This window comes from Lepisma saccharinum, chromosome 24 (genome assembly GCF_977018435.1).
Source record: "Lepisma saccharinum chromosome 24, izLepSacc3.1, whole genome shotgun sequence".
In the NCBI taxonomy this organism is placed as follows: Eukaryota; Metazoa; Arthropoda; class Insecta; order Zygentoma; family Lepismatidae; genus Lepisma; species Lepisma saccharinum.
The window spans coordinates 585,028-729,206 of NC_139252.1; positions in this window are offsets into that span (position 1 = coordinate 585,028).

The window sequence follows — 144,179 nt, forward strand, 5'->3', positions numbered from 1 at the left end:
TCAAGATTTTGGACGAATTTTTTAAGAATTTTCAAATTTTCAGATAGGAGGTTCCATATAAGGTCAAAAACTACATACTCAGATCTTCACCAAACTTTGCATGGATACATTATGTGTCAAGACACGTGGAAAAAACGTACAAAACAAAAGATTGGAGACATCAAGATTTTGGTCGAATTTTTTAAGAATTTTCAAATTTTCAGATGGGAGGTTCCAGATAAGAGCAAAAACTACATACTCAGATCTTCACCAAACTTTGCAGGGATACATTGGATGTCAAGACACGTGGAAAAAACGTACAAAAAAGAGATTGGAGACATCAAGATTTTGGACGAATTTTTTAACAATTTTCAAATTTTCAGAAAGGATGTTCCAGATAAGGTCAAAAACGACATACTCAGATCTTCACCAAACTTTGCAGGGATACATTGGATATCAAGACACGTGGAAAAAACGTACAAAACAAGAGATTGGAGACATCAAGATTTTGGACGAATTTTTTAAGAATTTTCAAATTTTCAGATAGGAGGTTCCAGATAAGGTCAAAAACTACATACTCAGATCTTCACCAAACTTTGCAGGGATACATTGGATGTCAAGACACGTGGAAAAAACGTACAAAACAAGAGATTGGGGTCATCAAGATTTTGGACGGATTTTTTAGGAATTTTCAAATTTTCAGATGGGAGGTTCCAGATAAGGTCAAAAACTACATACTCAGATCTTCACCAAACATTGCAGGGATACATTGGATGTCAAGACACGTGGAAAAAACGTACAAAACAAGAGATTGGAGACATCAAAATTTTGGACGAATTTTTTAAGAATTTTCAAATTTTCAGATAGGAGGTTCCAGATGAGGTCAAAAACTACATACTCAGATCTTCACCAAACTTTGCAGGAATACTTTGCATGTCAAGACACGTGGAAAAAACGTACAAAACAAGAGATCGGAGACATCAAGATTTTCGACGAATTTTTTAAGAATTTTCAAATTTTCAGATGGGAGGTTCCAGATAAGGTCAAAAACGACATACTCAGATCTTCACCAAACTTTGCATGGATACATTGGATGTCAAGACACGTGGAAAAAACATACAAAACATAGGATTGGTGACATCAAGATTTTGGACGAATTTTTTAAGAATTTTCAAATTTTCAGATAGGAGGTTCCATATAAGGTCAAAAACTACATACTCAGATCTTCACCAAACTTTGCAGGGATACATTGGATGTCAAGACACGTGGAAAAAACGTACAAAACAAGAGATTGGAGACATCAAGATTATGGACGAATTTTTTGAGAATTTTCAAATTTTCAGAAAGGAGGTTCCATATAAGGTCAAAAACTACATACTCAGATCTTCACCAAACTTTGCAGGGATACATTGGATGTCAAGACACGTGGAAAAAACGTACAAAACAAGAGATTGGAGACATCAAGATTTTGGACGAATTTTTTAAGAATTTTCAAATTTTCAGAAAGGATGTTCCAGATAAGGTCAAAAACGACATACTCAGATCTTCACCAAACTTTGCAGGGATACATTGGAGGTCGAGACACGTGGAAAAAACGTACAAAACAAGAGATTGGAGACATCAAGATTTTGGACGAATTTTTGAAGAATTTTCAAATTTTCTGATAGGAGGTCCCAGATAAGGTCAAAAACTACATACTCAGATCTCCACCAAACATTGCAGGGATACATTGGATGTCAAGACACGTGGAAAAAACGTACAAAACAAGAGATTGGAGACATCAAGATTTTCGACGAATTTTTGAAGAATTTTCAAATTTTCAGATAGGAGGTTCCAGATAAGGTCAAAAACTACATACTCAGATCTTCACCAAACGTTGCAGGGATACTTTGCATGTCAAGACACGTGGAAAAAACGTACAAAACAAGAGATTGGAGACATCAAGATTTTCGACGAATTTTTTAAGAATTTTCAAATTTTCAGATGGGAGGTTCCAGATAAGGTCAAAAACGACATACTCAGATCTTCACCAAACTTTGCATGGATACATTGGATGTCAAGACACGTGGAAAAAACGTACAAAACAAGAGATTGGGGTCATCAAGATTTTGCACGGATTTTTTAGGAATTTTCAAATTTTCAGATGGGAGGTTCCAGATAAGGTCAAAAACTACATACTCAGATCTTCACCAAACTTTGCAGGGATACATTGGATGTCAAGACACGTGGAAAAAACGTACAAAACAAGAGATTGGAGACATCAAGATTTTGGACGAATTTTTTAAGAATTTTCAAATTTTCAGATAGGAGGTTCCATATAAGGTCAAAAACTACATACTCAGATCTTCACCAAACTTTGCATGGATACATTATGTGTCAAGACACGTGGAAAAAACGTACAAAACAAAAGATTGGAGACATCAAGATTTTGGTCGAATTTTTTAAGAATTTTCAAATTTTCAGATGGGAGGTTCCAGATAAGGTCAAAAACTACATACTCAGATCTTCACCAAACTTTGCAGGGATACATTGGATGTCAAGACACGTGGAAAAAACGTACAAAAAAGAGATTGGAGACATCAAGATTTTGGACGAATTTTTTAACAATTTTCAAATTTTCAGAAAGGATGTTCCAGATAAGGTCAAAAACGACATACTCAGATCTTCACCAAACTTTGCAGGGATACATTGGATATCAAGACACGTGGAAAAAACGTACAAAACAAGAGATTGGAGACATCAAGATTTTGGACGAATTTTTTAAGAATTTTCAAATTTTCAGATAGGAGGTTCCAGATAAGGTCAAAAACTACATACTCAGATCTTCACCAAACTTTGCAGGGATACATTGGATGTCAAGACACGTGGAAAAAACGTACAAAACAAGAGATTGGGGTCATCAAGATTTTGGACGGAATTTTTAGGAATTTTCAAATTTTCAGATGGGAGGTTCCAGATAAGGTCAAAAACTACATACTCAGATCTTCACCAAACATTGCAGGGATACATTGGATGTCAAGACACGTGGAAAAAACGTACAAAACAAGAGATTGGAGACATCAATATTTTGGACGAATTTTTAAAGAATTTTCAAATTTTCAGATAGGAGGTTCCAGATGAGGTCAAAAACTACATAGTCAGATCTTCACCAAACTTTGCAGGAATACTTTGCATGTCAAGACACGTGGAAAAAACGTACAAAAGAAGAGATCGGAGACATCAAGATTTTCGACGAATTTTTTAAGAATTTTCAAATTTTCAGATGGGAGGTTCCAGATAAGGTCAAAAACGACATACTCAGATCTTCACCAAACTTTGCATGGATACATTGGATGTCAAGACACGTGGAAAAAACATACAAAACATAGGATTGGTGACATCAAGATTTTGGACGAATTTTTTAAGTATTTTCAAATTTTCAGATGGGAGGTTCCATATAAGGTCAAAAACTACATACTCAGATCTTCACCAAACTTTGCAGGGATACATTGGATGTCAAGACACGTGGAAAAAACGTACAAAACAAGAGATTGGAGACATCAAGATTTTCGACGAATTTTTTAAGAATTTTCAAATTTTCAGAAAGGATGTTCCAGATAAGGTCAAAAACGACATACTCAGATCTTCACCAAACTTTGCAGGGATACATTGGAGGTCGAGACACGTGGAAAAAACGTACAAAACAAGAGATTGGAGACATCAAGATTTTGGACGAATTTTTGAAGAATTTTCAAATTTTCAGATAGGAGGTTCCAGATAAGGTCAAAAACTACATACTCAGATCTCAACCAAACATTGCAGGGATACATTGGATGTCAAGACACGTGGAAAAAACGTACAAAACAAGAGATTGGAGACATCAAGATTTTCGACGAATTTTTGAAGAATTTTCAAATTTTCAGATAGGAGGTTCCAGATAAGGTCAAAAACTACATACTCAGATCTTCACCAAACGTTGCAGGGATACTTTGCATGTCAAGACACGTGGAAAAAACGTACAAAACAAGAGATTGGAGACATCAAGATTTTCGACGAATTTTTTAAGAATTTTCAAATTTTCAGATGGGAGGTTCCAGATAAGGTCAAAAACGACATACTCAGATCTTCACCAAACTTTGCATGGATACATTGGATGTCAAGACACGTGGAAAAAACGTACAAAACAAGAGATTGGAGACATCAAGATTTTGGACGAATTTTTTAAGAATTCTCAAATTTTCAGAAAGGAGGTTCCATATAAGGTCAAAAACTACAAACTCATATCTTCACCAAACTTTGCAGGGATACATTGGATGTCAAGACACGTGGAAAAAACGTACAAAACAAGAGATTGGGGTCATCAAGATTTTGGACGAATTTTTTAAGAATTTTCAAATTTTCAGAAAGGAGGTTCCATATAAGGTCAAAAACTACATACTCAGATCTTCACCAAACTTTGCAGGGATACATTGAATGTCAAGACACGTGGAAAAAACGTACAAAACAAGAGATTGGGGTCATCAAGATTTTGGACGGATTTTTTAGGAATTTTCAAATTTTCAGATTGGAGGTTCCAGATAAGGTCAAAAACTACATACTCAGATCTTCACCAAACTTTGCAGGGATACATTGGATGTCAAGACACGTGGAAAAAACGTACAAAACAAGAGATTGGAGACATCAAGATTTTGGACGAATTTTTTAAGAATTTTTAAATTTTCAGATAGGAGGTTCCATATAAGGTCAAAAACTACATACTCAGATCTTCACCAAACTTTGCATGGATACATTATGTGTCAAGACACGTGGAAAAAACGTACAAAACAAGAGATTGGAGACATCAAGATATTGGTCGAATTTTTTAAGAATTTTCAAATTTTCAGATGGGAGGTTCCAGATAAGGTCAAAAACTACATACTCAGATCTTCACCAAACTTTGCAGGGATACATTGGATGTCAAGACACGTGGAAAAAACGTACAAAACAAGAGATAGGAGACATCAAGATTTTGGACGAATTTTTTAACAATTTTCAAATTTTCAGAAAGGATGTTCCAGATAAGGTCAAAAACGACATACTCAGATCTTCACCAAACTTTGCATGGATACATTGGATGTCAAGACACGTGGAAAAAACATACAAAACATAGGATTGGTGACATCAAGATTTTGGACGAATTTTTTAAGAATTTTCAAATTTTCAGATAGGAGGTTCCATATAAGGTCAAAAACTACATACTCAGATCTTCACCAAACTTTGCAGGGATACATTGGATGTCAAGACACGTGGAAAAAACGTACAAAACAAGAGATTGGAGACATCAAGATTATGGACGAATTTTTTGAGAATTTTCAAATTTTCAGAAAGGAGGTTCCATATAAGGTCAAAAACTACATACTCAGATCTTCACCAAACTTTGCAGGGATACATTGGATGTCAAGACACGTGGAAAAAACGTACAAAACAAGAGATTGGAGACATCAAGATTTTCGACGAATTTTTTAAGAATTTTCAAATTTTCAGAAAGGATGTTCCAGATAAGGTCAAAAACGACATACTCAGATCTTCACCAAACTTTGCAGGGATACATTGGAGGTCGAGATACATGGAAAAAACGTACAAAACAAGAGATTGGAGACATCAAGATTTTGGACGAATTTTTGAAGAATTTTCAAATTTTCTGATAGGAGGTCCCAGATAAGGTCAAAAACTACATACTCAGATCTCCACCAAACATTGCAGGGATACATTGGATGTCAAGACACGTGGAAAAAACGTACAAAACAAGAGATTGGAGACATCAAGATTTTCGACGAATTTTTGAAGAATTTTCAAATTTTCAGATAGGAGGTTCCAGATAAGGTCAAAAACTACCTACTCAGATCTTCACCAAACGTTGCAGGGATACTTTGCATGTCAAGACACGTGGAAAAAACGTACAAAACAAGAGATTGGAGACATCAAGATTTTCGAAGAATTTTTTAAGAATTTTCAAATTTTCAGATGGGAGGTTCCAGATAAGGTCAAAAACGACATACTCAGATCTTCACCAAACTTTGCATGGATACATTGGATGTCAAGACACGTGGAAAAAACGTACAAAACAAGAGATTGGAGACATCAAGATTTTGCACGGATTTTTTAGGAATTTTCAAATTTTCAGATGGGAGGTTCCAGATAAGGTCAAAAACTACATACTCAGATCTTCACCAAACTTTGCAGGGATACATTGGATGTCAAGACACGTGGAAAAAACGTACAAAACAAGAGATTGGAGACATCAAGATTTTGGACGAATTTTTTAAGAATTTTCAAATTTTCAGATAGGAGGTTCCATATAAGGTCAAAAACTACATACTCAGATCTTCACCAAACTTTGCATGGATACATTATGTGTCAAGACACGTGGAAAAAACGTACAAAACAAAAGATTGGAGACATCAAGATTTTGGTCGAATTTTTTAAGAATTTTCAAATTTTCAGATGGGAGGTTCCAGATAAGGTCAAAAACTACATACTCAGATCTTCACCAAACTTTGCAGGGATACATTGGATATCAAGACACGTGGAAAAAACGTACAAAAAAGAGATTGGAGACATCAAGATTTTGGACGAATTTTTTAACAATTTTCAAATTTTCAGAAAGGATGTTCCAGATAAGGTCAAAAACGACATACTCAGATCTTCACCAAACTTTGCAGGGATACATTGGATATCAAGACACGTGGAAAAAACGTACAAAACAAGAGATTGGAGACATCAAGATTTTGGACGAATTTTTTAAGAATTTTCAAATTTTCAGATAGGAGGTTCCAGATAAGGTCAAAAACTACATACTCAGATCTTCACCAAACTTTGCAGGGATACATTGGATGTCAAGACACGTGGAAAAAACGTACAAAACAAGAGATTGGGGTCATCAAGATTTTGGACGGATTTTTTAGGAATTTTCAAATTTTCAGATGGGAGGTTCCAGATAAGGTCAAAAACTACATACTCAGATCTTCACCAAACATTGCAGGGATACATTGGATGTCAAGACACGTGGAAAAAACGTACAAAACAAGAGATTGGAGACATCAATATTTTGGACGAATTTTTAAAGAATTTTCAAATTTTCAGATAGGAGGTTCCAGATGAGGTCAAAAACTACATAGTCAGATCTTCACCAAACTTTGCAGGAATACTTTGCATGTCAAGACACGTGGAAAAAACGTACAAAACAAGAGATCGGAGACATCAAGATTTTCGACGAATTTTTTAAGAATTTTCAAATTTTCAGATGGGAGGTTCCAGATAAGGTCAAAAACGACATACTCAGATCTTCACCAAACTTTGCATGGATACATTGGATGTCAAGACACGTGGAAAAAACATACAAAACATAGGATTGGTGACATCAAGATTTTGGACGAATTTTTTAAGAATTTTCAAATTTTCAGATAGGAGGTTCCATATAAGGTCAAAAACTACATACTCAGATCTTCACCAAACTTTGCAGGGATACATTGGATGTCAAGACACGTGGAAAAAACGTACAAAACAAGAGTTTGGAGACATCAAGATTTTGGACGAATTTTTTAAGAATTTTTAAATTTTCAGATAGGAGGTTCCATATAAGGTCAAAAACTACATACTCAGATCTTCACCAAACTTTGCATGGATACATTATGTGTCAAGACACGTGGAAAAAACGTACAAAACAAGAGATTGGAGACATCAAGATATTGGTCGAATTTTTTAAGAATTTTCAAATTTTCAGATGGGAGGTTCCAGATAAGGTCAAAAACTACATACTCAGATCTTCACCAAACTTTGCAGGGATACATTGGATGTCAAGACACGTGGAAAAAACGTACAAAACAAGAGATAGGAGACATCAAGATTTTGGACGAATTTTTTAACAATTTTCAAATTTTCAGAAAGGATGTTCCAGATAAGGTCAAAAACGACATACTCAGATCTTCACCAAACTTTGCATGGATACATTGGATGTCAAGACACGTGGAAAAAACAAACAAAACATAGGATTGGTGACATCAAGATTTTGGACGAATTTTTTAAGAATTTTCAAATTTTCAGATAGGAGGTTCCATATAAGGTCAAAAACTACATACTCAGATCTTCACCAAACTTTGCAGGGATACATTGGATGTCAAGACACGTGGAAAAAACGTACAAAACAAGAGATTGGAGACATCAAGATTATGGACGAATTTTTTGAGAATTTTCAAATTTTCAGAAAGGAGGTTCCATATAAGGTCAAAAACTACATACTCAGATCTTCACCAAACTTTGCAGGGATACATTGGATGTCAAGACACGTGGAAAAAACGTACAAAACAAGAGATTGGAGACATCAAGATTTTCGACGAATTTTTTAAGAATTTTCAAATTTTCAGAAAGGATGTTCCAGATAAGGTCAAAAACGACATACTCAGATCTTCACCAAACTTTGCAGGGATACATTGGAGGTCGAGAGACGTGGAAAAAACGTACAAAACAAGAGATTGGAGACATCAAGATTTTGGACGAATTTTTGAAGAATTTTCAAATTTTCTGATAGGAGGTCCCAGATAAGGTCAAAAACTACATACTCAGATCTCCACCAAACATTGCAGGGATACATTGGATGTCAAGACACGTGGAAAAAACGTACAAAACAAGAGATTGGAGACATCAAGATTTTCGACGAATTTTTGAAGAATTTTCAAATTTTCAGATAGGAGGTTCCAGATAAGGTCAAAAACTACATACTCAGATCTTCACCAAACGTTGCAGGGATACTTTGCATGTCAAGACACGTGGAAAAAACGTACAAAACAAGAGATTGGAGACATCAAGATTTTCGACGAATTTTTTAAGAATTTTCAAATTTTCAGATGGGAGGTTCCAGATAAGGTCAAAAACGACATACTCAGATCTTCACCAAACTTTGCATGGATACATTGGATGTCAAGACACGTGGAAAAAACGTACAAAACAAGAGATTGGGGACATCAAGATTTTGCTCGGATTTTTTAGGAATTTTCAAATTTTCAGATGGGAGGTTCCAGATAAGGTCAAAAACTACATACTCAGATCTTCACCAAACTTTGCAGGGATACATTGGATGTCAAGACACGTGGAAAAAACGTACAAAACAAGAGATTGGAGACATCAAGATTTTGGACGAATTTTTTAAGAATTTTCAAATTTTCAGATAGGAGGTTCCATATAAGGTCAAAAACTACATACTCAGATCTTCACCAAACTTTGCATGGATACATTATGTGTCAAGACACGTGGAAAAAACGTACAAAACAAAAGATTGGAGACATCAAGATTTTGGTCGAATTTTTTAAGAATTTTCAAATTTTCAGATGGGAGGTTCCAGATAAGGTCAAAAACTACATACTCAGATCTTCACCAAACTTTGCAGGGATACATTGGATGTCAAGACACGTGGAAAAAACGTACAAAAAAGAGATTGGAGACATCAAGATTTTGGACGAATTTTTTAACAATTTTCAAATTTTCAGAAAGGATGTTCCAGATAAGGTCAAAAACGACATACTCAGATCTTCACCAAACTTTGCAGGGATACATTGGATATCAAGACACGTGGAAAAAACGTACAAAACAAGAGATTGGAGACATCAAGATATTGGACGAATTTTTTAAGAATTTTCAAATTTTCAGATAGGAGGTTCCAGATAAGGTCAAAAACTACATACTCAGATCTTCACCATACTTTGCAGGGATACATTGGATGTCAAGACACGTGGAAAAAACGTACAAAACAAGAGATTGGGGTCATCAAGATTTTGGACGGATTTTTTAGGAATTTTCAAATTTTCAGATGGGAGGTTCCAGATAAGGTCAAAAACTACATACTCAGATCTTCACCAAACATTGCAGGGATACATTGGATGTCAAGACACGTGGAAAAAACGTACAAAACAAGAGATTGGAGACATCAATATTTTGGACGAATTTTTAAAGAATTTTCAAATTTTCAGATAGGAGGTTCCAGATGAGGTCAAAAACTACATAGTCAGATCTTCACCAAACTTTGCAGGAATACTTTGCATGTCAAGACACGTGGAAAAAACGTACAAAACAAGAGATCGGAGACATCAAGATTTTCGACGAATTTTTTAAGAATTTTCAAATTTTCTGATGGGAGGTTCCAGATAAGGTCAAAAACGACATACTCAGATCTTCACCAAACTTTGCATGGATACATTGGATGTCAAGACACGTGGAAAAAACATACAAAACATAGGATTGGTGACATCAAGATTTTGGACGAATTTTTTAAGAATTTTCAAATTTTCAGATAGGAGGTTCCATATAAGGTCAAAAACTACATACTCAGATCTTCACCAAACTTTGCAGGGATACATTGGATGTCAAGACACGTGGAAAAAACGTACAAAACAAGAGATTGGAGACATCAAGATTTTCGACGAATTTTTTAAGAATTTTCAAATTTTCAGAAAGGATGTTCCAGATAAGGTAAAAAACAACATACTCAGATCTTCACCAAACTTTGCAGGGATACATTGGAGGTCGAGACACGTGGAAAAAACGTACAAAACAAGAGATTGGAGACATCAAGATTTTGGACGAATTTTTGAAGAATTTTCAAATTTTCAGATAGGAGGTTCCAGATAAGGTCAAAAACTACATACTCAGATCTCAACCAAACATTGCAGGGATACATTGGATGTCAAGACACGTGGAAAAAACGTACAAAACAAGAGATTGGAGACATCAAGATTTTCGACGAATTTTTGAAGAATTTTCAAATTTTCAGATAGGAGGTTCCAGATAAGGTCAAAAACTACATACTCAGATCTTCACCAAACGTTGCAGGGATACTTTGCATGTCAAGACACGTGGAATAAACGTACAAAACAAGAGATTGGAGACATCAAGATTTTCGACGAATTTTTTAAGAATTTTCAAATTTTCAGATGGGAGGTTCCAGATAAGGTCAAAAACGACATACTCAGATCTTCACCAAACTTTGCATGGATACATTGGATGTCAAGACACGTGGAAAAAACGTACAAAACAAGAGATTGGAGACATCAAGATTTTGGACGAATTTTTTAAGAATTCTCAAATTTTCAGAAAGGAGGTTCCATATAAGGTCAAAAACTACAAACTCAGATCTTCACCAAACTTTGCAGGGATACATTGGATGTCAAGACACGTGGAAAAAACGTACAAAACAAGAGATTGGGGTCATCAAGATTTTGGACGAATTTTTTAAGAATTTTCAAATTTTCAGAAAGGAGGTTCCATATAAGGTCAAAAACTACATACTCAGATCTTCACCAAACTTTGCAGGGATACATTGAATGTCAAGACACGTGGAAAAAACGTACAAAACAAGAGATTGGGGTCATCAAGATTTTGGACGGATTTTTTAGGAATTTTCAAATTTTCAGATGGGAGGTTCCAGATAAGGTCAAAAACTACATACTCAGATCTTCACCAAACTTTGCAGGGATACATTGGATGTCAAGACACGTGGAAAAAACGTACAAAACAAGAGATTGGAGACATCAAGATTTTGGACGAATTTTTTAAGAATTTTTAAATTTTCAGATAGGAGGTTCCATATAAGGTCAAAAACTACATACTCAGATCTTCACCAAACTTTGCATGGATACATTATGTGTCAAGACACGTGGAAAAAACGTACAAAACAAGAGATTGGAGACATCAAGATATTGGTCGAATTTTTTAAGAATTTTCAAATTTTCAGATGGGAGGTTCCAGATAAGGTCAAAAACTACATACTCAGATCTTCACCAAACTTTGCAGGGATACATTGGATGTCAAGACACGTGGAAAAAACGTACAAAACAAGAGATAGGAGACATCAAGATTTTGGACGAATTTTTTAACAATTTTCAAATTTTCAGAAAGGATGTTCCAGATAAGGTCAAAAACGACATACTCAGATCTTCACCAAACTTTGCAGGGATACATTGGATATCAAGACACGTGGAAAAAACGTACAAAACAAGAGATTGGAGACATCAAGATTTTGGACGAATTTTTTAAGAATTTTCAAATTTTCAGATAGGAGGTTCCAGATAAGATCAAAAACTACATACTCAGATCTTCACCAAACTTTGCAGGGATACATTGGATGTCAAGACACGTGGAAAAAACGTACAAAACAAGAGATTGGGGTCATCAAGATTTTGGACGGATTTTTTAGGAATTTTCAAATTTTCAGATGGGAGGTTCCAGATAAGGTCAAAAACTACATACTCAGATCTTCACCAAACATTGCAGGGATACATTGGATGTCAAGACACGTGGAAAAAACGTACAAAACAAGAGATTGGAGACATCAAGATTTTGGACGAATTTTTTAAGAATTTTCAAATTTTCAGATAGGAGGTTCCAGATGAGGTCAAAAACTACATACTCAGATCTTCACCAAACTTTGCAGGAATACTTTGCATGTCAAGACACGTGGAAAAAAAGTACAAAACAAGAGATCGGAGACATCAAGATTTTCGACGAATTTTTTAAGAATTTTCAAATTTTCAGATGGGAGGTTCCAGATAAGGTCAAAAACGACATACTCAGATCTTCACCAAACATTGCAGGGATCCATTGGAGGTCGAGACACGTGGAAAAAACGTACAAAACAAGAGATTGGAGACATCAAGATTTTGGACGAATTTTTTAAGAATTTTCAAATTTTCAGATAGGAGGTTCCATATAAGGTCAAAAACTACATACTCAGATCTTCACCAAACTTTGCAGGGATACATTGGATGTCAAGACACGTGGAAAAAACGTACAAAACAAGAGATTGGAGACATCAAGATTTTCGACGAATTTTTTAAGAATTTTCAAATTTTCAGAAAGGATGTTCCAGATAAGGTCAAAAACGACATACTCAGATCTTCACCAAACTTTGCAGGGATCCATTGGAGGTCGAGACACGTGGAAAAAACGTACAAAACAAGAGATTGGAGACATCAAGATTTTGGACGAATTTTTGAAGAATTTTCAAATTTTCAGATAGGAGGTTCCAGATAAGGTCTAAAACTACATACTCAGATCTCCACCAAACATTGCAGGAATACATTGGATGTCAAGACACGTGGAAAAAACGTACAAAACAAGAGATTGGAGACATCAAGATTTTCGACGAATTTTTGAAGAATTTTCAAATTTTCAGATAGGAGGTTCCAGATAAGGTCAAAAACTACATACTCAGATCTTCACCAAACGTTGCAGGGATACTTTGCATGTCAAGACATGTGGAAAAAACGTACAAAACAAAAGATTGGAGACATCAAGATTTTCGACGAATTTTTTAAGAATTTTCAAATTTTCAGATGGGAGGTTCCAGATAAGGTCAAAAACGACATACTCAGATCTTCACCAAACTTTGCATGGATACATTGGATGTCAAGACACGTGGAAAAAACGTACAAAACAAGAGATTGGAGACATCAAGATTTTGGACGAATTTTTTAAGAATTCTCAAATTTTCAGAAAGGAGGTTCCATATAAGGTCAAAAACTACATACTCAGATCTTCACCAAACTTTGCAGGGATACTCTGGATGTCAAGACACGTGGAAAAAACGTACAAAACAAGAGATTGGGGTCATCAAGATTTTGGACGAATTTTTTAAGAATTTTCAAATTTTCAGATGGGAGGTTCAATATAAGGTCAAAAACTACATACTCAGATCTTCACCAAACTTTGCATGGATACATTGGATGTCAAGACACGTGGAAAAAACATACAAAACATAGGATTCGGAACATCAAGATTTTGGTCGAATTTTTTAAGAATTTTCAAATTTTCAGATAGGAGGTTCCATATAAGGTCAAAAACTACATACTCAGATCTTCACCAAACATTGCAGGAATACATTGGATGTCAAGACACGTGGAAAAAACGTACAAAACAAGAGATTGGGGTCATCAAGATTTTGCACGGATTTTTTAGGAATTTTCAAATTTTCAGATGGGAGGTTCCAGATAAGGTCAAAAACTACATACTCAGATCTTCACCAAACTTTGCAGGGATACATTGGATGTCAAGACACGTGGAAAAAACGTACAAAACAAGAGATTGGAAACATCAAGATTTTGGACGAATTTTTTAAGAATTTTCAAATTTTCAGATAGGAGGTTCCATATAAGGTCAAAAACTACATACTCAGATCTTCACCAAACTTTGCATGGATACATTATGTGTCAAGACACGTGGAAAAAACGTACAAAACAAAAGATTGGAGACATCAAGATTTTGGTCGAATTTTTTAAGAATTTTCAAATTTTCAGATGGGAGGTTCCAGATAAGGTCAAAAACTACATACTCAGATCTTCACCAAACTTTGCAGATATACATTGGATGTCAAGACACGTGGAAAAAACGTACATAAAAGAGATTGGAGACATCAAGATTTTGGACGAATTTTTTAACAATTTTCAAATTTTCAGAAAGGATGTTCCAGATAAGGTCAAAAACGACATACTCAGATCTTCACCAAACTTTGCAGGGATACATTGGATATCAAGACACGTGGAAAAAACGTACAAAACAAGAGATTGGAGACATCAAGATTTTGGACGAATTTTTTAAGAATTTTCAAATTTTCAGATAGGAGGTTCCAGATAAGGTCAAAAACTACATACTCAGATCTTCACCAAACTTTGCAGGGATACATTGGATGTCAAGACACGTGGAAAAAACGTACAAAACAAGAGATTGAGGTCATCAAGATTTTGGACGGATTTTTTAGGAATTTTCAAATTTTCAGATGGGAGGTTCCAGATAAGGTCAAAAACTACATACTCAGATCTTCACCAAACATTGCAGGGATACATTGGATGTCAAGACACGTGGAAAAAACGTACAAAACAAGAGATTGGAGACATCAAAATTTTGGACGAATTTTTTAAGAATTTTCAAATTTTCAGATAGGAGGTTCCAGATGAGGTCAAAAACTACATACTCAGATCTTCACCAAACTTTGCAGGAATACTTTGCATGTCAAGACACGTGGAAAAAACGTACAAAACAAGAGATCGGAGACATCAAGATTTTCGACGAATTTTTTAAGAATTTTCAAATTTTCAGATGGGAGGTTCCAGATAAGGTCAAAAACGACATACTCAGATCTTCACCAAACTTTGCATGGATACATTGGATGTCAAGACACGTGGAAAAAACATACAAAACATAGGATTGGTGACATCAAGATTTTGGACGAATTTTTTAAGAATTTTCAAATTTTCAGATAGGAGGTTCCATATAAGGTCAAAAACTACATACTCAGATCTTCACCAAACTTTGCAGGGATACATTGGATGTCAAGACACGTGGAAAAAACGTACAAAACAAGAGATTGGAGACATCAAGATTATGGACGAATTTTTTGAGAATTTTCAAATTTTCAGAAAGGAGGTTCCATATAAGGTCAAAAACTACATACTCAGATCTTCACCAAACTTTGCAGGGATACATTGGATCACAAGACACGTGGAAAAAACGTACAAAACAAGAGATTGGAGACATCAAGATTTTCGACGAATTTTTTAAGAATTTTCAAATTTTCAGAAAGGATGTTCCAGATAAGGTCAAAAACGACATACTCAGATCTTCACCAAACTTTGCAGGGATACATTGGAGGTCGAGACACGTGGAAAAAACGTACAAAACAAGAGATTGGAGACATCAAGATTTTGGACGAATTTTTGAAGAATTTTCAAATTTTCTGATAGGAGGTCCCAGATAAGGTCAAAAACTACATACTCAGATCTCCACCAAACATTGCAGGGATACATTGGATGTCAAGACACGTGGAAAAAACGTACAAAACAAGAGATTGGAGACATCAAGATTTTCGACGAATTTTTGAAGAATTTTCAAATTTTCAGATAGGAGGTTCCAGATAAGGTCAAAAACTACATACTCAGATCTTCACCAAACGTTGCAGGGATACTTTGCATGTCAAGACACGTGGAAAAAACGTACAAAACAAGAGATTGGAGACATCAAGATTTTCGACGAATTTTTTAAGAATTTTCAAATTTTCAGATGGGAGGTTCCAGATAAGGTCAAAAACGACATACTCAGATCTTCACCAAACTTTGCATGGATACATTGGATGTCAAGACACGTGGAAAAAACGTACAAAACAAGAGATTGGGGTCATCAAGATTTTGCACGGATTTTTTAGGAATTTTCAAATTTTCAGATGGGATTTTCCAGATAAGGTCAAAAACTACATACTCAGATCTTCACCAAACTTTGCAGGGATACATTGGATGTCAAGACACGTGGAAAAAACGTACAAAACAAGAGATTGGGGTCATCAAGATTTTGGACGAATTTTTTAAGAATTTTCAAATTTTCAGATAGGAGGTTCCATATAAGGTCAAAAACTACATACTCAGATCTTCACCAAACTTTGCATGGATACATTATGTGTCAAGACACGTGGAAAAAACGTACAAAACAAAAGATTGGAGACATCAAGATTTTTGTCGAATTTTTTAAGAATTTTCAAATTTTCAGATGGGAGGTTCCAGATAAGGTCAAAAACTACATACTCAGATCTTCACCAAACTTTGCAGGGATACATTGGATGTCAAGACACGTGGAAAAAACGTACAAAAAAGAGATTGGAGACATCAAGATTTTGGACGAATTTTTTAACAATTTTCAAATTTTCAGAAAGGATGTTCCAGATAAGGTCAAAAACGACATACTCAGATCTTCACCAAACTTTGCAGGGATACATTGGATATCAAGACACGTGGAAAAAACGTACAAAACAAGAGATTGGAGACATCAAGATTTTGGACGAATTTTTTAAGAATTTTCAAATTTTCAGATAGGAGGTTCCAGATAAGGTCAAAAACGACATACTCAGATCTTCACCAAACTTTGCAGGGATACATTGGATGTCAAGACACGTGGAAAAAACGTACAAAACAAGAGATTGGGGTCATCAAGATTTTGGACGGATTTTTTAGGAATTTTCAAATTTTCAGATGGGAGGTTCCAGATAAGGTCAAAAACTACATACTCAGATCTTCACCAAACATTGCAGGGATACATTGGATGTCAAGACACGTGGAAAAAACGTACAAAACAAGAGATTGGAGACATCAAAATTTTGGACGAATTTTTTAAGAATTTTCAAATTTTCAGATAGGAGGTTCCAGATGAGGTCAAAAACTACATACTCAGATCTTCACCAAACTTTGCAGGAATACTTTGCATGTCAAGACACGTGGAAAAAACGTACAAAACAAGAGATCGGAGACATCAAGATTTTCGACGAATTTTTTAAGAATTTTCAAATTTTCAGATGGGAGGTTCCAGATAAGGTCAAAAACGACATACGCAGATCTTCACCAAACTTTGCATGGATACATTGGATGTCAAGACACGTGGAAAAAACATACAAATCATAGGATTGGTGACATCAAGATTTTGGACGAATTTTTTAAGAATTTTCAAATTTTCAGATAGGAGGTTCCATATAAGGTCAAAAACTACATACTCAGATCTTCACCAAACTTTGCAGGGATACATTGGATGTCAAGACACGTGGAAAAAACGTACAAAACAAGAGATTGGAGACATCAAGATTATGGACGAATTTTTTGAGAATTTTCAAATTTTCATAAAGGAGGTTCCATATAAGGTCAAAAACTACATACTCAGATCTTCACCAAACTTTGCAGGGATACATTGGATGTCAAGACACGTGGAAAAAACGTACAAAACAAGAGATTGGAGACATCAAGATTTTCGACGAATTTTTTAAGAATTTTCAAATTTTCAGAAAGGATGTTCCAGATAAGGTCAAAAACGACATACTCAGATCTTCACCAAACTTTGCAGGGATACATTGGAGGTCGAGACACGTGGAAAAAACGTACAAAACAAGAGATTGGAGACATCAAGATTTTGGACGAATTTTTGAAGAATTTTCAAATTTTCTGATAGGAGGTCCCAGATAAGGTCAAAAACTACATACTCAGATCTCCACCAAACATTGCAGGGATACATTGGATGTCAAGACACGTGGAAAAAACGTACAAAACAAGAGATTGGAGACATCAAGATTTTCGACGAATTTTTGAAGAATTTTCAAATTTTCAGATAGGAGGTTCCAGATAACGTCAAAAACTACATACTCAGATCTTCACCAAACGTTGCAGGGATACTTTGCATGTCAAGACACGTGGAAAAAACGTACAAAACAAGAGATTGGAGACATCAAGATTTTCGACGAATTTTTTAAGAATTTTCAAATTTTCAGATGGGAGGTTCCAGATAAGGTCAAAAACGACATACTCAGATCTTCACCAAACTTTGCATGGATACATTGGATGTCAAGACACGTGGAAAAAACGTACAAAACAAGAGATTGGGGTCATCAAGATTTTGCACGGATTTCTTAGGAATTTTCAAATTTTCAGATGGGAGGTTCCACATAAGGTCAAAAACTACATACTCAGATCTTCACCAAACTTTGCAGGGATACATTGGATGTCAAGACACGTGGAAAAAACGTACAAAACAAGAGATTGGAGACATCAAGATTTTGGACGAATTTTTTAAGAATTTTCAAATTTTCAGATAGGAGGTTCCATATAAGGTCAAAAACTACATACTCAGATCTTCACCAAACTTTGCATGGATACATTATGTGTCAAGACACGTGGAAAAAACGTACAAAACAAAAGATTGGAGACATCAAGATTTTGGTCGAATTTTTTAAGAATTTTCAAATTTTCAGATGGGAGGTTCCAGATAAGGACAAAAACTACATACTCAGATCTTCACCAAACTTTGCAGGGATACATTGGATGTCAAGACACGTGGAAAAAACGTACAAAAAAGAGATTGGAGACATCAAGATTTTGGACGAATTTTTTAACAATTTTCAAATTTTCAGAAAGGATGTTCCAGATAAGGTCAAAAACGACATACTCAGATCTTCACCAAACTTTGCAGGGATACATTGGATATCAAGACACGTGGAAAAAACGTACAAAACAAGAGATTGGAGACATCAAGATTTTCGACGAATTTTTTAAGAATTTTCAAATTTTCAGATAGGAGGTTCCAGATAAGGTCAAAAACTACATACTCAGATCTTCACCAAACTTTGCAGGGATACATTGGATGTCAAGACACGTGGAAAAAACGTACAAAACAAGAGATTGGGGTCATCAAGATTTTGGACGGATTTTTTAGGAATTTTCAAATTTTCAGATGGGAGGTTCCAGATAAGGTCAAAAACTACATACTCAGATCTTCACCAAACATTGCATTGATACATTGGATGTCAAGACACGTGGAAAAAACGTACAAAACAAGAGATTGGAGACATCAAAATTTTGGACGAATTTTTTAAGAATTTTCAAATTTTCAGATAGGAGGTTCCAGATGAGGTCAAAAACTACATACTCAGATCTTCACCAAACTTTGCAGGAATACTTTGCATGTCAAGACACGTGGAAAAAACGTACAAAACAAGAGATCGGAGACATCAAGATTTTCGACGAATTTTTTAAGAATTTTCAAATTTTCAGATGGGAGGTTCCAGATAAGGTCAAAAACGACATACTCAGATCTTCACCAAACTTTGCATGGATACATTGGATGTCAAGACACGTGGAAAAAACATACAAAACATAGGATTGGTGACATCAAGATTTTGGACGAATTTTTTAAGAATTTTCAAATTTTCAGATAGGAGGTTCCATATAAGGTCAAAAACTACATACTCAGATCTTCACCAAACTTTGCAGGGATACATTGGAGGTCGAGACACGTGGAAAAAAAGTACAAAACAAGAGATTGGGGTCATCAAGATTTTGGACGGATTTTTTAGGAATTTTCAAATTTTCAGATGGGAGGTTCCAGATAAGGTCAAAAACTACATACTCAGATCTTCACCAAACATTGCAGGGATACATTGGATGTCAAGACACGTGGAAAAAACGTACAAAACAAGAGATTGGAGACATCAATATTTTGGACGAATTTTTTAAGAATTTTCAAATTTTCAGATAGGAGGTTCCAGATGAGGTCAAAAACTACATACTCAGATCTTCACCAAACTTTGCAGGAATACTTTGCATGTCAAGACACGTGGAAAAAACGTACAAAACAAGAGATCGGAGACATCAAGATTTTCGACGAATTTTTTAAGAATTTTCAAATTTTCAGATGGGAGGTTCCAGATAAGGTCAAAAACGACATACTCAGATCTTCACCAAACTTTGCAGGGATCCATTGGAGGTCGAGACACGTGGAAAAAACGTACAAAACAAGAGATTGGAGACATCAAGATTTTGGACGAATTTTTTAAGAATTTTCAAATTTTCAGATAAGAGGTTCCATATAAGGTCAAAAACTACATACTGAGATCTTCACCAAACTTTGCAGGGATACATTGGATGTCAAGACACGTGGAAAAAACGTACAAAACAAGAGATTGGAGACATCAAGATTTTCGACGAATTTTTTAAGAATTTTCAAATTTTCAGAAAGGATGTTCCAGATAAGGTCAAAAACGACATACTCAGATCTTCACCAAACTTTGCAGGGATCCATTGGAGGTCGAGACACGTGGAAAAAACGTACAAAACAAGAGATTGGAGACATCAAGATTTTGGACGAATTTTTGAAGAATTTTCAAATTTTCAGATAGGAGGTTCCAGATAAGGTCTAAAACTACATACTCAGATCTCCACCAAACATTGCAGGAATACATTGGATGTCAAGACACGTGGAAAAAACGTACAAAACAAGAGATTGGAGACATCAAGATTTTGGACGAATTTTTGAAGAATTTTCAAATTTTCAGATAGGAGGTTCCAGATAAGGTCAAAAACTACATACTCAGATCTTCACCAAACGTTGCAGGGATACTTTGCATGTCAAGACACGTGGAAAAAACGTACAAAACAAAAGATTGGAGACATCAAGATTTTCGACGAATTTTTTAAGAATTTTCAAATTTTCAGATGGGAGGTTCCAGATAAGGTCAAACACGACATACTCAGATCTTCACCAAACTTTGCATGGATACATTGGATGTCAAGACACGTGGAAAAAACGTACAAAACAAGAGATTGGAGACATCAAGATTTTGGACGAATTTTTTAAGAATTCTCAAATTTTCAGAAAGGAGGTTCCATATAAGGTCAAAAACTACATACTCAGATCTTCACCAAACTTTGCAGGGATACTTTGGATGTCAAGACACGTGGAAAAAACGTACAAAACAAGAGATTGGGGTCATCAAGATTTTGGACGAATTTTTTAAGAATTTTCAAATTTTCAGATGGGAGGTTCAATATAAGGTCAAAAACTACATACTCAGATCTTCACCAAACTTTGCATGGATACATTGGATGTCAAGACACGTGGAAAAAACATACAAAACATAGGATTCGGAACATCAAGATTTTGGTCGAATTTTTTAAGAATTTTCAAATTTTCAGATAGGAGGTTCCATATAAGGTCAAAAACTACATACTCAGATCTTCACCAAACATTGCAGGAATACATTGGATGTCAAGACACGTGGAAAAAACGTACAAAACAAGAGATTGGGGTCATCAAGATTTTGCACGGATTTTTTAGGAATTTTCAAATTTTCAGATGGGAGGTTCCTGATAAGGTCAAAAACTACATACTCAGATCTTCACCAAACTTTGCAGGGATACATTGGATGTCAAGACATGTGGAAAAAACGTACAAAACAAGAGATTGGAGACATCAAGATTTTGGACGAATTTTTTAAGAATTTTCAAATTTTCAGATAGGAGGTTCCATATAAGGTCAAAAACTACATACTCAGATCTTCACCAAACTTTGCATGGATACATTATGTGTCAAGACACGTGGAAAAAACGTACAAAACAAAAGATTGGAGACATCAAGATTTTGGTCGAATTTTTTAAGAATTTTCAAATTTTCAGATGGGAGGTTCCAGATAAGGTCAAAAACTACATACTCAGATCTTCACCAAACTTTGCAGGGATACATTGGATGTCAAGACACGTGGAAAAAACGTACAAAAAAGAGATTGGAGACATCAAGATTTTGGACGAATTTTTTAACAATTTTCAAATTTTCAGAAAGGATGTTCCAGATAAGGTCAAAAACGACATACTCAGATCTTCACCAAACTTTGCAGGGATACATTGGATATCAAGACACGTGGAAAAAACGTACAAAACAAGAGATAGGAGACATCAAGATTTTGGACGAATTTTTTAAGAATTTTCAAATTTTCAGATAGGAGGTTCCAGATAAGGTCAAAAACTACATACTCAGATCTTCACCAAACTTTGCAGGGATACATTGGATGTCAAGACACGTGGAAAAAACGTACAAAACAAGAGATTGAGGTCATCAAGATTTTGGACGGATTTTTTAGGAATTTTCAAATTTTCAGATGGGAGGTTCCAGATAAGGTCAAAAACTACATACTCAGATCTTCACCAAACATTGCAGGGATACATTGGATGTCAAGACACGTGGAAAAAACGTACAAAACAAGAGATTGGAGACATCAAAATTTTGGACGAATTTTTTAAGAATTTTCAAATTTTCAGATAGGAGGTTCCATATAAGGTCAAAAACTACATACTCAGATCTTCACCAAACTTTGCAGGGATACATTGGATGTCAAGACACGTGGAAAAAACGTACAAAACAAGAGATTGGAGACATCAAGATTATGGACGAATTTTTTGAGAATTTTCAAATTTTCAGAAAGGAGGTTCCATATAAGGTCAAAAACTACATACTCAGATCTTCACCAAACTTTGCAGGGATACATTGGATGTCAAGACACGTGGAAAAAACGTACAAAACAAGAGATTGGAGACATCAAGATTTTCGACGAATTTTTTAAGAATTTTCAAATTTCAGAAAGGATGTTCCAGATAAGGTCAAAAACGACATACTCAGATCTTCACCAAACTTTGCAGGGATACATTGGAGGTCGAGACACGTGGAAAAAACGTACAAAACAAGAGATTGGAGACATCAAGATTTTGGACGAATTTTTGAAGAATTTTCAAATTTTCTGATAGGAGGTCCCAGATAAGGTCAAAAACTACATACTCAGATCTCCACCAAACATTGCAGGGATACATTGGATGTCAAGACACGTGGAAAAAACGTACAAAACAAGAGATTGGAGACATCAAGATTTTCGACGAATTTTTGAAGAATTTTCAAATTTTCAGATAGGAGGTTCCAGATAAGGTCAAAAACTACATACTCAGATCTTCACCAAACGTTGCAGGGATACTTTGCATGTCAAGACACGTGGAAAAAACGTACAAAACAAGAGATTGGAGACATCAAGATTTTCGACGAATTTTTTAAGAATTTTCAAATTTTCAGATGGGAGGTTCCAGATAAGGTCAAAAACGACATACTCAGATCTTCACCAAACTTTGCATGGATACATTGGATGTCAAGACACGTGGAAAAAACGTACAAAACAAGAGATTGGGGTCATCAAGATTTTGCACGGATTTTTTAGGAATTTTCAAATTTTCAGATGGGAGGTTCCAGATAAGTTCAAAAACTACATACTCAGATCTTCACCAAACTTTGCAGGGATACATTGGATGTCAAGACACGTGGAAAAAACGTACAAAACAAGAGATTGGAGACATCAAGATTTTGGACGAATTTTTTAAGAATTTTCAAATTTTCAGATAGGAGGTTCCATATAAGGTCAAAAACTACATACTCAGATCTTCACCAAACTTTGCATGGATACATTATGTGTCAAGACACGTGGAAAAAACGTACAAAACAAAAGATTGGAGACATCAAGATTTTTGTCGAATTTTTTAAGAATTTTCAAATTTTCAGATGGGAGGTTCCAGATAAGGTCAAAAACTACATACTCAGATCTTCACCAAACTTTGCAGGGATACATTGGATGTCAAGACACGTGGAAAAAACGTACAAAAAAGAGATTGGAGACATCAAGATTTTGGACGAATTTTTTAACAATTTTCAAATTTTCAGAAAGGATGTTCCAGATAAGGTCAAAAACGACATACTCAGATCTTCACCAAACTTTGCAGGGATACATTGGATATCAAGACACGTGGAAAAAACGTACAAAACAAGAGATTGGAGACATCAAGATTTTGGACGAATTTTTTAAGAATTTTCAAATTTTCAGATAGGAGGTTCCAGATAAGGTCAAAAACGACATACTCAGATCTTCACCAAACTTTGCAGGGATACATTGGATGTCAAGACACGTGGAAAAAACGTACAAAACAAGAGATTGGGGTCATCAAGATTTTGGACGGATTTTTTAGGAATTTTCAAATTTTCAGATGGGAGGTTCCAGATAAGGTCAAAAACTACATACTCAGATCTTCACCAAACATTGCAGGGATACATTGGATGTCAAGACACGTGGAAAAAACGTACAAAACAAGAGATTGGAGACATCAAAATTTTGGACGAATTTTTTAAGAATTTTCAAATTTTCAGATAGGAGGTTCCAGATGAGGTCAAAAACTACATACTCAGATCTTCACCAAACTTTGCAGGAATACTTTGCATGTCAAGACACGTGGAAAAAACGTACAAAACAAGAGATCGGAGACATCAAGATTTTCGACGAATTTTTTAAGAATTTTCAAATTTTCAGATGGGAGGTTCCAGATAAGGTCAAAAACGACATACTCAGATCTTCACCAAACTTTGCATGGATACATTGGATGTCAAGACAGGTGGAAAAAACATACAAAACATAGGATTGGTGACATCAAGATTTTGGACGAATTTTTTAAGAATTTTCAAATTTTCAGATAGGAGGTTCCATATAAGGTCAAAAACTACATACTCAGATCTTCACCAAACTTTGCAGGGATACATTGGAGGTCGAGACACGTGGAAAAAAAGTACAAAACAAGAGATTGGGGTCATCAAGATTTTGGACGGATTTTTTAGGAATTTTCAAATTTTCAGATGGGAGGTTCCAGATAAGGTCAAAAACTACATACTCAGATCTTCACCAAACTTTGCAGGGATACATTGGATGTCAAGACACGTGGAAAAAACGTACAAAACAAGAGATTGGAGACATCAAGATTTTGGACGAATTTTTTAAGAATTTTCAAATTTTCAGATAGGAGGTTCCAGATGAGGTCAAAAACTACATACTCAGATCTTCACCAAACTTTGCAGGAATACTTTGCATGTCAAGACACGTGGAAAAAACGTACAAAACAAGAGATCGGAGACATCAAGATTTCCGACGAATTTTTTAAGAATTTTCAAATTTTCAGATGGGAGGTTCCAGATAAGGTCAAAAACGACATACTCAGATCTTCACCAAACTTTGCAGGGATCCATTGGAGGTCGAGACACGTGGAAAAAACGTACAAAACAAGAGATTGGAGACATCAAGATTTTGGACGAATTTTTTAAGAATTTTCAAATTTTCAGATAGGAGGTTCCATATAAGGTCAAAAACTACATACTCAGATCTTCACCAAACTTTGCATGGATACATTGGATGTCAAGACACGTGGAAAAAACGTACAAAACAAGAGATTGGAGACATAAAGATTTTCGACGAATTTTTTAAGAATTTTCATATTTTCAGAAAGGATGTTCCAGATAAGGTCAAAAACGACATACTCAGATCTTCACCAAACTTTGCAGGGATCCATTGGAGGTCGAGACACGTGGAAAAAACGTACAAAACAAGAGATTGGAGACATCAAGATTTTGGACGAATTTTTGAAGAATTTTCAAATTTTCAGATAGGAGGTTCCAGATAAGGTCTAAAACTACATACTCAGATCTCCACCAAACATTGCAGGAATACATTGGATGTCAAGACACGTGGAAAAAACGTACAAAACAAGAGATTGGAGACATCAAGATTTTCGACGAATTTTTGAAGAATTTTCAAATTTTCAGATAGGAGGTTCCAGATAAGGTCAAAAACTACATACTCAGATCTTCACCAAACGTTGCAGGGATATTTTGCATGTCAAGACACGTGGAAAAAACGTACAAAACAAAAGATTGGAGACATCAAGATTTTCGACGAATTTTTTAAGAATTTTCAAATTTTCAGATGGGAGGTTCCAGATAAGGTCAAACACGACATACTCAGATCTTCACCAAACTTTGCATGGATACATTGGATGTCAAGACACGTGGAAAAAACGTACACAACAAGAGATTGGAGACATCAAGATTTTGGACGAATTTTTTAAGAATTCTCAAATTTTCAGAAAGGAGGTTCCATATAAGGTCAAAAACTACATACTCAGATCTTCACCAAACTTTGCAGGGATTCTTTGGATGTCAAGACACGTGGAAAAAACGTACAAAACAAGAGATTGGGGTCATCAAGATTTTGGATGAATTTTTTAAGAATTTTCAAATTTTCAGATGGGAGGTTCAATATAAGGTCAAAAACTACATACTCAGATCTTCACCAAACTTTGCATGGATACATTGGATGTCAAGACACGTGGAAAAAACATACAAAACATAGGATTCGGAACATCAAGATTTTGGTCGAATTTTTTAAGAATTTTTAAATTTTCAGATAGGAGGTTCCATATAAGGTCAAAAACTACATACTCAGATCTTCACCAAACTTTGCATGGATACATTATGTGTCAAGACACGTGGAAAAAACGTACAAAACAAGAGATTGGAGACATCAAGATATTGGTCGAATTTTTTAAGAATTTTCAAATTTTCAGATGGGAGGTTCCAGATAAGGTCAAAAACTACATACTCAGATCTTCACCAAACTTTGCAGGGATACATTGGATGTCAAGACACGTGGAAAAAACGTACAAAACAAGAGATTGGAGACATCAAGATTTTGGACGAATTTTTTAAGAATTTTCAAATTTTCAGAAAGGATGTTCCATATAAGGTCAAAAACTACATACTCAGATCTTCACCAAACTTTGCATGGATACATTATGTGTCAAGACACGTGGAAAAAACGTACAAAACAAGAGATTGGAGACATCAAGATATTGGTCGAATTTTTTAAGAATTTTCAAATTTTCAGATGGGAGGTTCCAGATAAGGTCAAAAACTACATACTCAGATCTTCACCAAACTTTGCAGGGATACATTGGATGTCAAGACACGTGGAAAAAACGTACAAAACAAGAGATTGGAGACATCAAGATTTTCGACGAATTTTTTAAGAATTTTCAAATTTTCAGAAAGGATGTTCCAGATAAAGTCAAAAACGACATACTCAGATCTTCACCAAACTTTGCAGGGATCCATTGGAGGTCGAGGCACGTGGAAAAAACGTACAAAACAAGAGATTGGAGACATCAAGATTTTGGACGAATTTTTTAAGAATTTTCAAATTTTCAGATAGGAGGTTCCAGATAAGGTCTAAAACTACATACTCAGATCTCCACCAAACATTGCAGGAATACATTGGATGTCAAGACACGTGGAAAAAACGTACAAAACAAGAGATTGGAGACATCAAGATTTTCGACGAATTTTTGAAGAATTTTCAAATTTTCAGATAGGAGGTTCCAGATAAGGTCAAAAACTACATACTCAGATCTTCACCAAACGTTGCAGGGATACTTTGCATGTCAAGACACGTGGAAAAAACGTACAAAACAAAAGATTGGAGACATCAAGATTTTCGACGAATTTTTTAAGAATTTTCAAATTTTCAGATGGGAGGTTCCAGATAAGGTCAAAAACGACATACTCAGATCTTCACCAAACTTTGCATGGATACATTGGATGTCAAGACACGTGGAAAAAACGTACAAAACAAGAGATTGGAGACATCACGATTTTGGACGAATTTTTTAAGAATTCTCAAATTTTCAGAAAGGATGTTCCAGATAAGGTCAAAAACGACATACTCAGATCTTCACCAAACTTTGCAGGGATACATTGGATATCAAGACACGTGGAAAAAACGTACAAAACAAGAGATTGGAGACATCAAGATTTTGGACGAATTTTTTAAGAATTTTCAAATTTTCAGATAGGAGGTTCCAGATAAGGTCAAAAACGACATACTCAGATCTTCACCAAACTTTGCAGGGATACATTGGATGTCAAGACACGTGGAAAAAACGTACAAAACAAGAGATTGGGGTCATCAAGATTTTGGACGGATTTTTTAGGAATTTTCAAATTTTCAGATGGGAGGTTCCAGATAAGGTCAAAAACTACATACTCAGATCTTCACCAAACATTGCAGGGATACATTGGATGTCAAGACACGTGGAAAAAACGTACAAAACAAGAGATTGGAGACATCAAAATTTTGGACGAATTTTTTAAGAATTTTCAAATTTTCAGATAGGAGGTTCCAGATGAGGTCAAAAACTACATACTCAGATCTTCACCAAACTTTGCAGGAATACTTTGCATGTCAAGACACGTGGAAAAAACGTACAAAACAAGAGATCGGAGACATCAAGATTTTCGACGAATTTTTTAAGAATTTTCAAATTTTCAGATGGGAGGTTCCAGATAAGGTCAAAAACGACATACTCAGATCTTCACCAAACTTTGCATGGATACATTGGATGTCAAGACACGTGGAAAAAACATACAAAACATAGGATTGGTGACATCAAGATTTTGGACGAATTTTTTAAGAATTTTCAAATTTTCAGATAGGAGGTTCCATATAAGGTCAAAAACTACATACTCAGATATTCACCAAACATTGCAGGGATACATTGGATGTCAAGACACGTGGAAAAAACGTACAAAACAAGAGATTGGAGACATCAATATTTTGGACGAATTTTTTAAGAATTTTCAAATTTTCAGATAGGAGGTTCCAGATGAGGTCAAAAACTACATACTCAGATCTTCACCAAACTTTGCAGGAATACTTTGCATGTCAAGACACGTGGAAAAAACGTACAAAACAAGAGATCGGAGACATCAAGATTTTCGACGAATTTTTTAAGAATTTTCAAATTTTCAGATGGGAGGTTCCAGATAAGGTCAAAAACGACATACTCAGATCTTCACCAAACTTTGCAGGGATCCATTGGAGGTCGAGACACGTGGAAAAAACGTACAAAACAAGAGATTGGAGACATCAAGATTTTGGACGAATTTTTTAAGAATTTTCAAATTTTCAGATAGGAGGTTCCATATAAGGTCAAAAACTACATACTCAGATCTTCACCAAACTTTGCATGGATACATTGGATGTCAAGACACGTGGAAAAAACGTACAAAACAAGAGATTGGAGACATCAAGATTTTCGACGAATTTTTTAAGAATTTTCAAATTTTCAGAAAGGATGTTCCAGATAAGGTCAAAAACGACATACTCAGATCTTCACCAAACTTTGCAGGGATCCATTGGAGGTCGAGACACGTGGAAAAAACGTACAAAACAAGAGATTGGAGACATCAAGATTTTGGACGAATTTTTGAAGAATTTTCAAATTTTCAGATAGGAGGTTCCAGATAAGGTCTAAAACTACATACTCAGATCTCCACCAAACATTGCAGGAATACATTGGATGTCAAGACACGTGGAAAAAACGTACAAAACAAGAGATTGGAGACATCAAGATTTTCGACGAATTTTTGAAGAATTTTCAAATTTTCAGATAGGAGGTTCCAGATAAGGTCAAAAACTACATACTCAGATCTTCACCAAACGTTGCAGGGATATTTTGCATGTCAAGACACGTGGAAAAAACGTACAAAACAAAAGATTGGAGACATCAAGATTTTCGACGAATTTTTTAAGAATTTTCAAATTTTCAGATGGGAGGTTCCAGATAAGGTCAAACACGACATACTCAGATCTTCACCAAACTTTGCATGGATACATTGGATGTCAAGACACGTGGAAAAAACGAACAAAACAAGAGATTGGAGACATCAAGATTTTGGACGAATTTTTTAAGAATTCTCAAATTTTCAGAAAGGAGGTTCCATATAAGGTCAAAAACTACATACTCAGATCTTCACCAAACTTTGCAGGGATACTTTGGATGTCAAGACACGTGGAAAAAACGTACAAAACAAGAGATTGGGGTCATCAAGATTTTGGATGAATTTTTTAAGAATTTTCAAATTTTCAGATGGGAGGTTCAATATAAGGTCAAAAACTACATACTCAGATCTTCACCAAACTTTGCATGGATACATTGGATGTCAAGACACGTGGAAAAAACATACAAAACATAGGATTCGGAACATCAAGATTTTGGTCGAATTTTTTAAGAATTTTCAAATTTTCAGATAGGAGGTTCCATATAAGGTCAAAAACTACATACTCAGATCTTCACCAAACATTGCAGGAATACATTGGATGTCAAGACACGTGGAAAAACGTACAAAACAAGAGATTGGGGTCATCAAGATTTTGCACGGATTTTTTAGGAATTTTCAAATTTTCAGATGGGAGGTTCCAGATAAGGTCAAAAACTACATACTCAGATCTTCACCAAACTTTGCAGGGATACATTGGATGTCAAGACACGTGGAAAAAACGTACAAAACAAGAGATTGGAGACATCAAGATTTTGGACGAATTTTTTAAGAATTTTTAAATTTTCAGATAGGAGGTTCCATATAAGGTCAAAAACTACATACTCAGATCTTCTCCAAACTTTGCATGGATACATTATGTGTCAAGACACGTGGAAAAAACGTACAAAACAAGAGATTGGAGACATCAAGATATTGGTCGAATTTTTTAAGAATTTTCAAATTTTCAGATGGGAGGTTCCAGATAAGGTCAAAAACTACATACTCAGATCTTCACCAAACTTTGCAGGGATACATTGGATGTCAAGACACGTGGAAAAAACGTACAAAACAAGAGATTGGAGACATCAAGATTTTCGACGAATTTTTTAAGAATTTTCAAATTTTCAGAAAGGATGTTCCAGATAAAGTCAAAAACGACATACTCAGATCTTCACCAAACTTTGCAGGGATCCATTGGAGGTCGAGACACGTGGAAAAAACGTACAAAACAAGAGATTGGAGACATCAAGATTTTGGACGAATTTTTGAAGAATTTTCAAATTTTCAGATAGGAGGTTCCAGATAAGGTCTAAAACTACATACTCAGATCTCCACCAAACATTGCAGGAATACATTGGATGTCAAGACACGTGGAAAAAACGTACAAAACAAGAGATTGGAGACATCAAGATTTTCGACGAATTTTTGAAGAATTTTCAAATTTTCAGATAGGAGGTTCCAGATAAGGTCAAAAACTACATACTCAGATCTTCACCAAACGTTGCAGGGATATTTTGCATGTCAAGACACGTGGAAAAAACGTACAAAACAAAAGATTGGAGACATCAAGATTTTCGACGAATTTTTTAAGAATTTTCAAATTTTCAGATGGGAGGTTCCAGATAAGGTCAAACACGACATACTCAGATCTTCACCAAACTTTGCATGGATACATTGGATGTCAAGACACGTGGAAAAAACGTACAAAACAAGAGATTGGAGACATCAAGATTTTGGACGAATTTTTTAAGAATTCTCAAATTTTCAGAAAGGAGGTTCCATATAAGGTCAAAAACTACATACTCAGATCTTCACCAAACTTTGCAGGGATACTTTGGATGTCAAGACACGTGGAAAAAACGTACAAAACAAGAGATTGGGGTCATCAAGATTTTGGATGAATTTTTTAAGAATTTTCAAATTTTCAGATGGGAGGTTCAATATAAGGTCAAAAACTACATACTCAGATCTTCACCAAACTTTGCATGGATACATTGGATGTCAAGACACGTGGAAAAAACATACAAAACATAGGATTCGGAACATCAAGATTTTGGTCGAATTTTTTAAGAATTTTCAAATTTTCAGATAGGAGGTTCCATATAAGGTCAAAAACTACATACTCAGATCTTCACCAAACATTGCAGGAATACATTGGATGTCAAGACACGTGGAAAAACGTACAAAACAAGAGATTGGGGTCATCAAGATTTTGCACGGATTTTTTAGGAATTTTCAAATTTTCAGATGGGAGGTTCCAGATAAGGTCAAAAACTACATACTCAGATCTTCACCAAACTTTGCAGGGATACATTGGATGTCAAGACACGTGGAAAAAACGTACAAAACAAGAGATTGGAGACATCAAGATTTTGGACGAATTTTTTAAGAATTTTTAAATTTTCAGATAGGAGGTTCCATATAAGGTCAAAAACTACATACTCAGATCTTCACCAAACTTTGCATGGATACATTATGTGTCAAGACACGTGGAAAAAAGGTACAAAACAAGAGATTGGAGACATCAAGATATTGGTCGAATTTTTTAAGAATTTTCAAATTTTCAGATGGGAGGTTCCAGATAAGGTCAAAAACTACATACTCAGATCTTCACCAAACTTTGCAGGGATACATTGGATGTCAAGACACGTGGAAAAAACGTACAAAACAAGAGATTGGAGACATCAAGATTTTCGACGAATTTTTTAAGAATTTTCAAATTTTCAGAAAGGATGTTCCAGATAAAGTCAAAAACGACATACTCAGATCTTCACCAAACTTTGCAGGGATCCATTGGAGGTCGAGACACGTGGAAAAAACGTACAAAACAAGAGATTGGAGACATCAAGATTTTGGACGAATTTTTTAAGAATTTTCAAATTTTCAGATAGGAGGTTCCAGATAAGGTCTAAAACTACATACTCAGATCTCCACCAAACATTGCAGGAATACATTGGATGTCAAGACACGTGGAAAAAACGTACAAAACAAGAGATTGGAGACATCAAGATTTTCGACGAATTTTTGAAGAATTTTCAAATTTTCAGATAGGAGGTTCCAGATAAGGTCAAAAACTACATACTCAGATCTTCACCAAACGTTGCAGGGATACTTTGCATGTCAAGACACGTGGAAAAAACGTACAAAACAAAAGATTGGAGACATCAAGATTTTCGACGAATTTTTTAAGAATTTTCAAATTTTCAGATGGGAGGTTCCAGATAAGGTCAAAAACGACATACTCAGATCTTCACCAAACTTTGCATGGATACATTGGATGTCAAGACACGTGGAAAAAACGTACAAAACAAGAGATTGGAGACATCAAGATTTTGGACGAATTTTTTAAGAATTCTCAAATTTTCAGAAAGGAGGTTCCATATAAGGTCAAAAACTACATACTCAGATCTTCACCAAACTTTGCAGGGATACTTTGGATGTCAAGACACGTGGAAAAAACGTACAAAACAAGAGATTGGGGTCATCAAGATTTTGGACGAATTTTTTAAGAATTTTCAAATTTTCAGATGGGAGGTTCAATATAAGGTCAAAAACTACATACTCAGATCTTCACCAAACTTTGCATGGATACATTGGATGTCAAGACACGTGGAAAAAACATACAAAACATAGGATTCGGAACATCAAGATTTTGGTCGAATTTTTTAAGAATTTTCAAATTTTCAGATAGGAGGTTCCATATAAGGTCATAAACTACATACTCAGATCTTCACCAAACATTGCAGGAATACATTGGATGTCAAGACACGTGGAAAAAACGTACAAAACAAGAGATTGGGGTCATCAAGATTTTGCACGGATTTTTTAGGAATTTTCAAATTTTCAGATGGGAGGTTCCAGATAAGGTCAAAAACTACATACTCAGATCTTCACCAAACTTTGCAGGGATACATTGGATGTCAAGACACGTGGAAAAAACGTACAAAACAAGAGATTGGAGACATCAAGATTTTCGACGAATTTTTTAAGAATTTTCAAATTTTCAGAAAGGATGTTCCAGATAAGGTCAAAAACGACATACTCAGATCTTCACCAAACTTTGCAGGGATACATTGGAGGTCGAGACACGTGGAAAAAACGTACAAAACAAGAGATTGGAGACATCAAGATTTTGGACGAATTTTTGAAGAATTTTCAAATTTTCTGATAGGAGGTCCCAGATAAGGTCAAAAACTACATACTCAGATCTCCACCAAACATTGCAGGGATACATTGGATGTCAAGACACGTGGAAAAAACGTACAAAACAAGAGATTGGAGACATCAAGATTTTCGACGAATTTTTGAAGAATTTTCAAATTTTCAGATAGGAGGTTCCAGATAAGGTCAAAAACTACATACTCAGATCTTCACCAAACGTTGCAGGGATACTTTGCATGTCAAGACACGTGGAAAAAACGTACAAAACAAGAGATTGGAGACATCAAGATTTTCGACGAATTTTTTAAGAATTTTCAAATTTTCAGATGGGAGGTTCCAGATAAGGTCAAAAACGACATACTCAGATCTTCACCAAACTTTGCATGGATACATTGGATGTCAAGACACGTGGAAAAAACGTACAAAACAAGAGATTGGGGTCATCAAGATTTTGCACGGATTTTTTAGGAATTTTCAAATTTTCAGATGGGAGGTTCCAGATAAGGTCAAAAACTACATTCTCAGATCTTCACCAAACTTTGCAGGGATACATTGGATGTCAAGACACGTGGAAAAAACGTACAAAACAAGAGATTGGAGACATCAAGATTTTGGACGAATTTTTTAAGAATTTTCAAATTTTCAGATAGGAGGTTCCATATAAGGTCAAAAACTACATACTCAGATCTTCACCAAACTTTGCATGGATACATTATGTGTCAAGACACGTGGAAAAAACGTACAAAACAAAAGATTGGAGACATCAAGATTTTTGTCGAATTTTTTAAGAATTTTCAAATTTTCAGATGGGAGGTTCCAGATAAGGTCAAAAACTACATACTCAGATCTTCACCAAACTTTGCAGGGATACATTGGATGTCAAGACACGTGGAAAAAACGTACAAAAAAGAGATTGGAGACATCAAGATTTTGGACGAATTTTTTAACAATTTTCAAATTTTCAGAAAGGATGTTCCAGATAAGGTCAAAAACGACATACTCAGATCTTCACCAAACTTTGCAGGGATACATTGGATATCAAGACACGTGGAAAAAACGTACAAAACAAGAGATTGGAGACATCAAGATTTTGGACGAATTTTTTAAGAATTTTCAAATTTTCAGATAGGAGGTTCCAGATAAGGTCAAAAACGACATACTCAGATCTTCACCAAACTTTGCAGGGATACATTGGATGTCAAGACACGTGGAAAAAACGTACAAAACAAGAGATTGGGGTCATCAAGATTTTGGACGGATTTTTTAGGAATTTTCAAATTTTCAGATGGGAGGTTCCAGATAAGGTCAAAAACTACATACTCAGATCTTCACCAAACATTGCAGGGATACATTGGATGTCAAGACACGTGGAAAAAACGTACAAAACAAGAGATTGGAGACATCAAAATTTTGGACGAATTTTTTAAGAATTTTCAAATTTTCAGATAGGAGGTTCCAGATGAGGTCAAAAACTACATACTCAGATCTTCACCAAACTTTGCAGGAATACTTTGCATGTCAAGACACGTGGAAAAAACGTACAAAACAAGAGATCGGAGACATCAAGATTTTCGACGAATTTTTTAAGAATTTTCAAATTTTCAGATGGGAGGTTCCAGATAAGGTCAAAAACGACATACTCAGATCTTCACCAAACTTTGCATGGATACATTGGATGTCAAGACACGTGGAAAAAACATACAAAACATAGGATTGGTGACATCAAGATTTTGGACGAATTTTTTAAGAATTTTCAAATTTTCAGATAGGAGGTTCCATATAAGGTCAAAAACTACATACTCAGATCTTCACCAAACTTTGCAGGGATACATTGGAGGTCGAGACACGTGGAAAAAAAGTACAAAACAAGAGATTGGGGTCATCAAGATTTTGGACGGATTTTTTAGGAATTTTCAAATTTTCAGATGGGAGGTTCCAGATAAGGTCAAAAACTACATACTCAGATCTTCACCAAACATTGCAGGGATACATTGGATGTCAAGACACGTGGAAAAAACGTACAAAACAAGAGATTGGAGACATCAAGATTTTGGACGAATTTTTTAAGAATTTTCAAATTTTCAGATAGGAGGTTCCAGATGAGGTCAAAAACTACATACTCAGATCTTCACCAAACTTTGCAGGAATACTTTGCATGTCAAGACACGTGGAAAAAACGTACAAAACAAGAGATTGGGGTCATCAAGATTTTCGACGAATTTTTTAAGAATTTTCAAATTTTCAGATGGGAGGTTCCAGATAAGGTCAAAAACTACATACTCAGATCTTCACCAAACTTTGCAGGGATACATTGGATGTCAAGACACGTGGAAAAAACGTACAAAACAAGAGATTGGAGACATCAAGATTTTGGACGAATTTTTTAAGAATTTTTAAATTTTCAGATAGGAGGTTCCATATAAGGTCAAAAACTACATACTCAGATCTTCACCAAACTTTGCATGGATACATTATGTGTCAAGACACGTGGAAAAAACGTACAAAACAAGAGATTGGAGACATCAAGATATTGGTCGAATTTTTTAAGAATTTTCAAATTTTCAGATGGGAGGTTCCAGATAAGGTCAAAAACTACATACTCAGATCTTCACCAAACTTTGCAGGGATACATTGGATGTCAAGACACGTGGAAAAAACGTACAAAACAAGAGATTGGAGACATCAAGATTTTCGACGAATTTTTTAAGAATTTTCAAATTTTCAGAAAGGATGTTCCAGATAAGGTCAAAAACGACATACTCAGATCTTCACCAAACTTTGCAGGGATCCATTGGAGGTCGAGACACGTGGAAAAAACGTACAAAACAAGAGATTGGAGACATCAAGATTTTGGACGAATTTTTTAAGAATTTTCAAATTTTCAGATAGGAGGTTCCAGATAAGGTCTAAAACTACATACTCAGATCTCCACCAAACATTGCAGGAATACATTGGATGTCAAGACACGTGGAAAAAACGTACAAAACAAGAGATTGGAGACATCAAGATTTTCGACGAATTTTTGAAGAATTTTCAAATTTTCAGATAGGAGGTTCCAGATAAGGTCAAAAACTACATACTCAGATCTTCACCAAACGTTGCAGGGATACTTTGCATGTCAAGACACGTGGAAAAAACGTACAAAACAAAAGATTGGAGACATCAAGATTTTCGACGAATTTTTTAAGAATTTTCAAATTTTCAGATGGGAGGTTCCAGATAAGGTCAAAAACGACATACTCAGATCTTCACCAAACTTTGCATGGATACATTGGATGTCAAGACACGTGGAAAAAACGTACAAAACAAGAGATTGGAGACATCAAGATTTTGGACGAATTTTTTAAGAATTCTCAAATTTTCAGAAAGGAGGTTCCATATAAGGTCAAAAACTACATACTCAGATCTTCACCAAACTTTGCAGGGATACTTTGGATGTCAAGACACGTGGAAAAAACGTACAAAACAAGAGATTGGGGTCATCAAGATTTTGGACGAATTTTTTAAGAATTTTCAAATTTTCAGATGGGAGGTTCAATATAAGGTCAAAAACTACATACTCAGATCTTCACCAAACTTTGCATGGATACATTGGATGTCAAGACACGTGGAAAAAACATACAAAACATAGGATTCGGAACATCAAGATTTTGGTCGAATTTTTTAAGAATTTTCAAATTTTCAGATAGGAGGTTCCATATAAGGTCAAAAACTACATACTCAGATCTTCACCAAACATTGCAGGAATACATTGGATGTCAAGACACGTGGAAAAAACGTACAAAACAAGAGATTGGGGTCATCAAGATTTTGCACGGATTTTTTAGGAATTTTCAAATTTTCAGATGGGAGGTTCCAGATAAGGTCAAAAACTACATACTCAGATCTTCACCAAACTTTGCAGGGATACATTGTATGTCAAGACACGTGGAAAAAACGTACAAAAAAGAGATTGGAGACATCAAGATTTTGGACGAATTTTTTAACAATTTTCAAATTTTCAGAAAGGATGTTCCAGATAAGGTCAAAAACGACATACTCAGATCTTCACCAAACTTTGCAGGGATACATTGGATATCAAGACACGTGGAAAAAACGTACAAAACAAGAGATTGGAGACATCAAGATTTTAGACGAATTTTTTAAGAATTTTCAAATTTTCAGATAGGAGGTTCCAGATAAGGTCAAAAACTACATACTCAGATCTTCACCAAACTTTGCAGGGATACATTGGAGGTCGAGACACGTGGAAAAAAAGTACAAAACAAGAGATTGGGGTCATCAAGATTTTGGACGGATTTTTTAGGAATTTTCAAATTTTCAGATGGGAGGTTCCAGATAAGGTCAAAAACTACATACTCAGATCTTCACCAAACATTGCAGGGATACATTGGATGTCAAGACACGTGGAAAAAACGTACAAAACAAGAGATTGGAGACATCAAGATTTTGGACGAATTTTTTAAGAATGTTCAAATTTTCAGATAGGAGGTTCCAGATGAGGTCAAAAACTACATACTCAGATCTTCACCAAACTTTGCAGGAATACTTTGCATGTCAAGACACGTGGAAAAAACGTACAAAACAAGAGATCGCAGACATCAAGATTTTCGACGAATTTTTTTAAAAATTTTCAAATTTTCAGATGGGAGGTTCCAGATAAGGTCAAAAACGACATACTCAGATCTTCACCAAACTTTGCAGGGATCCATTGGAGGTCGAGACACGTGGAAAAAACGTACAAAACAAGAGATTGGAGACATCAAGATTTTGGACGAATTTTTTAAGAATTTTCAAATTTTCAGATAGGAGGTTCCATATAAGGTCAAAAACTACATACTCAGATCTTCACCAAACTTTGCAGGGATACATTGGATGTCAAGACACGTGGAAAAAACGTACAAAACAAGAGATTGGAGACATCAAGATTTTCGACGAATTTTTTAAGAATTTTCAAATTTTCAGAAAGGATGTTCCAGATAAGGTCAAAAACGACATACTCAGATCTTCACCAAACTTTGCAGGGATCCATTGGAGGTCGAGACACGTGGAAAAAACGTACAAAACAAGAGATTGGAGACATCAAGATTTTGGACGAATTTTTTAAGAATTTTCAAATTTTCAGATAGGAGGTTCCAGATAAGGTCTAAAACTACATACTCAGATCTCCACCAAACATTGCAGGAATACATTGGATGTCAAGACACGTGGAAAAAACGTACAAAACAAGAGATTGGAGACATCAAGATTTTCGACGAATTTTTGAAGAATTTTCAAATTTTCAGATAGGAGGTTCCAGATAAGGTCAAAAACTACATACTCAGATCTTCACCAAACGTTGCAGGGATACTTTGCATGTCAAGACACGTGGAAAAAACGTACAAAACAAAAGATTGGAGACATCAAGATTTTCGACGAATTTTTTAAGAATTTTCAAATTTTCAGATGGGAGGTTCCAGATAAGGTCAAAAACGACATACTCAGATCTTCACCAAACTTTGCATGGATACATTGGATGTCAAGACACGTGGAAAAAACGTACAAAACAAGAGATTGGAGACATCAAGATTTTGGACGAATTTTTTAAGAATTCTCAAATTTTCAGAAAGGAGGTTCCATATAAGGTCAAAAACTACATACTCAGATCTTCACCAAACTTTGCAGGGATACTTTGGATGTCAAGACACGTGGAAAAAACGTACAAAACAAGAGATTGGGGTCATCAAGATTTTGGACGAATTTTTTAAGAATTTTCAAATTTTCAGATGGGAGGTTCAATATAAGGTCAAAAACTACATACTCAGATCTTCACCAAACTTTGCATGGATACATTGGATGTCAAGACACGTGGAAAAAACATACAAAACATAGGATTCGGAACATCAAGATTTTGGTCGAATTTTTTAAGAATTTTCAAATTTTCAGATAGGAGGTTCCATATAAGGTCAAAAACTACATACTCAGATCTTCACCAAACATTGCAGGAATACATTGGATGTCAAGACACGTGGAAAAAACGTACAAAACAAGAGATTGGGGTCATCAAGATTTTGCACGGATTTTTTAGGAATTTTCAAATTTTCAGATGGGAGGTTCCAGATAAGGTCAAAAACTACATACTCAGATCTTCACCAAACTTTGCAGGGATACATTGTATGTCAAGACACGTGGAAAAAACGTACAAAAAAGAGATTGGAGACATCAAGATTTTGGACGAATTTTTTAACAATTTTCAAATTTTCAGAAAGGATGTTCCAGATAAGGTCAAAAACGACATACTCAGATCTTCACCAAACTTTGCAGGGATACATTGGATATCAAGACACGTGGAAAAAACGTACAAAACAAGAGATTGGAGACATCAAGATTTTAGACGAATTTTTTAAGAATTTTCAAATTTTCAGATAGGAGGTTCCAGATAAGGTCAAAAACTACATACTCAGATCTTCACCAAACTTTGCAGGGATACATTGGAGGTCGAGACACGTGGAAAAAAAGTACAAAACAAGAGATTGGGGTCATCAAGATTTTGGACGGATTTTTTAGGAATTTTCAAATTTTCAGATGGGAGGTTCCAGATAAGGTCAAAAACTACATACTCAGATCTTCACCAAACATTGCAGGGATACATTGGATGTCAAGACACGTGGAAAAAACGTACAAAACAAGAGATTGGAGACATCAAGATTTTGGACGAATTTTTTAAGAAAGTTCAAATTTTCAGATAGGAGGTTCCAGATGAGGTCAAAAACTACATACTCAGATCTTCACCAAACTTTGCAGGAATACTTTGCATGTCAAGACACGTGGAAAAAACGTACAAAACAAGAGATCGCAGACATCAAGATTTTCGACGAATTTTTTTAAAAATTTTCAAATTTTCAGATGGGAGGTTCCAGATAAGGTCAAAAACGACATACTCAGATCTTCACCAAACTTTGCAGGGATCCATTGGAGGTCGAGACACGTGGAAAAAACGTACAAAACAAGAGATTGGAGACATCAAGATTTTGGACGAATTTTTTAAGAATTTTCAAATTTTCAGATAGGAGGTTCCATATAAGGTCAAAAACTACATACTCAGATCTTCACCAAACTTTGCAGGGATACATTGGATGTCAAGACACGTGGAAAAAACGTACAAAACAAGAGATTGGAGACATCAAGATTTTCGACGAATTTTTTAAGAATTTTCAAATTTTCAGAAAGGATGTTCCAGATAAGGTCAAAAACGACATACTCAGATCTTCACCAAACTTTGCAGGGATCCATTGGAGGTCGAGACACGTGGAAAAAACGTACAAAACAAGAGATTGGAGACATCAAGATTTTGGACGAATTTTTGAAGAATTTTCAAATTTTCAGATAGGAGGTTCCAGATAAGGTCTAAAACTACATACTCAGATCTCCACCAAACATTGCAGGAATACATTGGATGTCAAGACACGTGGAAAAAACGTACAAAACAAGAGATTGGAGACATCAAGATTTTCGACGAATTTTTGAAGAATTTTCAAATTTTCAGATAGGAGGTTCCAGATAAGGTCAAAAACTACATACTCAGATCTTCACCAAACGTTGCAGGGATACTTTGCATGTCAAGACACGTGGAAAAAACGTACAAAACAAAAGATTGGAGACATCAAGATTTTCGACGAATTTTTTAAGAATTTTCAAATTTTCAGATGGGAGGTTCCAGATAAGGTCAAAAACGACATACTCAGATCTTCACCAAACTTTGCATGGATACATTGGATGTCAAGACACGTGGAAAAAACGTACAAAACAAGAGATTGGAGACATCAAGATTTTGGACGAATTTTTTAAGAATTCTCAAATTTTCAGAAAGGAGGTTCCATATAAGGTCAAAAACTACATACTCAGATCTTCACCAAACTTTGCAGGGATACTTTGGATGTCAAGACACGTGGAAAAAACGTACAAAACAAGAGATTGGGGTCATCAAGATTTTGGACGAATTTTTTAAGAATTTTCAAATTTTCAGATGGGAGGTTCAATATAAGGTCAAAAACTACATACTCAGATCTTCACCAAACTTTGCATGGATACATTGGATGTCAAGACACGTGGAAAAAACATACAAAACATAGGATTCGGAACATCAAGATTTTGGTCGAATTTTTTAAGAATTTTCAAATTTTCAGATAGGAGGTTCCATATAAGGTCAAAAACTACATACTCAGATCTTCACCAAACATTGCAGGAATACATTGGATGTCAAGACACGTGGAAAAAACGTACAAAACAAGAGATTGGGGTCATCAAGATTTTGCACGGATTTTTTAGGAATTTTCAAATTTTCAGATGGGAGGTTCCAGATAAGGTCAAAAACTACATACTCAGATCTTCACCAAACTTTGCAGGGATACATTGGATGTCAAGACACGTGGAAAAAACGTACAAAACAAGAGATTGGAGACATCAAGATTTTGGACGAATTTTTTAAGAATTTTCAAATTTTCAGATAGGAGGTTCCATATAAGGTCAAAAACTACATACTCAGATCTTCACCAAACTTTGCATGGATACATTATGTGTCAAGACACGTGGAAAAAACGTACAAAACAAAAGATTGGAGACATCAAGATTTTGGTCGAATTTTTTAAGAATTTTCAAATTTTCAGATGGGAGGTTCCAGATAAGGTCAAAAACTACATACTCAGATCTTCACCAAACTTTGCAGGGATACATTGGATGTCAAGACACGTGGAAAAAACGTACAAAACAAGAGATTGGAGACATCAAGATTTTGGACGAATTTTTTAAGAATTTTTAAATTTTCAGATAGGAGGTTCCATATAAGGTCAAAAACTACATACTCAGATCTTCACCAAACTTTGCATGGATACATTATGTGTCAAGACACGTGGAAAAAACGTACAAAACAAGAGATTGGAGACATCAAGATATTGGTCGAATTTTTTAAGAATTTTCAAATTTTCAGATGGGAGGTTCCAGATAAGGTCAAAAACTACATACTCAGATCTTCACCAAACTTTGCAGGGATACATTGGATGTCAAGACACGTGGAAAAAACGTACAAAACAAGAGATTGGAGACATCAAGATTTTCGACGAATTTTTTAAGAATTTTCAAATTTTCAGAAAGGATGTTCCAGATAAGGTCAAAAACGACATACTCAGATCTTCACCAAACTTTGCAGGGATCCATTGGAGGTCGAGACACGTGGAAAAAACGTACAAAACAAGAGATTGGAGACATCAAGATTTTGGACGAATTTTTGAAGAATTTTCAAATTTTCAGATAGGAGGTTCCAGATAAGGTCTAAAACTACATACTCAGATCTCCACCAAACATTGCAGGAATACATTGGATGTCAAGACACGTGGAAAAAACGTACAAAACAAGAGATTGGAGACATCAAGATTTTCGACGAATTTTTGAAGAATTTTCAAATTTTCAGATAGGAGGTTCCAGATAAGGTCAAAAACTACATACTCAGATCTTCACCAAACGTTGCAGGGATACCTTGCATGTCAAGACACGTGGAAAAAACGTACAAAACAAAAGATTGGAGACATCAAGATTTTCGACGAATTTTTTAAGAATTTTCAAATTTTCAGATGGGAGGTTCCAGATAAGATCAAAAACGACATACTCAGATCTTCACCAAACTTTGCATGGATACATTGGATGTCAAGACACGTTAAAAAAACGTACAAAACAAGAGATTGGGGTCATCAAGATTTTGGACGAATTTTTTAAGAATTTTCAAATTTTCAGATGGGAGGTTCAATATAAGGTCAAAAACTACATACTCAGATCTTCACCAAACTTTGCATGGATACATTGGAGGTCGAGACACGTGGAAAAAAAGTACAAAACAAGAGATTGGGGTCATCAAGATTTTGGACGGATTTTTTAGGAATTTTCAAATTTTCAGATGGGAGGTTCCAGATAAGGTCAAAAACTACATACTCAGATCTTCACCAAACATTGCAGGGATACATTGGATGTCAAGACACGTGGAAAAAACGTACAAAACAAGAGATTGGAGACATCAAGATTTTGGACGAATTTTTTAAGAATTTTCAAATTTTCAGATAGGAGGTTCCAGATGAGGTCAAAAACTACATACTCAGATCTTCACCAAACTTTGCAGGAATACTTTGCATGTCAAGACACGTGGAAAAAACGTACAAAACAAGAGATCGGAGACATCAAGATTTTCGACGAATTTTTTAAGAATTTTCAAATTTTCAGATGGGAGGTTCCAGATAAGGTCAAAAACGACATACTCAGATCTTCACCAAACTTTGCAGGGATCCATTGGAGGTCGAGACACGTGGAAAAAACGTACAAAACAAGAGATTGGAGACATCAAGATTTTGGACGAATTTTTTAAGAATTTTCAAATTTTCAGATAGGAGGTTCCATATAAGGTCAAAAACTACATACTCAGATCTTCACCAAACTTTGCAGGGATACATTGGATGTCAAGACACGTGGAAAAAACGTACAAAACAAGAGATTGGAGACATCAAGATTTTCGACGAATTTTTTAAGAATTTTCAAATTTTCAGAAAGGATGTTCCAGATAAGGTCAAAAACGACATACTCAGATCTTCACCAAACTTTGCAGGGATCCATTGGAGGTCGAGACACGTGGAAAAAACGTACAAAACAAGAGATTGGAGACATCAAGATTTTGGACGAATTTTTGAAGAATTTTCAAATTTTCAGATAGGAGGTTCCAGATAAGGTCTAAAACTACATACTCAGATATCCACCAAACATTGCAGGAATACATTGGATGTCAAGACACGTGGAAAAAACGTACAAAACAAGAGATTGGAGACATCAAGATTTTCGACGAATTTTTGAAGAATTTTCAAATTTTCAGATAGGAGGTTCCAGATAAGGTCTAAAACTACATACTCAGATCTCCACCAAACATTGCAGGAATACATTGGATGTCAAGACACGTGGAAAAAACGTACAAAACAAGAGATTGGAGACATCAAGATTTTCGACGAATTTTTGAAGAATTTTCAAATTTTCAGATAGGAGGTTCCAGATAAGGTCAAAAACTACATACTCAGATCTTCACCAAACGTTGCAGGGATACTTTGCATGTCAAGACACGTGGAAAAAACGTACAAAACAAAAGATTGGAGACATCAAGATTTTCGACGAATTTTTTAAGAATTTTCAAATTTTCAGATGGGAGGTTCCAGATAAGGTCAAAAACGACATACTCAGATCTTCACCAAACTTTGCATGGATACATTGGATGTCAAGACACGTGGAAAAAACGTACAAAACAAGAGATTGGAGACATCAAGATTTTGGACGAATTTTTTAAGAATTCTCAAATTTTCAGAAAGGAGGTTCCATATAAGGTCAAAAACTACATACTCAGATCTTCACCAAACTTTGCAGGGATACTTTGGATGTCAAGACACGTGGAAAAAACGTACAAAACAAGAGATTGGGGTCATCAAGATTTTGGACGAATTTTTTAAGAATTTTCAAATTTTCAGATGGGAGGTTCAATATAAGGTCAAAAACTACATACTCAGATCTTCACCAAACTTTGCATGGATACATTGGATGTCAAGACACGTGGAAAAAACATACAAAACATAGGATTCGGAACATCAAGATTTTGGTCGAATTTTTTAAGAATTTTCAAATTTTCAGATAGGAGGTTCCATATAAGGTCAAAAACTACATACTCAGATCTTCACCAAACATTGCAGGAATACATTGGATGTCAAGACACGTGGAAAAAACGTACAAAACAAGAGATTGGGGTCATCAAGATTTTGCACGGATTTTTTAGGAATTTTCAAATTTTCAGATGGGAGGTTCCAGATAAGGTCAAAAACTACATACTCAGATCTTCACCAAACTTTGCAGGGATACATTGGATGTCAAGACACGTGGAAAAAACGTACAAAACAAGAGATTGGAGACATCAAGATTTTGGACGAATTTTTTAAGAATTTTCAAATTTTCAGATAGGAGGTTCCATATAAGGTCAAAAACTACATACTCAGATCTTCACCAAACTTTGCATGGATACATTATGTGTCAAGACACGTGGAAAAAACGTACAAAACAAAAGATTGGAGACATCAAGATTTTGGTCGAATTTTTTAAGAATTTTCAAATTTTCAGATGGGAGGTTCCAGATAAGGTCAAAAACTACATACTCAGATCTTCACCAAACTTTGCAGGGATACATTGGATGTCAAGACACGTGGAAAAAACGTACAAAACAAGAGATTGGAGACATCAAGATTTTGGACGAATTTTTTAAGAATTTTTAAATTTTCAGATAGGAGGTTCCATATAAGGTCAAAAACTACATACTCAGATCTTCACCAAACTTTGCATGGATACATTATGTGTCAAGACACGTGGAAAAAACGTACAAAACAAGAGATTGGAGACATCAAGATATTGGTCGAATTTTTTAAGAATTTTCAAATTTTCAGATGGGAGGTTCCAGATAAGGTCAAAAACTACATACTCAGATCTTCACCAAACTTTGCAGGGATACATTGGATGTCAAGACACGTGGAAAAAACGTACAAAACAAGAGATTGGAGACATCAAGATTTTCGACGAATTTTTTAAGAATTTTCAAATTTTCAGAAAGGATGTTCCAGATAAGGTCAAAAACGACATACTCAGATCTTCACCAAACTTTGCAGGGATCCATTGGAGGTCGAGACACGTGGAAAAAACGTACAAAACAAGAGATTGGAGACATCAAGATTTTGGACGAATTTTTGAAGAATTTTCAAATTTTCAGATAGGAGGTTCCAGATAAGGTCTAAAACTACATACTCAGATCTCCACCAAACATTGCAGGAATACATTGGATGTCAAGACACGTGGAAAAAACGTACAAAACAAGAGATTGGAGACATCAAGATTTTCGACGAATTTTTGAAGAATTTTCAAATTTTCAGATAGGAGGTTCCAGATAAGGTCAAAAACTACATACTCAGATCTTCACCAAACGTTGCAGGGATACTTTGCATGTCAAGACACGTGGAAAAAACGTACAAAACAAAAGATTGGAGACATCAAGATTTTCGACGAATTTTTTAAGAATTTTCAAATTTTCAGATGGGAGGTTCCAGATAAGATCAAAAACGACATACTCAGATCTTCACCAAACTTTGCATGGATACATTGGATGTCAAGACACGTTAAAAAAACGTACAAAACAAGAGATTGGGGTCATCAAGATTTTGGACGAATTTTTTAAGAATTTTCAAATTTTCAGATGGGAGGTTCAATATAAGGTCAAAAACTACATACTCAGATCTTCACCAAACTTTGCATGGATACATTGGAGGTCGAGACACGTGGAAAAAAAGTACAAAACAAGAGATTGGGGTCATCAAGATTTTGGACGGATTTTTTAGGAATTTTCAAATTTTCAGATGGGAGGTTCCAGATAAGGTCAAAAACTACATACTCAGATCTTCACCAAACATTGCAGGGATACATTGGATGTCAAGACACGTGGAAAAAACGTACAAAACAAGAGATTGGAGACATCAAGATTTTGGACGAATTTTTTAAGAATTTTCAAATTTTCAGATAGGAGGTTCCAGATGAGGTCAAAAACTACATACTCAGATCTTCACCAAACTTTGCAGGAATACTTTGCATGTCAAGACACGTGGAAAAAACGTACAAAACAAGAGATCGGAGACATCAAGATTTTCGACGAATTTTTTAAGAATTTTCAAATTTTCAGATGGGAGGTTCCAGATAAGGTCAAAAACGACATACTCAGATCTTCACCAAACTTTGCAGGGATCCATTGGAGGTCGAGACACGTGGAAAAAACGTACAAAACAAGAGATTGGAGACATCAAGATTTTGGACGAATTTTTTAAGAATTTTCAAATTTTCAGATAGGAGGTTCCATATAAGGTCAAAAACTACATACTCAGATCTTCACCAAGCTTTGCAGGGATACATTGGATGTCAAGACACGTGGAAAAAACGTACAAAACAAGAGATTGGAGACATCAAGATTTTCGACGAATTTTTTAAGAATTTTCAAATTTTCAGAAAGGATGTTCCAGATAAGGTCAAAAACGACATACTCAGATCTTCACCAAACTTTGCAGGGATCCATTGGAGGTCGAGACACGTGGAAAAAACGTACAAAACAAGAGATTGGAGACATCAAGATTTTGGACGAATTTTTGAAGAATTTTCAAATTTTCAGATAGGAGGTTCCAGATAAGGTCTAAAACTACATACTCAGATCTCCACCAAACATTGCAGGAATACATTGGATGTCAAGACACGTGGAAAAAACGTACAAAACAAGAGATTGGAGACATCAAGATTTTCGACGAATTTTTTAAGAATTTTCAAATTTTCAGATAGGAGGTTCCAGATAAGGTCAAAAACTACATACTCAGATCTTCACCAAACGTTGCAGGGATACTTTGCATGTCAAGACACGTGGAAAAAACGTACAAAACAAAAGATTGGAGACATCAAGATTTTCGACGAATTTTTTAAGAATTTTCAAATTTTCAGATGGGAGGTTCCAGATAAGGTCAAAAACGACATACTCAGATCTTCACCAAACTTTGCATGGATACATTGGATGTCAAGACACGTGGAAAAAACGTACAAAACAAGAGATTGGAGACATCAAGATTTTGGACGAATTTTTTAAGAATTCTCAAATTTTCAGAAAGGAGGTTCCATATAAGGTCAAAAACTACATACTCAGATCTTCACCAAACTTTGCAGGGATACTTTGGATGTCAAGACACGTGGAAAAAACGTACAAAACAAGAGATTGGGGTCATCAAGATTTTGGACGAATTTTTTAAGAATTTTCAAATTTTCAGATGGGAGGTTCAATATAAGGTCAAAAACTACATACTCAGATCTTCACCAAACTTTGCATGGATACATTGGATGTCAAGACACGTGGAAAAAACATACAAAACATAGGATTCGGAACATCAAGATTTTGGTCGAATTTTTTAAGAATTTTCAAATTTTCAGATAGGAGGTTCCATATAAGGTCAAAAACTACATACTCAGATCTTCACCAAACATTGCAGGAATACATTGGATGTCAAGACACGTGGAAAAAACGTACAAAACAAGAGATTGGGGTCATCAAGATTTTGCACGGATTTTTTAGGAATTTTCAAATTTTGAGATGGGAGGTTCCAGATAAGGTCAAAAACTACATACTCAGATCTTCACCAAACTTTGCAGGGATACATTGGATGTCAAGACACGTGGAAAAAACGTACAAAACAAGAGATTGGAGACATCAAGATTTTGGACGAATTTTTTAAGAATTTTCAAATTTTCAGATAGGAGGTTCCATATAAGGTCAAAAACTACATACTCAGATCTTCACCAAACTTTGCATGGATACATTATGTGTCAAGACACGTGGAAAAAACGTACAAAACAAAAGATTGGAGACATCAAGATTTTGGTCGAATTTTTTAAGAATTTTCAAATTTTCAGATGGGAGGTTCCAGAAAAGGTCAAAAACTACATACTCAGATCTTCACCAAACTTTGCAGGGATACATTGGATGTCAAGACACGTGGAAAAAACGTACAAAACAAGAGATTGGAGACATCAAGATTTTGGACGAATTTTTTAAGAATTTTTAAATTTTCAGATAGGAGGTTCCATATAAGGTCAAAAACTACATACTCAGATCTTCACCAAACTTTGCATGGATACATTATGTGTCAAGACACGTGGAAAAAACGTACAAAACAAGAGATTGGAGACATCAAGATATTGGTCGAATTTTTTAAGAATTTTCAAATTTTCAGATGGGAGGTTCCAGATAAGGTCAAAAACTACATACTCAGATCTTCACCAAACTTTGCAGGGATACATTGGATGTCAAGACACGTGGAAAAAACGTACAAAACAAGAGATTGGAGACATCAAGATTTTCGACGAATTTTTTAAGAATTTTCAAATTTTCAGAAAGGATGTTCCAGATAAGGTCAAAAACGACATACTCAGATCTTCACCAAACTTTGCAGGGATCCATTGGAGGTCGAGACACGTGGAAAAAACGTACAAAACAAGAGATTGGAGACATCAAGATTTTGGACGAATTTTTGAAGAATTTTCAAATTTTCAGATAGGAGGTTCCAGATAAGGTCTAAAACTACATACTCAGATCTCCACTAAACATTGCAGGAATACATTGGATGTCAAGACACGTGGAAAAAACGTACAAAACAAGAGATTGGAGACATCAAGATTTTCGACGAATTTTTGAAGAATTTTCAAATTTTCAGATAGGAGGTTCCAGATAAGGTCAAAAACTACATACTCAGATCTTCACCAAACGTTGCAGGGATACTTTGCATGTCAAGACACGTGGAAAAAACGTACAAAACAAAAGATTGGAGACATCAAGATTTTCGACGAATTTTTTAAGAATTTTCAAATTTTCAGATGGGAGGTTCCAGATAAGGTCAAAAACGACATACTCAGATCTTCACCAAACTTTGCATGGATACATTGGATGTCAAGACACGTGGAAAAAACGTACAAAACAAGAGATTGGAGACATCAAGATTTTGGACGAATTTTTTAAGAATTCTCAAATTTTCAGAAAGGAGGTTCCATATAAGGTCAAAAACTACATACTCAGATCTTCACCAAACTTTGCAGGGATACTTTGGATGTCAAGACACGTGGAAAAAACGTACAAAACAAGAGATTGGGGTCATCAAGATTTTGGACGAATTTTTTAAGAATTTTCAAATTTTCAGATGGGAGGTTCAATATAAGGTCAAAAACTACATACTCAGATCTTCACCAAACTTTGCATGGATACATTGGATGTCAAGACACGTGGAAAAAACATACAAAACATAGGATTCGGAACATCAAGATTTTGGTCGAATTTTTTAAGAATTTTCAAATTTTCAGATAGGAGGTTCCATATAAGGTCAAAAACTACATACTCAGATCTTCACCAAACATTGCAGGAATACATTGGATGTCAAGACACGTGGAAAAAACGTACAAAACAAGAGATTGGGGTCATCAAGATTTTGCACGGATTTTTTAGGAATTTTCAAATTTTCAGATGGGAGGTTCCAGATCAGGTCAAAAACTACATACTCAGATCTTCACCAAACTTTGCAGGGATACATTGGATGTCAAGACACGTGGAAAAAACGTACAAAACAAGAGATTGGAGACATCAAGATTTTGGACGAATTTTTTAAGAATTTTCAAATTTTCAGATAGGAGGTTCCATATAAGTTCAAAAACTACATACTCAGATCTTCACCAAACTTTGCATGGATACATTATGTGTCAAGACACGTGGAAAAAACGTACAAAACAAGAGATTGGGGTCATCAAGATTTTGGACGGATTTTTTAGGAATTTTCAAATTTTCAGATGGGAGGTTCCAGATAAGGTCAAAAACTACATACTCAGATCTTCACCAAACATTGCAGGGATACATTGGATGTCAAGACACGTGGAAAAAACGTACAAAACAATAGATTGGAGACATCAAAATTTTGGACGAATTTTTTAAGAATTTTCAAATTTTCAGATAGGAGGTTCCAGATGAGGTCAAAAACTACATACTCAGATCTTCACCAAACTTTGCAGGAATACTTTGCATGTCAAGACACGTGGAAAAAACGTACAAAACAAGAGATCGGAGACATCAAGATTTTCGACGAATTTTTTAAGAATTTTCAAATTTTCAGATGGGAGGTTCCAGATAAGGTCAAAAACGACATACTCAGATCTTCACCAAACTTTGCATGGATACATTGGATGTCAAGACACGTGGAAAAAACATACAAAACATAGGATTGGTGACATCAAGATTTTGGACGAATTTTTTAAGAATTTTCAAATTTTCAGATAGGAGGTTCCATATAAGGTCAAAAACTACATACTCAGATCTTCACCAAACTTTGCAGGGATACATTGGATGTCAAGACACGTGGAAAAAACGTACAAAACAAGAGATTGGAGACATCAAGATTATGGACGAATTTTTTGAGAATTTTCAAATTTTCAGAAAGGAGGTTCCATATAAGGTCAAAAACTACATACTCAGATCTTCACCAAACTTTGCAGGGATACATTGGATGTCAAGACACGTGGAAAAAACGTACAAAACAAGAGATTGGAGACATCAAGATTTTCGACGAATTTTTTAAGAATTTTCAAATTTTCAGAAAGGATGTTCCAAATAAGGTCAAAAACGACATACTCAGATCTTCACCAAACTTTGCAGGGATACATTGGAGGTCGAGACACGTGGAAAAAACGTACAAAACAAGAGATTGGAGACATCAAGATTTTGGACGAATTTTTGAAGAATTTTCAAATTTTCTGATAGGAGGTCCCAGATAAGGTCAAAAACTACATACTCAGATCTCCACCAAACATTGCAGGGATACATTGGATGTCAAGACACGTGGAAAAAACGTACAAAACAAGAGATTGGAGACATCAAGATTTTCGACGAATTTTTGAAGAATTTTCAAATTTTCAGATAGGAGGTTCCAGATAAGGTCAAAAACTACATACTCAGATCTTCACCAAACGTTGCAGGGATACTTTGCATGTCAAGACACGTGGAAAAAACGTACAAAACAAGAGATTGGAGACATCAAGATTTTCGACGAATTTTTTAAGAATTTTCAAATTTTCAGATGGGAGGTTCCAGATAAGGTCAAAAACGACATACTCAGATCTTCACCAAACTTTGCATGGATACATTGGATGTCAAGACACGTGGAAAAAACGTACAAAACAAGAGATTGGGGTCATCAAGATTTTTTGCACGGATTTTTTAGGAATTTTCAAATTTTCAGATGGGAGGTTCCAGATAAGGTCAAAAACTACATACTCAGATCTTCACCAAACTTTGCAGGGATACATTGGATGTCAAGACACGTGGGAAAAACGTACAAAACAAGAGATTGGAGACATCAAGATTTTGGACGAATTTTTTAAGAATTTTCAAATTTTCAGATAGGAGGTTCCATATAAGGTCAAAAACTACATACTCAGATCTTCACCAAACTTTGCATGGATACATTATGTGTCAAGACACGTGGAAAAAACGTACAAAACAAAAGATTGGAGACATCAAGATTTTGGTCGAATTTTTTAAGAATTTTCAAATTTTCAGATGGGAGGTTCCAGATAAGGTCAAAAACTACATACTCAGATCTTCACCAAACTTTGCAGGGATACATTGGATGTCAAGACACGTGGAAAAAACGTACAAAAAAGAGATTGGAGACATCAAGATTTTGGACGAATTTTTTAACAATTTTCAAATTTTCAGAAAGGATGTTCCAGATAAGGTCAAAAACGACATACTCAGATCTTCACCAAACTTTGCAGGGATACATTGGATATCAAGACACGTGGAAAAAACGTACAAAACAAGAGATTGGAGACATCAAGATTTTGGACGAATTTTTTAAGAATTTTCAAATTTTCAGATAGGAGGTTCCAGATAAGGTCAAAAACTACATACTCAGATCTTCACCAAACTTTGCAGGGATACATTGGATGTCAAGACACGTGGAAAAAACGTACAAAACAAGAGATTGGGGTCATCAAGATTTTGGACGGTTTTTTTAGGAATTTTCAAATTTTCAGATGGGAGGTTCCAGATAAGGTCAAAAACTACATACTCAGATCTTCACCAAACATTGCAGGGACACATTGGATGTCAAGACACGTGGAAAAAACGTACAAAACAAGAGATTGGAGACATCAATATTTTGGACGAATTTTTAAAGAATTTTCAAATTTTCAGATAGGAGGTTCCAGATGAGGTCAAAAACTACATAGTCAGATCTTCACCAAACTTTGCAGGAATACTTTGCATGTCAAGACACGTGGAAAAAACGTACAAAACAAGAGATCGGAGACATCAAGATTTTCGACGAATTTTTTAAGAATTTTCAAATTTTCAGATGGGAGGTTCCAGATAAGGTCAAAAACGACATACTCAGATCTTCACCAAACTTTGCATGGATACATTGGATGTCAAGACACGTGGAAAAAACATACAAAACATAGGATTGGTGACATCAAGATTTTGGACGAATTTTTTAAGAATTTTCAAATTTTCAGATAGGAGGTTCCATATAAGGTCAAAAACTACATACTCAGATCTTCACCAAACTTTGCAGGGATACATTGGATGTCAAGACACGTGGAAAAAACGTACAAAACAAGAGATTGGAGACATCAAGATTTTCGACGAATTTTTTAAGAATTTTCAAATTTTCAGAAAGGATGTTCCAGATAAGGTCAAAAACGACATACTCAGATCTTCACCAAACTTTGTTGGGATACATTGGAGGTCGAGACACGTGGAAAAAACGTACAAAACAAGAGATTGGAGACATCAAGATTTTGGACGAATTTTTTAAAAATTTTCAAATTTTCAGATAGGAGGTTCCAGATAAGGTCAAAAACTACATACTCAGATCTCAACCAAACATTGCAGGGATACATTGGATGTCAAGACACGTGGAAAAAACGTACAAAACAAGAGATTGGAGACATCAAGATTTTCGACGAATTTTTGAAGAATTTTCAAATTTTCAGATAGGAGGTTCCAGATAAGGTCAAAAACTACATACTCAGATCTTCACCAAACGTTGCAGGGATACTTTGCATGTCAAGACACGTGGAAAAAACGTACAAAACAAGAGATTGGAGACATCAAGATTTTCGACGAATTTTTTAAGAATTTTCAAATTTTCAGATGGGAGGTTCCAGATAAGGTCAAATACAACATACTCAGATCTTCACCAAACTTTGCATGGATACATTGGATGTCAAGACACGTGGAAAAAACGTACAAAACAAGAGATTGGAGACATCAAGATTTTGGACGAATTTTTTAAGAATTCTCAAATTTTCAGAAAGGAGGTTCCATATAAGGTCAAAAACTACAAACTCAGATCTTCACCAAACTTTGCAGGGATACATTGGATGTCAAGACACGTGGAAAAAACGTACAAAACAAGAGATTGGGGTCATCAAGATTTTGGACGAATTTTTTAAGAATTTTCAAATTTTCAGAAAGGAGGTTCCATATAAGGTCAAAAACTACATAATCAGATCTTCACCAAACTTTGCAGGGATACATTGAATGTCAAGACACGTGGAAAAAACGTACAAAACAAGAGATTGGGGTCATCAAGATTTTGGACGGATTTTTTAGGAATTTTCAAATTTTCAGATGGGAGGTTCCAGATAAGGTCAAAAACTACATACTCAGATCTTCACCAAACTTTGCAGGGATACATTGGATGTCAAGACACGTGGAAAAAACGTACAAAACAAGAGATTGGAGACATCAAGATTTTGGACGAATTTTTTAAGAATTTTTAAATTTTCAGATATGAGGTTCCATATAAGGTCAAAAACTACATACTCAGATCTTCACCAAACTTTGCATGGATACATTATGTGTCAAGACACGTGGAAAAAACGTACAAAACAAGAGATTGGAGACATCAAGATATTGGTCGAATTTTTTAAGAATTTTCAAATTTTCAGATGGGAGGTTCCAGATAAGGTCAAAAACTACATACTCAGATCTTCACCAAACTTTGCAGGGATACATTGGATGTCAAGACACGTGGAAAAAACGTACAAAACAAGAGATTGGAGACATCAAGATTTTGGACGAATTTTTTAAGAATTTTCAAATTTTCAGATAGGAGGTTCCAGATAAGATCAAAAACTACATACTCAGATCTTCACCAAACTTTGCAGGGATACATTGGATGTCAAGACACGTGGAAAAAACGTACAAAACAAGAGATTGGGGTCATCAAGATTTTGGACGGATTTTTTAGGAATTTTCAAATTTTCAGATGGGAGGTTCCAGATAAGGTCAAAAACTACATACTCAGATCTTCACCAAACATTGCAGGGATACATTGGATGTCAAGACACGTGGAAAAAACGTACAAAACAAGAGATTGGAGACATCAAGATTTTGGACGAATTTTTTAAGAATTTTCAAATTTTCAGATAGGAGGTTCCAGATGAGGTCAAAAACTACATACTCAGATCTTCACCAAACTTTGCAGGAATACTTTGCATGTCAAGACACGTGGAAAAAACGTACAAAACAAGAGATCGGAGACATCAAGATTTTCGACGAATTTTTTAAGAATTTTCAAATTTTCAGATGGGAGGTTCCAGATAAGGTCAAAAACGACATACTCAGATCTTCACCAAACTTTGCAGGGATCCATTGGAGGTCGAGACACGTGGAAAAAACGTACAAAACAAGAGATTGGAGACATCAAGATTTTCGACGAATTTTTTAAGAATTTTCAAATTTTCAGAAAGGATGTTCCAGATAAGGTCAAAAACGACATACTCAGATCTTCACCAAACTTTGCAGGGATCCATTGGAGGTCGAGACACGTGGAAAAAACGTACAAAACAAGAGATTGGAGACATCAAGATTTTGGACGAATTTTTGAAGAATTTTCAAATTTTCAGATAGGAGCTTCCAGATAAGGTCTAAAACTACATACTCAGATCTCCACCAAACATTGCAGGAATACATTGGATGTCAAGACACGTGGAAAAAACGTACAAAACAAGAGATTGGAGACATCAAGATTTTCGACGAATTTTTGAAGAATTTTCAAATTTTCAGATAGGAGGTTCCAGATAAGGTCAAAAACTACATACTCAGATCTTCACCAAACGTTGCAGGGATACTTTGCATGTCAAGACACGTGGAAAAAACGTACAAAACAAAAGATTGGAGACATCAAGATTTTCGACGAATTTTTTAAGAATTTTCAAATTTTCAGATGGGAGGTTCCAGATAAGGTCAAAAACGACATACTCAGATCTTCACCAAACTTTGCATGGATACATTGGATGTCAAGACACGTGGAAAAAACGTACAAAACAAGAGATTGGAGACATCAAGATTTTGGACGAATTTTTTAAGAATTCTCAAATTTTCAGAAAGGAGGTTCCATATAAGGTCAAAAACTACATACTCAGATCTTCACCAAACTTTGCAGGGATACTTTGGATGTCAAGATACGTGGAAAAAACGTACAAAACAAGAGATTGGGGTCATCAAGATTTTGGACGAATTTTTTAAGAATTTTCAAATTTTCAGATGGGAGGTTCAATATAAGGTCAAAAACTACATACTCAGATCTTCACCAAACTTTGCATGGATACATTGGATGTCAAGACACGTGGAAAAAACATACAAAACATAGGATTCGGAACATCAAGATTTTGGTCGAATTTTTTAAGAATTTTCAAATTTTCAGATAGGAGGTTCCATATAAGGTCAAAAACTACATACTCAGATCTTCACCAAACATTGCAGGAATACATTGGATGTCAAGACACGTGGAAAAAACGTACAAAACAAGAGATTGGGGTCATCAAGATTTTGCACGGATTTTTTAGGAATTTTCAAATTTTCAGATGGGAGGTTCCAGATAAGGTCAAAAACTACATACTCAGATCTTCACCAAACTTTGCAGGGATACATTGGATGTCAAGACACGTGGAAAAAACGTACAAAACAAGAGATTGGAGACATCAAGATTTTGGACGAATTTTTTAAGAATTTTCAAATTTTCAGATAGGAGGTTCCATATAAGGTCAAAAACTACATACTCAGATCTTCACCAAACTTTGCATGGATACATTATGTGTCAAGACACGTGGAAAAAACGTACAAAACAAAAGATTGGAGACATCAAGATTTTGGTCGAATTTTTTAAGAATTTTCAAATTTTCAGATGGGAGGTTCCAGATAAGGTCAAAAACTACATACTCAGATCTTCACCAAACTTTGCAGGGATACATTGGATGTCAAGACACGTGGAAAAAACGTACAAAAAAGAGATTGGAGACATCAAGATTTTGGACGAATTTTTTAACAATTTTCAAATTTTCAGAAAGAATGTTCCAGATAAGGTCAAAAACGACATACTCAGATCTTCACCAAACTTTGCAGGGATACATTGGATATCAAGACACGTGGAAAAAACGTACAAAACAAGAGATTGGAGACATCAAGATTTTGGACGAATTTTTTAAGAATTTTCAAATTTTCAGATAGGAGGTTCCAGATAAGGTCAAAAACTACATACTCAGATCTTCACCAAACTTTGCAGGGATACATTGGATGTCAAGACACGTGGAAAAAACGTACAAAACAAGAGATTGGAGACATCAAGATTTTCGACGAATTTTTTAAGAATTTTCAAATTTTCAGAAAGGATGTTCCAGATAAGGTCAAAAACGACATACTCAGATCTTCACCAAACTTTGCAGGGATACATTGGATATCAAGACACGTGGAAAAAACGTACAAAACAAGAGATTGGAGACATCAAGATTTTGGACGAATTTTTTAAGAATTTTCAAATTTTCAGATAGGAGGTTCCAGATAAGGTCAAAAACGACATACTCAGATCTTCACCAAACTTTGCAGGGATACATTGGATGTCAAGACACGTGGAAAAAACGTACAAAACAAGAGATTGTGGTCATCAAGATTTTGGACGGATTTTTTAGGAATTTTCAAATTTTCAGATGGGAGGTTCCAGATAAGGTCAAAAACTACATACTCAGATCTTCACCAAACATTGCAGGGATACATTGGATGTCAAGACACGTGGAAAAAACGTACAAAACAAGAGATTGGAGACATCAAAATTTTGGACGAATTTTTTAAGAATTTTCAAATTTTCAGATAGGAGGTTCCAGATGAGGTCAAAAACTACATACTCAGATCTTCACCAAACTTTGCAGGAATACTTTGCATGTCAAGACACGTGGAAAAAACGTACAAAACAAGAGATCGGAGACATCAAGATTTTCGACGAATTTTTTAAGAATTTTCAAATTTTCAGATGGGAGGTTCCAGATAAGGTCAAAAACGACATACTCAGATCTTCACCAAACTTTGCATGGATACATTGGATGTCAAGACACGTGGAAAAAACATACAAAACATAGGATTGGTGACATCAAGATTTTGGACGAATTTTTTAAGAATTTTCAAATTTTCAGATAGGAGGTTCCATATAAGGTCAAAAACTACATACTCAGATCTTCACCAAACTTTGCAGGGATACATTGGAGGTCGAGACACGTGGAAAAAAAGTACAAAACAAGAGATTGGGGTCATCAAGATTTTGGACGGATTTTTTAGGAATTTTCAAATTTTCAGATGGGAGGTTCCAGATAAGGTCAAAAACTACATACTCAGATCTTCACCAAACATTGCAGGGATACATTGGATGTCAAGACACGTGGAAAAAACGTACAAAACAAGAGATTGGAGACATCAAGATTTTGGACGAATTTTTTAAGAATTTTCAAATTTTCAGATAGGAGGTTCCAGATGAGGTCAAAAACTACATACTCAGATCTTCACCAAACTTTGCAGGAATACTTTGCATGTCAAGACACGTGGAAAAAACGTACAAAACAAGAGATTGGGGTCATCAAGATTTTCGACGAATTTTTTAAGAATTTTCAAATTTTCAGATGGGAGGTTCCAGATAAGGTCAAAAACTACATACTCAGATCTTCACCAAACTTTGCAGGGATACATTGGATGTCAAGACACGTGGAAAAAACGTACAAAACAAGAGATTGGAGACATCAAGATTTTGGACGAATTTTTTAAGAATTTTTAAATTTTCAGATAGGAGGTTCCATATAAGGTCAAAAACTACATACTCAGATCTTCACCAAACTTTGCATGGATACATTATGTGTCAAGACACGTGGAAAAAACGTACAAAACAAGAGATTGGAGACATCAAGATATTGGTCGAATTTTTTAAGAATTTTCAAATTTTCAGATGGGAGGTTCCAGATAAGGTCAAAAACTACATACTCAGATCTTCACCAAACTTTGCAGGGATACATTGGATGTCAAGACACGTGGAAAAAACGTACAAAACAAGAGATTGGAGACATCAAGATTTTCGACGAATTTTTTAAGAATTTTCAAATTTTCAGAAAGGATGTTCCAGATAAGGTCAAAAACGACATACTCAGATCTTCACCAAACTTTGCAGGGATCCATTGGAGGTCGAGACACGTGGAAAAAACGTACAAAACAAGAGATTGGAGACATCAAGATTTTGGACGAATTTTTTAAGAATTTTCAAATTTTCAGATAGGAGGTTCCAGATAAGGTCTAAAACTACATACTCAGATCTCCACCAAACATTGCAGGAATACATTGGATGTCAAGACACGTGGAAAAAACGTACAAAACAAGAGATTGGAGACATCAAGATTTTCGACGAATTTTTGAAGAATTTTCAAATTTTCAGATAGGAGGTTCCAGATAAGGTCAAAAACTACATACTCAGATCTTCACCAAACGTTGCAGGGATACTTTGCATGTCAAGACACGTGGAAAAAACGTACAAAACAAAAGATTGGAGACATCAAGATTTTCGACGAATTTTTTAAGAATTTTCAAATTTTCAGATGGGAGGTTCCAGATAAGGTCAAAAACGACATACTCAGATCTTCACCAAACTTTGCATGGATACATTGGATGTCAAGACACGTGGAAAAAACGTACAAAACAAGAGATTGGAGACATCAAGATTTTGGACGAATTTTTTAAGAATTCTCAAATTTTCAGAAAGGAGGTTCCATATAAGGTCAAAAACTACATACTCAGATCTTCACCAAACTTTGCAGGGATACTTTGGATGTCAAGACACGTGGAAAAAACGTACAAAACAAGAGATTGGGGTCATCAAGATTTTGGACGAATTTTTTAAGAATTTTCAAATTTTCAGATGGGAGGTTCAATATAAGGTCAAAAACTACATACTCAGATCTTCACCAAACTTTGCATGGATACATTGGATGTCAAGACACGTGGAAAAAACATACAAAACATAGGATTCGGAACATCAAGATTTTGGTCGAATTTTTTAAGAATTTTCAAATTTTCAGATAGGAGGTTCCATATAAGGTCAAAAACTACATACTCAGATCTTCACCAAACATTGCAGGAATACATTGGATGTCAAGACACGTGGAAAAAACGTACAAAACAAGAGATTGGGGTCATCAAGATTTTGCACGGATTTTTTAGGAATTTTCAAATTTTCAGATGGGAGGTTCTAGATAAGGTCAAAAACTACATACTCAGATCTTCACCAAACTTTGCAGGGATACATTGTATGTCAAGACACGTGGAAAAAACGTACAAAAAAGAGATTGGAGACATCAAGATTTTGGACGAATTTTTTAACAATTTTCAAATTTTCAGAAAGGATGTTCCAGATAAGGTCAAAAACGACATACTCAGATCTTCACCAAACTTTGCAGGGATACATTGGATATCAAGACACGTGGAAAAAACGTACAAAACAAGAGATTGGAGACATCAAGATTTTAGACGAATTTTTTAAGAATTTTCAAATTTTCAGATAGGAGGTTCCAGATAAGGTCAAAAACTACATACTCAGATCTTCACCAAACTTTGCAGGGATACATTGGAGGTCGAGACACGTGGAAAAAAAGTACAAAACAAGAGATTGGGGTCATCAAGATTTTGGACGGATTTTTTAGGAATTTTCAAATTTTCAGATGGGAGGTTCCAGATAAGGTCAAAAACTACATACTCAGATCTTCACCAAACATTGCAGGGATACATTGGATGTCAAGACACGTGGAAAAAACGTACAAAACAAGAGATTGGAGACATCAAGATTTTGGACGAATTTTTTAAGAATGTTCAAATTTTCAGATAGGAGGTTCCAGATGAGGTCAAAAACTACATACTCAGATCTTCACCAAACTTTGCAGGAATACTTTGCATGTCAAGACACGTGGAAAAAACGTACAAAACAAGAGATCGCAGACATCAAGATTTTCGACGAATTTTTTTAAAAATTTTCAAATTTTCAGATGGGAGGTTCCAGATAAGGTCAAAAACGACATACTCAGATCTTCACCAAACTTTGCAGGGATCCATTGGAGGTCGAGACACGTGGAAAAAACGTACAAAACAAGAGATTGGAGACATCAAGATTTTGGACGAATTTTTTAAGAATTTTCAAATTTTCAGATAGGAGGTTCCATATAAGGTCAAAAACTACATACTCAGATCTTCACCAAACTTTGCAGGGATACATTGGATGTCAAGACACGTGGAAAAAACGTACAAAACAAGAGATTGGAGACATCAAGATTTTCGACGAATTTTTTAAGAATTTTCAAATTTTCAGAAAGGATGTTCCAGATAAGGTCAAAAACGACATACTCAGATCTTCACCAAACTTTGCAGGGATCCATTGGAGGTCGAGACACGTGGAAAAAACGTACAAAACAAGAGATTGGAGACATCAAGATTTTGGACGAATTTTTTAAGAATTTTCAAATTTTCAGATAGGAGGTTCCAGATAAGGTCTAAAACTACATACTCAGATCTCCACCAAACATTGCAGGAATACATTGGATGTCAAGACACGTGGAAAAAACGTACAAAACAAGAGATTGGAGACATCAAGATTTTCGACGAATTTTTGAAGAATTTTCAAATTTTCAGATAGGAGGTTCCAGATAAGGTCAAAAACTACATACTCAGATCTTCACCAAACGTTGCAGGGATACTTTGCATGTCAAGACACGTGGAAAAAACGTACAAAACAAAAGATTGGAGACATCAAGATTTTCGACGAATTTTTTAAGAATTTTCAAATTTTCAGATGGGAGGTTCCAGATAAGGTCAAAAACGACATACTCAGATCTTCACCAAACTTTGCATGGATACATTGGATGTCAAGACACGTGGAAAAAACGTACAAAACAAGAGATTGGAGACATCAAGATTTTGGACGAATTTTTTAAGAATTCTCAAATTTTCAGAAAGGAGGTTCCATATAAGGTCAAAAACTACATACTCAGATCTTCACCAAACTTTGCAGGGATACTTTGGATGTCAAGACACGTGGAAAAAACGTACAAAACAAGAGATTGGGGTCATCAAGATTTTGGACGAATTTTTTAAGAATTTTCAAATTTTCAGATGGGAGGTTCAATATAAGGTCAAAAACTACATACTCAGATCTTCACCAAACTTTGCATGGATACATTGGATGTCAAGACACGTGGAAAAAACATACAAAACATAGGATTCGGAACATCAAGATTTTGGTCGAATTTTTTAAGAATTTTCAAATTTTCAGATAGGAGGTTCCATATAAGGTCAAAAACTACATACTCAGATCTTCACCAAACATTGCAGGAATACATTGGATGTCAAGACACGTGGAAAAAACGTACAAAACAAGAGATTGGGGTCATCAAGATTTTGCACGGATTTTTTAGGAATTTTCAAATTTTCAGATGGGAGGTTCCAGATAAGGTCAAAAACTACATACTCAGATCTTCACCAAACTTTGCAGGGATACATTGTATGTCAAGACACGTGGAAAAAACGTACAAAAAAGAGATTGGAGACATCAAGATTTTGGACGAATTTTTTAACAATTTTCAAATTTTCAGAAAGGATGTTCCAGATAAGGTCAAAAACGACATACTCAGATCTTCACCAAACTTTGCAGGGATACATTGGATATCAAGACACGTGGAAAAAACGTACAAAACAAGAGATTGGAGACATCAAGATTTTAGACGAATTTTTTAAGAATTTTCAAATTTTCAGATAGGAGGTTCCAGATAAGGTCAAAAACTACATACTCAGATCTTCACCAAACTTTGCAGGGATACATTGGAGGTCGAGACACGTGGAAAAAAAGTACAAAACAAGAGATTGGGGTCATCAAGATTTTGGACGGATTTTTTAGGAATTTTCAAATTTTCAGATGGGAGGTTCCAGATAAGGTCAAAAACTACATACTCAGATCTTCACCAAACATTGCAGGGATACATTGGATGTCAAGACACGTGGAAAAAACGTACAAAACAAGAGATTGGAGACATCAAGATTTTGGACGAATTTTTTAAGAATGTTCAAATTTTCAGATAGGAGGTTCCAGATGAGGTCAAAAACTACATACTCAGATCTTCACCAAACTTTGCAGGAATACTTTGCATGTCAAGACACGTGGAAAAAACGTACAAAACAAGAGATCGCAGACATCAAGATTTTCGACGAATTTTTTTAAAAATTTTCAAATTTTCAGATGGGAGGTTCCAGATAAGGTCAAAAACGACATACTCAGATCTTCACCAAACTTTGCAGGGATCCATTGGAGGTCGAGACACGTGGAAAAAACGTACAAAACAAGAGATTGGAGACATCAAGATTTTGGACGAATTTTTTAAGAATTTTCAAATTTTCAGATAGGAGGTTCCATATAAGGTCAAAAACTACATACTCAGATCTTCACCAAACTTTGCAGGGATACATTGGATGTCAAGACACGTGGAAAAAACGTACAAAACAAGAGATTGGAGACATCAAGATTTTCGACGAATTTTTTAAGAATTTTCAAATTTTCAGAAAGGATGTTCCAGATAAGGTCAAAAACGACATACTCAGATCTTCACCAAACTTTGCAGGGATCCATTGGAGGTCGAGACACGTGGAAAAAACGTACAAAACAAGAGATTGGAGACATCAAGATTTTGGACGAATTTTTGAAGAATTTTCAAATTTTCAGATAGGAGGTTCCAGATAAGGTCTAAAACTACATACTCAGATCTCCACCAAACATTGCAGGAATACATTGGATGTCAAGACACGTGGAAAAAACGTACAAAACAAGAGATTGGAGACATCAAGATTTTCGACGAATTTTTGAAGAATTTTCAAATTTTCAGATAGGAGGTTCCAGATAAGGTCAAAAACTACATACTCAGATCTTCACCAAACGTTGCAGGGATACTTTGCATGTCAAGACACGTGGAAAAAACGTACAAAACAAAAGATTGGAGACATCAAGATTTTCGACGAATTTTTTAAGAATTTTCAAATTTTCAGATGGGAGGTTCCAGATAAGGTCAAAAACGACATACTCAGATCTTCACCAAACTTTGCATGGATACATTGGATGTCAAGACACGTGGAAAAAACGTACAAAACAAGAGATTGGAGACATCAAGATTTTGGACGAATTTTTTAAGAATTCTCAAATTTTCAGAAAGGAGGTTCCATATAAGGTCAAAAACTACATACTCAGATCTTCACCAAACTTTGCAGGGATACTTTGGATGTCAAGACACGTGGAAAAAACGTACAAAACAAGAGATTGGGGTCATCAAGATTTTGGACGAATTTTTTAAGAATTTTCAAATTTTCAGATGGGAGGTTCAATATAAGGTCAAAAACTACATACTCAGATCTTCACCAAACTTTGCATGGATACATTGGATGTCAAGACACGTGGAAAAAACATACAAAACATAGGATTCGGAACATCAAGATTTTGGTCGAATTTTTTAAGAATTTTCAAATTTTCAGATAGGAGGTTCCATATAAGGTCAAAAACTACATACTCAGATCTTCACCAAACATTGCAGGAATACATTGGATGTCAAGACACGTGGAAAAAACGTACAAAACAAGAGATTGGGGTCATCAAGATTTTGCACGGATTTTTTAGGAATTTTCAAATTTTCAGATGGGAGGTTCCAGATAAGGTCAAAAACTACATACTCAGATCTTCACCAAACTTTGCAGGGATACATTGGATGTCAAGACACGTGGAAAAAACGTACAAAACAAGAGATTGGAGACATCAAGATTTTGGACGAATTTTTTAAGAATTTTCAAATTTTCAGATAGGAGGTTCCATATAAGGTCAAAAACTACATACTCAGATCTTCACCAAACTTTGCATGGATACATTATGTGTCAAGACACGTGGAAAAAACGTACAAAACAAAAGATTGGAGACATCAAGATTTTGGTCGAATTTTTTAAGAATTTTCAAATTTTCAGATGGGAGGTTCCAGATAAGGTCAAAAACTACATACTCAGATCTTCACCAAACTTTGCAGGGATACATTGGATGTCAAGACACGTGGAAAAAACGTACAAAACAAGAGATTGGAGACATCAAGATTTTGGACGAATTTTTTAAGAATTTTTAAATTTTCAGATAGGAGGTTCCATATAAGGTCAAAAACTACATACTCAGATCTTCACCAAACTTTGCATGGATACTTTGCATGTCAAGACACGTGGAAAAAACGTACAAAACAAAAGATTGGAGACATCAAGATTTTCGACGAATTTTTTAAGAATTTTCAAATTTTCAGATGGGAGGTTCCAGATAAGGTCAAAAACGACATACTCAGATCTTCACCAAACTTTGCATGGATACATTGGATGTCAAGACACGTGGAAAAAACGTACAAAACAAGAGATTGGAGACATCAAGATTTTGGACGAATTTTTTAAGAATTCTCAAATTTTCAGAAAGGAGGTTCCATATAAGGTCAAAAACTACATACTCAGATCTTCACCAAACGTTGCAGGGATACTTTGCATGTCAAGACACGTGGAAAAAACGTACAAAACAAAAGATTGGAGACATCAAGATTTTCGACGAATTTTTTAAGAATTTTCAAATTTTCAGATGGGAGGTTCCAGATAAGGTCAAAAACGACATACTCAGATCTTCACCAAACTTTGCATGGATACATTGGATGTCAAGACACGTGGAAAAAACGTACAAAACAAGAGATTGGAGACATCAAGATTTTGGACGAATTTTTTAAGAATTCTCAAATTTTCAGAAAGGAGGTTCCATATAAGGTCAAAAACTACATACTCAGATCTTCACCAAACTTTGCAGGGATACTTTGGATGTCAAGACACGTGGAAAAAACGTACAAAACAAGAGATTGGGGTCATCAAGATTTTGGACGAATTTTTTAAGAATTTTCAAATTTTCAGATGGGAGGTTCAATATAAGGTCAAAAACTACATACTCAGATCTTCACCAAACTTTGCATGGATACATTGGATGTCAAGACACGTGGAAAAAACATACAAAACATAGGATTCGGAACATCAAGATTTTGGTCGAATTTTTTAAGAATTTTCAAATTTTCAGATAGGAGGTTCCATATAAGGTCAAAAACTACATACTCAGATCTTCACCAAACATTGCAGGAATACATTGGATGTCAAGACACGTGGAAAAAACGTACAAAACAAGAGATTGGGGTCATCAAGATTTTGCACGGATTTTTTAGGAATTTTCAAATTTTCAGATGGGAGGTTCCAGATAAGGTCAAAAACTACATACTCAGATCTTCACCAAACTTTGCAGGGATACATTGTATGTCAAGACACGTGGAAAAAACGTACAAAAAAGAGATTGGAGACATCAAGATTTTGGACGAATTTTTTAACAATTTTCAAATTTTCAGAAAGGATGTTCCAGATAAGGTCAAAAACGACATACTCAGATCTTCACCAAACTTTGCAGGGATACATTGGATATCAAGACACGTGGAAAAAACGTACAAAACAAGAGATTGGAGACATCAAGATTTTAGACGAATTTTTTAAGAATTTTCAAATTTTCAGATAGGAGGTTCCAGATAAGGTCAAAAACTACATACTCAGATCTTCACCAAACTTTGCAGGGATACATTGGAGGTCGAGACACGTGGAAAAAAAGTACAAAACAAGAGATTGGGGTCATCAAGATTTTGGACGGATTTTTTAGGAATTTTCAAATTTTCAGATGGGAGGTTCCAGATAAGGTCAAAAACTACATACTCAGATCTTCACCAAACATTGCAGGGATACATTGGATGTCAAGACACGTGGAAAAAACGTACAAAACAAGAGATTGGAGACATCAAGATTTTGGACGAATTTTTTAAGAATGTTCAAATTTTCAGATAGGAGGTTCCAGATGAGGTCAAAAACTACATACTCAGATCTTCACCAAACTTTGCAGGAATACTTTGCATGTCAAGACACGTGGAAAAAACGTACAAAACAAGAGATCGCAGACATCAAGATTTTCGACGAATTTTTTTAAAAATTTTCAAATTTTCAGATGGGAGGTTCCAGATAAGGTCAAAAACGACATACTCAGATCTTCACCAAACTTTGCAGGGATCCATTGGAGGTCGAGACACGTGGAAAAAACGTACAAAACAAGAGATTGGAGACATCAAGATTTTGGACGAATTTTTTAAGAATTTTCAAATTTTCAGATAGGAGGTTCCATATAAGGTCAAAAACTACATACTCAGATCTTCACCAAACTTTGCAGGGATACATTGGATGTCAAGACACGTGGAAAAAACGTACAAAACAAGAGATTGGAGACATCAAGATTTTCGACGAATTTTTTAAGAATTTTCAAATTTTCAGAAAGGATGTTCCAGATAAGGTCAAAAACGACATACTCAGATCTTCACCAAACTTTGCAGGGATCCATTGGAGGTCGAGACACGTGGAAAAAACGTACAAAACAAGAGATTGGAGACATCAAGATTTTGGACGAATTTTTGAAGAATTTTCAAATTTTCAGATAGGAGGTTCCAGATAAGGTCTAAAACTACATACTCAGATCTCCACCAAACATTGCAGGAATACATTGGATGTCAAGACACGTGGAAAAAACGTACAAAACAAGAGATTGGAGACATCAAGATTTTCGACGAATTTTTGAAGAATTTTCAAATTTTCAGATAGGAGGTTCCAGATAAGGTCAAAAACTACATACTCAGATCTTCACCAAACGTTGCAGGGATACTTTGCATGTCAAGACACGTGGAAAAAACGTACAAAACAAAAGATTGGAGACATCAAGATTTTCGACGAATTTTTTAAGAATTTTCAAATTTTCAGATGGGAGGTTCCAGATAAGGTCAAAAACGACATACTCAGATCTTCACCAAACTTTGCATGGATACATTGGATGTCAAGACACGTGGAAAAAACGTACAAAACAAGAGATTGGAGACATCAAGATTTTGGACGAATTTTTTAAGAATTCTCAAATTTTCAGAAAGGAGGTTCCATATAAGGTCAAAAACTACATACTCAGATCTTCACCAAACTTTGCAGGGATACTTTGGATGTCAAGACACGTGGAAAAAACGTACAAAACAAGAGATTGGGGTCATCAAGATTTTGGACGAATTTTTTAAGAATTTTCAAATTTTCAGATGGGAGGTTCAATATAAGGTCAAAAACTACATACTCAGATCTTCACCAAACTTTGCATGGATACATTGGATGTCAAGACACGTGGAAAAAACATACAAAACATAGGATTCGGAACATCAAGATTTTGGTCGAATTTTTTAAGAATTTTCAAATTTTCAGATAGGAGGTTCCATATAAGGTCAAAAACTACATACTCAGATCTTCACCAAACATTGCAGGAATACATTGGATGTCAAGACACGTGGAAAAAACGTACAAAACAAGAGATTGGGGTCATCAAGATTTTGCACGGATTTTTTAGGAATTTTCAAATTTTCGGATGGGAGGTTCCAGATAAGGTCAAAAACTACATACTCAGATCTTCACCAAACTTTGCAGGGATACATTGGATGTCAAGACACGTGGAAAAAACGTACAAAACAAGAGATTGGAGACATCAAGATTTTGGACGAATTTTTTAAGAATTTTCAAATTTTCAGATAGGAGGTTCCATATAAGGTCAAAAACTACATACTCAGATCTTCACCAAACTTTGCATGGATACATTATGTGTCAAGACACGTGGAAAAAACGTACAAAACAAAAGATTGGAGACATCAAGATTTTGGTCGAATTTTTTAAGAATTTTCAAATTTTCAGATGGGAGGTTCCAGATAAGGTCAAAAACTACATACTCAGATCTTCACCAAACTTTGCAGGGATACATTGGATGTCAAGACACGTGGAAAAAACGTACAAAACAAGAGATTGGAGACATCAAGATTTTGGACGAATTTTTTAAGAATTTTTAAATTTTCAGATAGGAGGTTCCATATAAGGTCAAAAACTACATACTCAGATCTTCACCAAACTTTGCATGGATACATTATGTGTCAAGACACGTGGAAAAAACGTACAAAACAAGAGATTGGAGACATCAAGATATTGGTCGAATTTTTTAAGAATTTTCAAATTTTCAGATGGGAGGTTCCAGATAAGGTCAAAAACTACATACTCAGATCTTCACCAAACTTTGCAGGGATACATTGGATGTCAAGACACGTGGAAAAAACGTACAAAACAAGAGATTGGAGACATCAAGATTTTCGACGAATTTTTTAAGAATTTTCAAATTTTCAGAAAGGATGTTCCAGATAAGGTCAAAAACGACATACTCAGATCTTCACCAAACTTTGCAGGGATCCATTGGAGGTCGAGACACGTGGAAAAAACGTACAAAACAAGAGATTGGAGACATCAAGATTTTGGACGAATTTTTGAAGAATTTTCAAATTTTCAGATAGGAGGTTCCAGATAAGGTCTAAAACTACATACTCAGATCTCCACCAAACATTGCAGGAATACATTGGATGTCAAGACACGTGGAAAAAACGTACAAAACAAGAGATTGGAGACATCAAGATTTTCGACGAATTTTTGAAGAATTTTCAAATTTTCAGATAGGAGGTTCCAGATAAGGTCAAAAACTACATACTCAGATCTTCACCAAACGTTGCAGGGATACCTTGCATGTCAAGACACGTGGAAAAAACGTACAAAACAAAAGATTGGAGACATCAAGATTTTCGACGAATTTTTTAAGAATTTTCAAATTTTCAGATGGGAGGTTCCAGATAAGATCAAAAACGACATACTCAGATCTTCACCAAACTTTGCATGGATACATTGGATGTCAAGACACGTTAAAAAAACGTACAAAACAAGAGATTGGGGTCATCAAGATTTTGGACGAATTTTTTAAGAATTTTCAAATTTTCAGATGGGAGGTTCAATATAAGGTCAAAAACTACATACTCAGATCTTCACCAAACTTTGCATGGATACATTGGAGGTCGAGACACGTGGAAAAAAAGTACAAAACAAGAGATTGGGGTCATCAAGATTTTGGACGGATTTTTTAGGAATTTTCAAATTTTCAGATGGGAGGTTCCAGATAAGGTCAAAAACTACATACTCAGATCTTCACCAAACATTGCAGGGATACATTGGATGTCAAGACACGTGGAAAAAACGTACAAAACAAGAGATTGGAGACATCAAGATTTTGGACGAATTTTTTAAGAATTTTCAAATTTTCAGATAGGAGGTTCCAGATGAGGTCAAAAACTACATACTCAGATCTTCACCAAACTTTGCAGGAATACTTTGCATGTCAAGACACGTGGAAAAAACGTACAAAACAAGAGATCGGAGACATCAAGATTTTCGACGAATTTTTTAAGAATTTTCAATTTTTCAGATGGGAGGTTCCAGATAAGGTCAAAAACGACATACTCAGATCTTCACCAAACTTTGCAGGGATCCATTGGAGGTCGAGACACGTGGAAAAAACGTACAAAACAAGAGATTGGAGACATCAAGATTTTGGACGAATTTTTTAAGAATTTTCAAATTTTCAGATAGGAGGTTCCATATAAGGTCAAAAACTACATACTCAGATCTTCACCAAACTTTGCAGGGATACATTGGATGTCAAGACACGTGGAAAAAACGTACAAAACAAGAGATTGGAGACATCAAGATTTTCGACGAATTTTTTAAGAATTTTCAAATTTTCAGAAAGGATGTTCCAGATAAGGTCAAAAACGACATACTCAGATCTTCACCAAACTTTGCAGGGATCCATTGGAGGTCGAGACACGTGGAAAAAACGTACAAAACAAGAGATTGGAGACATCAAGATTTTGGACGAATTTTTGAAGAATTTTCAAATTTTCAGATAGGAGGTTCCAGATAAGGTCTAAAACTACATACTCAGATATCCACCAAACATTGCAGGAATACATTGGATGTCAAGACACGTGGAAAAAACGTACAAAACAAGAGATTGGAGACATCAAGATTTTCGACGAATTTTTGAAGAATTTTCAAATTTTCAGATAGGAGGTTCCAGATAAGGTCTAAAACTACATACTCAGATCTCCACCAAACATTGCAGGAATACATTGGATGTCAAGACACGTGGAAAAAACGTACAAAACAAGAGATTGGAGACATCAAGATTTTCGACGAATTTTTGAAGAATTTTCAAATTTTCAGATAGGAGGTTCCAGATAAGGTCAAAAACTACATACTCAGATCTTCACCAAACGTTGCAGGGATACTTTGCATGTCAAGACACGTGGAAAAAACGTACAAAACAAAAGATTGGAGACATCAAGATTTTCGACGAATTTTTTAAGAATTTTCAAATTTTCAGATGGGAGGTTCCAGATAAGGTCAAAAACGACATACTCAGATCTTCACCAAACTTTGCATGGATACATTGGATGTCAAGACACGTGGAAAAAACGTACAAAACAAGAGATTGGAGACATCAAGATTTTGGACGAATTTTTTAAGAATTCTCAAATTTTCAGAAAGGAGGTTCCATATAAGGTCAAAAACTACATACTCAGATCTTCACCAAACTTTGCAGGGATACTTTGGATGTCAAGACACGTGGAAAAAACGTACAAAACAAGAGATTGGGGTCATCAAGATTTTGGACGAATTTTTTAAGAATTTTCAAATTTTCAGATGGGAGGTTCAATATAAGGTCAAAAACTACATACTCAGATCTTCACCAAACTTTGCATGGATACATTGGATGTCAAGACACGTGGAAAAAACATACAAAACATAGGATTCGGAACATCAAGATTTTGGTCGAATTTTTTAAGAATTTTCAAATTTTCAGATAGGAGGTTCCATATAAGGTCAAAAACTACATACTCAGATCTTCACCAAACATTGCAGGAATACATTGGATGTCAAGACACGTGGAAAAAACGTACAAAACAAGAGATTGGGGTCATCAAGATTTTGCACGGATTTTTTAGGAATTTTCAAATTTTCAGATGGGAGGTTCCAGATAAGGTCAAAAACTACATACTCAGATCTTCACCAAACTTTGCAGGGATACATTGGATGTCAAGACACGTGGAAAAAACGTACAAAACAAGAGATTGGAGACATCAAGATTTTGGACGAATTTTTTAAGAATTTTCAAATTTTCAGATAGGAGGTTCCATATAAGGTCAAAAACTACATACTCAGATCTTCACCAAACTTTGCATGGATACATTATGTGTCAAGACACGTGGAAAAAACGTACAAAACAAAAGATTGGGGTCATCAAGATTTTGGACGGATTTTTTAGGAATTTTCAAATTTTCAGATGGGAGGTTCCAGATAAGGTCAAAAACTACATACTCAGATCTTCACCAAACATTGCAGGGATACATTGGATGTCAAGACACGTGGAAAAAACGTACAAAACAAGAGATTGGAGACATCAAGATTTTGGACGGATTTTTTAGGAATTTTCAAATTTTCAGATGGGAGGTTCCAGATAAGGTCAAAAACTACATACTCAGATCTTCACCAAACATTGCAGGGATACATTGGATGTCAAGACACGTGGAAAAAACGTACAAAACAAGAGATTGGAGACATCAAGATTTTGGACGAATTTTTTAAGAATGTTCAAATTTTCAGATAGGAGGTTCCAGATGAGGTCAAAAACTACATACTCAGATCTTCACCAAACTTTGCAGGAATACTTTGCATGTCAAGACACGTGGAAAAAACGTACAAAACAAGAGATCGCAGACATCAAGATTTTCGACGAATTTTTTTAAAAATTTTCAAATTTTCAGATGGGAGGTTCCAGATAAGGTCAAAAACGACATACTCAGATCTTCACCAAACTTTGCAGGGATCCATTGGAGGTCGAGACACGTGGAAAAAACGTACAAAACAAGAGATTGGAGACATCAAGATTTTGGACGAATTTTTTAAGAATTTTCAAATTTTCAGATAGGAGGTTCCATATAAGGTCAAAAACTACATACTCAGATCTTCACCAAACTTTGCAGGGATACATTGGATGTCAAGACACGTGGAAAAAACGTACAAAACAAGAGATTGGAGACATCAAGATTTTCGACGAATTTTTTAAGAATTTTCAAATTTTCAGAAAGGATGTTCCAGATAAGGTCAAAAACGACATACTCAGATCTTCACCAAACTTTGCAGGGATCCATTGGAGGTCGAGACACGTGGAAAAAACGTACAAAACAAGAGATTGGAGACATCAAGATTTTGGACGAATTTTTGAAGAATTTTCAAATTTTCAGATAGGAGGTTCCAGATAAGGTCTAAAACTACATACTCAGATCTCCACCAAACATTGCAGGAATACATTGGATGTCAAGACACGTGGAAAAAACGTACAAAACAAGAGATTGGAGACATCAAGATTTTCGACGAATTTTTGAAGAATTTTCAAATTTTCAGATAGGAGGTTCCAGATAAGGTCAAAAACTACATACTCAGATCTTCACCAAACGTTGCAGGGATACTTTGCATGTCAAGACACGTGGAAAAAACGTACAAAACAAAAGATTGGAGACATCAAGATTTTCGACGAATTTTTTAAGAATTTTCAAATTTTCAGATGGGAGGTTCCAGATAAGGTCAAAAACGACATACTCAGATCTTCACCAAACTTTGCATGGATACATTGGATGTCAAGACACGTGGAAAAAACGTACAAAACAAGAGATTGGAGACATCAAGATTTTGGACGAATTTTTTAAGAATTCTCAAATTTTCAGAAAGGAGGTTCCATATAAGGTCAAAAACTACATACTCAGATCTTCACCAAACTTTGCAGGGATACTTTGGATGTCAAGACACGTGGAAAAAACGTACAAAACAAGAGATTGGGGTCATCAAGATTTTGGACGAATTTTTTAAGAATTTTCAAATTTTCAGATGGGAGGTTCAATATAAGGTCAAAAACTACATACTCAGATCTTCACCAAACTTTGCATGGATACATTGGATGTCAAGACACGTGGAAAAAACATACAAAACATAGGATTCGGAACATCAAGATTTTGGTCGAATTTTTTAAGAATTTTCAAATTTTCAGATAGGAGGTTCCATATAAGGTCAAAAACTACATACTCAGATCTTCACCAAACATTGCAGGAATACATTGGATGTCAAGACACGTGGAAAAAACGTACAAAACAAGAGATTGGGGTCATCAAGATTTTGCACGGATTTTTTAGGAATTTTCAAATTTTCAGATGGGAGGTTCCAGATAAGGTCAAAAACTACATACTCAGATCTTCACCAAACTTTGCAGGGATACATTGGATGTCAAGACACGTGGAAAAAACGTACAAAACAAGAGATTGGAGACATCAAGATTTTGGACGAATTTTTTAAGAATTTTCAAATTTTCAGATAGGAGGTTCCATATAAGGTCAAAAACTACATACTCAGATCTTCACCAAACTTTGCATGGATACATTAAGTGTCAAGACACGTGGAAAAAACGTACAAAACAAAAGATTGGAGACATCAAGATTTTGGTCGAATTTTTTAAGAATTTTCAAATTTTCAGATGGGAGGTTCCAGATAAGGTCAAAAACTACATACTCAGATCTTCACCAAACTTTGCAGGGATACATTGGATGTCAAGACACGTGGAAAAAACGTACAAAACAAGAGATTGGAGACATCAAGATTTTGGACGAATTTTTTAAGAATTTTTAAATTTTCAGATAGGAGGTTCCATATAAGGTCAAAAACTACATACTCAGATCTTCACCAAACTTTGCATGGATACATTATGTGTCAAGACACGTGGAAAAAACGTACAAAACAAGAGATTGGAGACATCAAGATATTGGTCGAATTTTTTAAGAATTTTCAAATTTTCAGATGGGAGGTTCCAGATAAGGTCAAAAACTACATACTCAGATCTTCACCAAACTTTGCAGGGATACATTGGATGTCAAGACACGTGGAAAACACGTAGAAAACAAGAGATTGGAGACATCAAGATTTTCGACGAATTTTTTAAGAATTTTCAAATTTTCAGAAAGGATGTTCCAGATAAGGTCAAAAACGACATACTCAGATCTTCACCAAACTTTGCAGGGATCCATTGGAGGTCGAGACACGTGGAAAAAACGTACAAAACAAGAGATTGGAGACATCAAGATTTTGGACGAATTTTTGAAGAATTTTCAAATTTTCAGATAGGAGGTTCCAGATAAGGTCTAAAACTACATACTCAGATCTCCACCAAACATTGCAGGAATACATTGGATGTCAAGACACGTGGAAAAAACGTACAAAACAAGAGATTGGAGACATCAAGATTTTCGACGAATTTTTGAAGAATTTTCAAATTTTCAGATAGGAGGTTCCAGATAAGGTCAAAAACTACATACTCAGATCTTCACCAAACGTTGCAGGGATACCTTGCATGTCAAGACACGTGGAAAAAACGTACAAAACAAAAGATTGGAGACATCAAGATTTTCGACGAATTTTTTAAGAATTTTCAAATTTTCAGATGGGAGGTTCCAGATAAGATCAAAAACGACATACTCAGATCTTCACCAAACTTTGCATGGATACATTGGATGTCAAGACACGTTAAAAAAACGTACAAAACAAGAGATTGGGGTCATCAAGATTTTGGACGAATTTTTTAAGAATTTTCAAATTTTCAGATGGGAGGTTCAATATAAGGTCAAAAACTACATACTCAGATCTTCACCAAACTTTGCATGGATACATTGGAGGTCGAGACACGTGGAAAAAAAGTACAAAACAAGAGATTGGGGTCATCAAGATTTTGGACGGATTTTTTAGGAATTTTCAAATTTTCAGATGGGAGGTTCCAGATAAGGTCAAAAACTACATACTCAGATCTTCACCAAACATTGCAGGGATACATTGGATGTCAAGACACGTGGAAAAAACGTACAAAACAAGAGATTGGAGACATCAAGATTTTGGACGAATTTTTTAAGAATTTTCAAATTTTCAGATAGGAGGTTCCAGATGAGGTCAAAAACTACATGCTCAGATCTTCACCAAACTTTGCAGGAATACTTTGCATGTCAAGACACGTGGAAAAAACGTACAAAACAAGAGATCGGAGACATCAAGATTTTCGACGAATTTTTTAAGAATTTTCAATTTTTCAGATGGGAGGTTCCAGATAAGGTCAAAAACGACATACTCAGATCTTCACCAAACTTTGCAGGGATCCATTGGAGGTCGAGACACGTGGAAAAAACGTACAAAACAAGAGATTGGAGACATCAAGATTTTGGACGAATTTTTTAAGAATTTTCAAATTTTCAGATAGGAGGTTCCATATAAGGTCAAAAACTACATACTCAGATCTTCACCAAACTTTGCAGGGATACATTGGATGTCAAGACACGTGGAAAAAACGTACAAAACAAGAGATTGGAGACATCAAGATTTTCGACGAATTTTTGAAGAATTTTCAAATTTTCAGAAAGGATGTTCCAGATAAGGTCAAAAACGACATACTCAGATCTTCACCAAACTTTGCAGGGATCCATTGGAGGTCGAGACACGTGGAAAAAACGTACAAAACAAGAGATTGGAGACATCAAGATTTTGGACGAATTTTTGAAGAATTTTCAAATTTTCAGATAGGAGGTTCCAGATAAGGTCTAAAACTACATACTCAGATATCCACCAAACATTGCAGGAATACATTGGATGTCAAGACACGTGGAAAAAACGTACAAAACAAGAGATTGGAGACATCAAGATTTTCGACGAATTTTTGAAGAATTTTCAAATTTTCAGATAGGAGGTTCCAGATAAGGTCTAAAACTACATACTCAGATCTCCACCAAACATTGCAGGAATACATTGGATGTCAAGACACGTGGAAAAAACGTACAAAACAAGAGATTGGAGACATCAAGATTTTCGACGAATTTTTGAAGAATTTTCAAATTTTCAGATAGGAGGTTCCAGATAAGGTCAAAAACTACATAATCAGATCTTCACCAAACGTTGCAGGGATACTTTGCATGTCAAGACACGTGGAAAAAACGTACAAAACAAAAGATTGGAGACATCAAGATTTTCGACGAATTTTTTAAGAATTTTCAAATTTTCAGATGGGAGGTTCCAGATAAGGTCAAAAACAACATACTCAGATCTTCACCAAACTTTGCATGGATACATTGGATGTCAAGACACGTGGAAAAAACGTACAAAACAAGAGATTGGAGACATCAAGATTTTGGACGAATTTTTTAAGAATTCTCAAATTTTCAGAAAGGAGGTTCCATATAAGGTCAAAAACTACATACTCAGATCTTCACCAAACTTTGCAGGGATACTTTGGATGTCAAGACACGTGGAAAAAACGTACAAAACAAGAGATTGGGGTCATCAAGATTTTGGACGAATTTTTTAAGAATTTTCAAATTTTCAGATGGGAGGTTCAATATAAGGTCAAAAACTACATACTCAGATCTTCACCAAACTTTGCATGGATACATTGGATGTCAAGACACGTGGAAAAAACATACAAAACATAGGATTCGGAACATCAAGATTTTGGTCGAATTTTTTAAGAATTTTCAAATTTTCAGATAGGAGGTTCCATATAAGGTCAAAAACTACATACTCAGATCTTCACCAAACATTGCAGGAATACATTGGATGTCAAGACACGTGGAAAAAACGTACAAAACAAGAGATTGGGGTCATCAAGATTTTGCACGGATTTTTTAGGAATTTTCAAATTTTCAGATGGGAGGTTCCAGATAAGGTCAAAAACTACATACTCAGATCTTCACCAAACTTTGCAGGGATACATTGGATGTCAAGACACGTGGAAAAAACGTACAAAACAAGAGATTGGAGACATCAAGATTTTGGACGAATTTTTTAAGAATTTTCAAATTTTCAGATAGGAGGTTCCATATAAGGTCAAAAACTACATACTCAGATCTTCACCAAACTTTGCATGGATACATTATGTGTCAAGACACGTGGAAAAAACGTACAAAACAAAAGATTGGAGACATCAAGATTTTGGTCGAATTTTTTAAGAATTTTCAAATTTTCAGATGGGAGGTTCCAGATAAGGTCAAAAACTACATACTCAGATCTTCACCAAACTTTGCAGGGATACATTGGATGTCAAGACACGTGGAAAAAACGTACAAAACAAGAGATTGGAGACATCAAGATTTTGGACGAATTTTTTAAGAATTTTTAAATTTTCAGATAGGAGGTTCCATATAAGGTCAAAAACTACATACTCAGATCTTCACCAAACTTTGCATGGATACATTATGTGTCAAGACACGTGGAAAAAACGTACAAAACAAGAGATTGGAGACATCAAGATATTGGTCGAATTTTTTAAGAATTTTCAAATTTTCAGATGGGAGGTTCCAGATAAGGTCAAAAACTACATACTCAGATCTTCACCAAACTTTGCAGGGATACATTGGATGTCAAGACACGTGGAAAAAACGTACAAAACAAGAGATTGGAGACATCAAGATTTTCGACGAATTTTTTAAGAATTTTCAAATTTTCAGAAAGGATGTTCCAGATAAGGTCAAAAACGACATACTCAGATCTTCACCAAACTTTGCAGGGATCCATTGGAGGTCGAGACACGTGGAAAAAACGTACAAAACAAGAGATTGGAGACATCAAGATTTTGGACGAATTTTTGAAGAATTTTCAAATTTTCAGATAGGAGGTTCCAGATAAGGTCTAAAACTACATACTCAGATCTCCACCAAACATTGCAGGAATACATTGGATGTCAAGACACGTGGAAAAAACGTACAAAACAAGAGATTGGAGACATCAAGATTTTCGACGAATTTTTGAAGAATTTTCAAATTTTCAGATAGGAGGTTCCAGATAAGGTCAAAAACTACATACTCAGATCTTCACCAAACGTTGCAGGGATACTTTGCATGTCAAGACACGTGGAAAAAACGTACAAAACAAAAGATTGGAGACATCAAGATTTTCGACGAATTTTTTAAGAATTTTCAAATTTTCAGATGGGAGGTTCCAGATAAGATCAAAAACGACATACTCAGATCTTCACCAAACTTTGCATGGATACATTGGATGTCAAGACACGTTAAAAAAACGTACAAAACAAGAGATTGGGGTCATCAAGATTTTGGACGAATTTTTTAAGAATTTTCAAATTTTCAGATGGGAGGTTCAATATAAGGTCAAAAACTACATACTCAGATCTTCACCAAACTTTGCATGGATACATTGGAGGTCGAGACACGTGGAAAAAAAGTACAAAACAAGAGATTGGGGTCATCAAGATTTTGGACGGATTTTTTAGGAATTTTCAAATTTTCAGATGGGAGGTTCCAGATAAGGTCAAAAACTACATACTCAGATCTTCACCAAACATTGCAGGGATACATTGGATGTCAAGACACGTGGAAAAAACGTACAAAACAAGAGATTGGAGACATCAAGATTTTGGACGAATTTTTTAAGAATTTTCAAATTTTCAGATAGGAGGTTCCAGATGAGGTCAAAAACTACATACTCAGATCTTCACCAAACTTTGCAGGAATACTTTGCATGTCAAGACACGTGGAAAAAACGTACAAAACAAGAGATCGGAGACATCAAGATTTTCGACGAATTTTTTAAGAATTTTCAAATTTTCAGATGGGAGGTTCCAGATAAGGTCAAAAACGACATACTCAGATCTTCACCAAACTTTGCAGGGATCCATTGGAGGTCGAGACACGTGGAAAAAACGTACAAAACAAGAGATTGGAGACATCAAGATTTTGGACGAATTTTTTAAGAATTTTCAAATTTTCAGATAGGAGGTTCCATATAAGGTCAAAAACTACATACTCAGATCTTCACCAAGCTTTGCAGGGATACATTGGATGTCAAGACACGTGGAAAAAACGTACAAAACAAGAGATTGGAGACATCAAGATTTTCGACGAATTTTTTAAGAATTTTCAAATTTTCAGAAAGGATGTTCCAGATAAGGTCAAAAACGACATACTCAGATCTTCACCAAACTTTGCAGGGATCCATTGGAGGTCGAGACACGTGGAAAAAACGTACAAAACAAGAGATTGGAGACATCAAGATTTTGGACGAATTTTTGAAGAATTTTCAAATTTTCAGATAGGAGGTTCCAGATAAGGTCTAAAACTACATACTCAGATCTCCACCAAACATTGCAGGAATACATTGGATGTCAAGACACGTGGAAAAAACGTACAAAACAAGAGATTGGAGACATCAAGATTTTCGACGAATTTTTTAAGAATTTTCAAATTTTCAGATAGGAGGTTCCAGATAAGGTCAAAAACTACATACTCAGATCTTCACCAAACGTTGCAGGGATACTTTGCATGTCAAGACACGTGGAAAAAACGTACAAAACAAAAGATTGGAGACATCAAGATTTTCGACGAATTTTTTAAGAATTTTCAAATTTTCAGATGGGAGGTTCCAGATAAGGTCAAAAACGACATACTCAGATCTTCACCAAACTTTGCATGGATACATTGGATGTCAAGACACGTGGAAAAAACGTACAAAACAAGAGATTGGAGACATCAAGATTTTGGACGAATTTTTTAAGAATTCTCAAATTTTCAGAAAGGAGGTTCCATATAAGGTCAAAAACTACATACTCAGATCTTCACCAAACTTTGCAGGGATACTTTGGATGTCAAGACACGTGGAAAAAACGTACAAAACAAGAGATTGGGGTCATCAAGATTTTGGACGAATTTTTTAAGAATTTTCAAATTTTCAGATGGGAGGTTCAATATAAGGTCAAAAACTACATACTCAGATCTTCACCAAACTTTGCATGGATACATTGGATGTCAAGACACGTGGAAAAAACATACAAAACATAGGATTCGGAACATCAAGATTTTGGTCGAATTTTTTAAGAATTTTCAAATTTTCAGATAGGAGGTTCCATATAAGGTCAAAAACTACATACTCAGATCTTCACCAAACATTGCAGGAATACATTGGATGTCAAGACACGTGGAAAAAACGTACAAAACAAGAGATTGGGGTCATCAAGATTTTGCACGGATTTTTTAGGAATTTTCAAATTTTGAGATGGGAGGTTCCAGATAAGGTCAAAAACTACATACTCAGATCTTCACCAAACTTTGCAGGGATACATTGGATGTCAAGACACGTGGAAAAAACGTACAAAACAAGAGATTGGAGACATCAAGATTTTGGACGAATTTTTTAAGAATTTTCAAATTTTCAGATAGGAGGTTCCATATAAGGTCAAAAACTACATACTCAGATCTTCACCAAACTTTGCATGGATACATTATGTGTCAAGACACGTGGAAAAAACGTACAAAACAAAAGATTGGAGACATCAAGATTTTGGTCGAATTTTTTAAGAATTTTCAAATTTTCAGATGGGAGGTTCCAGAAAAGGTCAAAAACTACATACTCAGATCTTCACCAAACTTTGCAGGGATACATTGGATGTCAAGACACGTGGAAAAAACGTACAAAACAAGAGATTGGAGACATCAAGATTTTGGACGAATTTTTTAAGAATTTTTAAATTTTCAGATAGGAGGTTCCATATAAGGTCAAAAACTACATACTCAGATCTTCACCAAACTTTGCATGGATACATTATGTGTCAAGACACGTGGAAAAAACGTACAAAACAAGAGATTGGAGACATCAAGATATTGGTCGAATTTTTTAAGAATTTTCAAATTTTCAGATGGGAGGTTCCAGATAAGGTCAAAAACTACATACTCAGATCTTCACCAAACTTTGCAGGGATACATTGGATGTCAAGACACGTGGAAAAAACGTACAAAACAAGAGATTGGAGACATCAAGATTTTCGACGAATTTTTTAAGAATTTTCAAATTTTCAGAAAGGATGTTCCAGATAAGGTCAAAAACGACATACTCAGATCTTCACCAAACTTTGCAGGGATCCATTGGAGGTCGAGACACGTGGAAAAAACGTACAAAACAAGAGATTGGAGACATCAAGATTTTGGACGAATTTTTGAAGAATTTTCAAATTTTCAGATAGGAGGTTCCAGATAAGGTCTAAAACTACATACTCAGATCTCCACTAAACATTGCAGGAATACATTGGATGTCAAGACACGTGGAAAAAACGTACAAAACAAGAGATTGGAGACATCAAGATTTTCGACGAATTTTTGAAGAATTTTCAAATTTTCAGATAGGAGGTTCCAGATAAGGTCAAAAACTACATACTCAGATCTTCACCAAACGTTGCAGGGATACTTTGCATGTCAAGACACGTGGAAAAAACGTACAAAACAAAAGATTGGAGACATCAAGATTTTCGACGAATTTTTTAAGAATTTTCAAATTTTCAGATGGGAGGTTCCAGATAAGGTCAAAAACGACATACTCAGATCTTCACCAAACTTTGCATGGATACATTGGATGTCAAGACACGTGGAAAAAACGTACAAAACAAGAGATTGGAGACATCAAGATTTTGGACGAATTTTTTAAGAATTCTCAAATTTTCAGAAAGGAGGTTCCATATAAGGTCAAAAACTACATACTCAGATCTTCACCAAACTTTGCAGGGATACTTTGGATGTCAAGACACGTGGAAAAAACGTACAAAACAAGAGATTGGGGTCATCAAGATTTTGGACGAATTTTTTAAGAATTTTCAAATTTTCAGATGGGAGGTTCAATATAAGGTCAAAAACTACATACTCAGATCTTCACCAAACTTTGCATGGATACATTGGATGTCAAGACACGTGGAAAAAACATACAAAACATAGGATTCGGAACATCAAGATTTTGGTCGAATTTTTTAAGAATTTTCAAATTTTCAGATAGGAGGTTCCATATAAGGTCAAAAACTACATACTCAGATCTTCACCAAACATTGCAGGAATACATTGGATGTCAAGACACGTGGAAAAAACGTACAAAACAACAGATTGGGGTCATCAAGATTTTGCACGGATTTTTTAGGAATTTTCAAATTTTCAGATGGGAGGTTCCAGATAAGGTCAAAAACTACATACTCAGATCTTCACCAAACTTTGCAGGGATACATTGGATGTCAAGACACGTGGAAAAAACGTACAAAACAAGAGATTGGAGACATCAAGATTTTGGACGAATTTTTTAAGAATTTTCAAATTTTCAGATAGGAGGTTCCATATAAGTTCAAAAACTACATACTCAGATCTTCACCAAACTTTGCATGGATACATTATGTGTCAAGACACGTGGAAAAAACGTACAAAACAAAAGATTGGAGACATCAAGATTTTGGTCGAATTTTTTAAGAATTTTCAAATTTTCAGATGGGAGGTTCCAGATAAGGTCAAAAACTACATACTCAGATCTTCACCAAACTTTGCAGGGATACGTTGGATGTCAAGACACGTGGAAAAAACGTACAAAAAAGAGATTGGAGACATCAAGATTTTGGACGAATTTTTTAACAATTTTCAAATTTTCAGAAAGGATGTTCCAGATAAGGTCAAAAACGACATACTCAGATCTTCACCAAACTTTGCAAGGATACATTGGATATCAAGACACGTGGAAAAAACGTACAAAACAAGAGATTGGAGACATCAAGATTTTGGACGAATTTTTTAAGAATTTTCAAATTTTCAGATAGGAGGTTCCAGATAAGGTCAAAAACTACATACTCAGATCTTCACCAAACTTTGCAGGGATACATTGGATGTCAAGACACGTGGAAAAAACGTACAAAACAAGAGATTGGGGTCATCAAGATTTTGGACGGATTTTTTAGGAATTTTCAAATTTTCAGATGGGAGGTTCCAGATAAGGTCAAAAACTACATACTCAGATCTTCACCAAACATTGCAGGGATACATTGGATGTCAAGACACGTGGAAAAAACGTACAAAACAATAGATTGGAGACATCAAAATTTTGGACGAATTTTTTAAGAATTTTCAAATTTTCAGATAGGAGGTTCCAAATGAGGTCAAAAACTACATACTCAGATCTTCACCAAACTTTGCAGGAATACTTTGCATGTCAAGACACGTGGAAAAAACGTACAAAACAAGAGATCGGAGACATCAAGATTTTCGACGAATTTTTTAAGAATTTTCAAATTTTCAGATGGGAGGTTCCAGATAAGGTCAAAAACGACATACTCAGATCTTCACCAAACTTTGCATGGATACATTGGATGTCAAGACACGTGGAAAAAACATACAAAACATAGGATTGGTGACATCAAGATTTTGGACGAATTTTTTAAGAATTTTCAAATTTTCAGATAGGAGGTTCCATATAAGGTCAAAAACTACATACTCAGATCTTCACCAAACTTTGCAGGGATACATTGGATGTCAAGACACGTGGAAAAAACGTACAAAACAAGAGATTGGAGACATCAAGATTATGGACGAATTTTTTGAGAATTTTCAAATTTTCAGAAAGGAGGTTCCATATAAGGTCAAAAACTACATACTCAGATCTTCACCAAACTTTGCAGGGATACATTGGATGTCAAGACACGTGGAAAAAACGTACAAAACAAGAGATTGGAGACATCAAGATTTTCGACGAATTTTTTAAGAATTTTCAAATTTTCAGAAAGGATGTTCCAAATAAGGTCAAAAACGACATACTCAGATCTTCACCAAACTTTGCAGGGATACATTGGAGGTCGAGACACGTGGAAAAAACGTACAAAACAAGAGATTGGAGACATCAAGATTTTGGACGAATTTTTGAAGAATTTTCAAATTTTCTGATAGGAGGTCCCAGATAAGGTCAAAAACTACATACTCAGATCTCCACCAAACATTGCAGGGATACATTGGATGTCAAGACACGTGGAAAAAACGTACAAAACAAGAGATTGGAGACATCAAGATTTTCGACGAATTTTTGAAGAATTTTCAAATTTTCAGATAGGAGGTTCCAGATAAGGTCAAAAACTACATACTCAGATCTTCACCAAACGTTGCAGGGATACTTTGCATGTCAAGACACGTGGAAAAAACGTACAAAACAAGAGATTGGAGACATCAAGATTTTCGACGAATTTTTTAAGAATTTTCAAATTTTCAGATGGGAGGTTCCAGATAAGGTCAAAAACGACATACTCAGATCTTCACCAAACTTTGCATGGATACATTGGATGTCAAGACACGTGGAAAAAACGTACAAAACAAGAGATTGGGGTCATCAAGATTTTTTGCACGGATTTTTTAGGAATTTTCAAATTTTCAGATGGGAGGTTCCAGATAAGGTCAAAAACTACATACTCAGATCTTCACCAAACTTTGCAGGGATACATTGGATGTCAAGACACGTGGGAAAAACGTACAAAACAAGAGATTGGAGACATCAAGATTTTGGACGAATTTTTTAAGAATTTTCAAATTTTCAGATAGGAGGTTCCATATAAGGTCAAAAACTACATACTCAGATCTTCACCAAACTTTGCATGGATACATTATGTGTCAAGACACGTGGAAAAAGCGTACAAAACAAAAGATTGGAGACATCAAGATTTTGGTCGAATTTTTTAAGAATTTTCAAATTTTCAGATGGGAGGTTCCAGATAAGGTCAAAAACTACATACTCAGATCTTCACCAAACTTTGCTGGGATACATTGGATGTCAAGACACGTGGAAAAAACGTACAAAAAAGAGATTGGAGACATCAAGATTTTGGACGAATTTTTTAACAATTTTCAAATTTTCAGAAAGGATGTTCCAGATAAGGTCAAAAACGACATACTCAGATCTTCACCAAACTTTGCAGGGATACATTGGATATCAAGACACGTGGAAAAAACGTACAAAACAAGAGATTGGAGACATCAAGATTTTGGACGAATTTTTTAAGAATTTTCAAATTTTCAGATAGGAGGTTCCAGATAAGGTCAAAAACTACATACTCAGATCTTCACCAAACTTTGCAGGGATACATTGGATGTCAAGACACGTGGAAAAAACGTACAAAACAAGAGATTGGGGTCATCAAGATTTTGGACGGTTTTTTTAGGAATTTTCAAATTTTCAGATGGGATGTTCCAGATAAGGTCAAAAACTACATACTCAGATCTTCACCAAACATTGCAGGGATACATTGGATGTCAAGACACGTGGAAAAAACGTACAAAACAAGAGATTGGAGACATCAATATTTTGGACGAATTTTTAAAGAATTTTCAAATTTTCAGATAGGAGGTTCCAGATGAGGTCAAAAACTACATAGTCAGATCTTCACCAAACTTTGCAGGAATACTTTGCATGTCAAGACACGTGGAAAAAACGTACAAAACAAGAGATCGGAGACATCAAGATTTTCGACGAATTTTTTAAGAATTTTCAAATTTTCAGATGGGAGGTTCCAGATAAGGTCAAAAACGACATACTCAGATCTTCACCAAACTTTGCATGGATACATTGGATGTCAAGACACGTGGAAAAAACATACAAAACATAGGATTGGTGACATCAAGATTTTGGACGAATTTTTTAAGAATTTTCAAATTTTCAGATAGGAGGTTCCATATAAGGTCAAAAACTACATACTCAGATCTTCACCAAACTTTGCAGGGATACATTGGATGTCAAGACACGTGGAAAAAACGTACAAAACAAGAGATTGGAGACATCAAGATTTTCGACGAATTTTTTAAGAATTTTCAAATTTTCAGAAAGGATGTTCCAGATAAGGTCAAAAACGACATACTCAGATCTTCACCAAACTTTGTTGGGATACATTGGAGGTCGAGACACGTGGAAAAAACGTACAAAACAAGAGATTGGAGACATCAAGATTTTGGACGAATTTTTTAAAAATTTTCAAATTTTCAGATAGGAGGTTCCAGATAAGGTCAAAAACTACATACTCAGATCTCAACCAAACATTGCAGGGATACATTGGATGTCAAGACACGTGGAAAAAACGTACAAAACAAGAGATTGGAGACATCAAGATTTTCGACGAATTTTTGAAGAATTTTCAAATTTTCAGATAGGAGGTTCCAGATAAGGTCAAAAACTACATACTCAGATCTTCACCAAACGTTGCAGGGATACTTTGCATGTCAAGACACGTGGAAAAAACGTACAAAACAAGAGATTGGAGACATCAAGATTTTCGACGAATTTTTTAAGAATTTTCAAATTTTCAGATGGGAGGTTCCAGATAAGGTCAAATACAACATACTCAGATCTTCACCAAACTTTGCATGGATACATTGGATGTCAAGACACGTGGAAAAAACGTACAAAACAAGAGATTGGAGACATCAAGATTTTGGACGAATTTTTTAAGAATTCTCAAATTTTCAGAAAGGAGGTTCCATATAAGGTCAAAAACTACAAACTCAGATCTTCACCAAACTTTGCAGGGATACATTGGATGTCAAGACACGTGGAAAAAACGTACAAAACAAGAGATTGGGGTCATCAAGATTTTGGACGAATTTTTTAAGAATTTTCAAATTTTCAGAAAGGAGGTTCCATATAAGGTCAAAAACTACATAATCAGATCTTCACCAAACTTTGCAGGGATACATTGAATGTCAAGACACGTGGAAAAAACGTACAAAACAAGAGATTGAGGTCATCAAGATTTTGGACGGATTTTTTAGGAATTTTCAAATTTTCAGATGGGAGGTTCCAGATAAGGTCAAAAACTACATACTCAGATCTTCACCAAACTTTGCAGGGATACATTGGATGTCAAGACACGTGGAAAAAACGTACAAAACAAGAGATTGGAGACATCAAGATTTTGGACGAATTTTTTAAGAATTTTTAAATTTTCAGATAGGAGGTTCCATATAAGGTCAAAAACTACATACTCAGATCTTCACCAAACTTTGCATGGATACATTATGTGTCAAGACACGTGGAAAAAACGTACAAAACAAGAGATTGGAGACATCAAGATATTGGTCGAATTTTTTAAGAATTTTCAAATTTTCAGATGGGAGGTTCCAGATAAGGTCAAAAACTACATACTCAGATCTTCACCAAACTTTGCAGGGATACATTGGATGTCAAGACACGTGGAAAAAACGTACAAAACAAGAGATTGGAGACATCAAGATTTTGGACGAATTTTTTAAGAATTTTCAAATTTTCAGATAGGAGGTTCCAGATAAGATCAAAAACTACATACTCAGATCTTCACCAAACTTTGCAGGGATACATTGGATGTCAAGACACGTGGAAAAAACGTACAAAACAAGAGATTGGGGTCATCAAGATTTTGGACGGATTTTTTAGGAATTTTCAAATTTTCAGATGGGAGGTTCCAGATAAGGTCAAAAACTACATACTCAGATCTTCACCAAACATTGCAGGGATACATTGGATGTCAAGACACGTGGAAAAAACGTACAAAACAAGAGATTGGAGACATCAAGATTTTGGACGAATTTTTTAAGAATTTTCAAATTTTCAGATAGGAGGTTCCAGATGAGTTCAAAAACTACATACTCAGATCTTCACCAAACTTTGCAGGAATACTTTGCATGTCAAGACACGTGGAAAAAACGTACAAAACAAGAGATCGGAGACATCAAGATTTTCGACGAATTTTTTAAGAATTTTCAAATTTTCAGATGGGAGGTTCCAGATAAGGTCAAAAACGACATACTCAGATCTTCACCAAACTTTGCAGGGATCCATTGGAGGTCGAGACACGTGGAAAAAACGTACAAAACAAGAGATTGGAGACATCAAGATTTTCGACGAATTTTTTAAGAATTTTCAAATTTTCAGAAAGGATGTTCCAGATAAGGTCAAAAACGACATACTCAGATCTTCACCAAACTTTGCAGGGATCCATTGGAGGTCGAGACACGTGGAAAAAACGTACAAAACAAGAGATTGGAGACATCAAGATTTTGGACGAATTTTTGAAGAATTTTCAAATTTTCAGATAGGAGCTTCCAGATAAGGTCTAAAACTACATACTCAGATCTCCACCAAACATTGCAGGAATACATTGGATGTCAAGACACGTGGAAAAAACGTACAAAACAAGAGATTGGAGACATCAAGATTTTGGACGAATTTTTTAAGAATTCTCAAATTTTCAGATAGGAGGTTCCATATAAGGTCAAAAACTACATACTCAGATCTTCACCAAACATTGCAGGAATACATTGGATGTCAAGACACGTGGAAAAAACGTACAAAACAAGAGATTGGGGTCATCAAGATTTTGCACGGATTTTTTAGGAATTTTCAAATTTTCAGATGGGAGGTTCCAGATAAGGTCAAAAACTACATACTCAGATCTTCACCAAACTTTGCAGGGATACATTGGATGTCAAGACACGTGGAAAAAACGTACAAAACAAGAGATTGGAGACATCAAGATTTTGGACGAATTTTTTAAGAATTTTCAAATTTTCAGATAGGAGGTTCCATATAAGGTCAAAAACTACATACTCAGATCTTCACCAAACTTTGCATGGATACATTATGTGTCAAGACACGTGGAAAAAACGTACAAAACAAAAGATTGGAGACATCAAGATTTTGGTCGAATTTTTTAAGAATTTTCAAATTTTCAGATGGGAGGTTCCAGATAAGGTCAAAAACTACATACTCAGATCTTCACCAAACTTTGCAGGGATACATTGGATGTCAAGACACGTGGAAAAAACGTACAAAAAAGAGATTGGAGACATCAAGATTTTGGACGAATTTTTTAACAATTTTCAAATTTTCAGAAAGAATGTTCCAGATAAGGTCAAAAACGACATACTCAGATCTTCACCAAACTTTGCAGGGATACATTGGATATCAAGACACGTGGAAAAAACGTACAAAACAAGAGATTGGAGACATCAAGATTTTGGACGAATTTTTTAAGAATTTTCAAATTTTCAGATAGGAGGTTCCAGATAAGGTCAAAAACTACATACTCAGATCTTCACCAAACTTTGCAGGGATACATTGGATGTCAAGACACGTGGAAAAAACGTACAAAACAAGAGATTGGAGACATCAAGATTTTCGACGAATTTTTTAAGAATTTTCAAATTTTCAGAAAGGATGTTCCAGATAAGGTCAAAAACGACATACTCAGATCTTCACCAAACTTTGCAGGGATCCATTGGAGGTCGAGACACGTGGAAAAAACGTACAAAACAAGAGATTGGAGACATCAAGATTTTGGACGAATTTTTGAAGAATTTTCAAATTTTCAGATAGGAGGTTCCAGATAAGGTCTAAAACTACATACTCAGATCTCCACCAAACATTGCAGGAATACATTGGATGTCAAGACACGTGGAAAAAACGTACAAAACAAGAGATTGGAGACATCAAGATTTTCGACGAATTTTTGAAGAATTTTCAAATTTTCAGATAGGAGGTTCCAGATAAGGTCAAAAACTACATACTCAGATCTTCACCAAACGTTGCAGGGATACTTTGCATGTCAAGACACGTGGAAAAAACGTACAAAACAAAAGATTGGAGACATCAAGATTTTCGACGAATTTTTTAAGAATTTTCAAATTTTCAGATGGGAGGTTCCAGATAAGGTCAAAAACGACATACTCAGATCTTCACCAAACTTTGCATGGATACATTGGATGTCAAGACACGTGGAAAAAACGTACAAAACAAGAGATTGGAGACATCAAGATTTTGGACGAATTTTTTAAGAATTCTCAAATTTTCAGAAAGGAGGTTCCATATAAGGTCAAAAACTACATACTCAGATCTTCACCAAACTTTGCAGGGATACTTTGGATGTCAAGACACGTGGAAAAAACGTACAAAACAAGAGATTGGGGTCATCAAGATTTTGGACGAATTTTTTAAGAATTTTCAAATTTTCAGATGGGAGGTTCAATATAAGGTCAAAAACTACATACTCAGATCTTCACCAAACTTTGCATGGATACATTGGATGTCAAGACACGTGGAAAAAACATACAAAACATAGGATTCGGAACATCAAGATTTTGGTCGAATTTTTTAAGAATTTTCAAATTTTCAGATAGGAGGTTCCATATAAGGTCAAAAACTACATACTCAGATCTTCACCAAACATTGCAGGAATACATTGGATGTCAAGACACGTGGAAAAAACGTACAAAACAAGAGATTGGGGTCATCAAGATTTTGGACGGATTTTTTAGGAATTTTCAAATTTTCAGATGGGAGGTTCCAGATAAGGTCAAAAACTACATACTCAGATCTTCACCAAACATTGCAGGGATACATTGGATGTCAAGACACGTGGAAAAAACGTACAAAACAAGAGATTGGAGACATCAAGATTTTGGACGAATTTTTTAAGAATTTTCAAATTTTCAGATAGGAGGTTCCAGATGAGGTCAAAAACTACATACTCAGATCTTCACCAAACTTTGCAGGAATACTTTGCATGTCAAGACACGTGGAAAAAACGTACAAAACAAGAGATCGGAGACATCAAGATTTTCGACGAATTTTTTAAGAATTTTCAAATTTTCAGATGGGAGGTTCCAGATAAGGTCAAAAACGACATACTCAGATCTTCACCAAACTTTGCAGGGATCCATTGGAGGTCGAGACACGTGGAAAAAACGTACAAAACAAGAGATTGGAGACATCAAGATTTTCGACGAATTTTTTAAGAATTTTCAAATTTTCAGAAAGGATGTTCCAGATAAGGTCAAAAACGACATACTCAGATCTTCACCAAACTTTGCAGGGATCCATTGGAGGTCGAGACACGTGGAAAAAACGTACAAAACAAGAGATTGGAGACATCAAGATTTTGGACGAATTTTTGAAGAATTTTCAAATTTTCAGATAGGAGCTTCCAGATAAGGTCTAAAACTACATACTCAGATCTCCACCAAACATTGCAGGAATACATTGGATGTCAAGACACGTGGAAAAAACGTACAAAACAAGAGATTGGAGACATCAAGATTTTGGACGAATTTTTTAAGAATTCTCAAATTTTCAGATAGGAGGTTCCATATAAGGTCAAAAACTACATACTCAGATCTTCACCAAACATTGCAGGAATACATTGGATGTCAAGACACGTGGAAAAAACGTACAAAACAAGAGATTGGGGTCATCAAGATTTTGCACGGATTTTTTAGGAATTTTCAAATTTTCAGATGGGAGGTTCCAGATAAGGTCAAAAACTACATACTCAGATCTTCACCAAACTTTGCAGGGATACATTGGATGTCAAGACACGTGGAAAAAACGTACAAAACAAGAGATTGGAGACATCAAGATTTTGGACGAATTTTTTAAGAATTTTCAAATTTTCAGATAGGAGGTTCCATATAAGGTCAAAAACTACATACTCAGATCTTCACCAAACTTTGCATGGATACATTATGTGTCAAGACACGTGGAAAAAACGTACAAAACAAAAGATTGGAGACATCAAGATTTTGGTCGAATTTTTTAAGAATTTTCAAATTTTCAGATGGGAGGTTCCAGAAAAGGTCAAAAACTACATACTCAGATCTTCACCAAACTTTGCAGGGATACATTGGATGTCAAGACACGTGGAAAAAACGTACAAAAAAGATATTGGAGACATCAAGATTTTGGACGAATTTTTTAACAATTTTCAAATTTTCAGAAAGAATGTTCCAGATAAGGTCAAAAACGACATACTCAGATCTTCACCAAACTTTGCAGGGATACATTGGATATCAAGACACGTGGAAAAAACGTACAAAACAAGAGATTGGAGACATCAAGATTTTGGACGAATTTTTTAAGAATTTTCAAATTTTCAGATAGGAGGTTCCAGATAAGGTCAAAAACTACATACTCAGATCTTCACCAAACTTTGCAGGGATACATTGGATGTCAAGACACGTGGAAAAAACGTACAAAACAAGAGATTGGAGACATCAAGATTTTCGACGAATTTTTTAAGAATTTTCAAATTTTCAGAAAGGATGTTCCAGATAAGGTCAAAAACGACATACTCAGATCTTCACCAAACTTTGCAGGGATCCATTGGAGGTCGAGACACGTGGAAAAAACGTACAAAACAAGAGATTGGAGACATCAAGATTTTGGACGAATTTTTGAAGAATTTTCAAATTTTCAGATAGGAGGTTCCAGATAAGGTCTAAAACTACATACTCAGATCTCCACCAAACATTGCAGGAATACATTGGATGTCAAGACACGTCGAAAAAACGTACAAAACAAGAGATTGGAGACATCAAGATTTTCGACGAATTTTTGAAGAATTTTCAAATTTTCAGATAGGAGGTTCCAGATAAGGTCAAAAACTACATACTCAGATCTTCACCAAACGTTGCAGGGATACTTTGCATGTCAAGACACGTGGAAAAAACGTACAAAACAAAAGATTGGAGACATCAAGATTTTCGACGAATTTTTTAAGAATTTTCAAATTTTCAGATGGGAGGTTCCAGATAAGGTCAAAAACGACATACTCAGATCTTCACCAAACTTTGCATGGATACATTGGATGTCAAGACACGTGGAAAAAACGTACAAAACAAGAGATTGGAGACATCAAGATTTTGGACGAATTTTTTAAGAATTCTCAAATTTTCAGAAAGGAGGTTCCATATAAGGTCAAAAACTACATACTCAGATCTTCACCAAACTTTGCAGGGATACTTTGGATGTCAAGACACGTGGAAAAAACGTACAAAACAAGAGATTGGGGTCATCAAGATTTTGGACGAATTTTTTAAGAATTTTCAAATTTTCAGATGGGAGGTTCAATATAAGGTCAAAAACTACATACTCAGATCTTCACCAAACTTTGCATGGATACATTGGATGTCAAGACACGTGGAAAAAACATACAAAACATAGGATTCGGAACATCAAGATTTTGGTCGAATTTTTTAAGAATTTTCAAATTTTCAGATAGGAGGTTCCATATAAGGTCAAAAACTACATACTCAGATCTTCACCAAACATTGCAGGAATACATTGGATGTCAAGACACGTGGAAAAAACGTACAAAACAAGAGATTGGGGTCATCAAGATTTTGCACGGATTTTTTAGGAATTTTCAAATTTTCAGATGGGAGGTTCCAGATAAGGTCAAAAACTACATACTCAGATCTTCACCAAACTTTGCAGGGATACATTGGATGTCAAGACACGTGGAAAAAACGTACAAAACAAGAGATTGGAGACATCAAGATTTTGGACGAATTTTTTAAGAATTTTCAAATTTTCAGATAGGAGGTTCCATATAAGGTCAAAAACTACATACTCAGATCTTCACCAAACTTTGCATGGATACATTATGTGTCAAGACACGTGGAAAAAACGTACAAAACAAAAGATTGAAGACATCAAGATTTTGGTCGAATTTTTTAAGAATTTTCAAATTTTCAGATGGGAGGTTCCAGATAAGGTCAAAAACTACATACTCAGATCTTCACCAAACTTTGCAGGGATACATTGGATGTCAAGACACGTGGAAAAAACGTACAAAAAAGAGATTGGAGACATCAAGATTTTGGACGAATTTTTTAACAATTTTCAAATTTTCAGAAAGGATGTTCCAGATAAGGTCAAAAACGACATACTCAGATCTTCACCAAACTTTGCAGGGATACATTGGATATCAAGACACGTGGAAAAAACGTACAAAACAAGAGATTGGAGACATCAAGATTTTGGACGAATTTTTTAAGAATTTTCAAATTTTCAGATAGGAGGTTCCAGATAAGGTCAAAAACTACATACTCAGATCTTCACCAAACTTTGCAGGGATACATTGGATGTCAAGACACGTGGAAAAAACGTACAAAACAAGAGATTGGGGTCATCAAGATTTTGGACGGATTTTTTAGGAATTTTCAAATTTTCAGATGGGAGGTTCCAGATAAGGTCAAAAACTACATACTCAGATCTTCACCAAACATTGCAGGGATACATTGGATGTCAAGACACGTGGAAAAAACGTACAAAACAAGAGATTGGAGACATCAAAATTTTGGACGAATTTTTTAAGAATTTTCAAATTTTCAGATAGGAGGTTCCAGATGAGGTCAAAAACTACATACTCAGATCTTCACCAAACTTTGCAGGAATACTTTGCATGTCAAGACACGTGGAAAAAACGTACAAAACAAGAGATCGGAGACATCAAGATTTTCGACGAATTTTTTAAGAATTTTCAAATTTTCAGATGGGAGGTTCCAGATAAGGTCAAAAACGACATACTCAGATCTTCACCAAACTTTGCATGGATACATTGGATGTCAAGACACGTGGAAAAAACATACAAAACATAGGATTGGTGACATCAAGATTTTGGACGAATTTTTTAAGAATTTTCAAATTTTCAGATAGGAGGTTCCATATAAGGTCAAAAACTACATACTCAGATCTTCACCAAACTTTGCAGGGATACATTGGATGTCAAGACACGTGGAAAAAACGTACAAAACAAGAGATTGGAGACATCAAGATTATGGACGAATTTTTTGAGAATTTTCAAATTTTCAGAAAGGAGGTTCCGTATAAGGTCAAAAACTACATACTCAGATCTTCACCAAACTTTGCAGGGATACATTGGATGTCAAGACACGTGGAAAAAACGTACAAAACAAGAGATTGGAGACATCAAGATTTTCGACGAATTTTTTAAGAATTTTCAAATTTTCAGAAAGGATGTTCCAGATAAGGTCAAAAACGACATACTCAGATCTTCACCAAACTTTGCAGGGATACATTGGAGGTCGAGACACGTGGAAAAAACGTACAAAACAAGAGATTGGAGACATCAAGATTTTGGACGAATTTTTGAAGAATTTTCAAATTTTCTGATAGGAAGTCCCAGATAAGGTCAAAAACTACATACTCAGATCTCCACCAAACATTGCAGGGATACATTGGATGTCAAGACACGTGGAAAAAACGTACAAAACAAGAGATTGGAGACATCAAGATTTTCGACGAATTTTTGAAGAATTTTCAAATTTTCAGATAGGAGGTTCCAGATAAGGTCAAAAACTACATACTCAGATCTTCACCAAACGTTGCAGGGATACTTTGCATGTCAAGACACGTGGAAAAAACGTACAAAACAAGGGATTGGAGACATCAAGATTTTCGACGAATTTTTTAAGAATTTTCAAATTTTCAGATGGGAGGTTCCAGATAAGGTCAAAAACGACATACTCAGATCTTCACCAAACTTTGCATGGATACATTGGATGTCAAGACACGTGGAAAAAACGTACAAAACAAGAGATTGGGGTCATCAAGATTTTGCACGGATTTTTTAGGAATTTTCAAATTTTCAGATGGGAGGTTCCAGATAAGGTCAAAAACTACATACTCAGATCTTCACCAAACTTTGCAGGGATACATTGGATGTCAAGACACGTGGAAAAAACGTACAAAACAAGAGATTGGAGACATCAAGATTTTGGACGAATTTTTTAAGAATTTTCAAATTTTCAGATAGGAGGTTCCATATAAGGTCAAAAACTACATACTCAGATCTTCACCAAACTTTGCATGGATACATTATGTGTCAAGACACGTGGAAAAAACGTACAAAACAAAAGATTGGAGACATCAAGATTTTGGTCGAATTTTTTAAGAATTTTCAAATTTTCAGATGGGAGGTTCCAGATAAGGTCAAAAACTACATACTCAGATCTTCACCAAACTTTGCAGGGATACATTGGATGTCAAGACACGTGGAAAAAACGTACAAAAAAGAGATTGGAGATATCAAGATTTTGGACGAATTTTTTAACAATTTTCAAATTTTCAGAAAGGATGTTCCAGATAAGGTCAAAAACGACATACTCAGATCTTCACCAAACTTTGCAGGGATACATTGGATATCAAGACACGTGGAAAAAACGTACAAAACAAGAGATTGGAGACATCAAGATTTTGGACGAATTTTTTAAGAATTTTCAAATTTTCAGATAGGAGGTTCCAGATAAGGTCAAAAACTACATACTCAGATCTTCACCAAACTTTGCAGGGATACATTGGATGTCAAGACACGTGGAAGAAACGTACAAAACAAGAGATTGGGGTCATCAAGATTTTGGACGGATTTTTTAGGAATTTTCAAATTTTCAGATGGGAGGTTCCAGATAAGGTCAAAAACTACATACTCAGATCTTCACCAAACATTGCAGGGATACATTGGATGTCAAGACACGTGGAAAAAACGTACAAAACAAGAGATTGGAGACATCAATATTTTGGACGAATTTTTAAAGAATTTTCAAATTTTCAGATAGGAGGTTCCAGATGAGGTCAAAAACTACATAGTCAGATCTTCACCAAACTTTGCAGGAATACTTTGCATGTCAAGACACGTGGAAAAAACGTACAAAACAAGAGATCGGAGACATCAAGATTTTCGACGAATTTTTTAAGAATTTTCAAATTTTCAGATGGGAGGTTCCAGATAAGGTCAAAAACGACATACTCAGATCTTCACCAAACTTTGCATGGATACATTGGATGTCAAGACACGTCGAAAAAACGTACAAAACAAGAGATTGGAGACATCAAGATTTTCGACGAATTTTTGAAGAATTTTCAAATTTTCAGATAGGAGGTTCCAGATAAGGTCAAAAACTACATACTCAGATCTTCACCAAACGTTGCAGGGATACTTTGCATGTCAAGACACGTGGAAAAAACGTACAAAACAAAAGATTGGAGACATCAAGATTTTCGACGAATTTTTTAAGAATTTTCAAATTTTCAGATGGGAGGTTCCAGATAAGGTCAAAAACGACATACTCAGATCTTCACCAAACTTTGCATGGATACATTGGATGTCAAGACACGTGGAAAAAACGTACAAAACAAGAGATTGGAGACATCAAGATTTTGGACGAATTTTTTAAGAATTCTCAAATTTTCAGAAAGGAGGTTCCATATAAGGTCAAAAACTACATACTCAGATCTTCACCAAACTTTGCAGGGATACTTTGGATGTCAAGACACGTGGAAAAAACGTACAAAACAAGAGATTGGGGTCATCAAGATTTTGGACGAATTTTTTAAGAATTTTCAAATTTTCAGATGGGAGGTTCAATATAAGGTCAAAAACTACATACTCAGATCTTCACCAAACATGCATGGATACATTGGATATCAAGACACGTGGAAAAAACATACAAAACATAGGATTCGGAACATCAAGATTTTGGTCGAATTTTTTAAGAATTTTCAAATTTTCAGATAGGAGGTTCCATATAAGGTCAAAAACTACATACTCAGATCTTCACCAAACATTGCAGGAATACATTGGATGTCAAGACACGTGGAAAAAACGTACAAAACAAGAGATTGGGGTCATCAAGATTTTGCACGGATTTTTTAGGAATTTTCAAATTTTCAGATGGGAGGTTCCAGATAAGGTCAAAAACGACATACTCAGATCTTCACCAAACTTTGCATGGATACATTGGATGTCAAGACACGTGGAAAAAACGTACAAAACAAGAGATTGGGGTCATCAAGATTTTGCACGGATTTTTTAGGAATTTTCAAATTTTCAGATGGGAGGTTCCAGATAAGGTCAAAAACTACATACTCAGATCTTCACCAAACTTTGCAGGGATACATTGGATGTCAAGACACGTGGAAAAAACGTACAAAACAAGAGATTGGAGACATCAAGATTTTCGACGAATTTTTTAAGAATTTTCAAATTTTCAGATGGGAGGTTCCAGATAAGGTCAAAAACGACATACTCAGATCTTCACCAAACTTTGCATGGATACATTGGATGTCAAGACACGTGGAAAAAACGTACAAAACAAGAGATTGGGGTCATCAAGATTTTGCACGGATTTTTTAGGAATTTTCAAATTTTCAGATGGGAGGTTCCAGATAAGGTCAAAAACTACATACTCAGATCTTCACCAAACTTTGCAGGGATACATTGGATGTCAAGACACGTGGAAAAAACGTACAAAACAAGAGATTGGAGACATCAAGATTTTGGACGAATTTTTTAAGAATTTTCAAATTTTCAGATAGGAGGTTCCATATAAGGTCAAAAACTACATACTCAGATCTTCACCAAACTTTGCATGGATACATTATGTGTCAAGACACGTGGAAAAAACGTACAAAACAAAAGATTGGAGACATCAAGATTTTGGTCGAATTTTTTAAGAATTTTCAAATTTTCAGATGGGAGGTTCCAGATAAGGTCAAAAACTACATACTCAGATCTTCACCAAACTTTGCAGGGATACATTGGATGTCAAGACACGTGGAAAAAACGTACAAAAAAGAGATTGGAGATATCAAGATTTTGGACGAATTTTTTAACAATTTTCAAATTTTCAGAAAGGATGTTCCAGATAAGGTCAAAAACGACATACTCAGATCTTCACCAAACTTTGCAGGGATACATTGGATATCAAGACACGTGGAAAAAACGTACAAAACAAGAGATTGGAGACATCAAGATTTTGGACGAATTTTTTAAGAATTTTCAAATTTTCAGATAGGAGGTTCCAGATAAGGTCAAAAACTACATACTCAGATCTTCACCAAACTTTGCAGGGATACATTGGATGTCAAGACACGTGGAAGAAACGTACAAAACAAGAGATTGGGGTCATCAAGATTTTGGACGGATTTTTTAGGAATTTTCAAATTTTCAGATGGGAGGTTCCAGATAAGGTCAAAAACTACATACTCAGATCTTCACCAAACATTGCAGGGATACATTGGATGTCAAGACACGTGGAAAAAACGTACAAAACAAGAGATTGGAGACATCAATATTTTGGACGAATTTTTAAAGAATTTTCAAATTTTCAGATAGGAGGTTCCAGATGAGGTCAAAAACTACATAGTCAGATCTTCACCAAACTTTGCAGGAATACTTTGCATGTCAAGACACGTGGAAAAAACGTACAAAACAAGAGATCGGAGACATCAAGATTTTCGACGAATTTTTTAAGAATTTTCAAATTTTCAGATGGGAGGTTCCAGATAAGGTCAAAAACGACATACTCAGATCTTCACCAAACTTTGCATGGATACATTGGATGTCAAGACACGTCGAAAAAACGTACAAAACAAGAGATTGGAGACATCAAGATTTTCGACGAATTTTTGAAGAATTTTCAAATTTTCAGATAGGAGGTTCCAGATAAGGTCAAAAACTACATACTCAGATCTTCACCAAACGTTGCAGGGATACTTTGCATGTCAAGACACGTGGAAAAAACGTACAAAACAAAAGATTGGAGACATCAAGATTTTCGACGAATTTTTTAAGAATTTTCAAATTTTCAGATGGGAGGTTCCAGATAAGGTCAAAAACGACATACTCAGATCTTCACCAAACTTTGCATGGATACATTGGATGTCAAGACACGTGGAAAAAACGTACAAAACAAGAGATTGGAGACATCAAGATTTTGGACGAATTTTTTAAGAATTCTCAAATTTTCAGAAAGGAGGTTCCATATAAGGTCAAAAACTACATACTCAGATCTTCACCAAACTTTGCAGGGATACTTTGGATGTCAAGACACGTGGAAAAAACGTACAAAACAAGAGATTGGGGTCATCAAGATTTTGGACGAATTTTTTAAGAATTTTCAAATTTTCAGATGGGAGGTTCAATATAAGGTCAAAAACTACATACTCAGATCTTCACCAAACATGCATGGATACATTGGATATCAAGACACGTGGAAAAAACATACAAAACATAGGATTCGGAACATCAAGATTTTGGTCGAATTTTTTAAGAATTTTCAAATTTTCAGATAGGAGGTTCCATATAAGGTCAAAAACTACATACTCAGATCTTCACCAAACATTGCAGGAATACATTGGATGTCAAGACACGTGGAAAAAACGTACAAAACAAGAGATTGGGGTCATCAAGATTTTGCACGGATTTTTTAGGAATTTTCAAATTTTCAGATGGGAGGTTCCAGATAAGGTCAAAAACTACATACTCAGATCTTCACCAAACTTTGCAGGGATACATTGGATGTCAAGACACGTGGAAAAAACGTACAAAACAAGAGATTGGAGACATCAAGATTTTGGACGAATTTTTTAAGAATTTTCAAATTTTCAGATAGGAGGTTTCATATAAGGTCAAAAACTACATACTCAGATCTTCACCAAACTTTGCATGGATACATTATGTGTCAAGACACGTGGAAAAAACGTACAAAACAAAAGATTGAAGACATCAAGATTTTGGTCGAATTTTTTAAGAATTTTCAAATTTTCAGATGGGAGGTTCCAGATAAGGTCAAAAACTACATACTCAGATCTTCACCAAACTTTGCAGGGATACATTGGATGTCAAGACACGTGGAAAAAACGTACAAAAAAGAGATTGGAGACATCAAGATTTTGGACGAATTTTTTAACAATTTTCAAATTTTCAGAAAGGATGTTCCAGATAAGGTCAAAAACGACATACTCAGATCTTCACCAAACTTTGCAGGGATACATTGGATATCAAGACACGTGGAAAAAACGTACAAAACAAGAGATTGGAGACATCAAGATTTTGGACGAATTTTTTAAGAATTTTCAAATTTTCAGATAGGAGGTTCCAGATAAGGTCAAAAACTACATACTCAGATCTTCACCAAACTTTGCAGGGATACATTGGATGTCAAGACACGTGGAAAAAACGTACAAAACAAGAGATTGGGGTCATCAAGATTTTGGACGGATTTTTTAGGAATTTTCAAATTTTCAGATGGGAGGTTCCAGATAAGGTCAAAAACTACATACTCAGATCTTCACCAAACATTGCAGGGATACATTGGATGTCAAGACACGTGGAAAAAACGTACAAAACAAGAGATTGGAGACATCAAAATTTTGGACGAATTTTTTAAGAATTTTCAAATTTTCAGATAGGAGGTTCCAGATGAGGTCAAAAACTACATACTCAGATCTTCACCAAACTTTGCAGGAATACTTTGCATGTCAAGACACGTGGAAAAAACGTACAAAACAAGAGATCGGAGACATCAAGATTTTCGACGAATTTTTTAAGAATTTTCAAATTTTCAGATGGGAGGTTCCAGATAAGGTCAAAAACGACATACTCAGATCTTCACCAAACTTTGCATGGATACATTGGATGTCAAGACACGTGGAAAAAACATACAAAACATAGGATTGGTGACATCAAGATTTTGGACGAATTTTTTAAGAATTTTCAAATTTTCAGATAGGAGGTTCCATATAAGGTCAAAAACTACATACTCAGATCTTCACCAAACTTTGCAGGGATACATTGGATGTCAAGACACGTGGAAAAAACGTACAAAACAAGAGATTGGAGACATCAAGATTATGGACGAATTTTTTGAGAATTTTCAAATTTTCAGAAAGGAGGTTCCGTATAAGGTCAAAAACTACATACTCAGATCTTCACCAAACTTTGCAGGGATACATTGGATGTCAAGACACGTGGAAAAAACGTACAAAACAAGAGATTGGAGACATCAAGATTTTCGACGAATTTTTTAAGAATTTTCAAATTTTCAGAAAGGATGTTCCAGATAAGGTCAAAAACGACATACTCAGATCTTCACCAAACTTTGCAGGGATACATTGGAGGTCGAGACACGTGGAAAAAACGTACAAAACAAGAGATTGGAGACATCAAGATTTTGGACGAATTTTTGAAGAATTTTCAAATTTTCTGATAGGAAGTCCCAGATAAGGTCAAAAACTACATACTCAGATCTCCACCAAACATTGCAGGGATACATTGGATGTCAAGACACGTGGAAAAAACGTACAAAACAAGAGATTGGAGACATCAAGATTTTCGACGAATTTTTGAAGAATTTTCAAATTTTCAGATAGGAGGTTCCAGATAAGGTCAAAAACTACATACTCAGATCTTCACCAAACGTTGCAGGGATACTTTGCATGTCAAGACACGTGGAAAAAACGTACAAAACAAGAGATTGGAGACATCAAGATTTTCGACGAATTTTTTAAGAATTTTCAAATTTTCAGATGGGAGGTTCCAGATAAGGTCAAAAACGACATACTCAGATCTTCACCAAACTTTGCATGGATACATTGGATGTCAAGACACGTGGAAAAAACGTACAAAACAAGAGATTGGGGTCATCAAGATTTTGCACGGATTTTTTAGGAATTTTCAAATTTTCAGATGGGAGGTTCCAGATAAGGTCAAAAACTACATACTCAGATCTTCACCAAACTTTGCAGGGATACATTGGATGTCAAGACACGTGGAAAAAACGTACAAAACAAGAGATTGGAGACATCAAGATTTTGGACGAATTTTTTAAGAATTTTCAAATTTTCAGATAGGAGGTTCCATATAAGGTCAAAAACTACATACTCAGATCTTCACCAAACTTTGCATGGATACATTATGTGTCAAGACACGTGGAAAAAACGTACAAAACAAAAGATTGGAGACATCAAGATTTTGGTCGAATTTTTTAAGAATTTTCAAATTTTCAGATGGGAGGTTCCAGATAAGGTCAAAAACTACATACTCAGATCTTCACCAAACTTTGCAGGGATACATTGGATGTCAAGACACGTGGAAAAAACGTACAAAAAAGAGATTGTAGACATCAAGATTTTGGACGAATTTTTTAACAATTTTCAAATTTTCAGAAAGGATGTTCCAGATAAGGTCAAAAACGACATACTCAGATCTTCACCAAACTTTGCAGGGATACATTGGATATCAAGACACGTGGAAAAAACGTACAAAACAAGAGATTGGAGACATCAAGGTTTTGGACGAATTTTTTAAGAATTTTCAAATTTTCAGATAGGAGGTTCCAGATAAGGTCAAAAACTACATACTCAGATCTTCACCAAACTTTGCAGGGATACATTGGATGTCAAGACACGTGGAAGAAACGTACAAAACAAGAGATTGGGGTCATCAAGATTTTGGACGGATTTTTTAGGAATTTTCAAATTTTCAGATGGGAGGTTCCAGATAAGGTCAAAAACTACATACTCAGATCTTCATCAAACATTGCAGGGATACATTGGATGTCAAGACACGTGGAAAAAACGTACAAAACAAGAGATTGGAGACATCAATATTTTGGACGAATTTTTAAAGAATTTTCAAATTTTCAGATAGGAGGTTCCAGATGAGGTCAAAAACTACATAGTCAGATCTTCACCAAACTTTGCAGGAATACTTTGCATGTCAAGACACGTGGAAAAAACGTACAAAACAAGAGATCGGAGACATCAAGATTTTCGACGAATTTTTTAAGAATTTTCAAATTTTCAGATGGGAGGTTCCAGATAAGGTCAAAAACGACATACTCAGATCTTCACCAAACTTTGCATGGATACATTGGATGTCAAGACACGTGGAAAAAACATACAAAACATAGGATTGGTGACATCAAGATTTTGGACGAATTTTTTAAGAATTTTCAAATTTTCAGATAGGAGGTTCCATATAAGGTCAAAAACTACATACTCAGATCTTCACCAAACTTTGCAGGGATACATTGGATGTCAAGACACGTGGAAAAAACGTACAAAACAAGAGATTGGAGACATCAAGATTTTCGACGAATTTTTTAAGAATTTTCAAATTTTCAGAAAGGATGTTCCAGATAAGGTCAAAAACGACATACTCAGATCTTCACCAAACTTTGCAGGGATACATTGGAGGTCGAGACACGTGGAAAAAACGTACAAAACAAGAGATTGGAGACATCAAGATTTTGGACGAATTTTTGAAGAATTTTCAAATTTTCAGATAGGAGGTTCCAGATAAGGTCAAAAACTACATACTCAGATCTCAACCAAACATTGCAGGGATACATTGGATGTCAAGACACGTGGAAAAAACGTACAAAACAAGAGATTGGAGACATCAAGATTTTCGACGAATTTTTGAAGAATTTTCAAATTTTCAGATAGGAGGTTCCAGATAAGGTCAAAAACTACATACTCAGATCTTCACCAAACGTTGCAGGGATACTTTGCATGTCAAGACACGTGGAAAAAACGTACAAAACAAGAGATTGGAGACATCAAGATTTTCGACGAATTTTTTAAGAATTTTCAAATTTTCAGATGGGAGGTTCCAGATAAGGTCAAAAACGACATACTCAGATCTTCACCAAACTTTGCATGGATACATTGGATGTCAAGACACGTGGAAAAAACGTACAAAACAAGAGATTGGAGACATCAAGATTTTGGACGAATTTTTTAAGAATTCTCAAATTTTCAGAAAGGAGGTTCCATATAAGGTCAAAAACTACAAACTCAGATCTTCACCAAACTTTGCAGGGATACATTGGATGTCAAGACACGTGGAAAAAACGTACAAAACAAGAGATTGGGGTCATCAAGATTTTGGACGAATTTTTTAAGAATTTTCAAATTTTCAGAAAGGAGGTTCCATATAAGGTCAAAAACTACATACTCAGATCTTCACCAAACTTTGCAGGGATACATTGAATGTCAAGACACGTGGAAAAAACGTACAAAACAAGAGATTGGGGTCATCAAGATTTTGGACGGATTTTTTAGGAATTTTCAAATTTTCAGATGGGAGGTTCCAGATAAGGTCAAAAACTACATACTCAGATCTTCACCAAACTTTGCAGGGATACATTGGATGTCAAGACACGTGGAAAAAACGTACAAAACAAGAGATTGGAGACATCAAGATTTTGGACGAATTTTTTAAGAATTTTTAAATTTTCAGATAGGAGGTTCCATATAAGGTCAAAAACTACATACTCAGATCTTCACCAAACTTTGCATGGATACATTATGTGTCAAGACACGTGGAAAAAACGTACAAAACAAGAGATTGGAGACATCAAGATATTGGTCGAATTTTTTAAGAATTTTCAAATTTTCAGATGGGAGGTTCCAGATAAGGTCAAAAACAACATACTCAGATCTTCACCAAACTTTGCAGGGATACATTGGATGTCAAGACACGTGGAAAAAACGTACAAAACAAGAGATAGGAGACATCAAGATTTTGGACGAATTTTTTAACAATTTTCAAATTTTCAGAAAGGATGTTCCAGATAAGGTCAAAAACGACATACTCAGATCTTCACCAAACTTTGCAGGGATACATTGGATATCAAGACACGTGGAAAAAACGTACAAAACAAGAGATTGGAGACATCAAGATTTTGGACGAATTTTTTAAGAATTTTCAAATTTTCAGATAGGAGGTTCCAGATAAGATCAAAAACTACATACTCAGATCTTCACCAAACTTTGCAGGGATACATTGGATGTCAAGACACGTGAAAAAAACGTACAAAACAAGAGATTGGGGTCATCAAGATTTTGGACGGATTTTTTAGGAATTTTCAAATTTTCAGATGGGAGGTTCCAGATAAGGTCAAAAACTACATACTCAGATCTTCACCAAACATTGCAGGGATACATTGGATGTCAAGACACGTGGAAAAAACGTACAAAACAAGAGATTGGAGACATCAAGATTTTGGACGAATTTTTTAAGAATTTTCAAATTTTCAGATAGGAGGTTCCAGATGAGGTCAAAAACTACATACTCAGATCTTCACCAAACTTTGCAGGAATACTTTGCATGTCAAGACACGTGGAAAAAACGTACAAAACAAGAGATCGGAGACATCAAGATTTTCGACGAATTTTTTAAGAATTTTCAAATTTTCAGATGGGAGGTTCCAGATAAGGTCAAAAACGACATACTCAGATCTTCACCAAACTTTGCAGGGATCCATTGGAGGTCGAGACACGTGGAAAAAACGTACAAAACAAGAGATTGGAGACATCAAGATTTTGGACGAATTTTTTAAGAATTTTCAAATTTTCAGATAGGAGGTTCCATATAAGGTCAAAAACTACATACTCAGATCTTCACCAAACTTTGCAGGGATACATTGGATGTCAAGACACGTGGAAAAAACGTACAAAACAAGAGATTGGAGACATCAAGATTTTCGACGAATTTTTTAAGAATTTTCAAATTTTCAGAAAGGATGTTCCAGATAAGGTCAAAAACGACATACTCAGATCTTCACCAAACTTTGCAGGGATCCATTGGAGGTCGAGACACGTGGAAAAAACGTACAAAACAAGAGATTGGAGACATCAAGATTTTGGACGAATTTTTGAAGAATTTTCAAATTTTCAGATAGGAGGTTCCAGATAAGGTCTAAAACTACATACTCAGATCTCCACCAAACATTGCAGGAATACATTGGATGTCAAGACACGTGGAAAAAACGTACAAAACAAGAGATTGGAGACATCAAGATTTTCGACGAATTTTTGAAGAATTTTCAAATTTTCAGATAGGAGGTTCCAGATAAGGTCAAAAACTACATACTCAGATCTTCACCAAACGTTGCAGGGATACTTTGCATGTCAAGACACGTGGAAAAAACGTACAAAACAAAAGATTGGAGACATCAAGATTTTCGACGAATTTTTTAAGAATTTTCAAATTTTCAGATGGGAGGTTCCAGATAAGGTCAAAAACGACATACTCAGATCTTCACCAAACTTTGCATGGATACATTGGATGTCAAGACACGTGGAAAAAACGTACAAAACAAGAGATTGGAGACATCAAGATTTTGGACGAATTTTTTAAGAATTCTCAAATTTTCAGAAAGGAGGTTCCATATAAGGTCAAAAACTACATACTCAGATCTTCACCAAACTTTGCAGGGATACTTTGGATGTCAAGACACGTGGAAAAAACGTACAAAACAAGAGATTGGGGTCATCAAGATTTTGGACGAATTTTTTAAGAATTTTCAAATTTTCAGATGGGAGGTTCAATATAAGGTCAAAAACTACATACTCAGATCTTCACCAAACTTTGCATGGATACATTGGATGTCAAGACACGTGGAAAAAACATACAAAACATAGGATTCGGAACATCAAGATTTTGGTCGAATTTTTTAAGAATTTTCAAATTTTCAGATAGGAGGTTCCATATAAGGTCAAAAACTACATACTCAGATCTTCACCAAACATTGCAGGAATACATTGGATGTCAAGACACGTGGAAAAAACGTACAAAACAAGAGATTGGGGTCATCAAGATTTTGCACGGATTTTTTAGGAATTTTCAAATTTTCAGATGGGAGGTTCCAGATAAGTTAAAAAACTACATACTCAGATCTTCACCAAACTTTGCAGGGATACATTGGATGTCAAGACACGTGGAAAAAACGTACAAAAAAGAGATTGGAGACATCAAGATTTTGGACGAATTTTTTAAGAATTTTCAAATTTTCAGATAGGAGGTTCCATATAAGGTCAAAAACTACATACTCAGATCTTCACCAAACTTTGCATGGATACATTATGTGTCAAGACACGTGGAAAAAACGTACAAAACAAAAGATTGGAGATATCAAGATTTTGGTCGAATTTTTTAAGAATTTTCAAATTTTCAGATGGGAGGTTCCAGATAAGGTCAAAAACTACATACTCAGATCTTCACCAAACTTTGCAGGGATACAATGGATGTCAAGACACGTGGAAAAAACGTACAAAAAAGAGATTGGAGACATCAAGATTTTGGACGAATTTTTTAACAATTTTCAAATTTTCAGAAAGGATGTTCCAGATAAGGTCAAAAACGACATACTCAGATCTTCACCAAACTTTGCAGGGATACATTGGATATCAAGACACGTGGAAAAAACGTACAAAACAAGAGATTGGAGACATCAAGATTTTGGACGAATTTTTAAAGAATTTTCAAATTTTCAGATAGGAGGTTCCAGATAAGGTCAAAAATTACATACTCAGATCTTCACCAAACTTTGCAGGGATACATTGGATGTCAAGACACGTGGAAAAAACGTACAAAACAAGAGATTGGGGTCATCAAGATTTTGGACGGATTTTTTAGGAATTTTCAAATTTTCAGATGGGAGGTTCCAGATAAGGTCAAAAACTACATACTCAGATCTTCACCAAACATTGCAGGGATACATTGGATGTCAAGACACGTGGAAAAAACGTACAAAACAAGAGATTGGAGACATCAAAATTTTGGACGAATTTTTTAAGAATTTTCAAATTTTCAGATAGGAGGTTCCAGATGAGGTCAAAATCTACATACTCAGATCTTCACCAAACTTTGCAGGAATACTTTGCATGTCAAGACACGTGGAAAAAACGTACAAAACAAGAGATCGGAGACATCAAGATTTTCGACGAATTTTTTAAGAATTTTCAAATTTTCAGATGGGAGGTTCCAGATAAGGTCAAAAACGACATACTCAGATCTTCACCAAACTTTGCATGAATACATTGGATGTCAAGACACGTGGAAAAAACATACAAAACATAGGATTGGTGACATCAAGATTTTGGACGAATTTTTTAAGAATTTTCAAATTTTCAGATAGGAGGTTCCATATAAAGTCAAAAACTACATACTCAGATCTTCACCAAACTTTGCAGGGATACATTGGATGTCAAGACACGTGGAAAAAACGTACAAAACAAGAGATTGGAGACATCAAGATTATGGACGAATTTTTTGAGAATTTTCAAATTTTCAGAAAGGAGGTTCCATATAAGGTCAAAAACTACATACTCAGATCTTCACCAAACTTTGCAGGGATACATTGGATGTCAAGACACGTGGAAAAAACGTACAAAACAAGAGATTGGAGACATCAAGATTTTCGACGAATTTTTTAAGAATTTTCAAATTTTCAGAAAGGATGTTCCAGATAAGGTCAAAAACGACATACTCAGATCTTCACCAAACTTTGCAGGGATACATTGGAGGTCGAGACACGTGGAAAAAACGTACAAAACAAGAGATTGGAGACATCAAGATTTTGGACGAATTTTTTAAGAATTTTCAAATTTTCTGATAGGAGGTCCCAGATAAGGTCAAAAACTACATACTCAGATCTCCACCAAACATTGCAGGGATACATTGGATGTCAAGACACGTGGAAAAAACGTACAAAACAAGAGATTGGAGACATCAAGATTTTCGACGAATTTTTGAAGAATTTTCAAATTTTCAGATAGGAGGTTCCGGATAAGGTCAAAAACTACATACTCAGATCTTCACCAAACGTTGCAGGGATACTTTGCATGTCAAGACACGTGGAAAAAACGTACAAAACAAGAGATTGGAGACATCAAGATTTTCGACGAATTTTTTAAGAATTTTCAAATTTTCAGATGGGAGGTTCCAGATAAGGTCAAAAACGACATACTCAGATCTTCACCAAACTTTGCATGGATACATTGGATGTCAAGACACGTGGAAAAAACGTACAAAACAAGAGATTGGGGTCATCAAGATTTTGCACGGATTTTTTAGGAATTTTCAAATTTTCAGATGGGAGGTTCCAGATAAGGTCAAAAACTACATACTCAGATCTTCACCAAACTTTGCAGGGATACATTGGATGTCAAGACACGTGGAAAAAACGTACAAAACAAGAGATTGGAGACATCAAGATTTTGGACGAATTTTTTAAGAATTTTCAAATTTTCAGATAGGAGGTTCCATATAAGGTCAAAAACTACATACTCAGATCTTCACCAAACTTTGCATGGATACATTATGTGTCAAGACACGTGGAAAAAACGTACAAAACAAAAGATTGGAGACATCAAGATTTTGGTCGAATTTTTTAAGAATTTTCAAATTTTCAGATGGGAGGTTCCAGATAAGGTCAAAAACTACATACTCAGATCTTCACCAAACTTTGCAGGGATACATTGGATGTCAAGACACGTGGAAAAAACGTACAAAAAAGAGATTGGAGACATCAAGATTTTGGACGAATTTTTTAACAATTTTCAAATTTTCAGAAAGGATGTTCCAGATAAGGTCAAAAACGACATACTCAGATCTTCACCAAACTTTGCAGGGATACATTGGATATCAAGACACGTGGAAAAAACGTACAAAACAAGAGATTGGAGACATCAAGATTTTGGACGAATTTTTTAAGAATTTTCAAATTTTCAGATAGGAGGTTCCAGATAAGGTCAAAAACGACATACTCAGATCTTCACCAAACTTTGCAGGGATACATTGGATGTCAAGACACGTGGAAAAAACGTACAAAACAAGAGATTGGGGTCATCAAGATTTTGGACGGATTTTTTAGGAATTTTCAAATTTTCAGATGGGAGGTTCCAGATAAGGTCAAAAACTACATACTCAGATCTTCACCAAACATTGCAGGGATACATTGGATGTCAAGACACGTGGAAAAAACGTACAAAACAAGAGATTGGAGACATCAAAATTTTGGACGAATTTTTTAAGAATTTTCAAATTTTCAGATAGGAGGTTCCAGATGAGGTCAAAAACTACATACTCAGATCTTCACCAAACTTTGCAGGAATACTTTGCATGTCAAGACACGTGGAAAAAACGTACAAAACAAGAGATCGGAGACATCAAGATTTTCGACGAATTTTTTAAGAATTTTCAAATTTTCAGATGGGAGGTTCCAGATAAGGTCAAAAACGACATACTCAGATCTTCACCAAACTTTGCATGGATACATTGGATGTCAAGACACGTGGAAAAAACATACAAAACATAGGATTGGTGACATCAAGATTTTGGACGAATTTTTTAAGAATTTTCAAATTTTCAGATAGGAGGTTCCATATAAGGTCAAAAACTACATACTCAGATCTTCACCAAACTTTGCATGGATACATTATGTGTCAAGACACGTGGAAAAAACGTACAAAACAAAAGATTGGAGACATCAAGATTTTGGACGAATTTTTTAAGAATTTTCAAATTTTCAGATAGGAGGTTCCAGATAAGGTCAAAAACTACATACTCAGATCTTCACCAAACTTTGCAGGGATACATTGGATGTCAAGACACGTGGAAAAAACGTACAAAACAAGAGATTGGAGACATCAAGATTTTCGACGAATTTTTTAAGAATTTTCAAATTTTCAGAAAGGATGTTCCAGATAAGGTCAAAAACGACATACTCAGATCTTCACCAAACTTTGCAGGGATCCATTGGAGGTCGAGACACGTGGAAAAAACGTACAAAACAAGAGATTGGAGACATCAAGATTTTGGACGAATTTTTGAAGAATTTTCAAATTTTCAGATAGGAGGTTCCAGATAAGGTCTAAAACTACATACTCAGATCTCCACCAAACATTGCAGGAATACATTGGATGTCAAGACACGTGGAAAAAACGTACAAAACAAGAGATTGGAGACATCAAGATTTTCGACGAATTTTTGAAGAATTTTCAAATTTTCAGATAGGAGGTTCCAGATAAGGTCAAAAACTACATACTCAGATCTTCACCAAACGTTGCAGGGATACTTTGCATGTCAAGACACGTGGAAAAAACGTACAAAACAAAAGATTGGAGACATCAAGATTTTCGACGAATTTTTTAAGAATTTTCAAATTTTCAGATGGGAGGTTCCAGATAAGGTCAAAAACGACATACTCAGATCTTCACCAAACTTTGCATGGATACATTGGATGTCAAGACACGTGGAAAAAACGTACAAAACAAGAGATTGGAGACATCAAGATTTTGGACGAATTTTTTAAGAATTCTCAAATTTTCAGAAAGGAGGTTCCATATAAGGTCAAAAACTACATACTCAGATCTTCACCAAACTTTGCAGGGATACTTTGGATGTCAAGACACGTGGAAAAAACGTACAAAACAAGAGATTGGGGTCATCAAGATTTTGGACGAATTTTTTAAGAATTTTCAAATTTTCAGATGGGAGGTTCAATATAAGGTCAAAAACTACATACTCAGATCTTCACCAAACTTTGCATGGATACATTGGATGTCAAGACACGTGGAAAAAACATACAAAACATAGGATTCGGAACATCAAGATTTTGGTCGAATTTTTTAAGAATTTTCAAATTTTCAGATAGGAGGTTCCATATAAGGTCAAAAACTACATACTCAGATCTTCACCAAACATTGCAGGAATACATTGGATGTCAAGACACGTGGAAAAAACGTACAAAACAAGAGATTGGGGTCATCAAGATTTTGCACGGATTTTTTAGGAATTTTCAAATTTTCAGATGGGAGGTTCCAGATAAGGTCAAAAACTACATACTCAGATCTTCACCAAACTTTGCAGGGATACATTGGATGTCAAGACACGTGGAAAAAACGTACAAAACAAGAGATTGGAGACATCAAGATTTTGGACGAATTTTTTAAGAATTTTCAAATTTTCAGATAGGAGGTTCCATATAAGGTCAAAAACTACATACTCAGATCTTCACCAAACTTTGCATGGATACATTATGTGTCAAGACACGTGGAAAAAACGTACAAAACAAAAGATTGGAGACATCAAGATTTTGGTCGAATTTTTTAAGAATTTTCAAATTTTCAGATGGGAGGTTCCAGATAAGGTCAAAAACTACATACTCAGATCTTCACCAAACTTTGCAGGGATACATTGGATGTCAAGACACGTGGAAAAAACGTACAAAAAAGAGATTGGAGACATCAAGATTTTGGACGAATTTTTTAACAATTTTCAAATTTTCAGAAAGGATGTTCCAGATAAGGTCAAAAACGACATACTCAGATCTTCACCAAACTTTGCAGGGATACATTGGATATCAAGACACGTGGAAAAAACGTACAAAACAAGAGATTGGAGACATCAAGATTTTGGACGAATTTTTTAAGAATTTTCAAATTTTCAGATAGGAGGTTCCAGATAAGGTCAAAAACTACATACTCAGATCTTCACCAAACTTTGCAGGGTAACATTGGATGTCAAGACACGTGGAAAAAACGTACAAAACAAGAGATTGGGGTCATCAAGATTTTGGACGGATTTTTTAGGAATTTTCAAATTTTCAGATGGGAGGTTCCAGATAAGGTCAAAAACTACATACTCAGATCTTCACCAAACATTGCAGGGATACATTGGATGTCAAGACACGTGGAAAAAACGTACAAAACAAGAGATTGGGGACATCAAAATTTTGGACGAATTTTTTAAGAATTTTCAAATTTTCAGATAGGAGGTTCCAGATGAGGTCAAAAACTACATACTCAGATCTTCACCAAACTTTGCAGGAATACTTTGCATGTCAAGACACGTGGAAAAAACGTACAAAACAAGAGATCGGAGACATCAAGATTTTCGACGAATTTTTTAAGAATTTTCAAATTTTCAGATGGGAGGTTCCAGATAAGGTCAAAAACGACATACTCAGATCTTCACCAAACTTTGCATGGATACATTGGATGTCAAGACACGTGGAAAAAACATACAAAACATAGGATTGGTGACATCAAGATTTTGGACGAATTTTTTAAGAATTTTCAAATTTTCAGATAGGAGGTTCCATATAAGGTCAAAAACTACATACTCAGATCTTCACCAAACTTTGCAGGGATACATTGGATGTCAAGACACGTGGAAAAAACGTACAAAACAAGAGATTGGAGACATCAAGATTATGGACGAATTTTTTGAGAATTTTCAAATTTTCAGAAAGGAGGTTCCATATAAGGTCAAAAACTACATACTCAGATCTTCACCAAACTTTGCAGGGATACATTGGATGTCAAGACACGTGGAAAAAACGTACAAAACAAGAGATTGGAGACATCAAGATTTTCGACGAATTTTTTAAGAATTTTCAAATTTTCAGAAAGGATGTTCCAGATAAGGTCAAAAACGACATACTCAGATCTTCACCAAACTTTGCAGGGATACATTGGAGGTCGAGACACGTGGAAAAAACGTACAAAACAAGAGATTGGAGACATCAAGATTTTGGACGAATTTTTGAAGAATTTTCAAATTTTCTGATAGGAGGTCCCAGATAAGGTCAAAAACTACATACTCAGATCTCCACCAAACATTGCAGGGATACATTGGATGTCAAGACACGTGGAAAAAACGTACAAAACAAGAGATTGGGGTCATCAAGATTTTGGACGAATTTTTTAAGAATTTTCAAATTTTCAGATGGGAGGTTCAATATAAGGTCAAAAACTACATACTCAGATCTTCACCAAACTTTGCATGGATACATTGGATGTCAAGACACGTGGAAAAAACATACAAAACATAGGATTCGGAACATCAAGATTTTGGTCGAATTTTTTAAGAATTTTCAAATTTTCAGATAGGAGGTTCCATATAAGGTCAAAAACTACATACTCAGATCTTCACCAAACATTGCAGGAATACATTGGATGTCAAGACACGTGGAAAAAACGTACAAAACAAGAGATTGGGGTCATCAAGATTTTGCACGGATTTTTTAGGAATTTTCAAATTTTCAGATGGGAGGTTCCAGATAAGGTCAAAAACTACATACTCAGATCTTCACCAAACTTTGCAGGGATACATTGGATGTCAAGACACGTGGAAAAAACGTACAAAACAAGAGATTGGAGACATCAAGATTTTGGACGAATTTTTTAAGAATTTTCAAATTTTCAGATAGGAGGTTCCATATAAGGTCAAAAACTACATACTCAGATCTTCACCAAACTTTGCATGGATACATTATGTGTCAAGACACGTGGAAAAAACGTACAAAACAAAAGATTGGAGACATCAAGATTTTGGTCGAATTTTTTAAGAATTTTCAAATTTTCAGATGGGAGGTTCCAGATAAGGTCAAAAACTACATACTCAGATCTTCACCAAACTTTGCAGGGATACATTGGATGTCAAGACACGTGGAAAAAACGTACAAAAAAGAGATTGGAGACATCAAGATTTTGGACGAATTTTTTAACAATTTTCAAATTTTCAGAAAGGATGTTCCAGATAAGGTCAAAAACGACATACTCAGATCTTCACCAAACTTTGCAGGGATACATTGGATATCAAGACACGTGGAAAAAACGTACAAAACAAGAGATTGGAGACATCAAGATTTTGGACGAATTTTTTAAGAATTTTCAAATTTTCAGATAGGAGGTTCCAGATAAGGTCAAAAACTACATACTCAGATCTTCACCAAACTTTGCAGGGATACATTGGATGTCAAGACACGTGGAAAAAACGTACAAAACAAGAGATTGGGGTCATCAAGATTTTGGACGGATTTTTTAGGAATTTTCAAATTTTCAGATGGGAGGTTCCAGATAAGGTCAAAAACTACATACTCAGATCTTCACCAAACATTGCAGGGATACATTGGATGTCAAGACACGTGGAAAAAACGTACAAAACAAGAGATTGGAGACATCAAAATTTTGGACGAATTTTTTAAGAATTTTCAAATTTTCAGATAGGAGGTTCCAGATGAGGTCAAAAACTACATACTCAGATCTTCACCAAACTTTGCAGGAATACTTTGCATGTCAAGACACGTGGAAAAAACGTACAAAACAAGAGATCGGAGACATCAAGATTTTCGACGAATTTTTTAAGAATTTTCAAATTTTCAGATGGGAGGTTCCAGATAAGGTCAAAAACGACATACTCAGATCTTCACCAAACTTTGCATGGATACATTGGATGTCAAGACACGTGGAAAAAACATACAAAACATAGGATTGGTGACATCAAGATTTTGGACGAATTTTTTAAGAATTTTCAAATTTTCAGATAGGAGGTTCCATATAAGGTCAAAAACTACATACTCAGATCTTCACCAAACTTTGCAGGGATACATTGGATGTCAAGACACGTGGAAAAAACGTACAAAACAAGAGATTGGAGACATCAAGATTATGGACGAATTTTTTGAGAATTTTCAAATTTTCAGAAAGGAGGTTCCATATAAGGTCCAAAACTACATACTCAGATCTTCACCAAACTTTGCAGGGATACATTGGATGTCAAGACACGTGGAAAAAACGTACAAAACAAGAGATTGGAGACATCAAGATTTTCGACGAATTTTTTAAGAATTTTCAAATTTTCAGATAGGAGGTTCCAGATAAGGTCAAAAACTACATACTCAGATCTTCACCAAACGTTGCAGGGATACTTTGCATGTCAAGACACGTGGAAAAAACGTACAAAACAAGAGATTGGAGACATCAAGATTTTCGACGAATTTTTTAAGAATTTTCAAATTTTCAGATGGGAGGTTCCAGATAAGGTCAAAAACGACATACTCAGATCTTCACCAAACTTTGCATGGATACATTGGATGTCAAGACACGTGGAAAAAACGTACAAAACAAGAGATTGGGGTCATCAAGATTTTGCACGGATTTTTTAGGAATTTTCAAATTTTCAGATGGGAGGTTCCAGATAAGGTCAAAAACTACATACTCAGATCTTCACCAAACTTTGCAGGGATACATTGGATGTCAAGACACGTGGAAAAAACGTACAAAACAAGAGATTGGAGACATCAAGATTTTGGACGAATTTTTTAAGAATTTTCAAATTTTCAGATAGGAGGTTCCATATAAGGTCAAAAACTACATACTCAGATCTTCACCAAACTTTGCATGGATACATTATGTGTCAAGACACGTGGAAAAAACGTACAAAACAAAAGATTGGAGACATCAAGATTTTGGTCGAATTTTTTAAGAATTTTCAAATTTTCAGATGGGAGGTTCCAGATAAGGTCAAAAACTACATACTCAGATCTTCACCAAACTTTGCAGGGATACATTGGATGTCAAGACACGTGGAAAAAACGTACAAAAAAGAGATTGGAGACATCAAGATTTTGGACGAATTTTTTAACAATTTTCAAATTTTCAGAAAGGATGTTCCAGATAAGGTCAAAAACGACATACTCAGATCTTCACCAAACTTTGCAGGGATACATTGGATATCAAGACACGTGGAAAAAACGTACAAAACAAGAGATTGGAGACATCAAGATTTTGGACGAATTTTTTAAGAATTTTCAAATTTTCAGATAGGAGGTTCCAGATAAGGTCAAAAACTACATACTCAGATCTTCACCAAACTTTGCAGGGATACATTGGATGTCAAGACACGTGGAAAAAACGTACAAAACAAGAGATTGGGGTCATCAAGATTTTGGACGGATTTTTTAGGAATTTTCAAATTTTCAGATGGGAGGTTCCAGATAAGGTCAAAAACTACATACTCAGATCTTCACCAAACATTGCAGGGATACATTGGACGTCAAGACACGTGGAAAAAACGTACAAAACAAGAGATTGGAGACATCAATATTTTGGACGAATTTTTAAAGAATTTTCAAATTTTCAGATAGGAGGTTCCAGATGAGGTCAAAAACTACATAGTCAGATCTTCACCAAACTTTGCAGGAATACTTTGCATGTCAAGACACGTGGAAAAAACGTACAAAACAAGAGATCGGAGACATCAAGATTTTCGACGAATTTTTTAAGAATTTTCAAATTTTCAGATGGGAGGTTCCAGATAAGGTCAAAAACGACATACTCAGATCTTCACCAAACTTTGCATGGATACATTGGATGTCAAGACACGTGGAAAAAACATACAAAACATAGGATTGGTGACATCAAGATTTTGGACGAATTTTTTAAGAATTTTCAAATTTTCAGATAGGAGGTTCCATATAAGGTCAAAAACTACATACTCAGATCTTCACCAAACTTTGCAGGGATACATTGGATGTCAAGACACGTGGAAAAAACGTACAAAACAAGAGATTGGAGACATCAAGATTTTCGACGAATTTTTTAAGAATTTTCAAATTTTCAGAAAGGATGTTCCAGATAAGGTCAAAAACGACATACTCAGATCTTCACCAAACTTTGCAGGGATACTTTGGAGGTCGAGACACGTGGAAAAAACGTACAAAACAAGAGATTGGAGACATCAAGATTTTGGACGAATTTTTTAAGAATTTTCAAATTTTCAGATAGGAGGTTCCAGATAAGGTCAAAAACTACATACTCAGATCTCAACCAAACATTGCAGGGATACATTGGATGTCAAGACACGTGGAAAAAACGTACAAAACAAGAGATTGGAGACATCAAGATTTTCGACGAATTTTTGAAGAATTTTCAAATTTTCAGATAGGAGGTTCCAGATAAGGTCAAAAACTACATACTCAGATCTTCACCAAACGTTGCAGGGATACTTTGCATGTCAAGACACGTGGAAAAAACGTACAAAACAAGAGATTGGAGACATCAAGATTTTCGACGAATTTTTTAAGAATTTTCAAATTTTCAGATGGGAGGTTCCAGATAAGGTCAAAAACGACATACTCAGATCTTCACCAAACTTTGCATGGATACATTGGATGTCAAGACACGTGGAAAAAACGTACAAAACAAGAGATTGGGGACATCAAGATTTTGGACGAATTTTTTAAGAATTCTCAAATTTTCAGAAAGGAGGTTCCATATAAGGTCAAAAACTACAAACTCAGATCTTCACCAAACTTTGCAGGGATACATTGGATGTCAAGACACGTGGAAAAAACGTACAAAACAAGAGATTGGGGTCATCAAGATTTTGGACGAATTTTTTAAGAATTTTCAAATTTTCAGAAAGGAGGTTCCATATAAGGTCAAAAACTACATACTCAGATCTTCACCAAACTTTGCAGGGATACATTGAATGTCAAGACACGTGGAAAAAACGTACAAAACAAGAGATTGGGGTCATCAAGATTTTGGACGGATTTTTTAGGAATTTTCAAATTTTCAGATGGGAGGTTCCAGATAAGGTCAAAAACTACATACTCAGATCTTCACCAAACTTTGCATGGATACATTATGTGTCAAGACACGTGGAAAAAACGTACAAAACAAGAGATTGGAGACATCAAGATATTGGTCGAATTTTTTAAGAATTTTCAAATTTTCAGATGGGAGGTTCCAGATAAGGTCAAAAACTACATACTCAGATCTTCACCAAACTTTGCAGGGATACATTGGATGTCAAGACACGTGGAAAAAACGTACAAAACAAGAGATAGGAGACATCAAGATTTTGGACGAATTTTTTAACAATTTTCAAATTTTCAGAAAGGATGTTCCAGATAAGGTCAAAAACGACATACTCAGATCTTCACCAAACTTTGCAGGGATACATTGGATATCAAGACACGTGGAAAAAACGTACAAAACAAGAGATTGGAGACATCAAGATTTTGGACGAATTTTTTAAGAATTTTCAAATTTTCAGATAGGAGGTTCCAGATAAGATCAAAAACTACATACTCAGATCTTCACCAAACTTTGCAGGGATACATTGGATGTCAAGACACGTGGAAAAAACGTACAAAACAAGAGATTGGGGTCATCAAGATTTTGGACGGATTTTTTAGGAATTTTCAAATTTTCAGATGGGAGGTTCCAGATAAGGTCAAAAACTACATACTCAGATCTTCACCAAACATTGCAGGGTTACATTGGATGTCAAGACACGTGGAAAAAACGTACAAAACAAGAGATTGGAGACATCAAGATTTTGGACGAATTTTTTAAGAATTTTCAAATTTTCAGATAGGAGGTTCCAGATGAGGTTAAAAACTACATACTCAGATCTTCACCAAACTTTGCAGGAATACTTTGCATGTCAAGACACGTGGAAAAAACGTACAAAACAAGAGATCGGAGACATCAAGATTTTCGACGAATTTTTTAAGAATTTTCAAATTTTCAGAAAGGATGTTCCAGATAAGGTCAAAAACGACATACTCAGATCTTCACCAAACTTTGCAGGGATACATTGGATATCAAGACACGTGGAAAAAACGTACAAAACAAGAGATTGGAGACATCAAGATTTTGGACGAATTTTTTAAGAATTTTCAAATTTTCAGATAGGAGGTTCCAGATAAGATCAAAAACTACATACTCAGATCTTCACCAAACTTTGCAGGGATACATTGGATGTCAAGACACGTGGAAAAAACGTACAAAACAAGAGATTGGAGACATCAAGATTTTCGACGAATTTTTGAAGAATTTTCAAATTTTCAGATAGGAGGTTCCAGATAAGGTCAAAAACTACATACTCAGATCTTCACCAAACGTTGCAGGGATACTTTGCATGTCAAGACACGTGAAAAAAACGTACAAAACAAGAGATTGGAGACATCAAGTTTTTCGACGAATTTTTTAAGAATTTTCAAATTTTCAGATGGGAGGTTCCAGATAAGGTCAAAAACGACATACTCAGATCGTCACCAAACTTTGCATGGATACATTGGATGTCAAGACACGTGGAAAAAACGTACAAAACAAGAGATTGGGGACATCAAGATTTTGGACGAATTTTTTAAGAATTCTCAAATTTTCAGAAAGGAGGTTCCATATAAAGTCAAAAACTACAAACTCAGATCTTCACCAAACTTTGCAGGGATACATTGGATGTCAAGACACGTGGAAAAAACGTACAAAACAAGAGATTGGGGTCATCAAGATTTTGGACGAATTTTTTAAGAATTTTCAAATTTTCAGAAAGGAGGTTCCATATAAGGTCAAAAACTACATACTCAGATCTTCACCAAACTTTGCAGGGATACATTGAATGTCAAGACACGTGGAAAAAACGTACAAAACAAGAGATTGGGGTCATCAAGATTTTGGACGGATTTTTTAGGAATTTTCAAATTTTCAGATGGGAGGTTCCAGATAAGGTCAAAAACTACATACTCAGATCTTCACCAAACTTTGCATGGATACATTATGTGTCAAGACACGTGGAAAAAACGTACAAAACAAGAGATTGGAGACATCAAGATATTGGTCGAATTTTTTAAGAATTTTCAAATTTTCAGATGGGAGGTTCCAGATAAGGTCAAAAACTACATACTCAGATCTTCACCAAACTTTGCAGGGATACATTGGATGTCAAGACACGTGGAAAAAACGTACAAAACAAGAGATAGGAGACATCAAGATTTTGGACGAATTTTTTAACAATTTTCAAATTTTCAGAAAGGATGTTCCAGATAAGGTCAAAAACGACATACTCAGATCTTCACCAAACTTTGCAGGGATACATTGGATATCAAGACACGTGGAAAAAACGTACAAAACAAGAGATTGGAGACATCAAGATTTTGGACGAATTTTTTAAGAATTTTCAAATTTTCAGATAGGAGGTTCCAGATAAGATCAAAAACTACATACTCAGATCTTCACCAAACTTTGCAGGGATACATTGGATGTCAAGACACGTGGAAAAAACGTACAAAACAAGAGATTGGGGTCATCAAGATTTTGGACGGATTTTTTAGGAATTTTCAAATTTTCAGATGGGAGGTTCCAGATAAGGTCAAAAACTACATACTCAGATCTTCACCAAACATTGCAGGGTTACATTGGATGTCAAGACACGTGGAAAAAACGTACAAAACAAGAGATTGGAGACATCAAGATTTTGGACGAATTTTTTAAGAATTTTCAAATTTTCAGATAGGAGGTTCCAGATGAGGTTAAAAACTACATACTCAGATCTTCACCAAACTTTGCAGGAATACTTTGCATGTCAAGACACGTGGAAAAAACGTACAAAACAAGAGATCGGAGACATCAAGATTTTCGACGAATTTTTTAAGAATTTTCAAATTTTCAGATGGGAGGTTCCAGATAAGGTCAAAAACGACATACTCAGATCTTCACTAAACTTTGCAGGGATCCATTGGAGGTCGAGACACGTGGAAAAAACGTACAAAACAAGAGATTGGAGACATCAAGATTTTGGACGAATTTTTTAAGAATTTTCAAATTTTCAGATAGGAGGTTCCATATAAGGTCAAAAACTACATACTCAGATCTTCACCAAACTTTGCAGGGATACATTGGATGTCAAGACACGTGGAAAAAACGTACAAAACAAGAGATTGGAGACATCAAGATTTTCGACGAATTTTTTAAGAATTTTCAAATTTTCAGAAAGGATGTTCCAGATAAGGTCAAAAACGACATACTCAGATCTTCACCAAACTTTGCAGGGATCCATTGGAGGTCGAGACACGTGGAAAAAACGTACAAAACAAGAGATTGGAGACATCAAGATTTTGGACGAATTTTTGAAGAATTTTCAAATTTTCAGATAGGAGGTTCCAGATAAGGTCTAAAACTACATACTCAGATCTCCACCAAACATTGCAGGAATACATTAAATGTCAAGACACGTGGAAAAAACGTACAAAACAAGAGATTGGAGACATCAAGATTTTCGACGAATTTTTGAAGAATTTTCAAATTTTCAGATAGGAGGTTCCAGATAAGGTCAAAAACTACATACTCAGATCTTCACCAAACGTTGCAGGGATACTTTGCATGTCAAGACACGTGGAAAAAACGTACAAAACAAAAGATTGGAGACATCAAGATTTTCGACGAATTTTTTAAGAATTTTCAAATTTTCAGATGGGAGGTTCCAGATAAGGTCAAAAACGACATACTCAGATCTTCACCAAACTTTGCATGGATACATTGGATGTCAAGACACGTGGAAAAAACGTACAAAACAAGAGATTGGAGACATCAAGATTTTGGACGAATTTTTTAAGAATTCTCAAATTTTCAGAAAGGAGGTTCCATATAAGGTCAAAAACTACATACTCAGATCTTCACCAAACTTTGCAGGGATACTTTGGATGTCAAGACACGTGGAAAAAACGTACAAAACAAGAGATTGGAGACATCAAGATTTTGCACGGATTTTTTAGGAATTTTCAAATTTTCAGATGGGAGGTTCCAGATAAGGTCAAAAACTACATACTCAGATCTTCACCAAACTTTGCAGGGATACATTGGATGTCAAGACACGTGGAAAAAACGTACAAAACAAGAGATTGGAGACATCAAGATTTTGGACGAATTTTTTAAGAATTTTCAAATTTTCAGATAGGAGGTTCCATATAAGGTCAAAAACTACATACTCAGATCTTCACCAAACTTTGCATGGATACATTATGTGTCAAGACACGTGGAAAAAACGTACAAAACAAAAGATTGGAGACATCAAGATTTTGGTCGAATTTTTTAAGAATTTTCAAATTTTCAGATGGGAGGTTCCAGATAAGGTCAAAAACTACATACTCAGATCTTCACCAAACTTTGCAGGGATACATTGGATGTCAAGACACGTGGAAAAAACGTACAAAAAAGAGATTGGAGACATCAAGATTTTGGACGAATTTTTTAACAATTTTCAAATTTTCAGAAAGGATGTTCCAGATAAGGTCAAAAACGACATACTCAGATCTTCACCAAACTTTGCAGGGATACATTGGATATCAAGACACGTGGAAAAAACGTACAAAACAAGAGATTGGAGACATCAAGATTTTGGACGAATTTTTTAAGAATTTTCAAATTTTCAGATAGGAGGTTCCAGATAAGGTCAAAAACTACATACTCAGATCTTCACCAAACTTTGCAGGGATACATTGGATGTCAAGACACGTGGAAAAAACGTACAAAACAAGAGATTGGGGTCATCATGATTTTGGACGGATTTTTTAGGAATTTTCAAATTTTCAGATGGGAGGTTCCAGATAAGGTCAAAAACTACATACTCAGATCTTCACCAAACATTGCAGGGATACATTGGATGTCAAGACACGTGGAAAAAACGTACAAAACAAGAGATTGGAGACATCAAAATTTTGGACGAATTTTTTAAGAATTTTCAAATTTTCAGATAGGAGGTTCCAGATGAGGTCAAAAACTACATACTCAGATCTTCACCAAACTTTGCAGGAATACTTTGCATGTCAAGACACGTGGAAAAAACGTACAAAACAAGAGATCGGAGACATCAAGATTTTCGACGAATTTTTTAAGAATTTTCAAATTTTCAGATGGGAGGTTCCAGATAAGGTCAAAAACGACATACTCAGATCTTCACCAAACTTTGCATGGATACATTGGATGTCAAGACACGTGGAAAAAACATACAAAACATAGGATTGGTGACATCAAGATTTTGGACGAATTTTTTAAGAATTTTCAAATTTTCAGATAGGAGGTTCCATATAAGGTCAAAAACTACATACTCAGATCTTCACCAAACTTTGCAGGGATACATTGGATGTCAAGACACGTGGAAAAAACGTACAAAACAAGAGATTGGAGACATCAAGATTTTGGACGAATTTTTTGAGAATTTTCAAATTTTCAGAAAGGAGGTTCCATATAAGGTCAAAAACTACATACTCAGATCTTCACCAAACTTTGCAGGGATACATTGGATGTCAAGACACGTGGAAAAAACGTACAAAACAAGAGATTGGGGTCATCAAGATTTTGGACGAATTTTTTAAGAATTTTCAAATTTTCAGATGGGAGGTTCAATATAAGGTCAAAAACTACATACTCAGATCTTCACCAAACTTTGCATGGATACATTGGATGTCAAGACACGTGGAAAAAACATACAAAACATAGGATTCGGAACATCAAGATTTTGGTCGAATTTTTTAAGAATTTTCAAATTTTCAGATAGGAGGTTCCATATAAGGTCAAAAACTACATACTCAGATCTTCACCAAACATTGCAGGAATACATTGGATGTCAAGACACGTGGAAAAAACGTACAAAACAAGAGATTGGGGTCATCAAGATTTTGCACGGATTTTTTAGGAATTTTCAAATTTTCAGATGGGAGGTTCCAGATAAGGTCAAAAACTACATACTCAGATCTTCACCAAACTTTGCAGGGATACATTGGATGTCAAGACACGTGGAAAAAACGTACAAAACAAGAGATTGGAGACATCAAGATTTTGGACGAATTTTTTAAGAATTTTCAAATTTTCAGATAGGAGGTTCCATATAAGGTCAAAAACTACATACTCAGATCTTCACCAAACTTTGCATGGATACATTATGTGTCAAGACACGTGGAAAAAACGTACAAAACAAAAGATTGGAGACATCAAGATTTTGGTCGAATTTTTTAAGAATTTTCAAATTTTCAGATGGGAGGTTCCAGATAAGGTCAAAAACTACATACTCAGATCTTCACCAAACTTTACAGGGATACATTGGATGTCAAGACACGTGGAAAAAACGTACAAAAAAGAGATTGGAGACATCAAGATTTTGGACGAATTTTTTAACAATTTTCAAATTTTCAGAAAGGATGTTCCAGATAAGGTCAAAAACGACATACTCAGATCTTCACCAAACTTTGCAGGGATACATTGGATATCAAGACACGTGGAAAAAACGTACAAAACAAGAGATTGGAGACATCAAGATTTTGGACGAATTTTTTAAGAATTTTCAAATTTTCAGATAGGAGGTTCCAGATAAGGTCAAAAACTACATACTCAGATCTTCACCAAACTTTGCAGGGATACATTGGATGTCAAGACACGTGGAAAAAACGTACAAAACAAGAGATTGGGGTCATCAAGATTTTGGACGGATTTTTTAGGAATTTTCAAATTTTCAGATGGGAGGTTCCAGATAAGGTCAAAAACTACATACTCAGATCTTCACCAAACATTGCAGGGATACATTGGATGTCAAGACACGTGGAAAAAACGTACAAAACAAGAGATTGGAGACATCAAAATTTTGGACGAATTTTTTAAGAATTTTCAAATTTTCAGATAGGAGGTTCCAGATGAGGTCAAAAACTACATACTCAGATCTTCACCAAACTTTGCAGGAATACTTTGCATGTCAAGACACGTGGAAAAAACGTACAAAACAAGAGATCGGAGACATCAAGATTTTCGACGAATTTTTTAAGAATTTTCAAATTTTCAGATGGGAGGTTCCAGATAAGGTCAAAAACGACATACTCAGATCTTCACCAAACTTTGCATGGATACATTGGATGTCAAGACACGTGGAAAAAACATACAAAACATAGGATTGGTGACATCAAGATTTTGGACGAATTTTTTAAGAATTTTCAAATTTTCAGATAGGAGGTTCCATATAAGGTCAAAAACTACATACTCAGATCTTCACCAAACTTTGCAGGGATACATTGGATGTCAAGACACGTGGAAAAAACGTACAAAACAAGAGATTGGAGACATCAAGATTATGGACGAATTTTTTGAGAATTTTCAAATTTTCAGAAAGGAGGTTCCATATAAGGTCCAAAACTACATACTCAGATCTTCACCAAACTTTGCAGGGATACATTGGATGTCAAGACACGTGGAAAAAACGTACAAAACAAGAGATTGGAGACATCAAGATTTTCGACGAATTTTTTAAGAATTTTCAAATTTTCAGAAAGGATGTTCCAGATAAGGTCAAAAACGACATACTCAGATCTTCACCAAACTTTGCAGGGATACATTGGAGGTCGAGACACGTGGAAAAAACGTACAAAACAAGAGATTGGAGACATCAAGATTTTGGACGAATTTTTGAAGAATTTTCAAATTTTCTGATAGGAGGTCCCAGATAAGGTCAAAAACTACATACTCAGATCTCCACCAAACATTGCAGGGATACATTGGATGTCAAGACACGTGGAAAAAACGTACAAAACAAGAGATTGGAGACATCAAGATTTTCGACGAATTTTTGAAGAATTTTCAAATTTTCAGATAGGAGGTTCCAGATAAGGTCAAAAACTACATACTCAGATCTTCACCAAACGTTGCAGGGATACTTTGCATGTCAAGACACGTGGAAAAAACGTACAAAACAAGAGATTGGAGACATCAAGATTTTCGACGAATTTTTTAAGAATTTTCAAATTTTCAGATGGGAGGTTCCAGATAAGGTCAAAAACGACATACTCAGATCTTCACCAAACTTTGCATGGATACATTGGATGTCAAGACACGTGGAAAAAACGTACAAAACAAGAGATTGGGGTCATCAAGATTTTGCACGGATTTTTTAGGAATTTTCAAATTTTCAGATGGGAGGTTCCAGATAAGGTCAAAAACTACATACTCAGATCTTCACCAAACTTTGCAGGGATACATTGGATGTCAAGACACGTGGAAAAAACGTACAAAACAAGAGATTGGAGACATCAAGATTTTGGACGAATTTTTTAAGAATTTTCAAATTTTCAGATAGGAGGTTCCATATAAGGTCAAAAACTACATACTCAGATCTTCACCAAACTTTGCATGGATACATTATGTGTCAAGACACGTGGAAAAAACGTACAAAACAAAAGATTGGAGACATCAAGATTTTGGTCGAATTTTTTAAGAATTTTCAAATTTTCAGATGGGAGGTTCCAGATAAGGTCAAAAACTACATACTCAGATCTTCACCAAACTTTGCAGGGATACATTGGATGTCAAGACACGTGGAAAAAACGTACAAAAAAGAGATTGGAGACATCAAGATTTTGGACGAATTTTTTAACAATTTTCAAATTTTCAGAAAGGATGTTCCAGATAAGGTCAAAAACGACATACTCAGATCTTCACCAAACTTTGCAGGGATACATTGGATATCAAGACACGTGGAAAAAACGTACAAAACAAGAGATTGGAGACATCAAGATTTTGGACGAATTTTTTAAGAATTTTCAAATTTTCAGATAGGAGGTTCCAGATAAAGTCAAAAACTACATACTCAGATCTTCACCAAACTTTGCAGGGATACATTGGATGTCAAGACACGTGGAAAAAACGTACAAAACAAGAGATTGGGGTCATCAAGATTTTGGACGGATTTTTTAGGAATTTTCAAATTTTCAGATGGGAGGTTCCAGATAAGGTCAAAAACTACATACTCAGATCTTCACCAAACATTGCAGGGATACATTGGACGTCAAGACACGTGGAAAAAACGTACAAAACAAGAGATTGGAGACATCAATATTTTGGACGAATTTTTAAAGAATTTTCAAATTTTCAGATAGGAGGTTCCAGATGAGGTCAAAAACTACATAGTCAGATCTTCACCAAACTTTGCAGGAATACTTTGCATGTCAAGACACGTGGAAAAAACGTACAAAACAAGAGATCGGAGACATCAAGATTTTCGACGAATTTTTTAAGAATTTTCAAATTTTCAGATGGGAGGTTCCAGATAAGGTCAAAAACGACATACTCAGATCTTCACCAAACTTTGCATGGATACATTGGATGTCAAGACACGTGGAAAAAACATACAAAACATAGGATTGGTGACATCAAGATTTTGGACGAATTTTTTAAGAATTTTCAAATTTTCAGATAGGAGGTTCCATATAAGGTCAAAAACTACATACTCAGATCTTCACCAAACTTTGCAGGGATACATTGGATGTCAAGACACGTGGAAAAAACGTACAAAACAAGAGATTGGAGACATCAAGATTTTCGACGAATTTTTTAAGAATTTTCAAATTTTCAGAAAGGATGTTCCAGATAAGGTCAAAAACGACATACTCAGATCTTCACCAAACTTTGCAGGGATACTTTGGAGGTCGAGACACGTGGAAAAAACATACAAAACATAGGATTCGGAACATCAAGATTTTGGTCGAATTTTTTAAGAATTTTCAAATCTTCAGATAGGAGGTTCCATATAAGGTCAAAAACTACATACTCAGATCTTCACCAAACATTGCAGGAATACATTGGATGTCAAGACACGTGGAAAAAACGTACAAAACAAGAGATTGGGGTCATCAAGATTTTGCACGGATTTTTTAGGAATTTTCAAATTTTCAGATGGGAGGTTCCAGATAAGGTCAAAAACTACATACTCAGATCTTCACCAAACTTTGCAGGGATACATTGGATGTCAAGACACGTGGAAAAAACGTACAAAACAAGAGATTGGAGACATCAAGATTTTGGACGAATTTTTTAAGAATTTTCAAATTTTCAGATAGGAGGTTCCATATAAGGTCAAAAACTACATACTCAGATCTTCACCAAACTTTGCATGGATACATTATGTGTCAAGACACGTGGAAAAAACGTACAAAACAAAAGATTGGAGACATCAAGATTTTGGTCGAATTTTTTAAGAATTTTCAAATTTTCAGATGGGAGGTTCCAGATAAGGTCAAAAACTACATACTCAGATCTTCACCAAACTTTGCAGGGATACATTGGATGTCAAGACACGTGGAAAAAACGTACAAAAAAGAGATTGGAGACATCAAGATTTTGGACGAATTTTTTAACAATTTTCAAATTTTCAGAAAGGATGTTCCAGATAAGGTCAAAAACGACATACTCAGATCTTCACCAAACTTTGCAGGGATACATTGGATATCAAGACACGTGGAAAAAACGTACAAAACAAGAGATTGGAGACATCAAGATTTTGGACGAATTTTTTAAGAATTTTCAAATTTTCAGATAGGAGGTTCCAGATAAGGTCAAAAACTACATACTCAGATCTTCACCAAACTTTGCAGGGATACATTGGATGTCAAGACACGTGGAAAAAACGTACAAAACAAGAGATTGGGGTCATCAAGATTTTGGACGGATTTTTTAGGAATTTTCAAATTTTCAGATGGGAGGTTCCAGATAAGGTCAAAAACTACATACTCAGATCTTCACCAAACATTGCAGGGATACATTGGATGTCAAGACACGTGGAAAAAACGTACAAAACAAGAGATTGGAGACATCAAAATTTTGGACGAATTTTTTAAGAATTTTCAAATTTTCAGATAGGAGGTTCCAGATGAGGTCAAAAACTACATACTCAGATCTTCACCAAACTTTGCAGGAATACTTTGCATGTCAAGACACGTGGAAAAAACGTACAAAACAAGAGATCGGAGACATCAAGATTTTCGACGAATTTTTTAAGAATTTTCAAATTTTCAGATGGGAGGTTCCAGATAAGGTCAAAAACGACATACTCAGATCTTCACCAAACTTTGCATGGATACATTGGATGTCAAGACACGTGGAAAAAACATACAAAACATAGGATTGGTGACATCAAGATTTTGGACGAATTTTTTAAGAATTTTCAAATTTTCAGATAGGAGGTTCCATATAAGGTCAAAAACTACATACTCAGATCTTCACCAAACTTTGCAGGGATACATTGGATGCCAAGACACGTGGAAAAAACGTACAAAACAAGAGATTGGAGACATCAAGATTATGGACGAATTTTTTGAGAATTTTCAAATTTTCAGAAAGGAGGTTCCATATAAGGTCAAAAACTACATACTCAGATCTTCACCAAACTTTGCAGGGATACATTGGATGTCAAGACACGTGGAAAAAACGTACAAAACAAGAGATTGGAGACATCAAGATTTTCGACGAATTTTTTAAGAATTTTCAAATTTTCAGAAAGGATGTTCCAGATAAGGTCAAAAACGACATACTCAGATCTTCACCAAACTTTGCAGGGATACATTGGAGGTCGAGACACGTGGAAAAAACGTACAAAACAAGAGATTGGAGACATCAAGATTTTCGACGAATTTTTGAAGAATTTTCAAATTTTCTGATAGGAGGTCCCAGATAAGGTCAAAAACTACATACTCAGATCTCCACCAAACATTGCAGGGATACATTGGATGTCAAGACACGTGGAAAAAACGTACAAAACAAGAGATTGGGGTCATCAAGATTTTGGACGAATTTTTTAAGAATTTTCAAATTTTCAGATGGGAGGTTCAATATAAGGTCAAAAACTACATACTCAGATCTTCACCAAACTTTGCATGGATACATTGGATGTCAAGACACGTGGAAAAAACATACAAAACATAGGATTCGGAACATCAAGATTTTGGTCGAATTTTTTAAGAATTTTCAAATTTTCAGATAGGAGGTTCCATATAAGGTCAAAAACTACATACTCAGATCTTCACCAAACATTGCAGGAATACATTGGATGTCAAGACACGTGGAAAAAACGTACAAAACAAGAGATTGGGGTCATCAAGATTTTGCACGGATTTTTTAGGAATTTTCAAATTTTCAGATGGGAGGTTCCAGATAAGGTCAAAAACTACATACTCAGATCTTCACCAAACTTTGCAGGGATACATTGGATGTCAAGACACGTGGAAAAAACGTACAAAACAAGAGATTGGAGACATCAAGATTTTGGACGAATTTTTTAAGAATTTTCAAATTTTCAGATAGGAGGTTCCATATAAGGTCAAAAACTACATACTCAGATCTTCACCAAACTTTGCATGGATACATTATGTGTCAAGACACGTGGAAAAAACGTACAAAACAAAAGATTGGAGACATCAAGATTTTGGTCGAATTTTTTAAGAATTTTCAAATTTTCAGATGGGAGGTTCCAGATAAGGTCAAAAACTACATACTCAGATCTTCACCAAACTTTGCAGGGATACATTGGATGTCAAGACACGTGGAAAAAACGTACAAAAAAGAGATTGGAGACATCAAGATTTTGGACGAATTTTTTAACAATTTTCAAATTTTCAGAAAGGATGTTCCAGATAAGGTCAAAAACGACATACTCAGATCTTCACCAAACTTTGCAGGGATACATTGGATATCAAGACACGTGGAAAAAACGTACAAAACAAGAGATTGGAGACATCAAGATTTTGGACGAATTTTTTAAGAATTTTCAAATTTTCAGATAGGAGGTTCCAGATAAGGTCAAAAACTACATACTCAGATCTTCACCAAACTTTGCAGGGATACATTGGATGTCAAGACACGTGGAAAAAACGTACAAAACAAGAGATTGGGGTCATCAAGATTTTGGACGGATTTTTTAGGAATTTTCAAATTTTCAGATGGGAGGTTCCAGATAAGGTCAAAAACTACATACTCAGATCTTCACCAAACATTGCAGGGATACATTGGATGTCAAGACACGTGGAAAGAACGTACAAAACAAGAGATTGGAGACATCAAAATTTTGGACGAATTTTTTAAGAATTTTCAAATTTTCAGATAGGAGGTTCCAGATGAGGTCAAAAACTACATACTCAGATCTTCACCAAACTTTGCAGGAATACTTTGCATGTCAAGACACGTGGAAAAAACGTACAAAACAAGAGATCGGAGACATCAAGATTTTCGACGAATTTTTTAAGAATTTTCAAATTTTCAGATGGGAGGTTCCAGATAAGGTCAAAAACGACATACTCAGATCTTCACCAAACTTTGCATGGATACATTGGATGTCAAGACACGTGGAAAAAACATACAAAACATAGGATTGGTGACATCAAGATTTTGGACGAATTTTTTAAGAATTTTCAAATTTTCAGATAGGAGGTTCCATATAAGGTCAAAAACTACATACTCAGATCTTCACCAAACTTTGCAGGGATACATTGGATGTCAAGACACGTGGAAAAAACGTACAAAACAAGAGATTGGAGACATCAAGATTATGGACGAATTTTTTGAGAATTTTCAAATTTTCAAAAAGGAGGTTCCATATAAGGTCCAAAACTACATACTCAGATCTTCACCAAACTTTGCAGGGATACATTGGATGTCAAGACACGTGGAAAAAACGTACAAAACAAGAGATTGGAGACATCAAGATTTTCGACGAATTTTTTAAGAATTTTCAAATTTTCAGAAAGGATGTTCCAGATAAGGTCAAAAACGACATACTCAGATCTTCACCAAACTTTGCAGGGATACATTGGAGGTCGAGACACGTGGAAAAAACGTACAAAACAAGAGATTGGAGACATCAAGATTTTGGACGAATTTTTGAAGAATTTTCAAATTTTCTGATAGGAGGTCCCAGATAAGGTCAAAAACTACATACTCAGATCTCCACCAAACATTGCAGGGATACATTGGATGTCAAGACACGTGGAAAAAACGTACAAAACAAGAGATTGGAGACATCAAGATTTTCGACGAATTTTTGAAGAATTTTCAAATTTTCAGATAGGAGGTTCCAGATAAGGTCAAAAACTACATACTCAGATCTTCACCAAACGTTGCAGGGATACTTTGCATGTCAAGACACGTGGAAAAAACGTACAAAACAAGAGATTGGAGACATCAAGATTTTCGACGAATTTTTTAAGAATTTTCAAATTTTCAGATGGGAGGTTCCAGATAAGGTCAAAAACGACATACTTAGATCTTCACCAAACTTTGCATGGATACATTGGATGTCAAGACACGTGGAAAAAACGTACAAAACAAGAGATTGGGGTCATCAAGATTTTGCACGGATTTTTTAGGAATTTTCAAATTTTCAGATGGGAGGTTCCAGATAAGGTCAAAAACTACATACTCAGATCTTCACCAAACTTTGCAGGGATACATTGGATGTCAAGACACGTGGAAAAAACGTACAAAACAAGAGATTGGAGACATCAAGATTTTGGACGAATTTTTTAAGAATTTTCAAATTTTCAGATAGGAGGTTCCATATAAGGTCAAAAACTACATACTCAGATCTTCACCAAACTTTGCATGGATACATTATGTGTCAAGACACGTGGAAAAAACGTACAAAACAAAAGATTGGAGACATCAAGATTTTGGTCGAATTTTTTAAGAATTTTCAAATTTTCAGATGGGAGGTTCCAGATAAGGTCAAAAACTACATACTCAGATCTTCACCAAACTTTGCAGGGATACATTGGATGTCAAGACACGTGGAAAAAACGTACAAAAAAGAGATTGGAGACATCAAGATTTTGGACGAATTTTTTAACAATTTTCAAATTTTCAGAAAGGATGTTCCAGATAAGGTCAAAAACGACATACTCAGATCTTCACCAAACTTTGCAGGGATACATTGGATGTCAAGACACGTGGAAAAAACGTACAAAACAAGAGATCGGAGACATCAAGATTTTCGACGAATTTTTTAAGAATTTTCAAATTTTCAGATGGGAGGTTCCAGATAAGGTCAAAAACGACATACTCAGATCTTCACCAAACTTTGCATGGATACATTGGATGTCAAGACACGTGGAAAAAACATACAAAACATAGGATTGGTGACATCAAGATTTTGGACGAATTTTTTAAGAATTTTCAAATTTTCAGATAGGAGGTTCCATATAAGGTCAAAAACTACATACTCAGATCTTCACCAAACTTTGCAGGGATACATTGGATGTCAAGACACGTGGAAAAAACGTACAAAACAAGAGATTGGAGACATCAAGATTTTCGACGAATTTTTTAAGAATTTTCAAATTTTCAGAAAGGATGTTCCAGATAAGGTCAAAAACGACATACTCAGATCTTCACCAAACTTTGCAGGGATACTTTGGAGGTCGAGACACGTGGAAAAAACGTACAAAACAAGAGATTGGAGACATCAAGATTTTGGACGAATTTTTTAAGAATTTTCAAATTTTCAGATAGGAGGTTCCAGATAAGGTCAAAAACTACATACTCAGATCTCAACCAAACATTGCAGGGATACATTGGATGTCAAGACACGTGGAAAAAACGTACAAAACAAGAGATTGGAGACATCAAGATTTTCGACGAATTTTTGAAGAATTTTCAAATTTTCAGATGGGAGGTTCCAGATAAGGTCAAAAACGACATACTCAGATCTTCACCAAACTTTGCATGGATACATTGGATGTCAAGACACGTGGAAAAAACGTACAAAACAAGAGATTGGGGACATCAAGATTTTGGACGAATTTTTTAAGAATTCTCAAATTTTCAGAAAGGAGGTTCCATATAAGGTCAAAAACTACAAACTCAGATCTTCACCAAACTTTGCAGGGATACATTGGATGTCAAGACACGTGGAAAAAACGTACAAAACAAGAGATTGGGGTCATCAAGATTTTGGACGAATTTTTTAAGAATTTTCAAATTTTCAGAAAGGAGGTTCCATATAAGGTCAAAAACTACATACTCAGATCTTCACCAAACTTTGCAGGGATACATTGAATGTCAAGACACGTGGAAAAAACGTACAAAACAAGAGATTGGGGTCATCAAGATTTTGGACGGATTTTTTAGGAATTTTCAAATTTTCAGATGGGAGGTTCCAGATAAGGTCAAAAACTACATACTCAGATCTTCACCAAACTTTGCAGGGATACATTGGATGTCAAGACACGTGGAAAAAACGTACAAAACAAGAGATTGGAGACATCAAGATTTTGGACGATTTTTTTAAGAATTTTTAAATTTTCAGATAGGAGGTTCCATATAAGGTCAAAAACTACATACTCAGATCTTCACCAAACTTTGCATGGATACATTATGTGTCAAGACACGTGGAAAAAACGTACAAAACAAGAGATTGGAGACATCAAGATATTGGTCGAATTTTTTAAGAATTTTCAAATTTTCAGATGGGAGGTTCCAGATAAGGTCAAAAACTACATACTCAGATCTTCACCAAACTTTGCAGGGATACATTGGATGTCAAGACACGTGGAAAAAACGTACAAAACAAGAGATAGGAGACATCAAGATTTTGGACGAATTTTTTAACAATTTTCAAATTTTCAGAAAGGATGTTCCAGATAAGGTCAAAAACGACATACTCAGATCTTCACCAAACTTTGCAGGGATACATTGGATATCAAGACACGTGGAAAAAACGTACAAAACAAGAGATTGGAGACATCAAGATTTTGGACGAATTTTTTAAGAATTTTCAAATTTTCAGATAGGAGGTTCCAGATAAGATCAAAAACTACATACTCAGATCTTCACCAAACTTTGCAGGGATACATTGGATGTCAAGACACGTGGAAAAAACGTACAAAACAAGAGATTGGGGTCATCAAGATTTTGGACGGATTTTTTAGGAATTTTCAAATTTTCAGATGGGAGGTTCCAGATAAGGTCAAAAACTACATACTCAGATCTTCACCAAACATTGCAGGGTTACATTGGATGTCAAGACACGTGGAAAAAACGTACAAAACAAGAGATTGGAGACATCAAGATTTTGGACGAATTTTTTAAGAATTTTCAAATTTTCAGATAGGAGGTTCCAGATGAGGTCAAAAACTACATACTCAGATCTTCACCAAACTTTGCAGGAATACTTTGCATGTCAAGACACGTGGAAAAAACGTACAAAACAAGAGATCGGAGACATCAAGATTTTCGACGAATTTTTTAAGAATTTTCAAATTTTCAGAAAGGATGTTCCAGATAAGGTCAAAAACGACATACTCAGATCTTCACCAAACTTTGCAGGGATACTTTGGAGGTCGAGACACGTGGAAAAAACGTAAAAAACAAGAGATTGGAGACATCAAGATTTTGGACGAATTTTTTAAGAATTTTCAAATTTTCAGATAGGAGGTTCCAGATAAGGTCAAAAACTACATACTCAGATCTCAACCAAACATTGCAGGGATACATTGGATGTCAAGACACGTGGAAAAAACGTACAAAACAAGAGATTGGAGACATCAAGATTTTCGACGAATTTTTGAAGAATTTTCAAATTTTCAGATAGGAGGTTCCAGATAAGGTCAAAAACTACATACTCAGATCTTCACCAAACGTTGCAGGGATACTTTGCATGTCAAGACACGTGGAAAAAACGTACAAAACAAGAGATTGGAGACATCAAGTTTTTCGACGAATTTTTTAAGAATTTTCAAATTTTCAGATGGGAGGTTCCAGATAAGGTCAAAAACGACATACTCAGATCGTCACCAAACTTTGCATGGATACATTGGATGTCAAGACACGTGGAAAAAACGTACAAAACAAGAGATTGGGGACATCAAGATTTTGGACGAATTTTTTAAGAATTCTCAAATTTTCAGAAAGGAGGTTCCATATAAGGTCAAAAACTACAAACTCAGATCTTCACCAAACTTTGCAGGGATACATTGGATGTCAAGACACGTGGAAAAAACGTACAAAACAAGAGATTGGGGTCATCAAGATTTTGGACGAATTTTTTAAGAATTTTCAAATTTTCAGAAAGGAGGTTCCATATAAGGTCAAAAACTACATACTCAGATCTTCACCAAACTTTGCAGGGATACATTGAATGTCAAGACACGTGGAAAAAACGTACAAAACAAGAGATTGGGGTCATCAAGATTTTGGACGGATTTTTTAGGAATTTTCAAATTTTCAGATGGGAGGTTCCAGATAAGGTCAAAAACTACATACTCAGATCTTCACCAAACTTTGCAGGGATACATTGGATGTCAAGACACGTGGAAAAAACGTACAAAACAAGAGATTGGAGACATCAAGATTTTGGACGAATTTTTTAAGAATTTTTAAATTTTCAGATAGGAGGTTCCATATAAGGTCAAAAACTACATACTCAGATCTTCACCAAACTTTGCATGGATACATTATGTGTCAAGACACGTGGAAAAAACGTACAAAACAAGAGATTGGAGACATCAAGATATTGGTTGAATTTTTTAAGAATTTTCAAATTTTCAGATGGGAGGTTCCAGATAAGGTCAAAAACTACATACTCAGATCTTCACCAAACTTTGCAGGGATACATTGGATGTCAAGACACGTGGAAAAAACGTACAAAACAAGAGATAGGAGACATCAAGATTTTGGACGAATTTTTTAACAATTTTCAAATTTTCAGAAAGGATGTTCCAGATAAGGTCAAAAACGACATACTCAGATCTTCACCAAACTTTGCAGGGATACATTGGATATCAAGACACGTGGAAAAAACGTACAAAACAAGAGATTGGAGACATCAAGATTTTGGACGAATTTTTTAAGAATTTTCAAATTTTCAGATAGGAGGTTCCAGATAAGATCAAAAACTACATACTCAGATCTTCACCAAACTTTGCAGGGATACATTGGATGTCAAGACACGTGGAAAAAACGTACAAAACAAGAGATTGGGGTCATCAAGATTTTGGACGGATTTTTTAGGAATTTTCAAATTTTCAGATGGGAGGTTCCAGATAAGGTCAAAAACTACATACTCAGATCTTCACCAAACATTGCAGGGTTACATTGGATGTCAAGACACGTGGAAAAAACGTACAAAACAAGAGATTGGAGACATCAAGATTTTGGACGAATTTTTTAAGAATTTTCAAATTTTCAGATAGGAGGTTCCAGATGAGGTTAAAAACTACATACTCAGATCTTCACCAAACTTTGCAGGAATACTTTGCATGTCAAGACACGTGGAAAAAACGTACAAAACAAGAGATGGGAGACATCAAGATTTTCGACGAATTTTTTAAGAATTTTCAAATTTTCAGATGGGAGGTTCCAGATAAGGTCAAAAACGACATACTCAGATCTTCACTAAACTTTGCAGGGATCCATTGGAGGTCGAGACACGTGGAAAAAACGTACAAAACAAGAGATTGGAGACATCAAGATTTTGGACGAATTTTTTAAGAATTTTCAAATTTTCAGATAGGAGGTTCCATATAAGGTCAAAAACTACATACTCAGATCTTCACCAAACTTTGCAGGGATACATTGGATGTCAAGACACGTGGAAAAAACGTACAAAACAAGAGATTGGAGACATCAAGATTTTCGACGAATTTTTTAAGAATTTTCAAATTTTCAGAAAGGATGTTCCAGATAAGGTCAAAAACGACATACTCAGATCTTCACCAAACTTTGCAGGGATCCATTGGAGGTCGAGACACGTGGAAAAAACGTACAAAACAAGAGATTGGAGACATCAAGATTTTGGACGAATTTTTGAAGAATTTTCAAATTTTCAGATAGGAGGTTCCAGATAAGGTCTAAAACTACATACTCAGATCTCCACCAAACATTGCAGGAATACATTGGATGTCAAGACACGTGGAAAAAACGTACAAAACAAGAGATTGGAGACATCAAGATTTTCGACGAATTTTTGAAGAATTTTCAAATTTTCAGATAGGAGGTTCCAGATAAGGTCAAAAACTACATACTCAGATCTTCACCAAACGTTGCAGGGATACTTTGCATGTCAAGACACGTGGAAAAAACGTACAAAACAAAAGATTGGAGACATCAAGATTTTCGACGAATTTTTTAAGAATTTTCAAATTTTCAGATGGGAGGTTCCAGATAAGGTCAAAAACGACATACTCAGATCTTCACCAAACTTTGCATGGATACATTGGATGTCAAGACACGTGGAAAAAACGTACAAAACAAGAGATTGGAGACATCAAGATTTTGGACGAATTTTTTAAGAATTCTCAAATTTTCAGAAAGGAGGTTCCATATAAGGTCAAAAACTACATACTCAGATCTTCACCAAACTTTGCAGGGATACTTTGGATGTCAAGACACGTGGAAAAAACGTACAAAACAAGAGATTGGGGTCATCAAGATTTTGCACGGATTTTTTAGGAATTTTCAAATTTTCAGATGGGAGGTTCCAGATAAGGTCAAAAACTACATACTCAGATCTTCACCAAACTTTGCAGGGATACATTGGATGTCAAGACACGTGGAAAAAACGTACAAAACAAGAGATTGGAGACATCAAGATTTTGGACGAATTTTTTAAGAATTTTCAAATTTTCAGATAGGAGGTTCCATATAAGGTCAAAAACTACATACTCAGATCTTCACCAAACTTTGCATGGATACATTATGTGTCAAGACACGTGGAAAAAACGTACAAAACAAAAGATTGGAGACATCAAGATTTTGGTCGAATTTTTTAAGAATTTTCAAATTTTCAGATGGGAGGTTCCAGATAAGGTCAAAAACTACATACTCAGATCTTCACCAAACTTTGCAGGGATACATTGGATGTCAAGACACGTGGAAAAAACGTACAAAAAAGAGATTGGAGACATCAAGATTTTGGACGAATTTTTTAACAATTTTCAAATTTTCAGAAAGGATGTTCCAGATAAGGTCAAAAACGACATACTCAGATCTTCACCAAACTTTGCAGGGATACATTGGATATCAAGACACGTGGAAAAAACGTACAAAACAAGAGATTGGAGACATCAAGATTTTGGACGAATTTTTTAAGAATTTTCAAATTTTCAGATAGGAGGTTCCAGATAAGGTCAAAAACTACATACTCAGATCTTCACCAAACTTTGCAGGGATACATTGGATGTCAAGACACGTGGAAAAAACGTACAAAACAAGAGATTGGGGTCATCAAGATTTTGGACGGATTTTTTAGGAATTTTCAAATTTTCAGATGGGAGGTTCCAGATAAGGTCAAAAACTACATACTCAGATCTTCACCAAACATTGCAGGGATACATTGGATGTCAAGACACGTGGAAAAAACGTACAAAACAAGAGATTGGAGACATCAAAATTTTGGACGAATTTTTTAAGAATTTTCAAATTTTCAGATAGGAGGTTCCAGATGAGGTCAAAAACTACATACTCAGATCTTCACCAAACTTTGCAGGAATACTTTGCATGTCAAGACACGTGGAAAAAACGTACAAAACAAGAGATCGGAGACATCAAGATTTTCGACGAATTTTTTAAGAATTTTCAAATTTTCAGATGGGAGGTTCCAGATAAGGTCAAAAACGACATACTCAGATCTTCACCAAACTTTGCATGGATACATTGGATGTCAAGACACGTGGAAAAAACATACAAAACATAGGATTGGTGACATCAAGATTTTGGACGAATTTTTTAAGAATTTTCAAATTTTCAGATAGGAGGTTCCATATAAGGTCAAAAACTACATACTCAGATCTTCACCAAACTTTGCAGGGATACATTGGATGTCAAGACACGTGGAAAAAACGTACAAAACAAGAGATTGGAGACATCAAGATTATGGACGAATTTTTTGAGAATTTTCAAATTTTCAGAAAGGAGGTTCCATATAAGGTCAAAAACTACATACTCAGATCTTCACCAAACTTTGCAGGGATACATTGGATGTCAAGACACGTGGAAAAAACGTACAAAACAAGAGATTGGAGACATCAAGATTTTCGACGAATTTTTTAAGAATTTTCAAATTTTCAGAAAGGATGTTCCAGATAAGGTCAAAAACGACATACTCAGATCTTCACCAAACTTTGCAGGGATACATTGGAGGTCGAGACACGTGGAAAAAACGTACAAAACAAGAGATTGGAGACATCAAAATTTTGGACGAATTTTTTAACAATTTTCAAATTTTCTGATAGGAGGTCCCAGATAAGGTCAAAAACTACATACTCAGATCTCCACCAAACATTGCAGGGATACATTGGATGTCAAGACACGTGGAAAAAACGTACAAAACAAGAGATTGGGGTCATCAAGATTTTGGACGAATTTTTTAAGAATTTTCAAATTTTCAGATGGGAGGTTCAATATAAGGTCAAAAACTACATACTCAGATCTTCACCAAACTTTGCATGGATACATTGGATGTCAAGACACGTGGAAAAAACATACAAAACATAGGATTCGGAACATCAAGATTTTGGTCGAATTTTTTAAGAATTTTCAAATTTTCAGATAGGAGGTTCCATATAAGGTCAAAAACTACATACTCAGATCTTCACCAAACATTGCAGGAATACATTGGATGTCAAGACACGTGGAAAAAACGTACAAAACAAGAGATTGGGGTCATCAAGATTTTGCACGGATTTTTTAGGAATTTTCAAATTTTCAGATGGGAGGTTCCAGATAAGGTCAAAAACTACATACTCAGATCTTCACCAAACTTTGCAGGGATACATTGGATGTCAAGACACGTAGAAAAAACGTACAAAACAAGAGATTGGAGACATCAAGATTTTGGACGAATTTTTTAAGAATTTTCAAATTTTCAGATAGGAGGTTCCATATAAGGTCAAAAACTACATACTCAGATCTTCACCAAACTTTGCATGGATACATTATGTGTCAAGACACGTGGAAAAAACGTACAAAACAAAAGATTGGAGACATCAAGATTTTGGTCGAATTTTTTAAGAATTTTCAAATTTTCAGATGGGAGGTTCCAGATAAGGTCAAAAACTACATACTCAGATCTTCACCAAACTTTGCAGGGATACATTGGATGTCAAGACACGTGGAAAAAACGTACAAAAAAGAGATTGGAGACATCAAGATTTTGGACGAATTTTTTAACAATTTTCAAATTTTCAGAAAGGATGTTCCAGATAAGGTCAAAAACGACATACTCAGATCTTCACCAAACTTTGCAGGGATACATTGGATATCAAGACACGTGGAAAAAACGTACAAAACAAGAGATTGGAGACATCAAGATTTTGGACGAATTTTTTAAGAATTTTCAAATTTTCAGATAGGAGGTTCCAGATAAGGTCAAAAACTACATACTCAGATCTTCACCAAACTTTGCAGGGATACATTGGATGTCAAGACACGTGGAAAAAACGTACAAAACAAGAGATTGGGGTCATCAAGATTTTGGACGGATTTTTTAGGAATTTTCAAATTTTCAGATGGGAGGTTC